At 40.1% G+C, this 144,179-nt stretch overlaps 3 protein-coding genes and 1 non-coding gene across 4 annotated transcripts in view; 1 reads left to right on the plus strand and 3 right to left on the minus strand.

The window, feature by feature from the left end:
* DRGX (dorsal root ganglia homeobox) overlaps nucleotides 1-478 on the minus strand; it is a 15,352-nt gene extending 14,874 nt beyond the window's left edge. The window contains exon 1 of the mRNA XM_065746185.1: nucleotides 445-478. Coding sequence (XP_065602257.1) covers nucleotides 445-478 — 34 coding nt within the window. The remainder of the gene's footprint in view (nucleotides 1-444) is intronic.
* A 13,133-nt stretch (nucleotides 479-13,611) lies between these two features.
* LOC136055058 (bone morphogenetic protein 2-like) lies at nucleotides 13,612-18,482 on the minus strand. The gene is made up of 5 exons (XM_065746665.1): nucleotides 18,176-18,482; nucleotides 17,959-18,098; nucleotides 17,102-17,218; nucleotides 15,702-15,903; nucleotides 13,612-14,030 (listed from the first exon to the last, which is right to left on the minus strand). Exons 1-5 carry the CDS (start codon nucleotides 18,480-18,482, stop codon nucleotides 13,612-13,614), a joined length of 1,185 nt encoding a protein of 394 aa, XP_065602737.1.
* An 8,307-nt stretch (nucleotides 18,483-26,789) lies between these two features.
* ERCC6 (ERCC excision repair 6, chromatin remodeling factor) lies at nucleotides 26,790-71,020 on the minus strand. The gene is made up of 21 exons (XM_065746188.1): nucleotides 70,711-71,020; nucleotides 69,361-69,791; nucleotides 66,583-66,703; nucleotides 64,104-64,212; nucleotides 61,611-62,334; nucleotides 52,795-52,920; nucleotides 47,911-48,069; nucleotides 45,594-45,729; nucleotides 39,238-39,408; nucleotides 38,631-38,807; nucleotides 37,168-37,284; nucleotides 36,354-36,449; nucleotides 35,226-35,444; nucleotides 34,357-34,467; nucleotides 33,824-33,943; nucleotides 32,720-32,814; nucleotides 30,812-30,957; nucleotides 30,011-30,712; nucleotides 29,290-29,491; nucleotides 28,873-28,951; nucleotides 26,790-28,505 (listed from the first exon to the last, which is right to left on the minus strand). The coding sequence occupies exons 2-21, from the start codon at nucleotides 69,786-69,788 to the stop codon at nucleotides 28,077-28,079; spliced, it is 4,467 nt and encodes a 1,488-aa protein (XP_065602260.1). The 5' UTR covers nucleotides 69,789-69,791; nucleotides 70,711-71,020; the 3' UTR covers nucleotides 26,790-28,076.
* On the plus strand, nucleotides 67,082-67,265 carry LOC136055312 (U2 spliceosomal RNA). The gene has a single exon (XR_010622829.1). It is a non-coding gene; the product is annotated as a U2 spliceosomal RNA (small nuclear RNA).
* Nucleotides 71,021-144,179: the final 73,159 nt, after the last annotated feature.

The following is a 144,179-nucleotide window of genomic DNA, read 5'->3' on the forward strand; positions in this document are numbered from 1 at the left end:
CACGTCCTGAAAGTGTCCCGATTACAGCCATGACACCAACATCTGTGCTGGGAGGGGAGAAAAGCATCTCGCTCGTAGCCTGAGGCTCAACTGCGGGATCGCTATCCGCAGAGGGGAGGCAGGTGGCAAAACGAGGGCGGGGGGGCGGAGAGGGGGGTGTAAAAACAAGGCCTTTCCAAAAGGAATCCAATTAAAACAAAACAAAACAAAACAAAAAACAAAACAAAAAAAAAACACGCCGTCCTTCTTTCCATCTTGTGACAAGACGGAGGGGGGCACAGGGTTGTCTTTGCTCTTGGAAAAAGATGAGGCGCTTTCAGACGGGGCTGTTTCTATAGGTCTCATCTCGGCACTCTCCCTGTGCGAGAACAGCCAGAGCGCGGCACCCCTTCCACCCCAGCACACACGAACCCTCAGCCCCCGACCCCGCACGGCCCCACTCACCCTCGAGCTGTGGGGGGCAATGGAAGTAGAACATGGCCCCGCTGCCGGGCCGCCGCCCGCTGCCCCCTGCACCGACACCGCGTCCCCAGCCGGGCACCGCCGAGGGCTCTGCTGCCGACCTGGGGACAGAGTGGGAAAGAGCAGAGCAGGTAACAGCCAGAAGGAAACACCCAGAATCTCCCTGGTAAGCCCAGAGCCAGCTCAGAGAAGGCAGAGAAAGTCCTATCTAACGCTGCGTGCAGTGAGCTGAAAAGCCAAAGGCAGAGCACTCCGTGGTAGGTGCACAGTAATCAGAAACAGCAAAAGTTTGTTCCTCCTTTTTTTTCTTCTTCTTCTTTTTCTTTTCCTTTTCTTTGCTTCCTTTTTCTCTTCAAATAGCTGATTATCTACCTTTCATTCTGCAATCTATGCATCTATCAATGCATCCATCAATCCATCTGATTATCTCTTCCATCTATGTATCCATCTATCCATCTATTTATCCATCTTTCTATCCGTACATTTAATTACTTAAAAGGTTTCCTTCTAGAGTAAATAATAATATAAAGAAAAACACTTGCTTAGAATGAGCTGCTTAACAGACAAATCAAACTCAACTAGTTCAACTATCAAATCAAATCAACCTAAATGAAACAGCAATAAAAGCTTAAGGCTGTCTTCTTTCTAAAGCATCCAACACACTGGGAGCTGTGATCGAGTTGGAAACCCATGTCCTCAGCAAGAAAAAAAAGTTCAAATTTACATGCAGTCACATACAAAAAAAAATCCAAAAGGCAAATAAAAATAGTAATCCATACCTAAACCGAACTGAAGTAAAAATCCCCAGTAAGGTTTGGGGTATTTTGCACTGGAATAAGGCGCTGTGAGTTGTTGGCTGCAGAGACAGAAGGGCTCTGTGGAGTTCTGGAAGTGGCCAGATGTCTTTATATCTGTCTACAGCATGCTCTGCCTCTCAGCACTTGCCTTTATAATCTCACGCATAATTGGCCTTAATCTGATTATTTCCAGCGCTGTCTACAGTGAGTAACTTGGATAGGTCTATTGGGCCCTACAAATGGCCCACGTGGTGTGTAGAGGAGGGAAAAAAAAAAAAAAAAAAAAGAAAGATGAAAAGAAAAAAACCCATCATTTCTCAGCAAACAACAGGAATGTGAGCAGCAACAACAAAATCCCATTATTTTCCAAGCGTTTGCGTTCCGGGGCTCGGCGGCCCCCGGCGGCCGCCCGCGGACCTTGGGGTGCTCCGGGCTGCGGGGCTGGGGAGCCCTCCGAGCCGTGCTGTGCCGAGCCGAGCCGAGCCGAGCCGAGCCGTGCCCGCCGCCTGGACCCGGCTCTGACAAAGCGGCTGCTAATTGCCGCCGGCTGGGTTTTGGGGGGCCGCTCTGCACACGCCTCGCCTTTCCAAGCGATCGTACCGCAGCAAAGTTTGATTTTGTTCACAGCGAGGGGTCTCTGGATTTATGCTCGCTTCCCGTCTGCAAATGATATGCGGCGGGACCCTTTGCAATTACTTTTAAAATGCATCCGAGACATAGGCTCTGCGGAGAGAGATGGCCCTTGCCTCAGCCCGGGTGAAAATTAGACTTTAAAGTACCCAGATGAAATTTTCAAGTCAGGGACACGGGATTGGATCAAATCACATAAACTGCAAAAAAAGCAAGTATAATGGCGCATAATTGGTTCTGTAATAGCATTACACAAGGATAATAGCCTGTTATGGCCCCCTGCACATTAAGTGCTTCCCTGGCGTAAAGCCTTTATGATATTAAAGGGGGAATATAATGATATTTTGGTTATTAAATGCGTGTAATTAATTTATGCACCACTGAAAATAAAGTTGGTATTATGACCCACTCAAGATGCATCAGAAGATGTAAGTCAGACAACTGTTGATAAGTTCTGGTGTCTATGTTTCGTCTAGACTGCTGATTTTATTTTGGAACAATTGCTTCTCCGGCAGACTACACAAATTTAATATTTCATAAACATTGTAATGTTCTGTACAGGAAGGGCGAGCAAATCTACACAGGCTCTCTTAGATCTGATGGGAGTTTAAAGATGTAGCACGTTCATACCAGAGCAAAGAAGATACAGATGATACAGGTGCAGAAACAGAAAGAGATTTTAAAGAGACAATCTCTTCGGAAAGTTATTCTGCATATGTGATCTCATTAAATAAACACTAATAAGCTTCAGAAATATCACCTGCTCTATCTGCCTTTCACACTAGGCGTAGCTGTAGAAATTCCCCTAACATATATTCAAGCTGGAATAATGTTTCAGAATTGTATTATTTTAGTGAAGCAAGGCAAAATCAGAGATCCTAACAAATCTGATCTTATCCATTCACCTAGATTTTAGTATACTACTGTAAGATTAAGAAAGCTACAGACGTGCATGTTTATATATAAATATGTTCATATGTATACACATACAGAGAGGTTTTTAACAAATTTGCTGTTTGACAGCAAACATTATTGACTTACCATCCGAACTGCTACGTATACTATGAATCGAGCTGGCTTTTTACAGCACTATGCAAGAACAATGTTCTGAATGCAGTCCTTAAAATAGCCACACACACTTTAGGTCAATTAACCTTAAAAAGAAAAACATAACCCAGAGGTACTGGCCATCTTCCCTGCCAGCCTCTGCATCCCGAATTTTAAAATCCACACAGGACCAGTACCGTGGGATCCCTTTGCATGGAGACAGATGTGCCTTATCCTTTCTTCTCTCTGACGTTGGGGAGAGAGTGCAAGTGAGTGTTTTATCTTAAGAACCCTTAATAAAATAATAATAACTTCATTATGGCACTCTAAGGCCTCACTCTAGTCAGGGGTCTGCATCGCTCTTTTGGCTCACTTTCTCCAGCAGTTTGAAGCATGCAAGTTCAACATATTGCGGGAGGTGTAGAGGGTAAAATGAAGCATGGGGAAGTGCTCCAAGTCTCTATTTTTTTAATAGAAGCAGTACAACACCAAGCTGGTTGGCTCAACTTTCTCCCGAGGAGTAGCAGCTGCAAAACAAGGAGATAACTAAGCAATATATAATCCCCCACCCCTCGCCAGTTCGGTGCCTGTTTAATTTTAATGCACGAGACCTGAGGTTGACATAATTAAAAGTTAGAGCTGCCGTGTCTTGCTTGCCGTCCTCCAGCGGCCGGAGCCCAGGGGCGCGATTCAGCACCACGGAGAGCTCCGCACTCCGCCCGGCATCGCTCGTCGCTGCCCGGCACGGCGCTGTCCGGCACGTCCCACCGGGAGAAGTGCAGGGTCACTTCTTTCCCCGTAAGCATGACTGCTGTCAGCGCCGTTCCTACGTCTTTCCGTGCCCTCCTTTTATAGACGCTTGCCTACAAAGCTGGGACTCCCAGAAAATGATGAAGAAACTGCAGCGGGTCATGGGATGGTATTTCTCTTCTAGCTCCTCTCGTCTGTCTACCAAACATAGATTTCTACCAAAGATCAGCAAAAATTTCTACCAAAGACCAGCATTAAAAACAATCTGAAGCATGAAATAACTCACAGAGGTGAGCTTTTGCAGAAAAAAAAACAAAAACAAAAACCTTTTTGTGCAAAGTCGTTAAAGTCTGTCACACACATTCACACTCACTATCATCATTGTCATCCTTATGGTCAGTATCAGTTAACAAGCCTGCAAATAAAAGTCCAAATAAATAAAATTCAGAAAAGACATTTTGCTGATTCCGTATCTCTTGAAGCAAGACTGTTTCCATGCTGCACGTACAAACACATCCCTTCTAATTTTTCTACTGTGACAGAAAAACCCTGGACTGAACTGATGAGTAAAGTAACTGAATTGTCATCTACATCTACCTTGAGAGCCCTCAGCTTTGAGGGGGATCATCTGTAAAGCACAAGCAAGTCTGACTGGCTCAGGTTTGATGAAGTGGCTCTCTTGTCTTTTCATGTCCAAACACCTCCTTTCCCATGATTCTCAATACCTGACCACAAAAAAAAAAAAAAAAAAAAAAAAATACTAGCAGCTGAAAGGTTATTTTACCTTAATTCATGTGCAGTAAAATGTATTTTCCAATTAACCAAATTTGGCGATTTGTCCCGCTTGGACACTCCTATAATTTATAATGTAAAAGTGTTCTTTCTTTATCTAAAGACCAAGGTGACTGCTTTTAATTTTCTGTAACCTCTTTACACTTGATGTTCACCAGACTCATAATGTTAATTGGCTTCATATACGGATCATCAGTTTAATGAAGGAATAAATCCTATGTTGCTTTATGTCCCTCTGTTTTAACAATGATTGCTTTAATGAAGAATGTGACGTGTTTGAAATCAAAGCTGCAGGAGACATTAGAGAGGTTTTTGTTGTTGTTGTTGTTTTTTTTTTTTTTAATTATGACTGGAATGCCTATTTAAAGTTAAAACCATGAGATTTACATGTTTCAAATGGTTTCTTTTTATATCATTTTCTGTGAAAAACAGTGACACATTCTTCAGCAATGAACCTTTTCTTTCTAATTATAACTACAGACTGAGTAACACAATTTAGCAATATAAGCATCCCAATTAGGTTATTAAAATATCTCTGAACTGATTTTATACCACCACAGTTTTCATTCAGAGTTTAAGTAAAACTCCTACTGAGTTCAAAAGGAGTTATGTTTGCCTAAATGAGGAGCATTTGTATATAACAAATACTTCCTTTCATCAACCTACTGTGTTTTCATTTTTTCCTATGAAGATGAAGAGAAGTATACGAGAGAAAGAATTGTCAGTTCACACACAAAAGCTCTGGATTGCTGTAATCTATTTCTCCCCATGGGGATTTTAGGTTTTCGGGAGCAAGGGTAAAACGTAATGAAACATGTGCTCATAGGTATGTGACTGCAAATCAGAGCATCAATTGGGCCAAGCTAGAAAGCAGCAATTACACCAAACTGTGTGTGCTGGCTATAGTAGCTACAGCAGGTTTGAAACACAAAGCAAATGCATTTTTTGTAATTGAGCTTTTATGTTCCCTTTCCCAATGAAACTAAGATTTCTTTCTTCTTTTTTTTTTTTTAATGAGAAGTGGATATGATGTATTTATTTTTTCTTATTCAGAAGCTGCTGCCTGCACTGAAATTACATGATCCTTTCACATAAGCATGTGTAATACAGAAGAATAAATAATCCAATCAAAGCATGTGCAGTGGCTAAACAACCAGTGGACTTGGACAGAAATTTCAGGATGTAGCAGAGGGAGTGGATGGGTCATTCAGGAGTGCCAGGCCAGATACCACAGCATCTTTGGTCCCCACTCATTCAACACAGATCACAGCAATCTCAATGCACCTTCTCTCAACTCCACCTTTTCAATTCTGTGACCGTGTCTGCGAGAACTTTGTACTGCCTTTCAAAGAACTGTAACTCATGGCCAACACTGTATGAGCATGCAGAAGACCGCCCATAAACCATACCTTGCCCTCCCATTCTGTGGAGAACAGGAAGATACTCTGTGGCATCCCTAGAAGCACCAGACAGTGCCAGGAGGCTATTTCAAGTTCTCTGTGTAGGCCTGAACATTCACAGTACCCGTGCTTGGTCCCTGTACTTCTTACCAATTGAAATTACTCAGTTCAGGCCAGAACTATGCAATGATTTGTTGATGCAAAACAATACCACTTTCCAGAGGGATTGTCTGTTGCATTTTGGGCTTTGTTGGTTTTATCATTATTTTTTAAGTGAAGATGTCATTGCTCTTTCCCACTAAAATGAGTCTTCTAATAAAGTTTTGTGAGAAGATACTTCCAAGGGAGTAGCTATGAGAGTGAGAAAAAGTAGTAACATTACTCAGAGGTAGGAAAATTAGACACAAAAAAGCTGACAATTTCCTCAAGTTGTCCCTAATGAACAACTACTGCAGAAGAGAGCGGAGGACACAGGGTAGATAAGCCAATATCTTAATCACTTAACTTTGCCTTCAGAGACATTTTTCTTTTCTTTTTCTAGAAGCTGCTTTTTTAGTTTGTCAGAACCTAACATTTTTGAAAATCCAACAGATTTTACGTAAATATGGATGACACAATTATTGATACTACTTACCTTGGCCAAAGGCAGAAAAATGATTTCCTATTGCCCATAAAGCACACAGAAGGAATAGAAGATTAAAAACTGTGCATGCTGTAAAAGTTAAAAACTGAAAGACACATTATATCTAAGATTTGGGTTTTTAGTGTCTTCATGAGGTCCTTTTTTTTACCATGGACTTGACAGTTTATTTGGAGTTTTCCAGAAGCTTGGAAGGAACTGACCCTTGACATATACATCCCTTGTACAATTGTTTAACCAGCTTTGTTTTAAAGGAGCATATTTAGGATCAAGAATATAATATTCTCAAGTACAGCTGTCCAAGTTTAGGTTCCTGATCAACATAGAGCCCATAAAAGAATTACATGCTTTTCAAATACATTAACTATTGTGAAGAAATGATATGCAACTTCAGAAACCCTGACAATGGCTCACTGTTTCCAGAGATGTGAGGTGTCTATCTTCTACTTCACATCTTGTGTGAATAAGGCAAAGTAATTTGATTTCTGGCAGAATAACCTGGCCCTAAATCTCCAGTCGAGTATGGAGATGGTCCAACACCTTGTTAATGGTGCTTAGATAGGTATTTTGATGCTGTCCTGGACTTGTTCTTCATCAAATGGGATAAAGTCAAAACTTTTTTCTTCTTGCCAACAAGATAAAGTCTTTTGCTTATTCAGAAATAGCACAAAGAGAGGTTTAATTTTTTTCCCCTCTTTTCCTTCTTGTGATATTTAACAGACAATAAGTAGAACCCCCACAGTCTTTCTGTCTACACTTCTAACCATTCTTAAGTTCAAGCCAATTTCATTCCTGTTCTATCTTTTAGATTTGATTTGATGGGAAACTGGGACTATGCTTTTCCCTATCCAAATCCCTCTGGAGATATTTCGAAGATCTGGATGCTCTGCACTAGAGTATTTCTAATGAAAGACATTGATGAAACAACACTGATAATAGTGTTCACTGATGTTCAGAAATTTGTTGCTTTAGAGAATGAGATAGAACTATTTAAACAAGCTGAATATTACATGAATGAAGGAAAGGGGGAAATCATAACTCATCCTTTGAGCTAAAGAATAAGGCAATGGAGGACTACGCAAAATGTAGAGGCAGATTTGCAGAGCATTCTAAAAGAAATTCAACTCAAGACACCATCCATGTCACCCTTCAACTCTAGTTTAATTAGTCTTATCTTTCTCTTAAATCACAACTACCAGTTCATCCCTCCAAAACTTCCTGTGCCTTCTGTTCCAATTTCTTACTTTAAAATTCAGATCTTATCACCGTTTCAGGCAGGCAGGAAGGAAAACACACCCTTCGGATATTTTCTTCAAAAAAAAAACAAAAACTTGGAAATATTTTATAAGAGGGACCAGAGGGAAGCTTTGGTGGCCGTGGACCACGCACAAAGCATCGGGGCTGCAGCACCTTCCAGGGGAGGGAGCTGGTGGGCAACTGAATAAAGCAACTGCGTGCAGCATGAAACTCCCGTCCACACACCGATGTGGGGCTCCAGAGGTTTTTTAGACAGTTTGGAAACGTCACTTGATGACTGCAAGGGTGGTATCAGCTGTGAGTTGGACTTACGGTTCAGCTCTAAGACTATCAGATTGCAAAATTAGGGCTGAAAATGCAGCACCTCTCAAAATGTACCCTTGAGAGTTAGAAAGACTTATTGCAACAATAACTGTTAAATGATATTTTGGAAAAAGATGTTATTGTATTCTAGGTGAAAGAACCCTAGGAGTCCTCAAGATATCTCAGAAGCTGTATGTATATGCAAGTTATTTACTGACACATTTTCCATCAGAAAACTAGAAAGCGATATGTTGCATAATTGAACAATACTGTTTGAAAATAAATCAACCACTTTGATTTCACAATCCAGACTATTATCAAGTCCACCTGTGTGAAATTCCCACGGTAAGATGCGAATGGGCTTACTTGGAATGCCACAGGATTAAAATAAATGTGAGGTTTAGATTATTTTTTTAAACAAGATCATATAAAATTAAAAACAAACAAACAAACAAACAGAAAAACTCTGTCAAAACCCAGTGCTAATACTACATATCACATTTAGGAAATGCAAAGTTATTTGAGATGATAGAATACAAGCACCTTGTGGAGTTGAACAAGTGCAAAGTCTTGTCTTGGGAGAGAACAACTGATTCCTTCCAGGACAACTGGGTGGCACAAAACCTATGCTGACCTGCAACCATTGATACTGGCTTTATGCTGCCTGATAATTCTGTCTAACCTGATAGCTCAACGTTAACTATGCAAGATTTTTGGGAGCAGATCTGAACCAATATACTGGGACTTATGCCACAGCACCGATGTGTCACGCGGTCTGGATTTACAGCATCGCCAAATCATGGCTTCAGCTAAAGGTCGATTGTTTCTCAGAAACGGGTCATTTTCCCACTTATAGGTAAAACTCAGTTTTTGTTTTCCACAATGAAAACGGGCTGTAATCTAGCTCTGAATTAGGGCAGTTAGTATCTGCATGAATCTATAGCTGCACTTATCCATGCGACAACAAGAAGTTAGCAGTCCCTCTTATTCTCTGAATGGCTTCTAGCAACGAACCCGGTAGGAAGAAAGAAAACGCGCAATTAGCTGCTGTAAGGCACAATTGTCTCATTCACCACAGGTCAGTTCACACCTACTAACTGTTCTCCTTGAAGGCGAGCTATACTCAGTACCAGAAGGGAAAAAGTGGCCTAGGTGTGACATGTTTGTGTACGAGGCCATTGAAATGCATCCCCTGAACGTTCACAGGTTAGCCTGGAGCACCCCGCCTCAGTTACAGATAAATAGCAACATCCTTTGGGAAACCTTCCAGCCTTCCAGCTGCTCTCAACACTGCTGTGCTCCAGCTTCCTTGGGCTAGGCACATTTCAGTTATTGTAGAGCCACAAGACCACTGAGTTGGAAAAGAGCACTAAGATCAATTAGCCTAATCATTAACTTATCCCCACCATGCCTGCTAACCATGTCCCTCACTGCTACATCTACATGTCACTTGAACACCCTCCAGGGACAGTAACTCCACCGCCACCACCTGCCTGGACAGCCTGTCCCAGTGCATCAGCACTCTTTCTGAGAAGAATTTTTTGTTAATGTCCAACCTGAACCTCCCTTGGTGCAACTTAAGGTCATTACCTCTAATCCTATTGCTGTTACCTGACCCCCACTTTGCTACAACCTCCTTCTCCCTCAAAGGGAGTCATCCCCAACCTGTTCCCCTAGACCAATCCCTTCTGCCTCACCAGCCATCTGACATCCCCAGTGCACTTCCACAGTTTCAGTGCCAAGAAGCAACTTCCTCTATGTCTCATGACAGAAGCACCTCAGGAATCCCTTATAAGACAAACGGTTCTACAAAGAGGCCACAGAACCTGATATCTTAGGGATCTGTGCTCTCCCTGCAGCATACCCAGAGCCCACTAACATCCTGCTGCAGAGGTGACTGGGTCAGGCTTTGTGCTCTCCCACCACACAATAACCAGCGTGACACGGACTGCATGCACCTCACTTACCTGAGCCTCTTTAGTTCCAAATCCAGACCATCCTCTGTGGCATCCTCGGTGCTTATCACAGGGTTTTTTGCTGCCAGTCTTGCTCTTTCTTAACCGTAGTTGCAGTGTAACACAAAATAACAACTCTGTCTTCTGCCATCAGTTCATTTCTAGATTATCCATTCTGAAGACTGTCTGTATTTCCTTCAAAACTATAGCTGTTGCTTTTTGTCATCCTAACTAAATGTGCCATGTTCAGCTGAAACCAAATCTCCAAATTGTAGAATTCCTCATTCTGGAATTCTTATTTATTTAAATTAATTAATAACAATAAAATGCGTCTTCATTATATATATATGTATTAAAAAAAAACAAAAACAAAAAACAGTAGCATACTTATGCTTAATTGTTATTCTAATTACAAGTTCTTGTGCAGTGTAAATTTTTTCCCTTGGCATTATTATGAACCTCATTTCCTTACAAAGTCCAGGATAAACAATTCCAATATATTTTGTTTTAATTATCAGGGTTTAATGGGGCATAATGAGACTATGTTGAGTGGTGCAGAAAAAAAATAATAATTTAATGCGTGCAAAACTACTGAGTGCTCCTAGCTTGACTGTGCACATTTCACCTATTGTGGTGTAGTGCTGTGTTTACTAATATTCAGTTTTACTTCTTAATTTTACGTAGTTTTCAATGGAAATAAACTTTTTTTTTTTCCTGGCATCTAAAACAATAATAGCAAAGAAACAAATGAACAAGGATAATTATCTGAGTTGAGCAGTGAAAGATGCAGCTGATACACAGTGAAGCTTCTAGAACCATTCATCATGTTACGGACAGAAGACTGGAGTATGCTGTATGCAGAAGCTGCCTCCACCAGTCTGTTTCAAAGGCAGTCCTTCTCCCAGCATTAGTCAGCAGTGAAAACCAACGGCTTCAGTTCTTAGCACCCCTACTGAAACAAGCATAGATAAGATCAGCTGAAGTCAACTCACTGGACTCTGACTAACCAAGGTGTAGTTCCTATGGGCTTAAAATGACACGGATATTTGTGTGGGGAAAGGGAAACAATGCAAAAGAGCAAAGTAGGCAATAAACCTAGTAAAGAGATACAATGACCTTTTTCTCCTTCCAAGGTCCATTTGCCAGTGGATCTGAATCCAGTGGCTGTGAGTGGCTCATGCAGCAGCTAGCACCAGCCTGCCACCACATCTTTCTTTTTTTCCACCTTGTACAGAAATCTTACCTAGGAAGATTTTGGACATATGAATAGGAATTCTGAATGCGCAGTGGTATGATCAGCATGGCAATCAGGAGTTGTTGTGTAGAAAGGATAAACACATTTGTCCTCTGACACTGGACACATACTGCAGGTCAGGAACTTGAATCTGGGCTGGAGTCCTTGTATACTTGCACTGAACAGCTCACACATACGCAGTTCAATCCGTGGTCATCTGGATGGAAATACAGGAACCTCAACACAAAACTGTTTCCCCCAACTTGGAGGAATAGAACCTCAGCATCTATTCTGCTTGTCCATTATACTCCGACGTGGAGTCAGAGGCTTCGATTAATTGTCTACTGAAGCCACTGTGAATGTTCCTTCTTTTGGCAAAGTATTTGATTCATGACTTTAGGAAGGTAGCTCAAATATGGAAAGAAAACAGTAATGTTACATTAATATATTTATTTCAAAAGGAATGTTTTGTATTACATATTAAGTTAATACACTTGAAGTGTTTGAAATTTAAATAAAACACATTTAATTACATTGGTATTTACAGAAAAAAACATGTACATGTATATATATAATTTTTACATTTCTCATTGGAATAAAAATTCTTCATGAAGTTTCTACTGAAGGGAGATGTCAAGTTCTGCGATGTGTCAGCTTCCTTCGAGGATTAATGGAGACAAGAAACCTAAATAGGCTTAAGTTACAACTCGATGAGTTGATCAAGGTACTGCAATGGGGTGGCTGCCACATTAAGTTATAGCAAGTCTCAAAGACCTAGGGGTCCCCTCCAAGTCTGTATCCTATGGATCAAGGAAGAATGAAAGGGAACCATCGAGTGCCTTCCATCAGCCCTGCCTTAGCTACAGGACGAGGGCAGCATCCAGCATGTTCTAACAGACCTCCAAAGTTTGGATTTTTTTTTCTGACTAAATTATGGGAGCTGCATCCCAAACATTGTACAATAAATACTCAAGGGCACTCTCTGCTGCCACACAGCCTAAAAGCTACAGCAGGACACCATGGAAGAAAATAGTTTTACAAAAGGCAAGCAGCTGACCCTTCATTGTAGAGGTGCAGCACTGAGCCAGAAGGCAAGTTTGCTGATGCCCAGATGTATATTGCTCCATTTTCCATTACACTGCCTAGTAAGTCCCAGAGGGACTGATCAGGTGGTCTCTGTATTTGGTAAAACTGCAGACAGAACAGGGGAAGAAGTGCATTACCATCCGCAGTTTATGCATTACTCAGAAGAGATCTCTGAGGTCAGCTCTGGGCAAGCACTTCCTCAAAGCTCTGCTTAAGGAATTCACATCCTCATTGAATCAAGTGCATTCAAAGCTGAATGAGGTAGTATGAGTAGAATGGGCTAGTATGAGTAGACACCAGAACCCTCATGTAGGATTGAGGCAGGATCCTAGGGTACAGCAAGCACAGCATTGCTAGCTGGTGGAGCAGTGACTGCCCTGCTCTACACTGCATTGATGTGGCTTCACCTTGAGTACTGTGCGCAGTTTAGAACACTGCAGTACAAAAAGGTCACAGAACTACTGAAGAGTGTCCAAAGGAGGGCTGCAAAGATGGTGAAGGGTCTAGAGGGAAAGATATTTGAAGAACAGATGAAATCCCTTGGTTTGTTCAGCCCAGAGTAGAGAAGAAAGAGAGGAAAACTTATCATGGCTTACACCTTCCTCATAAGGGTGTGCTGAAGGGCACTGCTGAGCTCCCCTCTCAGCGGCAGGAGCCAAAGGAATGGTATAAAGCTGTGACAGGCAATGGTCAGGCTGGATGTCAAAAGGTTCTTCACTGAGAAGGTGGTCAGGCACTGGAACAGGCTCCTCAGGAAAGTCATAGCACTTCGCTGCTGGAGTTCACAAAACATTCAGACAACACTCTCAGACATAGCGTCTGACTTTTGGGTGGTCCTGTGTGGAGCCAGAGGTTGGACTCCATGATCTAAATGGGAGTTTTCCATATCCTATGGGATAGCATGCCTGTTACTCCTTTGGATATCCAGAGCTTTAACATATGAAACAGGACACTTGTTTGAGTGCATAGTTAATGTTTTGGGCTCTTTCACTTAATACATTCCTGTTCCTAGTGGTTTTCTCCTGATAGCAGGCACAGACCATTCTATAGAGGCTAGCAGAGCCATTACAAACCCAAGGCTCTTTGAACACCTGCCTTAAACTCCTTTCCACACAGTCATGGCAAGGGGATTTCAAACACAGGTGAGCTTCTGGTTCTCTTGACCCATAATCTGAAATACCATTTACCTTGATATTTTCAATAGCAAATAGGAAACTCAATCCAAGCATGTGACAAATATGTACCAAAAAAAGTCCTGTTAATGACAACCACACCTTGTTGCCACCATGTCTTTGTAATTTTTAAGAACCACGTTCTCCTTGTCATCAAAATAGAGAAGATTGAGGGACTTCAGTTCATCTGGAACACAGCAAGGTGTGCTGACATCCTGAGACAGTTTAAGCGTATGGACTATAGACTGAACCGTGGCGTGGTTTGTTGCATTTTGACTTTCCCCCAAGGGGAAAACACAGGAGCCTCTGCAGTAAAATGCATTGTATCCACTTGGGTAAATGATCCACCCTGACCAGCCAATAGCATGGAAGTCAACATAGAGTTCTCTTCGATGGCATGCTGTTACCTGACTTCTGGAAGAAGGTACTGCAGCAGCCCAAGGTGTCCTGCTCTTGCTTTCACGAGGAACACGTAATAAAGCATCATTTTTGGCAGGGTTCAGCTCTGTTTCACAGAATAAGCTATTTGTTAATCTTTCTGAAAGTCATTTTTTCTTTAAGTACAATATTCTCCAAGAAAATCTGTTTCAAAAACGTACATTAAAGATTTCAAACAACATTTTAAAATGACACAAACTATGGAAGTACTGGGAGAGGAACGTAGTCAATCATCGTTTCAGTTACTTTTCAAAATCTGCCAGGCCTGTATTTCCCCACATGGACTAAAAGGCCCCATTTCAGCAGAAACATAAAAGCTTTACATTCTGCAAACTCCACAGGCCTTTTTCAGGGCTAACTATGGTCAGAATAACTTCAATGACCTTTGTATGGCTACTCCTACATCACACATGCTATGAAGTGCTAACAGAGGGTGGAGACCACAGCCTTTTCTTCTCTCCAGTATTCTCCCCTCGGCAACTCTACCCATTCGCTTAGAAACAGAGTGCTTTCCTGAAAAGTAGTAATCTTTTATTTCATTTTATTTTTTTTCAAATTTTGGATATGAAAATATTACAACTGGGTTTAAGAAAATCTGCTAGAGGATGAAGCTTACTGACAACCCCTTTACTTTCTCAGTGTATACTCTGAGAACTCATAAATATTAATGAAGACCTCAAAATCCATGAACACAGGCTGAAAGCCACTGGTATACAGGCAGAATTCTGCAGATTGTTGTTCTGACCACAAGCAACAGGTAGATCTCAGAAATAGGAATCAGTTTCTCAATTCTGGCAGGGTATCACATATAAAGGTTGATATTAGTTAAATTGGGATGCAGGATTTCACGACAGTAATTTTCTGTTTATAACAAAAAATGAACAGGACGGTTTCTGTTTTTTAATTATTATTATTATTGTTATTACTGTAGTAGTAGTTGTTTGTTTCTGATTTGTATCAGTTTTATCAACTGGTTCTTAATTATTCCTTTTTAACATAAAAATGTAATGATTTACCAAAATACCCTCCAAGCCCTAACCATTAACTTTCTTCCTCCTTCCAGCTTTGGCTCTCTGAATTTATCTCATGCTCCAAAATCCAGCCTTAGCTGATTTAACTGGAGGACCAGTGGGAGAGGTAAGGCACTAATGTTTTGTAATTTAAGGGATAAGGGCGTTGCCTTTGATGAGAAAAAAAAAAAAAAGCCATTAATAACAATGCTAATTAGTCACTGAAGATAAATAGGTGTTCAAAAAACAAGCCAAGGACAAAGAGGTTCAAATTGCTTATCTAACAACTTCTTCCACTCTTGAAAACTGCACTTAATAACTACTTCCATTTGCTTTACCAGCATTTTCACAGTTTTCCAGGTCATTGAGTTTTTTCAGCCTAAGCTGAAAATTCTAATTTCCGTGTGAACACCACCACAAAGATAAAGTTAATAATAATAATTAAAAAAAGAAAAAAAGAAAAAAAGAAAGAAAACTCCAATTTCTCTATAGAATCATAGACAATCCAAACAAATGAAGCTTCCCTTAGGCTTCATGATTATTTTCTGCAAACACAACTTCCTTGAATAGAGGTGGCTCTACATGCTGGGCAAACTACAACCAAGAGCTATCAAGGAAATTCTGGTCAATGACAAAGCAGAACTGCAACATACACTGCATGGGTGAGGCAGCAGAAGGCAACAGATTTTTTTATATTCTAAAATAGAGTTACTGTTGTGTGAACTTACTTGTAGAAGAAGGTACAAAGCTGGAAGATCTCCGTTTATTACTGTTGGTGAAGAGGACAAGGAGAGCATTTCTACTCTCCTGCAAATTGCCCTGTCCCTTTGCAAATGCAACCAGGTCATGTTCAATTCTATTGCTGAGTAAATGTGTTGCAGTTATCAAAAAGCCATGGTTGGAGTTAATGCTTCCGACCCACTTGGAAACCTGGCAATGAAAATGAAACAAGAAAATATTGTTTCAATAATCTTTCTACTGCCTTGTGATTAAGCATAATTTATATTAGGAAAACGGAATAGGCAGCCAATATAGGAGTATAAATATATATAGTCACAGAACTGTGATAACTGTATAGACTGAATTGAGTTAATTATTTAAACCAATAATTCAACATTTAAAAGCACCACACACCTTCCCCGAAGTTACATTTACACGAAGATAATTAATTTTTGGAGAATTTACTAGTGAATAGATGAGCCTAAGAGTTAACATTGGCAATAAAATAAATCATCCCTGACTTCAGACAGAACCTTATTTTTCCTAGTAATCTTAATAACAGAATAATAAGAACTCTCCAGACTTTCCATACTATTAAAACTCATTTAAATCTAACGCAAACGTGGCATTTGAAGAAATTAGCTTATTTGAAGAAATCAGGCAAATTTACTTTCTCTAATTGTTCTAATTACAGTCTAACTAAATAAGGTCAGGCCATTCTCAAGGAAGGCTATTATGGCTCATGATACAACTCAACCAATCATCCAAGCATATTGTTCAATCTGATCATAAAGCTCAGGCAACTAAAAACACTGCCAGAGCAGATTTAAGCCTCAGAAACTATTTGAAACCTCATTTGTATTTTTGCTAAGGAAAGTCATTCTAATACTAATATAATTTAAGCATATCTACAACACAAATCTTCCAACCAGCAAATACAGAATTCTACGTACAAAGTTAAGAAAAACATTCTAACCATTATAAATTCCAGAAACACAACGTTGAAGTACACTGCACATCTCATCTACCAAAAAATTGACTAGAATTAAAAAAGAAAAAAAAAAAAGAGGAATTAAAACCTACTCGTCTCCCATAATCAACTTCTTTTTTGACGGCCTAAGGACAAATGTGCTTTAATCACACTGCCATATTTGGCCTGACATCCCTCCTACAGTCTAGGCTTGGGTTACTTAGTTCTTATCAGGTCTGTGCTGCCAGCAGCATATAAACACTTCGTTAATTCAGGCAGAACCACGTGTACTTTTGAGTGCAGCGAGAAGTGTTTTCCCCCTGCTCTGTCCTACAGTGTCTCCTCCAGAGAACCCAGAAATAAGGGCAAATTATCAGCTGAGATCTCTGTAACTGAAAATTTAGAGCTAAAATTGAAAGCCAAGAGCTCTCTGCTTACCGTCTGTGTGACATTGAACACTTCCCAACCTTCTGAGTATAAAGACAACAATCTTGACGCAATGAGATTTTTTTTTTGTGGATTACTTCCACCCTCCAGGAGCTCATACACTTCCACCTCGAAGAGAGCAACACAACAGAGCAGTAAGAAATGACATCCATCAAAATGAGAAAGATCAAGATTATATGCATTTTTTTTTTCACATCTTCACTGGAAAACTGCTCCAACTGATGAAAAAAACAAAAAAAAAAAACTGGTTTATAGCTGGTTCAACAGCAAAATGAGTATTGGTAGGTGTGTTTGAGATGCTCATTGCAGGGGAGCTGGACTAGATGACCTTTAAGGGTCCCTTCCAACTTAAACGATTCTATGATTCTGTGAGTTCAGATGCAGGACTATGCTATTATCCTGAGCATCTCTTTCAAACCTTTGATATTGCCAAAGTCCTCCAGTACGCTGTACCTTTACCCTCAGGTTTGCAAAACCTCTGTCCCTGCCTTCGTTACAGGTCACAGTCAGTGCAGGGCACGATTGCCATTTTGCCATCCTTACATTAATAGCGAATCAAGCAGTCAAATTCACAACCGAATTTCAAGACATCTCAAAAAGCAGAGAAGTCCGGCATGGTTTGAGATGGGTCTGAAGGGAAGGGTACCTTCAGGGATGGGCAGTATCTGCCAGCCAGAGCATGGTGGACTCAAACAAAGTGCCGCTCTGCAGCGAAAACGCTAATTAAATAGAAGTAAAGCAGGTTTACGTGATAAATGGTCGCACTCTCCATTCCTCCCTCGTTTTCCTTCAGGATTATTAGCAATTCTACAAGGAAGCACTTAACCGACCGTTTATTTCCCGCTTACTTTGCAGAAGTGCCGCGGATCGGCTCTCCTGGCCACGCGCCTCCTCCTTAGCTTGAACACCCTCAGCTCGGCCTTCAGCACCTGCTCGCCCCTCTCCATGGCGCTGACGTCGAAGAAGAAGCGGTCCTGCTCCACGGGAGCTGCGGGAGAGCGGCTTTTAGCCGCCGCTGCCCCCGCCGCCCCTCCGCAGCGCTGCCCCCCGCCGCCCCCGGCTCACCTCGGTCCTCGAAGCTGCGCACCACGTCGCCCTCCAGCAGCCCGGGAGCGCGGGTGATGCCGTTGGCGTCGGCCACCTTGTTGAAGAGATCCACCATGAACTGCGGCGGCTTTTTGCGGGGCAGCACGTCGGGGGGCAGCTCCTCGATGTCGAACACCTCCCGCAGCCGCTGCAGCGCAGCCGCCTGCACCTCGTCCCGCGGCACGGCGGCCAGGGGCAGGGCAGCGAGCTCCGTCAGCCCCAGCAGCCACGCCAGCCCCAGCAGCCGGGTCAGACGCAGACGCAGCCACGGCCTCCCGCCCGCCATGGCCGGGGCGCCGGGTCTCGGCCTCGCGGCTCCGCTCTCCGCTCAGCTCTGACGGCCGCTGTGCCCCGGGGCTGTGTCGCCGCGCCTCACCCGGGCCATTAAGGCCCCGTCAAGGCTCAATGGGGCTCGCGAACATCTGAGCGCACTGCGGGGAGCGCGGTCTTTTCCACTCCCCGCTCGGCCCCAGGCTCCCACCCGTGCTCAAAGAATGAGGATGAGCCTCTGAAACTTTCTCCACCCTGTAGGGCTCAGCAGAGACGCAGAAACGAGCGTGCGGGCCTGGACCCTTAGCTGGCTGGGGACGTGGCTTCTGCTCTCCCCGGGCAGCGAGAGGAGTTGCACTCAGTGATCTTGCTGTGTCCCTTCAGGATATTCTAGGATTCTCAAAGCAGCCAAGCTTCAGCATAAGGGGTATATGTGTAATGATACGCAAACTAAATTCAACTTTCAGCATTTTTCTCTCCATCCTCCAACATAAACCACCAACCATGAAATCTTGAGGCAACATGCCCACTAGTCATTTTCAAGGCAGTCTGTCGACTTCAAAGGAGCAATTTTATATTGCTGAAGGTCTACGCTGCACTGCCTGTTCTGCTTGTGCCACATGGGCCGCAGCCTCTCCAGGCAGAAAAGGGAAGCAGGTTATGGGGTAGGTAGACATGTCCCACCACTCCTGCTTATGTGCACTACTGGGGACAGTAGTATTTGCATGTGGGCCATAGGAGAAAGACATGGTGGCTGTGTTAATCACTCTAAGTTAGCCTTTTAAAGGAAAAAATAGAACTGGGATCATTCAAGCAGCTCCGCTGCTCTCAAGCAGAAATATAGAATCATTAAGGTGGTAAAAAAGCACTAAGATCATCTAGCCCAACTGTCCACCTACCACCAACATTCCCCATGAAACCATGCCCCTCAGTACCACATCTACATGTTTCTTGGACACCTCCAGGGATGGTCTCCCCGGACAACACATTCCAGTAACCAACCAACCACTGTTTCAGAGAAGTTTTTCCCAATATCCAACCTGAAACACCCCTGACTCTCAAGTTGAGAGCATTACCTCTCATCCTGTTGCTGTTCCTGGGAAAAACGGCTGACTCCCACCTCACTACTGCCTCCTTTCAGGCAGCAGTGGAGAGCAATGAGGTCTCCTCTGAACTGAACAATCCCAGTTCCCTCAGCTGCTCCCATAACACTTGTGATCCAGACCCTTCACAGCTTTGCTGCCTTTCTCTGGACATGTTCCAGGGCCTGGGGATCCTAAGGCTCTTAGCAGTGGCTCTTCAGCTTCAGACTCCCTCCTACTGTCATTTCTTCCAGCCTTCAGCTGTTGCTGTAGCAGCCAAATGTTTGGAGGAAAAAAAAAAAAGACAGTTATTATTGCTGCTTTGCTGATCCATTCCACCACATGAGGTGCAGAGAACTGATGTAGGAAAGGAGAAGCAGTGAGAAGTTAATCAGACCAGTTTAAAGAGCACTGTTGGTGCGCATAAAACTGCAACCAACTTTAATCCTCAAAATTCTCCAGTTGTCTTCAAAGAGTTGTAGGTACCTTGGCTCACAGCTAATAGCAGTGGTTGATGGTTGAAGTAATACTCATTGCAACTACCTGCCTGAGAGCATGGAAGAAGATGAGTAAGAACTGTTTTTCAGTCATCCTAAAAGCTCAGTTTCCACTCTAATGCTTCTTTACGTGCTCATCCTTACAAACCCTACCCTGCCCTTGGGCCTCTTCATTTACTCCTAGTATCCTCCCTAGGCATATACCTCCATTTCTGCTCCCCTGGTGCTGCTTCCAGACATTAATGTCTGGAAATGCATAGCTAGGGTTCCCAAACAACCTTAACTCTGCCCTAGAGGCAAAGATTTATGAAAAAATCCTCTCTGTTTAATATAAGCTGGGACCACAAACAATGAAATGCCTCAATCATAGTAGTGCAACTGCAGAAATTCTAGCCTACTGCTAGCCAAACGTAACCCACTGAGTGCTGTGTTCTTTTATTTTCATATTTCTGATTAGGCAAACAACATAATGAAAGCCTCTCTCCTTATTCTTTCGTAAGAATGTATGACTCACCACTTATGTAAGCCTTATACAGGAGTTGGTCATAGCTCCACTGATGATACTACATTCTAGTTTGCAATTAGTGCAAGGCTTCAACCTCCCTGTTCTGTACCATCAAAATAGCACATTCTCTCCATTTACATGTTACTAGCAGTGTGGCTTTGGGAGCCTAGGAAAAGCAAGGCGTCTATAGGGAACTACGATACACAGTTAGCAACATAAAATTATAGGTGGATTCTCCAAAGGATTCAGCATTGGCATTGCTTTTCCTTCTCCCTCTCAGATGAGTGGATAAACAGCTTGGAGGTAGAGTTCAAAATTGCCTGGCTTTCAGGAATAGCTTATGGGTAAGAACACCGGGATTTATTCTGTGGCCTATCACCACCTCATCTCTGATCACATAGCAGTTATTATGGGGCAGCAACACTGAAACAGCATGGTTATCCCATTGCATCATTAGCTGGCAGAGCAAAGTCTACTTGTGAGCCTTTGTTGCGTATTTCAGAGCCCTAACATATTTGGTCTTAAATGCATAGTCAGCCCTGCCATTCAGGAATGAGGAGCTCAGCTCTCATTATACTTCCCTTCTCCCTTAATTTGTCAGTATTTGTTTCGTTTTAGCACAAACCCCTTGAAACTAGTGAACAGAGCAGGCTGGAAGTTGCATCCTTCTCAGAATAGTGGCCTAACTCTTCTCTGTATCTTTCTGTCCAGGTTCCATAATTTCCAGTTTTGATGATCCACAGAAATTTCTTCTTTCTGGATAAAAGAGTTGTTTCTTGTTTGCTAGGCACAGAATGATGCACTGCAGTCTTCACTGTGGCTTATGCCTGGAGGGACAAAAAAACAAACAAACAAACAAACACCAAAGGTGTTTCACTTACTTCACAGAAGCTGCCTTAGAAACATTTTAAAAAGAAGAGGAACAATTCTTGCATGAAAGGAATCAGATTTCTCTCTGCTTCTAGCATTAAAGGCAGCAAAAACAGAGTCACCAACAAAAGGTAAGAATTACTAAGGAAAGCTTTATCTTCTCATTCTTAGCTAAAGGAACAGGACGGTACCACATCAGCAATACCACATGAAGTAGGAATGTTGACATCACCCCAGAGCCTAGAATAGCAATCCCATGAGGGGTGGGTAGATGGAGAGAGCCACGGAGTTAGTAAGCGTACATTCAGCATTTAGCTTGAATGTTGGAATAGAGAAATTATAAATGGCCTTAAGTAGCAGAGAGGTTTTACCATTTATCTAATATATAAATATCTCTCCCAAGGGAGGGAAAACTCCCAAGTGCAGACTTGCCAGCACTTCCTGACTCCAAGGCATGTGCCCTACTCAAGCCCTTCAAAAACTGGACTGTCAGCATTTTGTTTGATAGTTTTGTGTAAACTGCAATTGCTGAATTCATGATCTAGACAAGAAGATGCCATATTATCTTTGTTTTTTTTTTTTCCAGCTAGGATTCTTAGTACTCTGCAATCATTTTCTGAAGCATTTCCAAAACGTGCAAGATTTTCTTGCCTTTTCCCCCTGAAGACTGCATCAGACAGATGGCAAAAAAGAAGGCAATAAAGTATCTCACGCAAAGTCTCTGAGCAGCTTATAGCAGAATTCAGATCTCCCTGCTCCTACAAAACCAAATAATTATGCCACATTTTAAACCATCTCAGTGACTACATTGCCTAACTTTATTAATTCCTATTTTTTCCTGATGGTTTAATTCATTGATTGGCCAAGTACTGATAAAGTTTCTACAGGGTCTCTTACGATCTAATCTCTTCACTATCTTCATATATAAACTAAGAAAGCACAGCCACAACCAGCACAAGAGGAACTGCATCACGCGAGATCTTTCTTCTCAATGAACCACTGATATACATAGGTTACTCCAAAAGTAACATCTCCTATTCATTTCCATGGAAACTACAACAGATACAAAGAGTACAATAGCACCATTTGATAATGCAGATTCTCAGCTGTGAATCACTTTTTCAACATAGTCACCACTATTAACTATGTGTTTTCACCAGTGCTGAACAAAGAGCCTGCAAGCTGAGCTCTAACAATCTGCACCAGGGGAGGTGAGACCCATTGTTTCACAGCTGCCATGACAATGTTGTTACTAGGAAAATGTAGCCCATGTAATCCATCTTTCATTGTCCTGAACAGATGGAGATCAGAAGGGGACAAATCCAAACTATAGAGCGAGTGTGCTGGTGCGGTCTAGCCAAGACTGGCAATGTGTTGCACGGACTTCAAACTGGTGTGGGAATCTGGTGTTGTTGTGTAGAAGAGATCTCCTCTAGCCAGACTCAGGAAGTTTGAGCCTTTAGCTTAGTCAGCGTCGCAATGTAGTGGTCAGAGTTGATTACCCAGGCTCCAGGAAATCCAGAAAGATCACCCCTTTCCTATCCCAAAAAACAGATGAGGAATCCACATTTTGTTCAATAGATTCTGACAAATTTGCATACGTTGTTCTTTCTGTTCCTGTATGAGCGCTTGTGGGACACACCTGGAACAAACTGCAATATTCCAGTGTTGCCACCACCATTTCCAACCTATTGAAGCCAATATCCAACTCCATACACAGTTTGCTGGTTGTAATCCACTGATTCGTGCAGACAAGCTGATCAAGACACATTTTGTTTCATGGTGTGAAAACTGCACATGGCTGTCCTTAACATGATTTGTCTTTCAAGTCACTGTCACCATCGCCTCACTGTGCTCCCATCCACTGCTTAGTCTCCATAAACATTCAGTAAGCATCAGTGGGTGTCAGTGGATGCATTTTTTTTCTGCATGGAGGAATTCAGTGATAAACCTTTGCTTCATATGCACTTTGACATAGACACCATTTTGTCAGACTGCCCCTCTGCTGCCATGGTGACAAACCATAATAGTTCAACCTCCACTGTCATACATCCACGTCTGCCTGACACAATGGGCCAACATAATAAAATAGGAGGCATTACTTTCAGAGCAGCCTTTGTATATCTGTTCCTCAACACCTTCTCTATCCAAGAGAGAAAACTGCTTAGACCAGTATTGCTAATATTTGTCACTGGAAACACAGCAGTATGCAAAAGAGATGCAAGCCAGGTAATTAGCCCACCAATTTCATTATTCTTCTACCCGGTTCCTTATCTTAAAGATAACATTATTTGATGCTGGAAAAAATTGTCACCGTTTTGAAAACAAAAGCATTAGTTGAGCTGTTTTCTTTAAGATAAGTTTGTCAAGTGAATTTCAAATGAATTACTTGAATGCTGCTTCTCAGTGACAGCTCTCCCTGAAGAACCCACCCTGCAGCAGTAACTATCACACTGCTTTTTCTACTTACGTGATGCCTTCCTAGATGTCTTTTTTCCTGATGAAGCATGACTTTTAACGTGTCTCTTCCCTCCAAACATTTTAATATATTTTAAAATATACTAGAGAATTCTCTCCTGCCACACCGATGCTGTTATGAGGAGTCCCCTCTTATTTTCAGTTACTCAATAACATCCTGGTTTACCAAACCAGGATGAGTCTGCTGACTCTTAGCAACTGCCAGACACTTTCTATCTTAAAAGTTTTCCCTACACACTAGTGATGGGGGGGATTTCATACACTATCAAACTGAGCTAATGGGGACACGAGGAAAGAGACCCAGATTTAATTGCATACTAATATCATTATGACAAAGAACACTTAATATCTAGCTTTACCTATGCTGTAATTATCAAGAATAGGAAATCGAGGCGTGAAGATGTCTTCACTGCCTTCCCCATCTCCTTGATTTTTGATAAATGTGTCCCGAACAGCATTTGGAGTTCAGGCCAAAAACAGATCCCACAAGACCGATCTGTCTACCTGTGTAATAGGCACTTTTCAAGAATGCAACTCACCTGTATTCGTCCTGTCCATTCAGCAAGATCAATAAGCACACTGAAATTGGAGAAAGACTAACATTCAGCGACGATTTCAATCACATACACACAGGATTCCAGATGATAACGCATTTTAGCCCTGATGATGGCCAATGTCAGAAGGTGAGGTCCTTGAGGAATGGCAATCAGCCCATCAATATCAGAGGTGGAAAATTCAGTCTTTGAGACTTTGAGTGGCTCAGAGAAAGGGTTTTATAAACAACAAAAATTCTGCAAAGTCCTTTGGAAAACCAGGGCCCTCCTGCTGCAGCTTTTTGAGGGACAGAGATTGCACTACCAGCAAGACAGTCAAAATCTGTAGCAATTTTGGAATCAAAAGCAGCAATCAAAAGCAGAGCATGTCACTTGTGTACAAATGGGTATGGCTGGATGTCACCTGAAGCCAAGACTTCCAAATTTAACAGCCCAATTCTGTACCGCTTTACTTGCAAGGATGACATTTATTAGCTGTAGTAGACTCAGTTCTTCACATTATACACTCCACTGAAAAGAGGCCGAGACAGAGCACTCATTTATGGATTTAAAAATATCTTCCATGATTGTAATTCACTGTTTCTATCCTATCTGTCCATTCAGTGACCTGCTAACATTTCTTTTGTGCTGGGGTATAATGGTTCAGAAGAGTCAACCACCTGCAGCAGAACCTGTAGGTCAGAATTTAATTCTTTCACTGAAGTTTCATACATCAACGTAATCAAGTGTTCAGCAAAAGGATGAACAGAGAATAAATGCTTGGAAGAATATAAAACAAGAAAAGGATGGGAAAAGGGAATAAAGCACCTTACTAACCAATGCTAAAGCTGCCTTCCAAATATTTACAGTGTGAAACAAGAACCAATTTTTTTTTTTGGTCTATTTAAGGACTCTATTGTTTCATGCTGAAATGACTTTCCTTAATGAGATTTAACTTGATGACTACTAAATTAACATCTGTATTTTGATCTTTTCAACTTCCTGATGAGGTAAGAAAAATTGTAAGATAGTAGCATTGCACACAGAGTGATTTTTGTAATCATACACGAAGTAACCACCACACACTGCAGCACTGGATACTTGCAAAATGGAAGAGTAAAATAAAAGCTTGTGACAATATTACATACCTATTAACTATCCGAAGGCAAATGCATCTGAGTGCATAATCATTAGTCAGGAACCGCTTCATATCTTCTTCAGTGATATGAAGTGATTTCACACAGGTAAAGAAAAACAAAAAGCTCAGATACAGCATCTAATCTGGAATAAGAATAGTATTATTCTTAAATAACTCTGTTACTGACAAATGTCTCAGCCATTCCAGAACAACTTTCACCTATAAGTCAGTCTGTAGACAATCTCACACGTGTTTTTGAGATGAAATACTTCAAAATATCCTTGTATATTCATTCTGTCTTTTAAATATCCACTTGTACTGGAAAAACCTAGCTGCTAGGGCACATCATTTGAAGCTGTATGAAAACCAGACTCGTTCTTAAAGATAATTAGAATCATGTAGCCACACTACACAGGAAAAGATGGCTTCCCCACTCCATCCTCCCCCCAGCTCAGGAAGACTTCTAGAACAGACTTTCGTTTCTAATTTTTTAATAAGTCCACAAAAGCCAAGGATTTATAAAAGCACATGAAGTTCCATTTACATCAATAGATCATCAGTAAGAAGCTCCAAACATTCCTTAGTATAGGAACAATGTCTTCAAGACTGGAAGTAGTACATAAAACAGGATACCAGAACTGGTAGCTAAGGTGACAACAGCAGCTTCGCTGATCATGACTTCCTGGATTGCTCCTGGAGCATGGACAGGGGTGCATGTTGGGATGATACCCAACTGAAATCCTCTATAGCTTTGGAGAGAACAGCAAGATTACATTAATTCTTTCACTGATCCATTTTAAGTCATATCAACAGATCTACAATTTTCTAGGTGTTTTTGCAATTGCAACCTAGATTCTTGGTTTTACTTCTCTCTGGAAAAAGAGTATATAAATATAATGGTATCAGAAAAAGGTGTCAGGAAAAGGTGCAACAGGCCCACCTTCAAATATCATGAGGAAGAAAAGGAGATTCTTCAATGGTCTGTCCTCTCCAGTCCCAATCTGTGAGAAGCTGACTAACTGGTTATTGAAACAGTGAAACACCACTTCTTGTGAATATCTGCAGATCCTTCTGTACAGAATAAAAACAGAAGGAAAAGCCATCCGAAGTATCTTAAAGACTACTTTTCTTTAGCATAAAGTAACCCAGTTTGTATTCTTGCTTCACCATTCACCTTTCAGTGTTTGTACTTGAAATGAAAACAAAATAATAACAACAACAAAACAAAAAACGAAACAGAAGTAACTCAGATCTCCCTTTCCTTGACAGCTTAGCATCAGGGAGGATATTAGGCACATCTAACTGTTCCTACTTTAAGTCATGCAGTAATTTAATGTTGCTGTGAAGATGTGCAAGACTGTCATTTTCCTCTCACTACCTAACCGTTCCCCCCTTCCCCCACCACCCCAATTTCTTTATTTAACACATCAGCAATTTAACATAGTACTTGGGTTTGTTACAATTAATCAGATTCTCCGTTCTTGGAAGAAAACAGGTATTAGAATTTATCTGACTGGCAGGAAGACTGAGATTCTCTTATCTATCTATCTGTGGAACAGGCAGAAGCATATGCAGAAGTTACACATCATATTATGACTGTATGAACACGAGTGATTATAATCAGAAAAAATACAGTAAAGTCACTCCCCCTCTGACAACCTTGATCCTCACAAAAGATTATGTGCTAACAGGGAAATGAAGAATTTTCTAATAGAGATCAATAACAGTGAGACTTACACCATAATGGGATCTCAATTACCAGTCCACAGCCTGTGACAAACACAATGGTTACTGTTATCTCACTGGTAAGAAATACCATGCTGAGCAGTTGACAGTGGTGTATAGGACTACGACTGAATCACTGATTATGGGGTAAATTCCTAACACTTTTCCATGAATATCAACTGTCAGGCTTCTTATTTTTGTGATTCAACCTCTGTGGGAATAGACTATTTTTCATGGTAAGTAGTAATGTAAGTCACACTGCATTTGTTAGATGCTAGCAACAATGAAAGCAGCAACATTAAAAGCAAATTCTTATTACTAATGAAAGCCTCTTAATGATTTCAATACTCTTGTCAGTACAAGTGAACCTCTCATGCTGATCACAATCTTTTCTCTCGATGTTACACTGTGTGCCCAGTGACCACTTAAGTAACATACAGAAAACTGAGAAAAGTTCTTGGAATTTCACAGAAATCAAATAAATGCCCACAGCAACATCCATGGCTCTTACTGAAGTAAAAAGTCAGCACGCATTCTTCATCCCATCATTTCTTCTAAAGAAAAGGTGATATTTTGTATTGCTTCACCTATGAGGTAGGTAGCACTTTCATATAAATAACTTAAACTGGAAATGAAGCCAGCACAAAGCCTGCAATGAGTGCTGCATCACTGCTTGCTCAAGTCATTTAATAAATCATGAACACAAATTTCTCTTTCAAAAGATGAACAGTAAGTCTTTGACAGCAGAGTACTGGCCGAGAGGTGCCTTCTCTTGACAGAGGTCAGCGGAATTCTGGCTTCAGTCTCCACACACCTTCACCATTTGGGTTCCTATGAAAGGTGCAGAGATTGCGAAGAAGTTCTCTAAAGACACATGACTGTGCTGCAGGCAGCCTGGACTCAAATTCCTGCAGGATTTCCTGAGTACTAGCTTCACCGTCCACGCGGGCCTGGAACGCTATGAAGTTCCGCACATTCACCAGCAATTCATCATATTCTGTTGAACCTGGGGCTGAAGTGGGCGCTTGGTGAAGATTCTCACCTCCCTCATTCCCCGTCCGTTGTGGTAAAATAAGGTGGTTTCTTGCCCTCATCTTAGCTAATAAGGATGAAGAATCTAATACAGCAGATGACGTATCTCCAGTTTCCGATTTTCCATCAAAGTGCATCGAACTATTCTTCACATTTTCTTTCTTTAATGCATCTGCATCCTACAAGTAAACACACAGACTATGTATTTCAAGATCCACAGAATCTGTTTAACAAAATCTGCTTGCTGTTTAGACTTAACTAACATCTGAGCACAAGGAGCTGAACATTTGTAATAAACTTTGGAAGTGAAAGAAAAGCATAGCTGATCTTGAGACAGACAAGCAGAGCACACTGTAGTTAGCTGTATCTGATTAGACAAGATGCTATTTCAAAAAATGAAAAACTCTTGGGTGACTGAAAATTCTGGAAGCCTACATAGTCATATGAAGAATAGATATGAGAGTATAGATCAGTATAAGTCAGAACATTTTAATATATATATGTATATAAGCTATTAAAAGATAAACACTAGTTTGCCTCTCTTACCTTGCACTTTTTCCCGGGTGATGCACAAGTGGAATGAGAAGAAAGCAGCATAGGGTTTCTTTTTTGACCAAACCGACTCCTAAACATGCGAAAGAATTAACTCCATAAGAAATCTCTCACAAAATTAGGATATTTTTGCCAAAGCCAATGATTGGGTTTGCATTGTAGGATTCTCAAGAGTGCTCTACTAACCTCTCTCCTGAACTGTGAAACAGCAATGCTTTTTTATACTTTAGAATGGATTACTTTCTAGCCTCAAAAAATGCCATTTTGTCTTATTAAATCATATTAAAATCACATTGAAACAAATGAAAAATGATACATGTTACTACAAATACTGGGTGCAAAAAGAAATAATCCACATTATTCTAAGGGACTCTTCTATTTTTGGATAAGCAGTGTGAGAAATGAACATACTTTACTCCTGAAGGTGCACCTGAAAGTCCACTCATGCCTGTCCAGGTGGGCACACCAGAGGCAGCTCCTAAGCATCGCTGTCGAGAGACTTTTAAGGCTTTTAGTGCATCCTGGGCCACTCTGTTTGCTTCTGCTTCTACCAGCACATAATCTGCACTGGAAGCTTCCATAATGACATCGTGCTTCATTACACTGTGTACCCCTAGTGAACAGAGCACACAGGAAAAGTTGAAGGAGGACACCTGTTAATTGAAATGTTAATCTTAAATGAACACTTCAATCTTTATTTTATTTTTTTTCAGATCGATTACATTCAGCACTTCAGTACAGTCATTTCTAGTAAGAGATCCCCCTTCTATCAGTTGAGCAATCAATTTGACAGTAAACCACTTTTGGTGTGCAGATGAGGTCATTATTCACAAAAGACTTAGCAATTATGTGGTTAAATTGATCATTTCTGTTGTTATGGTCAGGACAAACAGAAGTGGAAGGCTTGCCTAAATGAAGGTTGGTTACATATTTATTTCCAGAAGAAACACTGTATTATGTCCATATCCAAAGGAGTTTCTGGAAGGCAACAAGCACATTCCTACCTCAGCAACGGACATTTTAACACATGACAGTGACGGCCTAGATAAACTGCTCTCTCATGTGCATAAGCTTTGTATAGATCTGTTTAAATAGCCTGTCACCATTGAATAAATTAAATATCAAAAATTACCTGTTTTCTTGAAGAGTTTCTCCAAGACATAATCATCATTTTTCTTTGGGTCTAACTCCTGCTCCTCACTGTTCTCCTTCCTGTAGTGCTTTTGTTTCACTAGGTGAGGAATACGCTCCCCTTCAAACTTGGCATCCTTGTGATGCTTCTTCTTAGACCTCTCCTTGTGGCTGTCATGTGATAGCATATCCACTCTGTGCTTTGTTTTTGAGGTACATTTATAATGATTATTATCCAATTGCCCACCTTCTGTTTTATCAGCCTGCTTTCCCTGAGAGCCAGCTGCACCACACAGAAGGCGAAAATCTCCCTCCGTGTTTTCATTAGCTACTTCATGTTCTTCCTCAGTCACCACGGTGTTCTCTGAAGACTCTGGATCACCTGGCAATGACTGGAACAGAGATCTGTCAGCTCTTTCCAAGCTTTCCTGCTTGCTTTTAGTCACTGAATTTATATGTGCATTATCTTTTGCATAGCTATTTTGATCAAAAGTTTCCAAATTTCCTTTGACTTCCTTGCTTGTCTCTATTGCTTCAGGAGAATTTGCCATGTAGCTGGTTAAGTGGGAACTAGATGACTTGCTGTACTTTGGTGAGCTGCTTTTTTGTGGATGGAGATCACCTTTCAAAGTGTCATCATCAGCTGGCCTTTCGAGTTTCTGTTTCAACTGGTGTTTAGGGACTTGAACATCTGAACCAGTACCTAAGGGATGAATAAAATTAGGACAAATTTATTTTTTGTTTATTAACACTTCAAACATTTTTTTTTACTATTAAAAATATTAGGAAAATCAAAGCGTACCTGCAAATATTGCACTTGTTTCTGTCCCCTGAGACACACCTGGGCTGCTCAGAGTGAATAGCTCATAAAGGTCATTGGATTTGAAAAAGCGCCTTTGCTTAGGGTCTTTCAGCACTCTGTTTGTTAAAAACTGCTTGAAGATTTGTCTAAAACAAACCAACCAAACAAACAACGAATAATTTATGCAGGAAACAATGTCTAGCTATGTTTAAGTACTGACTACAGTACTTAAACAGAAAACTGTATAAACACAAATGTTACTCCGCGGAATGATTAAACAGTGGGAAGATGATGCTAGTTTCCAAAAGACAATCTTGAGTTAGTAACTTTCAAACAACCAACTAAATTGTTAAAACATGGGGATTTACTGTTTTGCAACAGTCTCATAACACAACAGGTAACCACCATCTTGAAATGTCCTGTGAGGCATCTGTTAACTAAGCAATAAATAACTTCACAGCTAGGGTTTTTTTGTCCATTAAAATTGAAAATCTCACATATATAACAATCAGAAAGTTGTTTAAATGAAAAACAAGATCATGTTAAAATGTCATTTTTAACAGCTGAAATAATCAAAGGCAGCATGGTAGCTCACAGTCTAATGGTGAGGACTAGATGACAACAAGTGAAAAGAGAAAACAGAATTGGGTTTGAGAGGAAGAAAGTCTGCTAGTATAAGATCTACTTTTATGCCACATTTATAAACAATTTTTGATTGCCATAAGCATTATTATTAAATATTAAATATATTATTTAAATATATTATTAAAAATACATCCCAAATAGATATGGGAATCAGTTCTCAAGAAGAATTACCATCATCATTTTGGCTCTGCTGGTATTAAGCAAGGACAGTGTTTTTAAATCCAAATGTCAAAACCACATTCAAACAAGAGCATCGGGTACTGCAGAGCACACATCAGTAGACTTTTGAAGTTATAAAAAATTAACTGAGCTTCACACTTTCCTGCACAGGATGATCACATATTTGCACAGAGGAAAACATAATGCAAGAAGAAAAGACAACTTGCTTAAAGCATGAAGTCTATTGCACTGTTCTGGAAATAAAACGAATTTCTGACAGCTGTCCTGACCCTTAGAGCCCACTTCCTTGATGTGGTCACTGTTGTTCAAACAGATGCATGCCAGAGGGATGCAAGCCAACCAACAGCGGATGCTTTGTATCAATGTGGTAAAGCAGAGATTAAAAAACACACTCAGTAGAGTGCTGGTATTTCATTATTTAGAGCTTTCCATTCATTCATCTGCATTTTCAAAGAGGATATTCTTGTTCTGAACAGCAATACCTAGCAAGAGGATTCCCATGCATCTTTTCAGTAGTAACTCATGTGAGTGAAGCTAACTACTGAGTAATCTGAATGGGAAAGCAAACAAAAAGATTTTGTTGTTCAGAAATGCAAGCAATTTAAGACTTCAGCTACATTTTGGAATAAATAGCATGAATATGACTGGCAGCTCTTGGGATTTAATTCGTGCATTTTGGAACAATTTGGGAATAAAATCAAATCAGACTTGAAGCACAGCAAATATAAGTACATACATCATTTATCTTTAAATATTCTAAGGATAAAAAACCCACATGTTGATTTCAAATTGCACCTCAGACTTGTCAAGCGTCAGCTTCTGAATAAGCAGTCCACTTCCTATGCTAAGGCTCAAACTTCCCCTTACAGTGAATTCTTCCTATGCTGGACACAGTTGCTAAAACAAGTAGAAGTATGTTTAGCATGTGGGGTCTTAGAGCTAGAGCTACACGTCTGCCATGGTAAAGGCAGGGGGTTACACTCCACATGAACACATACACAGGTGTGTCACTGGTACAAAGTCTCAGATTTGCTGCAAACATTTTCTTCAGCATAAGTCTGCTTCCAAGGAATCCTGACTGACCTGTGGTATATCTTCTCTTCAATAGTACCTGCAGTGAGAAGTCTGTACACAGTCACTTGTTTCTTTTGACCTATTCTCCAAGCACGTTCACGAGCCTGAAACACAAAAGGTTTGGTTACCATCATACCTAGATGTGTTTGACAGGGAGCTATTAACAGCAGCTTATCAAACCAGTTTGGACATTTAACAAACAGATCAAGTAGCTATAGTATTTCTACAGCATTAGGACAACTAATTCAGAAGAAGAGGAAAACAATTACAAAGTTTAAGTATGTAGAAAGATAAGAATCCAACTGTAACAAGAAACCTATGCAAAATTTAAAGAAATCATTAACTTAAAAATCAGAACACACACCTAAGGTAAATACTTTACATAGGCTTGTTCTAAAATGAAGTTATTTCAGAAGTAATCTTTAATATAAAATTTTCCTTGGAATTTTTCTCCTTTTTCTATACTAAAAGCTTTCCCAAAAAGCTCTTGAAGCAACCACTAAAAACAGACCTCGCTAGGTCTGCATATTTGCAGATCTCAGTGCTATTCAGGGTTTCTTTCCATCACAAATAATTTATTCTGCTCAAACATGTAAGCCCCAAATACTGTTAAGGGATCTGGTAACCCAGAGCCTCATCATTAAAAGCAGCTTCTCCTAAAGACATAGCTACATAGGACTAGTGATAAAGTCAACTTCAGCAAAATTTTTCTCCTTTTTTTACTCTGTATTGCCACCATAAACAGTCATGTCTGTTCAATGGCTGAACAGCTGCATTCTTCCTTGCAAAACATCTAGCATGTTTATTTTTTAGGAAAAAAAAAAACAAACCAGGCCATTTCAACTGTTTGTTTTGCTACACTGATTATATGAGTTCACAGTATTGAAGAGTGGTAAGATGTAACAACATAAAGGGGATGTGGTGGGAACCACTTATAATAGCCTTTCCAAAAGAGCAATCATGATGTGGAACTGTCCCCTAATTGACCACCACTGGCAACAACAACTTAGGGAAGAGCAACATAGTGCTTTACCACTGCTTGAGGAAGATCTCATTTATCTTCGGATCTACTTGAATGTAGCTGTTGAATAGAATGCAGTGAACCAAACTCACCTGTGTGTCTGTACTGGGATTCCAGTCTGGATCATAAATAATAACCCGGTCAGCACCAGTCAAGTTAACTCCAATACCACCCACACGAGTTGTCAGAAGAAAAATAAATATGGATTTGTCCTGCAACACAAAAAAGAACCTAGTAAAAGAAGAATTATCCAAGTAGAAGATCATTTTTGTTATTTCCTGCATTCTTTTATTATTATTTGCAAAGATTGAAAGACAGCCAAGAGGAGGAATAAACTTCCTTGTTTACCTAATATCCCTTTTGACAAATACAAGTAGTTTGATCTATATTTCCTTTATCGTTGCCCAATAAACTTACTTTTCCTTTTTCAAATGTTTCTTTTTTAATTAGCAGAAAATTTGAATAAAAAGAAATTGATGACATCTTCCCTCTCACACTAAGACAGTGGTTTCACTTGACTGAACTTCCCAAATGTGAAGTATTTAAAAACGAATAAAAAACGAGTATCAGTAATTCAGGCTAAGCTCAATAATAGGTGTTAGCACACAGGGATCAAACATCTCACCTCATTATATCTTGTTATAAGGGGTTGTCTGGATGCTATTGTTGTAGTGCCATCCATTCTGAGGTAGGAATAGTTTCTGTCTCTCACAAAGACTTCAAGGATCTGCAGCATCTTTTGTGGAAAAAAAAAATAATGAAATCCAGATATGAAGAGTAATCAAGCAACTGAGCTTGTTTAGTGAGAGTTTCTGGTACTAAATGAATAACACTCAAACAAACAAAAAAGAAAACTTGTGAATCTTAAGTTAGCAGAAAACTCATCAACTTATGTAATTGAAGTAAACTAAAGAGTAGTTATGTCACTGCTGAATGCAAGACTGGAATGTTTGTGGGCGTGGGTTTGTGGACTGGAATGTTGGCGTGGGAAACCATGACCAGTGATCTGAAGTGAATTTAACCTACCTGTAGTTCAGCACCCCAGGAAATCCACAGAAGACAAAATCATGAATATACAGAGAAAATGAAAGAAGGTCACTGGCTGTGCCATTGTCCCAAAGCACACAGTTCTCAGGATTAGATGTTAACTGACTACCAGTTCAATCCTGAAATTATGCAGAAGGGGCAGTAGATACCTCACCCCTACCTCAGCCCGGTACAGTTCAGTTACAACTGATCCAAGCTCCTACTCAGTATATTCAACTTGGGCAACACCTGCCACAACGCTGTCCCTTCCAGAAACACTTGTGAGCTATGAAGCTGATCCGCAATTATTCCAATGATATTAGACTTTTTTTTGTTTGTTTGTTTCCAATAATGTTAATTTTATGAAAAAGACATCAAAAATTACCATTTTAAATTACAAGTCTTGTCAGGACAAACACACTTTAGTTTCACTGATAAGTAAAACTAAAAGAAATGAGCCCACCTTACCTGTCTTGACTGAGTGAAAAACAACACCCTGTGGCCTTGCTTGTGCCATATTTTCAGCAAGGACTCTACCACTATCATTTTTCCAGAACGTTTCCAATATCCAAACTGATCTGCTTCTTCCAAATCAGCATCTGGTACACACTTTAAAATCTTGGGACCACCAGAGAAGAGGTCAGGGTGGTTGCAAATCTTCCTCAAAGCTACTAGTCCAGAGAAAACCTAAACCATACAGGAGAAAATATATTTTTTTTAATTTCTTGACAAATACTTACATTTATGTGCATTGTGAATGAGAAAAAACAGTGGATAAATCTAATCAAAATCAAGATGGGTATTTTTTTTTACTGTGGTTTGCTCTTTAGAAGAGCCAGTAGGTGCCAATACTTGTTCCACGTTATGTTTTGGGAAAATGAGTACAGGAGAAGGTCAATGAAAATATATCACTGTGTGTGAGTCTATTCTGATGACAAGTTTAACTGAATTCTACAGAAATGTCCATGTTAGCAGAAGGAGTCCCTAGCTGTTGCTCATGGTCAAGCTTTTCCTGTTCAAAAGAAAAAAAATCCATCAACTTTGTTCAATCAAATTACTGTGTCCATCCTATCCTCCCCTCTGTCTCCCCATGCTAGCAGGTAGCTTCAAACAGACCTTGAGGACAGCAGGTAAATCCATCGGAATGCATGGCAACAAAGAACAGCACAGGCAACATACTTAAATGAACACACAATGCTGGAAGTGACCACTTTTGATACAATGCTAGAAAAGTTCTGTTCAGTTATTAATTTAATATTAGTGACATTTAATTAATCTGATATAAAGGGTGCTAAAAAAAACCCCAAACAGTTTAAAAGAAGCTAATCCCTCCATCTTCCATAACTGAAAACTGGATGACCAAACACATTTTTATGGTCTAGTTTTTCTTATTTTTATCTAGTCACGTCATTACATTTTACACACTTCATGGCACAGTTCTGAGGGAAAAAAAAAAGAAAGCAGACATATACAAAAGTAGAATTGAGATTGAATGTCCTTTCCTTTCTGCTTAGAACCCAGCTAGAAGAAAGCAAACATCGATCTGCAACTTCACCCATCAAACTCTACTTGTTATCGACCTTAATTAATGCCAACCTGCATGTCTCCATTGAGAATCTGGTAGACTTCTTTAGAGTCAATGAAATTTTGATAGACTCGACGCTGCTCATCGGTCAAACGACAAAAGAGGACCTACCAAAACAAAACAAGTAAACAGCTCAAGTCCAACTTGTAAACTTCAGACTTGGCAGTTTTAAAGTTTTCCAATATGGCATGTGCTACAATGAAGCCTGATAGACATGTCTGACATACTCAACTAAAAGGCGCTGTGCAGAGATCATTGTAAGTGAAGATTTGTTAGAACATAAACACTGAGATGGATTTCATCATTCTTCTGAGCCCTTTCATAGTTACTACCTTTTCCTCACATATTGCTTTAGTTTTGTAAGTGCTGCCATTTTCGAGCTTCACTGAGCTAATCATGCAGCATTAGCATTTTCTCATAAGTACTGCTATAAGAAACGCTTTCCACCATTTGTTATGTTCCTTAAAACTTGTTAAGTGTCAGTACCTCATGGGAAAACAACAGGCTAGAACACACAACTTGTACTGTCACTATATGCTCATACTCTAAAGGTAATGATTTATCGGATGGTCTGATGGGCTAAAATGAAACAAAATCACTTCCTCACAACCTGAAAGGCACTCATCATTATGATGCAAGTCAAACTTACATAGTGCCCTCTGACTGACAATAACAAAAATAAAATTTATTTCGTCTACTTAGGCTACATTATTTGGAGTGAGTGGTCCGGGTCCTTCAGTAAACAGAAATTCAAAATTTGATTTAAAAAGGCCATCTTCTTTCATGACAAAGAGAGCACAAATTCAGAATTAACAAAAAGCAAACCTGTTCATTTTTATCAGGAAGTGAAAGGCTCATTTTAACATCAGCCTTCGTTCTTCGCAGCAGGTAGGGGTTTATGGTGTCCCGTAACACACACGCACATTTGTATGCAGTTTTTACCTGAAAAATGAAGTAAAAAATTATATTTTGGTTCTAGATTTTCTAGCAGCAAACAAATTAAATAACTAGTAATAGGAAAGTACTCATTTATGAGATAGCTTATGATTTATGTTGCCCTACAGTTGTCTATTTAGCACAAATGAATTGCAATAAAATTCACGTTAGCAGCAATAGCACTGCATAAATAACTTTTCCTCAGATACCACTGATTTATCTTGACTAATTTAGTGGAATTTCAGAGACCAGAAATGAGATTTATTTTAAAAACCAATTTGAGTTTAAACTCGCATAGAACCAAAGTCTGCATAAACAACTTCTAACACACATACTGAAGATCAACAACAACAACAAAAAAGGCTTGAAGCAATGGGGGTTACTAGACAATAAGTGAAGATTAGCATCCACTTGAGACTATTAAAAAAAAAATCAGTACAAGAAAATCCCCATGATCACAGAAACTAAAGGTCACTCTGGCCTCAAATGGAACATATGGCTCTATAATGGGTAATGGATGTGTGAGATGGGTATTAACTGTATGTAATGGCTAAAAATACCTTCATTTTTCTTAAAGCAAAACAAAGAGTACAATAAATTATTGATATGTGAAAAAAAAAACAACAAAACTGGTTGTCCAATTAAGTAAATTACTAAGCTTTGGACAAGGGAAGAACTTAAGCTCAAAAAGAAAATAAAACTTTAGAAATGCATATATGCAAAGCAGTTTGAATACCACTTAAAAGCAAATTTTAAGTGCTTATATGACAATTTTAGTCTACAGATTACTGAACCGTTTAACTATTAGTTAACATGAAATGTGTTTAAAATGTCAGAGAACCAGAACTACAGACATTAATGTGTCAGTAATTCAGAAGATAACATTCCAAACAATTTCTGCTTTCAAAATTAAATAAGTTTATACACTCCCAAGATTTTTGATACCTATTTCAGCTTTGTAAAATTAAAATAGCTTTCAGTTTTGATTGAAGCATTCCTCTAAAGGATCTGAAATAATTTGTTGAAGCTTGAGATCAAAGAGGAAAGTTCTACTTGAATACATTAAAATGTGAGATTAGTCTTTTCCCCACACTTGCAGATCTTTATTTTAGAAAATACTTATAATGATCTCAACTTTCTTGACAAGAAACACTTGTGTTTATCCTGTATCCATGTACAGAAGAAATGGTTTCATTTTGTTGAACTGTTTTTGTTTTTTTTCCACATACACAGAAGTGAAACACAGATGCACGACTACTGTTTGTGCCCAGAACGTATAGAGCAAGAGGTACATTTAAAAATCAGTTCTGAAAGAACAGAACATTTTCCAGTGAAATTTTCAATGCATTTACCTGCACAGGAGAGGCATTGGCGTATCCTCCCATGGTTATTGGAACAGAAAATTGTTCCATGAATACAGGCAGTGTTCCCAGTTTCCCTGGGAATACAAAGTCAAAGAGGGACCAGAGCTCCTTCAAGTTATTTTGCATAGGAGAACCAGACAAGATGATGCGATGGGGCGTGCGGAACTATCAATTAATAAAAACAGAAACAAAATTAGGCCATTGTCATGGCTCACAGTGTAACATGATTCCTGCCTCAGAGGATTTTCTATTTTACCACTGATGAACTCATTTAAAATATGTGGTCTCATACTCCTGAAACAACCAACCTTCTGCAAGATGTCATCTGCAAACTGTTAGCAGAAAATAAACACCAACATCTGACTGTTGCTCCTAATGGTAAATTCCTACACAATTTGACATTTATCTTACCTCTATAAATACTTACTGCTGTAAACTCACTTAAAATATTACCTAAATTAAATACTCAAATACATACCACTCATATATATGCTTGTATTCCTTATTAATGGTTGACAGTATAATACAGGCAATTAGACCTTGGAAGGCAACTCCCACCCCTCAAAAAATAATCTTCCATTTGTTATTGATGTACCTGCTTGCATGCAAGTGTGACTGCAGCATTTGGATTTCGGATTTTGTGACCCTCATCCAAAATCACATAATGCCAGTCATAGCTGTGAATGTTATCTTGCATCAGTCGAATGTATGAATAAGATGTAATTAAAATTCCATGGCATGAAGCAATTTCTCGAATTAGTTTCACCTAAAAACAAAAAGGGAGAGGCATCAGTAACACAATGAGACTGAAAATTCACACTTGCTAAAGTACATATGAAAGGTACACACACAAAGTTCTTAAAGAGCAGAAAACCTGCTTCACAAAGATAGTGTAGAAAAGACTTTGATGACATGACTTATCTATAAAAAATGAAGCACTTGAGTGCTCTGAGAGACCAGAACAGAAATGGGCCTAAAGCCTGTTGAGAAGAAACCAGTTTTTTTTCCCCCAAAGGCAATATCTGCAATTCAAACATGAAAATTCATCAGTCTTTTAATTCTCCTATACTCACTTTACAAGCCAAGATATAAGAGAACTAGAAGAAAATAAACAACTGAAAAACTAAAACAACAAAAAATATTTGTTAAAGGCTAAATTCTGTCATAACTTTTCATTACTAGGATTTTCAGGCATTTTATTTTTTTTATTAGCCACCAAATTGTGTGCTTCTCTAGAAGGCTACGTTCTTTCCCTTTTCTTCTTTTTTTTCTTTCCATCCCTGAAGGGGAGTGTCCTAACTACTATCTTTTTTCTCTGCTGTATTGTGTTTATATAGCAAATAGGAAAACAGAACTTGATCTTTAGTTGCTGCTACAAATGCTGAAAAAGGCATCAATCCAGTCCATATGAAAGACACTGGTAACCACCAATTCTTAACTTCTGCTTAAAAATACTCTCAGTAGTCCAGTTGCATGCAGAAGCAATTGCTGCCTTCAGGTGGAGGATGTCCAAATTACCTCAAATTCTGTGGAAACTCAAGCTCATCCTGTATTAAGAGCTTCATGTACTTCATACCTTTTTACATAGGAATTTAGCATTAGGGCACACTAACTAGCTACTCAGTAGTTTTCCAGGAGCTGCATTTATTCATCTCTGAGCCTACAGTGGCAAAATGAAAGGGAATTTCACCATTGATTTAATGTATGCCATATTAGCAGACAGGGATAAAAATGAAACATGATGAACTTTACGGCAATTCTGTATTAAACAAACCGTGAATGTAATTAAAAATATAAATATATTTAAAGTAGAAACACCACAGAATTTGTTAAATGAAAGACAAAAGTGGAAAACAATAAGACTCCTAAAATATCTACACGTTCAAAAACATTAAGACCACTTGCTGAAGTGCCTCAATAAGGAAATAATTGACTCTGGTGCGTCCATGATCTCTCTCTTCTTGTAAAATTTCTTACAATAACTTCTTGCTCAGAGATATAACCCAAGATTAAAAAAAAAACAACAAAATTCTGCAACTAACTGTTCGAGAATTCTACATTTTGCTCATCATCTCCTCAAAGCACTTGTGGCACTGAATAACGCTGACCTCATGACTGTCAAGAAAACGTTCAATCTACGTAACAAATATTACAGATACAGAAAGAATTCTAGGCAGGTGAGAACATCTAAAGCTAAATTCTACCTGGTGCACTGCCCACAGTCTGCAGCAGTGTCCTACAGCCTCAGCAATGGCTTATTGCAGAACATTGCAGACATCCCTACCCAAACACTTAAGACAAATCATCTCGGGCGATTTCAAATTAAAAGCTTGTAAAATATGTAACCTCTCCTAGTTTTTGCAATTAATAGGGTATGTCTGCAATTAGCCTGACTTATGGAATGCTACACTGTTGTCATTAAAAGATGTTTTGTGAAAGTGCTGCTGTTATTATGGAGGCTCGAGAGACCAATCCCTCCTAGAGGGCAAGCAGTGGACTAGCAGAAAGCAGCAGCCATAAATCACGCTGTCAGGTAGCACAGAGAACAGAAGTGAAACACAGGCACATGAAGGCCATTCACTGCAAACACACCACAGCAGAATCCTAGTCAGGATTTCCTGAACCTGTAATTAATTAAAGTTTCCTTCAAGCTAAATTTTTAATAAACAAGGATTTCTGCTGACAATGAAGAAATACAACACCACAATTTTAACAACTAGTACTACAATACCTATTAACTGTTGTTTTACTGAACAGGGGACTTTCTTGGAGGTTGCCTTATCACTAACTTGCAGCTTTTGGAATAATTTAAAACCTTTTAAAACACGATAATGGATTTAATGTTGGACACACTGTTTTGAAGCTGTGGCACTTCAGAATTTATGCTATTTCATCATGTATTCTTTAATTTACAGGCATGATTTAGATGTGTTTGTATTATTTTTATATTTAATTTTCTTGGGAACGCATTTCAATGAAATATTTCAGATCATACACTCAAACTGGAAAATAAAATAAAAAAAATAAGTTCAACTCTTCAACTCTGAGTCAAATACTGCTAATGCCAAAAGATAGATGAGAGAGTTGTTGTCTAGATTTGGAAGTCTGAATTCTGGTACTTAAAAAGATGCTAATGAATACAAGAACATGAAATAGATGGAATAACGCTAGTATTATAGTTTTGTTCAGCACAGTATTTCAGGCTTTTACAATTTAAGGACAGTATTTCTACCTAACATGGTGATGCCATTGACTGTGTTGATCATTGACTCATCTTCTCTGGGATATACATAGAAGATTTTCAGCAAATACCATTGCTTAAGGCTAAAAATGTTTCAGTGATGTAGTCTATGGACAAATCTTCAGAAAGCTTCTTTGCCCTGCTGATTAACTTGCAGTAGCTATGAGCTGGTTTTTGAAACTACAGAATGACAATCGTTTTGAGCGACGCAGATACAGAAATCAGTTCTTAGCTGTCAAAGAAGTCTTTCTGAAAAAATGCTTAAGAGAACCTGAACTCTTCCATAATATTATGTAGTATAACGTTAATATTCTTAAATAGAAATTTGCATGCAACAATCAGACTCAAAGAATTAGACAAGTGATATAGCTATGAAATTCTCTAAAATTCCTGATTCCATTTAGGCACATGTGAACTCACCAAGGCAATACCTAGTCACTTGCACAACTATATCACTTGTCAATCAAAAGTGCACTGTTCAGCAGTCTTTCACTATCTCATAACCAACCATTAAGTCCAGAGATCCATAAATTCAGCCTATAAAACCTCTAATATTTCCCCACCCCCAACAAAACAAGCTAAATGGCACCATGAAGAGGCTTCAAAAGAACACATTACAATGTTTAATAATGTAAATGTTGCAATAAAATGAGCTAGAGCACTTACTACGTATTTAAGAGGAGTGTTATTTGTTGTGGCATGATACGAAGTTTATCTGAGTTTAATTCCCTAGCACAGAAATAGAGTCTTCAGCTAAAATAAAGGCTTTATAATCAGTCACACCAAGAACTTTAATCTTTGTAATCTACTGTGAGGATAGAAGACTTCAACAGTGTGCAAAGTCATCTTCAAGTAGGTGGCTTCACAGGTGCTAGTGTCATGAAGGGATGATTATTTTGAGGGCTACATTTTAGACCAGTGTTTGTCTAGAATAAATGAATACAAAGGTAATGCTTTACAATCAAATTACTAACAGAAAGAATAAATTACATCAGTGATACTTGTTCTAAATATTGATAAACTAAAAATTCAGCCTTGATCTCAAGAATACAGCCTCCTCTCACATTTGAGATGTTAAATCAAGGTAACTGAAATACACAGTTCCCCTCTGATTGTGTACTTTTATTCAAATGCTCACATATTATCAGGTTGTTTTTTTTTTTTTAATGAAAAGTTCTCTCTACAGAAGGCTTTCTTCTCCATGTCACCCATGCTAAGCTATAAATATTTTTGACATGCTATATTGGAGATACTATTTTATTTTCTCTCATTATTTGGGGTGTCAGAGCTCTAGGTATTTTCAAGTCACTTTACGCTACATCAGGTTTGAGTGTAAACTACTGCAGGAGGTTAATAGCGTAAAACAGCAGCAAAGGACACAGCCACCATTGCTGTACCATGCTCAAACTGAAAACTGACTTTATGGAGGAGAACTACCACTTCAATCTGATTCTTCCCAGTACTTCCAATTTATTCACTTTAGTCATCACAGAGGAACAAAACGATCTTCTGTTATCACAAATGGAGGGGGAATAAAATCAAGTGTTGCATTTTGTCCAGATGGCCTCAGACTAGATCTGAAGTCTGGGAAACCTATCCAACTTCTTGTTGCATTTACCTTCCATCATCTAAAGTACTAGTTACCAGTCAGCTTTCCCTCGTGGATAGCTGAAGGCCAAGAACAGCTGTTAGCTCTTTCAGCCACAAAATACTGCCTTGCCTTTTGGTACACCTGTCATTACTAAACTCTCTTCCTCTGTAATTCTCATTCATTAACTTTAAGATCAATCTATCTTTGCTCTTCTGAAAGCATTCGTTCCTCTTCCACAGGCCAGCACAGAATAAGCTGCAATATTGTACTTAATCATGAACAACTCAATGTCCATTACTACAGGCTAAAGCATTGCACAGCATCCACAAAGATATTCTTTGCCTGATATCCAGTTAATTCTGGGAACAACAGTCTTCTTCCACTAGTCTTTTTGTTAGCCCAGAGGCTGTAGTAACCTTTCTCACTCCAAAAAAAGCGAGTAATGTTCAGTTTCATGATCCTTTCTGCTTGCAAGCTAACTGTCAGCTAACTGTCAAGCACAAAGTTCATACACTTGGTAGTAAACCACAGTTCACTAATAGAACAATAGGCCAATCCTGGATCTGCCAATTTAATTCCAAACATGTCTGTGCAATATTGAGTACACACATGCACGCTGCCATTGCATTTGGACAAAAAAATTGACACTAGCTAACACATTTGTGATCTTACACAGCCTAATCACAATTTTCATTTGTTAGTAAGGGCTGAATATTGAGTACTAAAAAGTTGACATATGCAAAGCAGCCTCCTGTAAAGTCACAGGTCATCAGAAAACAGAATTATCATGAGATTAGATTGGCACTAACATATTCATGGAAAGAGCAGTTGTGGAAATAATTCATGGAAATAAGCAGTTGTGAGATGAGAAGTGGAAGTAAAAGTCTGAAAATCTGACTATGCTTGTAGTTGAAAAATATTTGATCCAGCTTGTCAAGTTAATTAATTAACAAATATCCCAAAACAAGCATACACAGTTTAATTTAGGAAGACATGCAAACATGTTATTGAGGTCAACATATTTTTAGGGATTGAAGACATACCAAGTTAATTGAACAACAGGAAGCTATTAGCACATTAGTGTACTATTTCTTTTTTGCCATGTACTGTAAAATGCTATTGATTACCTCACAGTTTAATCAAGTGCAATTAAGCACCATATCATTTTAATGTTATCACAAGAAACTCAATAAATATTTAAAGAGAAATTTAGAAATGCTTTGCTGAACCTTGAAAATTCTTTTTAAGTACCTGAAATAGGCCAGGAAAAAACAAAAATTAAACTTTTCCTTGTTTTGTTCTAGCAAGGTATCAGAGATTGACAAGTCTGGCTTGTCTGAGATTTCATCTGAGGAAATGGAGTAAGAATATGCATATTAAGACATCGGCCAATAAAATCAAAAGGCAGAAAAGACACTTCTTGAGGAAAAACAATAAAGTACCATCGTTGTTAAAGGAAACCAGGTGGTATGAACCGACACAATGGCCAAACAAAGAGAAATTAATATGCCTTGTCCATTCTTACAGAGAAGCACCTCCAATGATTAAACCACAGATATTCCCACATTCAGCAGAAAGACTTCAAATCTTCTCAGTCCAAATCACATAAATTAGTTACTTTTACACGAGCACCACCGTAAAAGTAGGTTAGATATCACACTGTTGGCTACTCTGAATGGTTAAAGAAAATGAACACATTAACATTAAAACCATGATGCGCTTTGATTCCATAATAAGCTGAGTTATGTCTAATATTGCAGGGGCCCCACAGTAAGCCAAAACTACACGCAGTCCAGTTTGAAAGCATTCTAGACAGGGCAGTATTGACTTCAGTACAAGCAAAGCATTCTGAAGGAGAAGCCTGTTATTATGTTTACTTTGTTTTTGCAGTTCTGTTCTGTATTGTAATATAAATGTAACTCCTTGTTATTACCTTTTTGTCCAGTTACCTAACAAATCTATACAGGACAGTGAACTAAGTAACCTTTACAAAGAATCAAAGAGTACAAGCTTGCACAGAAATATTGAGGAACATAGGATACACTTTTTTTTCCCCCCCCCACTAGTCATCTGGATGCCCCCTGGCATCTGGAATTACAAAATGAATATCAATTATTACCTTTTTTTTGGTGTAAGAACCAGTTTCATGGAGAACAGCAACTCTAAATGGAGGCCACCATGTGTGAAATTCTTTTACCCACTGATGCATCACAGTAGCTGGACAAACAATCACTGTTGGACCCAGTCCCTGGTACCTAACCAAAAAACAAAACCAAACCAAAATGTTTAACGTGAAATAAATACTCCATGTTATATGTCTTATTAAAACAACCTCGTACAGTGAAAAATTATGAAAATAATGTACTTGGAAAAAAGGTGACCAACACATGGACTCACAAGCTCTTCATCAAGTTTCAACAACAGACTTCAATCCGAATATAGGCTAGAGATGGGTTACTTGAAGGATATAGACTTTGTGAACCATTGGTGTGAAAGCTCATCTGCTTCTCCTACCTCAACTTATCTAAAAAAAGACCTTCCCCTCTAGAAATCTCAGAATTAGATCAGTTTACAAAATGAAATTTCTAGTACCTTATTTTGAAGAATATTTCTTCAGAAAACGACACACATATAAAATAAAGTTGCATATTTTGAATATTTGAGAATAGACTTGTTGTTTTCATTCTCAAGTACTTCCAAACACAACAATCTTCACACTTTTGCACAGTAAGGAAGGTACAGTTATCTCCATTTTAAAGAATGAGAACTGAGGTTGACAGAGACAGGCTACAGTGCCAGATTCATACAGCAGTACACGAGCTGCCTCTGTACACCAAGGCAATGAGATAAGAGATGAGCTGGAAGTCACTCAGACAGGCTGACAACATAACTATGCCCACTCTTAACAATGCCCATTTCTCAACCAGACTGACCATGAGGTCTTCTGTTTACTAAACAACACTGCTCTCAAGTAGGACCTAGCCAGCTAGAGTTACTGCGTTCCTCACTCTGAATGCTGCTGAGGAAAATACTTGACCATGCAAATATCACTGTCTTGCAACACACAGGCAATAAGTCTTACCAAAAAAATAAAGCTTATTTTTTTCTCAGAGTTACTATTGTGGGGGATTTGTTAATTAAAAACACCAGAAAACAGAACAAAATAAAAAAACCCAAACCAAACCAAACAAACAAAAAAAGCCCAGAACACATGATCTGATGTGCAGAAATGGTTACAACTCAGTGTTTTTATTTTTGAATCTTCAAGGTTTCACTGTAGTCTCACTGAAGTATCTTAGATCTTGAGGCTGAAACTGTGTAACAATGTCAAGAGATGCTCCTGAAAGATCTCTATGAACTCAGTGGCTCTCCACCAAGGGCAGGTAATAAATATACCAGCACCAAGTAATCTGTAGAGTAGCAACGTTAGAAGGGGCGATCATAGCCAAGTAAATCAACTGGCTTCAGTGAAGGGAGTACAACGTAGCAGTTTTTTATACAAATGCTACATTAGGAATGAACCGAAGAATATAAGCCTTCCACGTCTTCCTTTTAATGCATTATTTTACAAGTCATGTACACGCTGAACATATTTTAATGGCTCACAGTAAAGTTAATTTTTTTTTGTTCAGTATACTGCTGCAATATTTGCTTAATTGCATCTCATAATTTACATCAGATAAGTAGGCCACCAGAACTAGAAAACTCAAGTATCACTCATGCGTGCATCTGTAAATCCAAGAACACCAATAAGTACTTTTTCCGGTAATTTCATCCATAAAGACAGAATTTCAAAGTATAGCTCAGTAACAAAGAAGGAACGTGAAAGCTCTTGCAAGAACAGCTAGTTAATCTAATACAGTTTTAGACAGTAACAAAGATGGAAATTTCTCTTGTGTAAGTTACAGTTTTTATTAGTACTACTATTTTTTTGGCATAGGTAATTCCCTGCTGATTAGGAACTTTAACTTCTATCACAAATCAGCTTGTGACTTCCTGTAAAGCATTCACCTGGTGTTTTGCCAGAACAAATATTTTAATGTAAAATTTAATAAATGGAACTAAAGGTATTATATCTAATTTAAAATTCCATATTGTGTAAACTATTGATATTAATGTAATTGAGTTTGTAAACAATCCATTTGTGGAAGCTAACCTTAGACACTGTATTGACCCAAAATATCTAGTGTGGCTCATCTGCAAAATGAAGCATCAATGCCTGGAATTCATTAAAAGTGTTACATGTTTAATTTTTCCTGCCCTACAGCTCCATTGTCTCGTAAAATTTTTCCTTTGATGTCCCCCACTAAAAGAATTAAAGGAATATTGTAATTGAAATGTCATTAATAATTCACAGGACCCTCCTCCACCAGCAATACATCTGATGAAATATTAATTGAGCTCCACAGACTGACAGTCTGCAGAGGAGCACTTGCCTGTAATTTGAACCACGAGTCCTGATCTTGCTGTAGCTCAGACCTGCCAAGAAGGCAATTATCTGGATGGTCTTGCCCAATCCCATCTCATCTCCCAGAATTCCTCCTGCCTGCTGGCAGTGCAATTCCCAGAGCCACCTAACACCTGTCTGCTGGTACCTAAAAACAAGGAAAAAGAAGATGGCAAATGTTTGATAATAAAGATCATAACAGAAAGTACTCATGAATTAATCATTTGGTAGGGTTCTTACACCAGTTACAGTAACATGCTGGATGTGTGTTTTACATGAGTGCTCTATTTACTAGGTCATACATTTTTGATACACTCAAACATTACATGCAACTTTCATTTTTTATGCAATACTAAAACATTTCTAATTAAAATGATAGTCACGGTAATTAGAGGGTATTTTATTTCATGTATATTTTAAGTGTTAAAAATAACTTGGAAAGCTACTCTAACAAAGCCATATATTGTCAGAAGAGAAGACTTGCAGGGGTCTATTCACTTACATTACTGGAACATATACCTTAAACTGAAGGAGAAGTTTGAATGGTGCAGACTTTACGTTCCACTCTGAAAACTGATAACATCTGTCACAATACGCTTTCTTTTCACATAAATTCATTTAGTAAAATGTAACCTCTTTCAGTGAAGAAAAAAGACAACAAGGGAAACTGCGTTGGAAAGCAAAACAATAGAAGCAATTCCAGTGAATGAGATGCAGCAGAACGTTATTACGTTAGACCATCAGGATGGCTTCTAATCCCAGCCACTCACTGGAAATTGCATAAGCAACAACGTAAAACATATCCCAATTAAAAGAAGTTGATTAGAAAACAACATCTACAACAGACAACTAAAAAGGTGGGTATGGGCTGCTGGACTAAGAATCATTTTAAAATATGTTTTTGGTTTTATTTTACAGTGGTTTGAAACAATGACAGTATAGGAATAAAACATTTTGAAAAAGGGAGTTTAAATTGAAAACAAGAAAAAAAAAGCACAACAACATATTTAAATAAGTAAGTAAAAAAATACACGTTTCAGTATTCCTGTGTCTTACAACATATAGAAGATCAAGGTCACTGGTACTGTTCTCTTGGTGGCAAGCGTTGCCTGGCATGCCAAGCACAGCAAAGGACAGAACAAGTTTTTTTTGTAAAATCAGGATTGTTTCATTTTGGGTATTCTCAAATGCATATTTCAAAATTGTGTTTCTCTCTTTCAGAGAAGAACGTTTAGGACTGCTGACAACTAATGACACGTGAGTCTGCTAAGTCCTATCAAAAATCAATCTAAATCCATACAGATCACAACATAAATTAACGCTGAAATGGCCTGAGTAGTTAGAAAAAAGTAATCAAAGAACACATCCAACAGTTCAGACATCACACTATCTGCTGGCATCTCAAATGCATTATACCAAGAACTCCTTAAAAAGGCCTTTTATTAGGAATGAATTGACCTTAAAAATGCAGGAATCTAAATTAAACGACTACAAAATAGTTTCCAGGAGTAGCTTTCAGCAGATGAAGACACTGTTGCAGTGCTTTATGAAGGTCAGAACATTTTCTGATGGAAATATTGAAGAACTGGAGAAAAAAAAGTCAATCAGCTACCCCAGACTAATTTCCAGAACATTTCTTTGGATTATAGACATTGCTGAAAATCTAGCTGCCCTTATCAGCATCTTTCTCCCTCTCCCTCTATCTTCTAAAAAATAATGAGAATCCATTTAATAAGCAGTAAAGGTTTGAAGAAATTCCTCTCCGAGGATATTTAGAACTGGAGAAGATGCAGATATTCTCACTAAACATTTTCAGGTCAACAAAATGTAACGTATTATTAATAACTACTGATCATAACAGGTGTAAGTAGGCAGATTAATAGATTTCATCTATGAGGAAAACCTTTGAATTCCAAAGATAAACAATTACAGAAAGATTTTATTCTCAAATACCATGGGAGGAGAGGAGCAATAATCACGCATCTTTCTGCAGTGAAACGACATTCTCAATAATTCTGGATCACAAAGTGATTCTCCCTTCCTAAGTTAATCCAGAGCTCTACTGCAAACTTCCAGAGATTTACAAACAAGCCTGAACAATAAGTAAGACTTCTTTTTTAAATAAATCTTTCATACTTCAAAGTTCTGAGTGTTGGTTATTTTTAAGGAAATACAGTATGATTCATCTTTGGTGCTTTTCTATTCTCTTTGCAGGAAAAATGTCCTATGTAAGAATTGAAGCGTCTGTTTAAATATGGAACTTCAACTGTATAGATTTTTATTTTCCCTTTTCAGGATATGACACTAAGGCACATTCATGAAGCTAGATAAACAACTTCAACTCTCATATTCTTCTCTATAGAAGAATGCTGTATGTCAGACCAGTGATGAGTATCTTAGAACGTGTCAAAGAAAACCAAGAACATGTTTTTAAGTAATGCCCTCTAAACTTGTTTCTAAAGCCCTGGGTAGACAAAGTCCATCTACATGGCTCTAAAATTTTATGCTGTAAGCTTTTATAAAAGGTGGAGCACTACAGCATTTCAACTTACTTCACTGGAGTAGTTTTTTCACACACACTTCTATAGCCAAATATGATCTTACAGAACTGTGCTGCTTAGCCAAAAGGTCTTGCAAGTTGTGTGGCCTTTTTAAAGACCTACATACTTTCCACTACACAACAAAAGAATGGAAATGATTACACACAAAGCATGTTAGCAACTCATCTTTGCTAGAAGCATTTCTCAAAACACATATTTTCATGGGCAGAACATTAATTACAATGACTTTGAAAGTACATAAGGAGGAACATTAACATTAACTCATGAGGAAAGTTACACCAACTCTTTGTAGAAACATCCAAACTTACAATACTACAATTGCAACTACTGAAAAGCTTAAAAAAATTCTAAGTTTCTCCCAAATAATTGTTTTATGGTTACATGGAGAGAGAATCAATTCTCTTCACTCTTACACCTTCAATGGACCAATTTCTGTGTTCTGTTTTTAACTTAAAAATACTGTAGAAGTGAAACAAAAATGTTGCCCAGTCTTTTAAATAGTTACATCTGCACTGAAATTCACATTAAGTAATTACACTATGATGCATCCCTCAAAAATTGATAACTCTAGCTAGCAAAACATAGCTACTTTGTTACTGAGATGACAATGCACTCAAAGTATGTAAGGAAGAAACCTGGTCTCCTCCTTACACAGAATTTTCTCAGGTAAAGTGCAGATGCTGACCATGGTTTTATTCCAGAGGAGCACCAGCAGTACTAGCTAAATAAATGTTACTCAGTGTTCCTCAAAGTAGACAGAGGAATATATACAAGAAACAAGATTTTCCACTTGAACAGTTTTGCGAGAAATAAACCAAAATCAAAGAAATAAAAAACGAAAAGCAACAAACTGAAAAACAATCAGATCAAGAGTCTAACATTTCTACTTTGAGGTAACTTCTCTTTGGAGTTCAAATCACATATGCAGAAAGATCACTTACAAAATATTGCGATACACCTTCTTTTTGGATCAATATACTTCCATGTTCTCTACTAAACTTGTTCAGAACTCAGAGTTTAATGACTATTGACTGTGGGCCCTCCTACACTGGAGGTTTCAGCATTTAAGTTACAAGTCAGACAAATCATTCAACTCAATTGATCTTTGTAACCACTTAAGAAGTCTTGCCAACTGACTCATGTTTGCAGGGATACCCTTCATTAGTAAGGCTGATACCTCTAAGATTAATTTCTAGTTGTCTGCCTTATTTCGATTCCCTTTGGGTTGCTCAGACCACACATCCGTTCTCAGGATGATTACTCCTGCAGTACCATTGCATAAACAACTGGAGACCACATATTGGCTGTGTATAGTCCTGGCAACTAAGTCATTAATCCATTTCAGAGCTAGTGCTCTCCTTCTGAAGAATTGCAGGACAACAATAATAATTTCCTTGAGGTTAAGACTGAATGGCCCTGTTGGAAGGGTCACTATGCATGCCTGTAAGAAACCATAGCTTTCTGCTAGATTAATTGTAAGACTTTAGAGTAAGACTTTAGAGTTAGTTTTTAAAAGGGGTGATGTTTTTCCCTTTGTGTGAAATGCTGCCAACAAAAACAAATTCAAGCCAATGAAGTTAGAATGCACAGAAGTTAGAGAAAACTTATGGATGAAATTAACTTGTCAGCAGCTAAACTTGTTTAGACTGCCTTTTTTGAGATTAAGATGAGTTACTTGAAAGCGTCAATGGACACCACGAAACTCTCAAAAAATTGAAATGGAAAGCAGTCTTGGCCAAAACTACAATACAACATTAAATAGTAAAGGAAATCAGAATGTACTCTCCATATTTTAATAGTTTTACCAGTAACATTTAGAGGATCTTATACCATGAATTTAAAACTACTCAAAGAAAAAATTGGCTCTATTTTTTGATGGCAGAAAACTTCAATCACACTTAATCCAATCGCAGAAACACTTAAGATTCCTTGTTTTCATTTTTCATATAATTCTGCAAATGAACTAAAAGAAGGCACTTACCAATAAAAAAAAACATTTACAAAAGCAGACGAGGAGATCTTCTCAACTCTTAGTTTAGCTTACAGACATTTATAATATTTACAATCCACTTATACTCTGTATATTCACTATATACACTGTATATACATAAAACAGCATTTTGTGCTTAAAATAATTAACTTTGTTCTTGGTTTGGTCAAGTAAGACTTTTTAAGGTGATTTTTAAAAATATTAGAAATAACTGTACCTGAAGTGCAGGATAAGACATCTAAATTTCCACAACAGTTACTACTACTGTTGTTAACAACAGTATACAGCAGCCTAACGTTAAAGTAAAGCATACAATACATACTTAAAAAGCTTTTTGAAGAGAAATCCTGGAACTTTGAAACCCTCTTCAAATTCAGTGTCACTTTCATCAGAAAGTTCTTCAGCCAAATGATGTTCTTTGTCGTTCAAACGTTCTTTTTGCCATTTCCTGTAAGTGACACAAGGAGTCAACACTCAGTTACTGCATGGAAAAGATACCATGTGCATATTACATTGAGTTATTCATCATAAATAAAGAATAAATAAAAAATCTCAAATGTGATGAATTTAAGTATTAATCCACTGGAGGAGAAAATTATGCACCTAAATGCTCAAAATATTTGACATAACGTGCACTTCTGAATAGTCATAAGCTTTCATAATAGTATAGCTGATTACGATTATCTGTAGACAGCAACGCTAATGGAGTGTAATTAACAGTTAACACTATTAAAAGAAACTGGTAACGTCAAGTTCCTAAATCTCCATTTAAAAAGGATAAAACAAAAATAAAACAAAGAAATAAAGATTAAGTATTACTATTTTTCTTAATTGAAATGTCTTTCACCTAGAGAAACGTTCAGTAGCATATACAGAATACTCAGTTGGAAACATCACTATCATTGAGCTGATGTGCTCTAAAGATGCTAAGCAGTCGATCATAGTTAGGAGACATTTTGAAATTATGGTGATCCATGGCATGCAGCCCAAGTGCTGCATCTGGACTCAGCACAGACTACAACCAGAATTATGTTCTTGTCCTGTGCCCCCTCTTAGAAAAGGTTACCAAAGGATCCTCAACATCCAAAGGAACTACAGACTCATGTTTGCTTTTGTGACCCAAACAAAACCTTTTACCTGTAACAGCAAAGCATATGCTTACTGCCAGCTGGGAGGAAATGACTGCAGAACTTGAACAAATAAATATTGAACTACCAAAAGCACTTCACAGACAACTTGGATTTTGCTGTCATTCACTGCTGAAAGTGCATTCCTTGCATGCACATCAGACACAGCATACAGCCTGATAAAATCCCTACAGAAAGAACTAAATTGTAGAACAGATGAAGAACATCCTCATGCTATCACTCTTCATGCAGCACAAAAGCAGACATTTTATCTAATAAAAGGATTGCTGCATCTGTAAGGATTAAACAACTGCATGCTTCCTCAGTGAAGTGCATTCCTTCATGAAAGAAGTTTCTTCCTACCAAAACCCTCTTCTCTCCCTAGCACACAGCTCTGTCCTCCCACAGCCAGACAAAACACTTTCAAATGAAGCATATACTGTAATTTAAGCCATTGCAGACATCATTATTTGAACACTTTTTCCATGCTCGTAATTAAAGGTGCTGGCCTGAATGAGGCTGAAGAAGGAGACCTGGCAGTCTAAAAGCGTCTGAAACATAAAACATAGAAATTGAAATTGTTCAGGTTTCAAAGAACTATAAATAGCAGTGATAGCATCAAAAGAAGCAAGTGGAAAATTGAGGCCAAAAGCTGAACAGATGCCTCCTAGCACTGAGATTTATAGTATTAAACTACAAGAAGCCTCTTAAGTGATGCTAGAAAACTCACCTATCCAGTACTTGCTTTACTGAGAGAATATACTCTAGAAGATCTGCAATAACTAGATGGAGGAGGCTTAATAGGATGCACCAGTTTTCCAGTACCCAGCAGTTTCTGAATGACAAACATTACAGCTGAGCCAACAGTTGCGCTTCCCTCCTGGTAAGAGTTTACCTTTCCCACTCACTGATTACGCAGCTTTCCGATTGCTTGAGCTCTTACTGTTGGCTGGACAGCTCTAACAGCAGAAATATGGCAGGGTAAATGAACTAACAGAGTTCTAAAGAAACATCTGTCTGGGAAAATGAATTTACAACCTATTTAAAAAAATGTGATGAAATTCACTCTTTTTAAAGCTATTTAACTCAATTTTTCTGTAAAACATATTTTATTTCATAAAATATATGAAGAAAACCGTACATTTAGGGAGAGAAAAGATGTATAATTTTTTCACATTTGAATACTTCAAAGACAAACTGCACTGAGAAACTGACACGCAAAATGCAGTTTATTTCCTGTCTTGCTAAGCACAAAGTGCTTTAAGCTTATGGGATAGTTGAGTGTTTTCAAAGTTATTGGTCCAATTTTATCCATATTAGGAAAAAGAAATCGAGTTGTTCCAAAACTGACAGATATCATTAGATGCACAAAAATGTAAATACTTTAATGATCTTGATTTATATTCTGACCTAACTAGCGAGAAGAATGGAGATAGAAGTCACTGTTAAAATTTCTCAAACAACTGCTCATAGAACTGGTGTTATCTCATGCCATATTGACCTTCAAACCTGTCAAAACAATCCAGAAGACACTAGAGCAATGCATGGATTGTTCTCTAAGTCTTTAAGACTCAACCCACACATCTTGGCTCAGCGACTTGAAGAGCAGACACTGCTGGGCCATTGATACCCTCCCGCCTGACATTTGCAGGTACTTCACTTAAAGACTTCTATGTCTGTCAATTTTTTTTTAAAAAACTTGGAATAGGAACAAGAGAATGGCAATGGAACTCAACACTTTATACACAAATCATATACCCTTTCTTGTGTAATAAAGCTAGCTATGGCAGCCTTCTAGATCAGCTTTTTTTACCAGTTTATCTTGAAAAAATACTCACAGATTGCCTTTATGGAAGCAGTCACAAACATGGAACTGTGGTATTGTTTTATTAAGCAAAAATAAATATCATTATCTCCATATGGACACACATTACAATAAGTGCAAAACCAAAAAAAGTACTGAAAAACTAACAGGAAAGCATGATACCAGACACTTTCATAGGGACAGCTTCAGAGAAATATATTTTGTTCTCAAGTTCTTATGCCCTGAGATGCAAAAAAAAAAAAACAAAAAAAAACCAATGGAAAAAGCAGCATATGAATGGGAAAAAAAAAAAAAAGAGGGAGATTCTTCAGTTTTCTGATGAAAAACTAATGAGTTGCTACTATTTGTTTGTAATCTCTTAGATTGTTCTTACTACTTGAAATCATGTACCCTCTTATGTAGAAAACAAAAAATATGCAAACAAAATATAAGTGTGTTAAAAAAAAGTCTTCCCCACAGATATTTTTACTTAACACAGGTACAGAAAATCTCTGCCTTAGAATAGCAACCTTCTAAAAGGTTGAATTAGGGAAATAACAATAGTGCTCTCAGACTACCTGACACAAAAAGGCAGATGACTCTGGAGGCACAGCATACAAATGCTGTTACTTTCATTCAGTACTACAATGTTGTGCTATCAGCCATTAATTATCAGTTATTGTTCTGAGTTCCAGAGATAGATAAATGATTTGAAATGACAAATGTTGACGCTGCTTCAGACTGTGCCACTACTGGAACTAGCATGTCAGAACTTGGTTACATTCTCTGACTGAGTTAAGACTTGAAACAAGAAAGAAAACACCTACTTGTCACATTAAAATTAAACCAATTTTAACTCGAAATACTCCTCAAGTTATAGGTAGATGACTTTAGAATGATTTTGAATTGCAACTGACAAGCGTTTTGTATAAGAGCCTGCCTGTACTCTAGCATCCCAATATGAATGTCCAGCAGCCAGCACTGGAGCTTTAGTCTCCCCTGGGAAGAAGCAGATTGCCCTCTAGCGTACGTTGGAAAAAGTGATCCTGAAACAACCAAGAGGAAACCTCCCATCAGATTAACAAAAGATCACAGCATTTAAGGAAGTCAACCAACAGTTTCTGCAATTAGTTTGATCAGTGTTAGATATGTCGATTTGTTGTTAGCACTGTAATAACATGTAGAGCTTGAAGAAGTCATTCAGTTTCTGAAAAGTTCTGAACTTGATGCAAGATACTGCACTAAAACTTCATTATTTTTGATAGAAAAGTGAAAATATTCCCAATGGCTAAAGCAAAGGGAGGACAAAAACAGCTATTTCAAACTGGCCAGGTGGTCAGTTGACCCTGTCTCTGTAAGTCAAATTTTCAAGAGAGAAACAGCAGTAACTCACGATTTGACTTAATTACAGGGTGCTATGCTGAACACATAATAATAAAAATCAGTACAAGTCTGAGTTTAATTTCATTACTGTGCCGAAACAATCAGTAAACATGGGTTTTGTTGTATCACCAAAGTCTCTTGAAAATAGAAGTACGACCTTTGAGAAATCTACTTTTCTGTTGTCCATGGTCACTAACGTAAGTAAAATTGTATCCTGCAACTGAAGAATGAAAGCCATATTATCATACAATTAATTCTTTCTTTATACAAGATTGTATTCAGATACTGAGCCCACTTCCCACTTATTGCAATACCCAAGAAAGAAATTCTGCATTCAAAACAGTAATGAGCACAATTTCTTTTTCTTTTTTAAAATACAGTCAGGAACCAAGCTGAGTGTTTAATATAGTTTGCCTTTTTGAAGCACAATATGTTTTCTGCTTTAGACAGCTAAGAATCCCTTACAGATTATTCTAATTTGCTAAACTAAAGCATTTGGCATTACTTTTCTGATCTAACTTTTTATTGTCTGTATGCATGGATTTAATTGGCACATCCTAACAGATGGAATAAATGCAGTTAGCACCACAAGTCTCAGCAAGTAAATTAAGACTGATGTAGATGATTACACACTTGAGCTTAGAATGAAAGGTGTACACAGTGCATGAGCCAAAATATATCTTCATTTGTGTATCAGATTTGTCATTTCAAAGAGCAGTTAGGATGCTGTAAGAAAACGTCTTCCATGAAAGGTAATATTTAATCCTTTTTAAATTTATAACTCTGAAACAACGAGAGACTGACTGACTCAGATGCTGCAAAGACAGCTCATATATGAAAACTGATCCAACTTCAGAAATTTACCACTTATTTTTTAGGTTATTTTTTGTTTGATTATTTGTATCAATCGTTTGTGCACTGACAGCCACAATATCCAGCAATGCACCTGCTTAGCTATAAAAAAAAGCTATACTCCATAAACCATACAAAAAAGCCAAGAAAATACAGACATGGCACCTATCTCCCAAAGCCTGAGATTTAAGTCCTTCCCTGAAGCAGTAGGCATACACATACTGGCAGAGTCACTATTCCCATAGCAGCTAAGGTAGCTGTTAAAAAGTTTTTGTTTCCAAGCTACTACTTCACACGGATATTGTATTAGTGATGTCAAAAAGCGTAACACATTAACAACAGACAATGAAAAAAAATTGTTTACATTTACACCTTCTATTTTAATACATGCAAAGGAAAATTTTTGTTATCATACAAAATGACTGGATGGGCTGCAGCTTCCACAGCTCCAAAACCTTGAAAGAGTAAAACAAGAAAATCATGCAGTTACTTCTTGCTGAGAAGCCAGAAAAGGCTTATTTGATATGCCTTTAATCTGCATATAAGCAAAGCCTACTTCTATTTTCTGTTTCTAGGTATGAAAAGCTAAAAGTAAGTGCAGTTCCATTGAATAGCCTTCAAAGAAAGCAGCTTTGCTGTAACCTGGCTGCTCCACCAGGAGGGTGACTGCTCCAGACTCTTACCAGTGCCAGTGTGGAATGGCTCACGATTAGGGTCATACTCACTGCTGAGTATGACAAAAAATACACTGAAACCACAGCTGTTGAGGGGGATCAAGTCTCTGAGACCTTCAGTACTAACCCAGAGAATGATGACCTAATCCAGGCCTCTGGGTTCATCTGGGAATAGTCACTATAAAGGACAGTTGAGGATGATGGTAACACTACCTTGCACTGAATTCTCAACTTAGCATTTAGTGCCTGACAGTCTGTCACTGATTTAGTTCACCTGCCCACATCCCTTGTGTTCTTTGCTACATTAGCCCAAAGATTTTCCTTCAGTGTCTGCACAGCAACACTGCTCCAGTAGCAGTAACAAGAGAAAGGCAAGAGCCACACAAGAGAAGAGTTACTACTAAGACTGTGTGCTGAATTCCAGCCTTTACACTTTCCACTGACCATGCCTAGCTGTGAGTGACAAAGCTGACTGATGCAAGTTACCCTAAAAAAAAAACTAGAGTGGGTATACTCCTGCCTGCCCCATTTACTACAGATGCACCAGCTCCTCTTTGGAAACAGTCAGTTCTTCTAGCAGTCCTCTAATTAGCTAATTATCATGCTTTAACATCATCATCATATTTCCCCCTTGGCACAGACCAATCTCTTCAAGTCCCATCCCTGAAAAGTTTTAATGTTAAGGAAACTCATTTTCAGTCTTCAAGAACGTAGGACTTTATACAGCACCAAGCACAAGACTAGATGTTCAGAATCCTAAAGTAATCCTAAAGGACTTTCCCTCGTCTATCTCAGGGGTAAAATATACCATAATCTCTCTCATTTATTTGCATTCAAAAGTAAAACTGATGCGAAACAAGACATAAATGTAAGCAAATGACAGTATTACTACAGCATTCTTAATATGTTTCTTAATTCACTACACTTTATTTTCTCATGGCATTTTGCATAATGAAGATTACCTGGGGGTGTCAGCATAAAAATGTCAATGTGGACAGCTGCAGCTTAACAGCCACAATAACTGCAGCTATGAAATTTTTAAGAGATGTAGTGTTTTGGTGGCAATTACAGTTATTGATATTCCTAAAATTCATTTAGGCTTTTATTGTAACTTTAGTAACCAAAAGAAATGTAGTCTATGATATGACTTTGCTAAGGATAAATTGTCACAATCTCAACGTTATTAAAAAACCTGTTTGAATGAATTTAAACTGAGAGTCATATTAAAACTTTCAATCAAAATAAATTACTCTTGATGAAAACACTGAATTAAAAATGATTTAATATTGGTCTAATTTACATGTGAAGAGTACAATTTTATTCAATAAAACAGTAAATATTTTACTGATTAAATACAATTAATTTTTGTTAATGTACCCAATAAAAAAAACACACTTCTTTGACCCTTTGGACATTGTTCAGGTTAGCCTCTCACTGAAATCTTCTATTCAAGAAGCAGTAAACTAATCTTTAACTTTGAAAAGCAGCATCCTGGGATTCTAAGCCTTATGCCTTGTGCCAGCTCCTGATCTGCCTTAGTAATGTGTGATGTGAAAGAGAATTTGACCTCTCCCTACTTAACATTTTGTTAGCAGTTGCAGCATTATTACTGAAACAAAGCACCTCTATCAGAGGATAACCTCTTCCTCCACAGCAGCTCTTATCACAGAGAAAGATGGGTATTCATACCGCTACTTCTTGACTCAATTCTTTGATACAGCATGATTTAACTCTGCAAAATGTTGTATTTCTGTAAAACATAATTTAAATCTCCCAACCATTAACCAGGCACTACACTAGGACACTTCCTTACATCAGTCACTCTACTCTACAGCTTTAGTAACCACTGCTCCTTTCACTCTAGGACAGCTGTTTTCAAGTTGGAATCCATGATTTTCTAAGGGCTATAAACCACTTGAAGGACCTTAGCAAAATGTAAGGAATTAAAAGCACACTATCTAAAAGCTGATATTCATTATATAAAGCTAAGCAGGTACAGTAGAAAAGAGACAACATGCCACAAGCTAGAGAACTATTAAAACAAAACAAACAACCATCACAGCGATCTTGATCTTTTGGCTCCCAGTATGTGTAAAAAATCTCTCTCAATTTTATTGGTGTGTGCACTTAGCATTTTAATGGCTTAACAAATTACATGTTGCTTCATTGGCCTTTAAAAATGTTTTCCAGGCAGCTATAAAAGTGGAATCACTGCACAGTCTTCTTGTTAGAAGCTTAACAACAATGGTACCAGTAGGAGAAAGGGAAAAAACAAAAACAAAAAAAAACCAAAACACACAGTGATTTTATAATTAGCATCAGCACTAGGTGTTTCACATGCCATTTTCAGAAGCAACTTGTATTCTTGACATCTTAGCTGTACTTCTCTACCTAATTATACTAGCTTATTTAATAGAAGACGCTGTTCTCCTTATAAATCTTACACAGTTTACAACCTTAGGTAATCATAGGTGGAGAAAAACTACCATTGCACATCTTCATTAGATAAGGACACTGCCATCAATAAGAACAAAAGGAAAAGAAAACCACTGTCAAACAGGGAAGCTCTTTTTAGACCTGACTAATAGCAACATGATGTCCAGTCTTAATTACTTGTCGAAGTTATGCAAGAAGTATCACTCAATAACCAAAGAGATGATTCCTATCCAGTATGAATTTTACAAGTTTAAATTCAAAACCCACTTTATACTGATGTTCAAATACGTTTGCCTGAGACTTCAATAAATGAATGAATTATACAAAAACAGTGCATAAACATTTGTTCAAGGAATTTCTTCCTGACTAGTCATTAACTAAATCCAAAACCTCATCCCAAGCCAAACCAAAGATATCTTTCGCAGTGAGAATGCATCTTCCCTTCTGAAGACGGAGTCTGTCTGTACTGAAATTTTGCCTATCAAACAGAAGATGTCATATATATTTGAAAGGTAGGTATGAGGAACCACAGACAAAAGTACTGCTTAAGTAAACAGTCATGCTGCCAAGTAATACATAATACATTTTCATATATACTCTAGAGTTGGCACATTCACAGTACTGCAAATAACAAACAAATCCAATACTGAAATAACTTACTTCTGAATAATCCTGTAACAATCAGAAAAATTAAATAGCAAAGTCCTTATAAATAAGAGGTATGCCTGATTCCTTTAGGAAGGCTATGATCATTCCTACCATCTCCTTTCTCTTACTTCAATTCCTAGTTGTGTACTACAGTTTGTCTTTTACACATGCGAGATCATGTCTTAATATTGCTACTAAAATGTCTGTGACTAACCTTAGTCTCTGTTTATAATAGTCTTCATCTCCATCATCTCTCCATCTCTTTACTTTGCGCTTCCCTACTGTATGTTCTTCCTCCTCGGAGCTTGGAAAGTAATCAACATCACTTTCAGCTTCTTTAGAATCCCGCTTCACCAAGTATTTTCCCTTTCCTGACGAATTCCCAAGTTCATAATCAGAATCATTTTCAGCATGTGAAGGTGCCTGTTCTTCCTCTTCTCCAACTGCTTCTGGATCAAGATGTTCCTCATCATGTAGATGCTCAGATTCTCCACTATCATCCTCCTGTCCAGGCTTCAGCTTCTTAGTCTCAAAATAATTTTCTTTTGGAATACCTGGTTTTGAATGAACCTGAAGGGCATGCTTCTGAAGTTTCTTCAAGTGTTTTTTTAAACGTTTATCTGTTTTTGACAGAGCTTCACCTCTTTTTTCCTTTGTAGCAGATGCGGGAGCTATGCACTGAACATTTTTGGCTTGTGCTTTCTTCTTTGCTCTTTTCTGAAGGGATAACTTCTTTCTCTCGGATGACAGCTTAGCTTGGTCTGCTAAATACTTCTCAAAATCAGATGCTTCATTTAGCATTAGTCGCCGCGTCTTCTTTTCTGGCTTCTGAGGTATTTTAGTTCCAAATGGGGTCATCTGGCCTGTACGAATAAGCTCTTCCCACTCTGTTTCCTGAACAGGCATAAGCATACTGCCAAGAGACGACGGACCAGGTTCTGTAACAAAAACCAAAATAACCACGTCCTCCACACTTTCTGATTAACTCAGACACAGGAACAAAATCGTGTATAAAAACCAAATGAATTTAAAGCTCAAACAAACTAACATAACACAATATGAAAAGTTCAAAGAAGGCAGAAAGCAACAAAAAAGGTCAAAACAGACTTGTCCTTTTCTAAATTCAAATTACTTCTAAAATTTCATATAGGAAACAGTATATGTGTTATCAGAATGCTAATTCCTCTGGAGTAACACAGAAGCAGCAGCAAGAACTATCATAAAAGAGTAACGCTCAGCGTCGCATGAACTCTAATGTGCCCCCTATACTTTCAGTTCAACATACTATCATGTTAATTACAACAAAACACAGCGTTCCCATAAACAGTAATACTATTACTAATTGTTCAGATTTTTTTATAAGCTTGACATATGAGGTTTACATTAAGCATACCAGGATAGAGTCAAAAATATTAAGAAAATCATAAGATATTGTCTACCCCCCCACTCAAAAACAAAAAAACCCGTCCTATACTACAATACCATTAGGATTATGGTTATTAAAAGTCAGACTGACTACATAGCATACATATTGCCATCAATGAACATTACAGTTAAACCACACACACAGTTACTATACTTATTAACACAGTTAAGGCAAATGTAAATAGAAAGCAAAGAAGAGGAAATCTCTTGAATTCAAGAAGCTGAAGGGAAACACCAACGTGGAATCTATTAAGAAGGTCCAAAATTTACAGCATGCTACTGTATATGCTACTTAAAGCATATAAGTAATGATTCAGTAAGTAACAATGACCATAGGGACTGTTCAATTTCATTTCTTCTGTCTTGGGCATCATACACTTTCCAGCCACATTTCATCACAATAGGTGCCTGAGTTTTCCTGTATTAACTTATTAGAAGAAAAAAGGCTTAAAATGCTTTTCTGCTAAGAAAAGTTTACTGAAGTTTTCGCTCTCAGTGAAGTCTCCTGTTTCAGGAGAGAAACATGAGCCATGAGATTCATGAATCATACACGAGACTCAGAATCCACATCTGCAATGAACACAGAGCATAAGGACACATCGCAATAAGGGGAAGTGGAGAAAGAATCAATGCACAAGACAATATTGTATAAAATCCAGCACTGCCCTTCTGAATACTGCAGATAGCAATTGAGTGAAACAGTTATGCTAGAGTTACAAAATCCAATCTCAGTTTGTAGAGGGCAGTGAGAAAAAACAGTGAAACATTTGTATAAGAAACACAGAGGACAAATATTGCTGCGGAAGCTGTTTTTTTTTTTTATTACTGTTTTAACATAGTACAGTCTGATAGAAAAAGAAGCATTTCCCTTTTACATTTCTAATGATAATTCTCAACAATAAGAAAAGAACAATTTTGTTAATGTTGATTGATAGCATCCAGCATATAAAATGTAATTCAATCATGACGTTAGTTGTCATTATCAAATTAGCTGTGAAAAAATGTTAAGATTTCCAATTTATTAAGCCCAATACTCTAAAGTGCATCAGTCATCCCTGCTGAGCTGAACAAGGATTAACATTCATTTTTTAAAACTTCCCACATGAATATGCCAAGATCTGCAATTCTGCAGGTGCAGAAAATAAGTGTTCTTAATATTCTCTTTGAAAACAAACCACTGAAATTTATTTCCTTATCAGCAAAGACCTTGCAAATTACCTTCAAACAACAAAAAGCATTACGTCAAAGCACAGCAGAAGTTTCAGCCTTCTCCCACACATACCTTCATCATCCTCGAATTCTATTTCATTTACTTTATCAAGAATCTCAGTTCCACCAAGAACTGCTTGGAGACGTTTCTGTTTTGCTTTTATCTTCTTTAGCTGTTGCTCCTTGAATGACAATTAGGTACATCATTAAAACTTTAAGCTGATTCATAATCCTACTATCCTTTTAAACAATACTAAAGCTATAATACTTGCATTATTTTCTTCCAGAAAGTCATACTCAAATGTTTAAAGCATCACATTTAATAAAAAAAAAGCACAAAAAGCAACACCAAGTGCATGTAGTGTGCTAACTCACAGAATATGCATAACTTGATGTGTACGATCATTTTAAAACACACAGTAAGATACTACTATTTATACACACATTTCAGGTGCTCATTAGGCATTTTCATGCCCATCTCTCAAGGCCATTTCATAACTATTTCAATAGTAGGAAAAGAAGCCCTTAAACTAACAAGATATGCAGAGAATATAAAAAAAGATGTTCATGACTGAATTACTGGCAAATAACCTATTAAAACCACTTATATTTATTAGGATTTATTTATCACCCAGAAGTTTTGGAATGTTTGTTTGAAAAGTACAAAAAAATGCAAATCAGTCAGACATCTTAATATATGTTTATACATTATTAATTCGGGGATGGTTGCAGCTGCTTTAACAGAAAAATCTACAAAGGAAAATGCTTTTGAAAAACAAGTGAAAAAATGTAACACTACAGACATTATAACAAGTGTAGTTCATTACTGCAATGACAATGATTCATACCTATTTCTTCTGCTGCACCTTCTATCTGACTGTAATGTCCTCAGCTGTGTATTTACCAGTAATGTTGCAATACCCTTGGTGTTGCTAACCTCACTTATGAAACAAGAAATTCCAAATAGTAAAACAAACACATAGGCAATGAAATTTTCCTCATGTGTAACTTCACATTTTCAAAATATTTCCTCACTTATAAACATAATTCAGTAAAAAATAAAAATGAAGTTTATGATGCAATCAGCTTTTTTTTTTTGTGAAGGTTCTGTTGCCTGCCCAAGTCCTCATGTAGCTTTTTTCATATCTGAAAGTGTACTTGTTCCCAACCATTTTCCTTGCTATTGAAGAAATTAGAAAACATTCCCTGTATGACAGCTTGAAGGAATCCCCTCTTAACAGTTACTAACTTCTCATCTCAATAATGGAGCAATTCAGTCTTCTTTTTACTTTTTCTTTTTTAAATACTACAAAAGAGTACTAAAAGGCAATTCTCCATGTACAGTTCAAGATGAGCTTCACATAGAGCATCTGCCTCCAAACACACTCTGATTTAATCAGACTCTTGAGTTTATTAAGCCCACTTCTACAAATTACAGTTTTCATACAGAGACTGATTCTTACTCTTCAAAGGCCATTAGAGATGGCTAACAACAGGTTTCCAAAGAGTTATGAACTTCATCTGCTACTAACTTCCATGACTTCAGGTAATGTGGGATCAGGAAAACATAGCATACAATTCCCTGGTGACACTTTAGAGATAAGTATGATAATCACGTATATTCCCACTACTTCCAGCTATTTATTCCTAGTAGTAAGTAGCTAGGCTGAGCCACTATTCAGTACTTCTTGCCCCCACCCATCCTTAATTGAAGAAATTTTGAGTACAGCATTACCCCAGTTGCTAAAACAATCAAAAGAATAACTAAAAAGAAATAACTGAACTGGGTCAATGGCGAATAGCCCGAGATTGGAAATAAATGGGGACAGTAAGCTTTTAAGTTGGACAGTCACTATAGGAACTATTAGGTGCATTTCCCAGAGAAAAACAGTGAGAAAATCTAAAAACTACATTCTTAATCAGAAGTTTTTCTTTTCTTCAATCTCCTTCCCATTCACAGATGTACAGGTCTATTGCTTACATTACACTGACACCTGTTAGACTGCTCTACAACTACTTTAACTGCTATGACAAGAAAAAGCTAGAGTAGCTTCTGCCAGATCAGCAACTTACAACAGCTCACAAAAGTCAGTGATCCATGATAGTACAATAAGGATACAATGAAAAAGGATTAGGAAAAGGAAGATGGGAAATGAAGACCACGAGAGCCGAGATTTAGATCAACTCTCAAATCATGCTCTAACAATGCTTTGCTATTTCTTGAAATACTACTAGGACAGGTTTAGTTAACTTAATGCAAATCAGCCTACCAAGCAAGTTTTACAGCTTTATCTGAAATTTAAGTGTCATAACCCTCCACCCCCAAGCAAGCACGTAAACATGAAAGCCAACATCAGCTCCCTCCTTTTCACATTTTAGTTATTTACTTTTATTCTTTTTGGTAGAAAATTAAACCATTTTAAAAGAGAAACAACAGCAATTTTGGACTGACTCAGATCTATATAATTAGGCAAGAATTATATCACAATCCAGACCTTAAGTCAAAGCACAAGCTAAGTACTGGCAGCAGGAAATTAAAATAATCTAATCACCTTGTTATATTTTTGCCGTTTTACAGAATCTAGTTTCCTGTTTATATCTTTGCTGCTGGCAGCCTGAGGTGAAAGTTGTTCAATAATTTTATTTATTTGGTTCAGAGATGTCGTACATGATCTGAAAAACAAGAAGAATGCAAAGTACTATTCAGCTCCAATAAATTAAATTAGAACATTCTCAAATCAGACAATTTAGAAGTCTCAGAATGTTTAAGGTAAGATTTTAAAAGGAGCATAGGTAGGTTTTTAAATAAGCACCTTACGGTTAAGCACTATTAGAAACATTGAAGATTTTAAAAATGTAAACATTAATAACTACTTGTAAACAAAGTTCTACTAATACTAAAAATTGAAGGGAAATGACACTAACTAAACCACTGCTTTATTTAATACTCAGAAGCAACAAGCCTGACGACCACAACAAGCAAGTGACAGTGGTTGATTCTGCTCTTAAAGATGAGCAGAATGCAATTAAAAAACAAACAGGCTACAGTGACAAGCATCAGGGACGGAAGCAGCACAGAACTAGCTAAGATCAAGCATTGTAACTCTTCTTATCAGTTCAGTACCTGATACGTCTTCAATGAGAAGACTTCCTATTAAACAGATTTTTGGGCCAAAGAGTTGGACCTGGAGCTTGCCTTTTTCACTCTGTGCAGTGTTCTGACACTGAACATGGCACTGAGGGACAGGGTTTTGTGATGAGACTTTATAGGTCAGGTTGATGGCTGAACTTGATCTTACAGATCCCCTCCAATCTACATGATTCTACAATATCATACAAGAACCTAAATAAGAAACTCTTGGTCTTAATTTGTACTGATCACAGTCTGATATCATTAAATAAAGACGCTGATTTAGATTACAAAATTATTTCAGGAAATCAAACCACCTGAAAGAAATAACAGTATACGTAGATCAACATTTCCTTACTTACATAGAAACTGGGAAAACGGTAGTCCATAAAACAGTAAATTTGAACCACATACTATAACCTGATATAGTTTGGTTTTGCTACTGCATTTGTTTGCAAGGAGGCATTGCCCCACTCTCAAAAGCAATTATCAGTTTCTTTATTTAAATAGCAGAACATTTCATGAGGATATACAAATTAGCATCTCAAAGAATTATGAAAACACCCCAGGAAACTCTTCTCACCTACAAAGCAACTATAATTCCCCTTATATGCAAAGAAAAGCACTATACTGCTTATTGAATTGTTAGGAAGGAAGTCATTGGATCGCTTATAACTCTTTGGCTCTAGTCTGGACTCTACCATGGTTCACCCAGAAGATGTGATCTGCCAGCTATCAATGCTATCTTCACACCTTCAGTCCTTCACTCCACTTCAACCTATTTGAACCATCCCAATCCCTCTCTCAGTCTTTTTTCTTGCTTTAAATTACAACATCCTCTTGCAGGTCTCTGATCTATTTGTCCTTGCTTCTTTAGCCCTGGAGTCTCTTATAGACTGCTACTGTCTTCTTCCAGAGTGCTTTATTTAACAGGACTGCAAGAACTAAATTCAATCATTTTCTCTTCACACTTCTCCTACTTAAACTTGTGTGGATATTACCCCATCATGCAGCTTCTGCTATGAATTCCATACAAACTACTCAAACACTTCTCACCTAGGCTTATCTCCATTTACGCTTTCAGTGTTACAGAACCAATCAGCTATTACATTCTACTCACACTGTCACTTTTGCTGGTCACTGCATTCAACAAGTCATGTATATCTCTGCATATTTTCTCAAATTCAACTTTCAGACAGACAGATCCTCTTACATGGATGAGTTTCTGCAGATCTACACAAATCATTTGTATCCCCTCAAGAAAATCTAATTTTAAAACTGTAACTGGGAGGTGAAAATACAGGGGTAAGAAAAAACATCTGCATACTTTTTGCAGAAAATATAAAAAAACTGATAGGGCTGCACATCACCCTTTTAATATCTGGATAAATCTAATTGCAGTGGCTTTGGTCATCCTCTCAATGACCACCTTATCATTACTTCCTTCTGCTAAGCAACATCTGAAATTAAGTTCCAGTTTTACACACATACTTAGTTTTACATCTCCACTCCCAACTTGGAAAATTAATGCATATGCACTCCATAAGAGGTGTACAGTACTCTCAAACACTAGAAGACAATACTGATGCAGCTCAGTGAAAGAGATGCACGGGTAAATAATTTTATCACACAGTAATTCTACAGTGTGATTACAAACAGGAAGCTTTAAGATCAAAACTAAATGACGTGGCCCCTATCCCACAGGGTCTTCTACTATCAACATACCAAATTAAGCATTCAATTATTCAAAAATATTCTCGAGGACATCATACAAACCCTTGTGGTAAGGCTGCTCAGGTTGTAATACCCTGACAATATGGAGTCATCCAAGTTACAGAAAATAACTGTAACAAGCTGCTGAAACAAACTAGAAATGGGTAAACACATGAAGCATACAGGATTGAAGAAGCAATACTTGTTTTGAATTACCATTACTTGTTTTGAATAACAAAATAGCATGTAGTTATCCACAGCCTAGGAAACAGATAAACCTTGTGGTAAGGTAGGCAACAAAGTAGAAAAAGAAGGTGCACTCTATATCTCACATCTACTGCCTTGATGCATGACTGAATGGGTCAAATAAGAGCAATGCTTCATTGTTTTGATAGTGACATTCTTTAATCTTTCAGCTTTTAAAAACATGAGGCACTGAGCTTAATTTGATTTCCAGTACAGAAAACATCAGGGACTCAAAACTTACCTTAAGTCATCCAGCACTGACTGATATTCTTTTTCAGCATCAGCTATTTTTGCTGCTTTGTTAGCTTCATTAATTGCATTATCTACTTGCTGAAGAACTCCTTGCTCCAATACATCCTGGTCGTAGACATCAACTCCTAAACCTTTGAGCTCAGCAGCCTGAGCACTATATGAAACGGACTGAATCTGCTGCCTGTTGATATGCAAAAGGGATTGTCCTCTTCTGGGCACCTCCACAGGAACTGCCACAGAAGTGGATGGCCTGCTGTCAGAGTTGTGAACTTCGAAACGATTACCCGGGTCACTGTTACAAATGCCATTTTCTTGTTCAGTTCCTGATTCTTCAGCATTATGAGAGCAAATACTGCTTAGAGTAACAGGGTTTTGTTCTTGAATGCTGTCTGGCAGGTGGCTGTTTTCTGTTGGCATCCTCTGTTTAAAAGCAACAGAGAATGGTAAGAACCATAACACCATAAAAATATTCACACACAAAGTTCCTCATGGAAACAGTATCCTAACAGAAACAAAACAAGCACTTATTTTTGTGAGAAATTGTTATTTTAAAACACCTGGTAGTTTACCTTTCTGTGAGTTATCCTCCACCCAAAGGCTTCCATCTCCACACTAATTTTTACAATCAAAAGGAAAAGAGTGGCAAAAACATCTTAAAGACTACAGTATGATATACTCCTAGAAAATGCTGGTATCAAGAAAAAAAAAAAGCCTGTAACTACTACTCTGTTCATCAGAGTGAACTGAATCATGCATGAATCGTCATGCTCCAGAGGACAACATAACAAAATCACATATGACATAAAATACTCTAAACCAGAAGTACAAGCATTCAAAACAGGATAAGAGTCAAGCATAAAAAGCAAAACATTAGTATTTACTGAGTATTTTAAAAAGCCTGACTTAACTCTTCCATGGAACAGTATGGAAAAGCAGACAAGCTGAATGCAGACAGAAAGACATTTCTTTTTCTGTATTTGTTGTTGGTAAGAGTACAGCTAGAAAAGCATGCTCATTTGACATACAGTCTTTCACCTTTTCACAAGATAAGAAAATACCAGTGACAAGTCAAAGGGCAACTACTAGAAAAAAATGATAAATCTCCAGTACTACAATACAATGCGTCTCACCAGTCAAGAAAATACAGATCAGGTATTTGAAAATCAGACTAGGAAACTAACCAGCAAAAGCACTGCTGTGAACCACTACAGGCTTCAGTTTGACAGCTCAAGACATAGTTCCCTAACATAATCACGGAACTGTGGGTGTTGGAAGGGACCTCTAGAGACCATACAGTCCAACCCCTAATACAACAGGCTTTAACATGGGAACGACTTACCACGGCAACCTTGGCGCTGGTACTGTTCTTCCATCAGCCCCGAAGCACACAGCAGGCCATACCCTGTGCACGATCACCACACACCGTTACCACCTCGCGCTCCCTCTGCACGCACAGCCCACCCCGACTTCCAGCTGCACGACTTTACCCCCTCCTCCAGAACAGGCCCGGACCGGAAGGCCGCGCCAGGACGGCGGCAGACGGCCGTCCCTCGCAGCCGGCAGCGAACCCTTGACGAGATGCGAACGCGAGAAGCTCCGAGTGCCCGCTTCCCCACGGCTTCTGCACGCGGGTCCCCGCTAACACCGCGCAGCGCACACCTCGCCCGCCTTCATCACAACCGCGGCTACTCTGTGGGTCACTTCCGCTTCCGTCAGCGCATGCGCGGTGTTGCAGTGCCGCCCGTTGTCTGCGTCTCGGCGCTGTCCCTGATGGATTGCTAGTGACGAAAGCAAACTTGATTTTCTCCAAGACTCGTTAGGCCTTCTGTCTCTTCTTCCCGCTCTCGTCTCTTTCCCCATGAGGGTCTGGACCCTGCTCCTCTTTGAGCAGCAGAACAGCCCACAGGCTGTTGTTTCTGACAGCGTTTGGCTGGCGGTGAAGACAAGCACGCAGTATGTTTGGGGCTCCTGTGCTTTCTGGAGCTTCACTGCTAGTGCAGCTAGATTTAAACTTGTGGCTCCTGGGGACGATTTGTGTCTCGGTTATACCACAGAACTGCTTTCTTTAGCTGCCCTTTAGCTGTCCTGCTGCATATATTCATGTTGACACCTTTTTTGTTCTTTTATTTTTTACTTTTTGAGTGAAACAGTGCAGATTTAATACATATATGTATAGTGCATTTTTGAGGAACAAGGGCAAATGTGTGAAAGTGATGGAGTCATGATGCTGTATGCTAACACCTAACTTGAATAAACTGCTACAAACCTAATAGAGAAATGGAGCTTGTCCAGTGATTATTGTACATTTATGGCTGGATCCAAAGGAATCCTTATTCTTACAGGTTAAAATGATAGAATCACTAAGGTTTGAAAAGACCTCTAAGATCATCTAGTCCAATTGTCAACCCATCCATACCATGACCACTAACCATGTCCGTCAGTGCAACATCTCCACATTTATGAACACCTCCAGGGACAGTGACTCCATCACCTCTCTGTGTAGCCTGTGCCAGTGCTTGACCACTCTTTCTGAGAATAAATTTTTCCTACTATCCAACCAGAACAAACTTAAGGCCATTAGCACTCGTCCTAGGCACCCTGCATATGGAAGCTTGTGAAGGTTGGGATTGTAACAATGCAGAAGTGTTATAGCTGTTCTGTAGAAGAGTAGCAAAGTTCCTATTTGTGCATGAAAACATAATGTTGTTTTAATCATGAAAGTGTAAGGATGTAGATTAGGATGTACTGGGAGAGAAGATACCATTTATTAGATTTTGGACTTTGACTTCTTTTAGCTTTTGTCCACGTGGATAAGACCACCTGTGAAGCCTTCTCTTCTCTAGGCTGGACAGTTCCAGCTCCCAACTTTTCCTTGGAAAGATGCTCCAGTTCTTTGGCCGTCTTCATAGCTCTACACTGGATGCAATCTTGTGTCTCCATAGAGTCTGGTACTGGGAAAGTCCTAGCCCCTCTAGACAGTAGTTGTATGACATTACCTCAACCCATGTTTCTACAATTCATTGTTGGAATCCAGGCTGTTGCGGTGAAACACTGCTGATAAATTGTGTACTCAGTGATTCAAGCATTTCAAACATAACAAACATTTTTTACAAATTTGTAGCATATTTAACACACTTGCACAGTCTCCATACACTTGATCCAGGAGTAGGAGTTCTGAGTTTTTGGTTTTTTTTTCGTAGATAACTAGCATTGACAGCTATACAAAATATTATATCCTATTGTGTGCTCCATGTGCCAGTCCTCCGAGAAATCAAACCATTTCCTTTAATAAACCACTGGTGTCAAGCCTGAATGAATAATCAGAATTGCTGGTGGCCTGGCCCTTTGTTCATAATAAATATTACATGTTATTAATTGAAGATATTATTTCCCTATCTTTTCATCCCTTATTCCTTCCTGTTCCCAATCTCTGAAAGTCTCAAGGGAGCACAGAACTGGTCTTCTAGGATCTGTAATGTCAAGATCTGAATGGTCAGCAGCAACAAACTGGTTAGTTGACATATTCTTGTTTACTTCTGTAGCTTCCTTAGCTCCTAGACTACTACTGCAAATATTATTTATTTCCTATTTAAAGACTAGAATGAGGACATTTATTTTTAACCTTTGTTGCTGTGTTCTAAATACAAAGAATGATGCTTTGTAATTGCTGAAGGGATTGAAAATGTGGAGTGTGAAGTCTTCCAGCAGAATGGGAAAAGCAGCAACTGGGGGACATTTAAGGACAGCAATATCAAGCTGTTGTCAAAACTGAACTGCCTTATAAAGGGCTAGGCTCAGTTTTCCAGAAACTGATTAATGAGGAAGAAAGATAAGTTGACTTGCAAGACGAAAAAAAAGCTTTGTGTTATTTGCCAGGAGAGGAGTTTTCAAATGAAAAGCTTCTTTCCCAAGCTTGAGAGGAAAATAAGTGGTCATACTAGGTCCAGAAATAAGGCTATAATAAAATATTTGGTACTATTGGTTTGAGGCACGTACTTGCAGAACAAAACATTTCTGCTGGTGTCCTGACTGTGCCTCCAAACACAGTCCAAACAAATAGAGCTTACTCAAAAAGGTTCCTATTTTCTGCGTGTGAGGGGATGTATGGTATTGAAGATGGTCTTTGTGAGAGTGCTCTGAAACCATAATTTGATAAAAGTGACAGGCTTTTCAGGCAGAGACTGATCAATGTCATCTATCTGAGAAATGCCATGTACACTGGGAGTGACATTTAAATACCAAGTATGTTGTGCAACAGATCACAAAAGATGAACTCCCAGGTGGTGTGGATGTAGGCTGTTTGACTGAAGTCTGGTGGAACCCCACCATTGATGCATTTACAACACTGTGCCTTTCTTTTTTTTTCTTTTACCTTAATGTATAGTTCTGCCTAAACAGGTGAAATCTATGGTTTTTAATCTCTTTTCAACCTGAGCTGTTTCCTGGAACTGTCCACTAAGAAGTCATTTTCTTATTCTTTTCTTTCTCGTTACATGTAGGTGACTGCAAGCTGCAGTGCAGCTACTCTGCCAAATCACTGTCAGTGTGGTTTTTCTGGGCAGGACATGTTCTGCTTGTTTGGTTAGTTTTTAAAAAATGTTAATGTAGTCCTAACCTTCCCTTTCTAGCGTGCATGCATTAATGATGACACTTAATCCCTGCTGGAACTGATTCTGGCAGCTTTTGATGTACAATAATGATGCTCTTTTACTTGAATTAGCAAGGCTGGCAGATTAAAACTGTGTGGACTTCTTCCCTTTCTGTCAGCCTTGCAGGAACGCTGGAAAGGATTCTGGCCAAGTGTACAAAGTAATAGCTCAGAGTTCAGCTGTCAGTTCTGGTGGTCTGTGAGGAAATACAACTAGGCTTCCAAGGAAGCTTGAGTAGAATAACAACTTGGAAAGGAAGCAATTTATTTATGTGATTCTGAACTGAGTAATGAAAACCAGGATCTGTAATATATTGTCAGTGATGAGATGGAAAGGGGCAGTGGTTTCACTTTTAAGTTGCCATTTTTATTCATTTTCTATTGTAAAATCTTATCCTGAGAGTCATGGCATAGGAATTCTATGTGAAACATAGAATCAAAGAATGAAAGAACAATTTTGGTTGGAGAGGATCTTAACAACCACACAGTTTAAACCCCTCTGCAATGGGCAAGGATGCATCCCACTAGATCAGGCTGCCCAGGACCCCAACTAGCCTGGCCTTAAACACTACCAGGAATAGTGTATCCACAGCTTCTTTGGGCAGCCTGTGTTAGTGCCTCACCGTCTTCATTGTGAAGAATGTCTTCTTTGTATCTAACTTAAATCTACCCTTTTTATTTTTAAAACATTACCCCTTGTCCTATCGCTACATGCTTTGATAAAGGGAAAAGCTCTCCTGAGCTTTTCCCTTTCAGTACTGTAAAGCTGCTATGAGATCTCCTTGAAGCCAGGCTGAACAACCCCAACCCTCTCAGCCTCTCATCACAAGAGAGATACTCCAACTCTCTTATCAGCCTTATGGCCTCTTTTGGATCCACTCCAACAGTTCCATGCTTTTCCTGTGCTGGGAGCCCCAGAGCTGAACATGATACTGCAGGTGGGGTCTCATGAGAGTGGAACAGAAGAGGGGAATCACCTTCCTTGACTTGCTTATTTTGCTTCTTTTGTTATAGTCCAGGATACTGTTGGCTTTCTGGGTTGTGAGTGCATGTTTCCAGCTCAGGTTGTGCTTTCCATCCATGAGTACCCCAAGTCCTTCTCCACAGGGCTGCTCTCCATCCTCTCATCACCTATATACATGTCCCAGCAATGTACCCAGTGTACCCAATAATAGCCTGCCATGTGTAAGTCCTTGATTCTTAGCAGGAGACAATTCTCACAGGCCCCTTAGTGACCTGGATGTGCTGTTAAGGGTGTGACCTGCTGACACTTGGCTAAATTCATCATTCTTAACATTTTTAGTTAAGCATTTCCTTCACAGATTTCAGTACATATTTTGCAAAACTGAAGATTAAAGAAGGACTTAGTGACAGCACACATTTATGGATTTTGTTCTGAGGAAATGCTGTACATGGAGTACAACTGATTGCAAAGGAGCCATCACACAGAAAGGTTTGACTGACCAGCCAAGAAAAAGGTAATTTGAACCACTAGATATTCAGAATTATGTGACCATAGCATTTGAACAGCTTTGAGCTGTCATCACACAAATGTGTACATACATTAAGGTGATCTGAGATGTCTGAGCCTCAGGCATGTGACTGCTACTCTTATTTACAACGATCCCAATGGACACAAAGCTTTGCTAAATATTTAAAGACATCCCTTGTCACAAAGTGCTTAGAGCTAGTATTTTCATTTATTCGTAGATTCATAGAGCTTAAGGCCAGGCAGGACCATTTGATCACTTTTTCTGACCTCTCGTGTGACACACAGCAAACATTCTCACTCAGTAATTCCTACATTAAGTCTGTGTCTTGGAGAGGAGGTAGGACAGATGGCTTAGCAAGACATCACATTTTGATTTAAATACAGTGAACAATAGAAAATCCACTACATGACTTGGTAAGGTGTTTTAAAGCCTAATTCCCTTTGCAATGAAAAAAGCATTTCAAGAAGCCTGAAACATACTAGCTTAAAAAAACAACAAAAACACCCACATGTACTTAAATAAGGTCCTGGCCTTTTAAAAATAGAGGAAGGAAAAACTCCAGTGGGATTTTAAAAGAAGGCTAAAATGCATATTTGTAAAATCTTGACTCTGAATTTCAGGGGAACGAATTTTCCCATACCTCCTTAGGCATCTGCAATTTCCAGCTGAAACTTCCCTGAGCAGTTAGATGTGCCATGGGTTTTCCTAGAAATGCTGCCAATGTGACTGAGCTGATCAGCTGGGTATGCTCATCCTGCCTGAGGCTGCTTTTAGAAGATAAAAATCCCAACACAATGCTAGGGGGATTAGTCGTGCAGGTATTGAATATCCTACTACCAAAAGGCAGCTTTATTCTTAAAAAGAGAACAAACACATGGCAGTAGCAGATTCTAGTGTAAATGGGTTTATCTTCTCTAGTTTTTTTTCCTTTCTTGAAGATGTAGGTCTGAGCCAACATCCTATGAGCTTTCTGTACTAGTGGTGAAAAGCTATACAGAGGCACAAGCATGCTTTTAAAACAAAATGCTAACACTGTAGAGTTGTGGTGAAAATAGATAATAAGTGATTTAAGGGCTGCATTACTCCTCAGTAGGGCACAGAATTGCTGGCAGCATTGGCAGAAATGGGAATTCCATCTGCAGTAATAAAGCATCTGCATGTCTTGTACCAGCAAGTTGAGTGGCGAGTATATCTCTCAGAACCATGCCAGTGTAATAAAGTCAATGTATCAGCTTAAGCCCTTTGAAAATAATTGTGCAGTTGGCAAGTATCAGTACTTTTTATATTGCAGAGAAATAAAACATTTTTCTTCTCCCTGCTCTCCCTGATATGGTACATTTAAGAAATTAAATGCAGAAATCTACTCCTAGTGGATTATTAGGTTGGAAAAGTCAAACAGAAACAAATTCCAGAAGTCAGTGTTTCTCCCACTACTTTAAGGTAGATAGCTCATCTTCTACATATGTTTCTTCCTGTGTATGCTACCAACAAACATCACTGGACTAAGGCTCACATATAATGAAAGTTCTCAAGAATACCTGATTTTTAGGAAAACTCCATGTTTTATTCTTATCTGGGTTGCATGTTTGTCCAGAGGAAGATGGCAAGTGGCTTCGTAGCCAAACCAACACGTAAAGGAACATTCCTGAGCTTGCAGTTGGATCACTGGTTCATGTTTTATCTTCGCTATCTATTTTCTATAGCTCTCAGCACTTTTAGAGGCCCTGCTTATAAAGAAAAACAATATATATTTTAAGTACATGCTGAGACCGTGTTTAAGCTGTCGGATGGTGTCAGGAAGAGAAGCATATAGATGTTCAACTGCTCTGAAGCCTTTCAGCTCTTCGAAAAATAGACCCGAAAGAGACCATCTGTCTGCTTTGACACTAGAGGGAGTCATCGCCTAAAAGAAATCAAGATCCTGAAATAGCACAATTTACAACGATTTATGTGTCTTGGAAGGGAACGAAACACTGATTTCTTTTTAAACCTCTGTTTTTATTGGAATACATTAGGGGAGGCCTCATTTGTTGCCCAGAATGCTCTTGGCTGGAGTGAAATTCAACCTTCATGATGAGGAGGGCAGATTCGGCTCGCACTGCTCTGCTTTGTCTTAGCAGGGCTCTCCTGGGAGGACTGCATACAGAGGGCCTGGAGGTAGCTTGGCCTCTATAAATAGCTCCTTGCTAAATTCCTGTGTGAGCACATTTTGAAGGCTGTGCCAAAGGATAGAGAGTTGTGTTGTTTTAGTTCACTTGACACTGACACACTCACACAGGTTTCCCTACCTGGCTTTGGTTTGTACTCAAAGCAGAGGCCATGAAGATGAGCTGTCAGTGCCTCACTCAGTATTCATTTATGCCTAATTGCAAGCATGTAAGCAAAATAACAGTGACTGACCAAATGAAGGTGGGTAGGTGGGAAAGGCTGTGGGCCCTAGGTTTCATTCTAACTTTCCATCCCTTTACCTTCACCAGTTACAGAGTGGATCCTGCACCATACAAAGGATAGGCAATGTGCGGCTCCCTTGCTCATAGTGGGACTGCTTCCTTATCTGCAAACTGCCATTTTGTAAGTTCCATGAAAGGACTGTAAAAAATCTGAATACTTTTCTGAGAACTTCGTAACAGTGGAGTTTAACCTAGGTGGGTATAATGCATAGGGTAGAATGCATATATTTTGCTAAGCAAAGAGTTGGAAGATATATTTCTAAAGTAAGAGACCACCCAGTTAATAATTCTGCAAATTAATTGCAACAAAGTAGGGAGGGATTATGGTTATGATCATGTCCTCTAGCCCCTGTTCCTTATTCTCAGGAGTAAAGGTGGCTCATGAAAAAGGGAAGCAATGTCATAGAAATATTCCAGGAACTAATCTACCCATAGCGCACTGTTCAGTGGAGATGCTTCTTTCTTCTCCTGCACTCACATGCCCTCTGCTTCAGCTGGAGAACACAGTCATGCCTTGCAGAGAAAAGTGGAAGGAAGTGTGTGAAGTTGTCTTTTTCATGCAGGTAGCAAAGGTGAAACCTGCTGAGGAACCAAGAGAGGCAGAGCTAGGGTGTGCAGCTGAGAATGGAGACAGATGCATGAATGAAAAGCAGAGCAGGAGGCAGAGAGGAAAGAACAGATGAGAAGACTGGGAGAAGGGCTGTTGGAAGATCTGGGGCAGAATTTTTGCTGAGTAGGGCAATGCAGAGGTGCAGGGGTGGCTCTTTTCATTTGATTCAATTCTTTGAATTTTAGTGAAGTATAGCATACAGGCTGATGGCCCTAGGTGCTCCCAGATCACTATGATGAAGGTTTTAAGAGATAGGAGGTCTGCTGTCAGAAGGTGCAAGTTACAGACTCTTCAAATGGATGGCAGGAATTTAAAAGAACAATACAACATTTAAGTTACAGCTATCATGGCCCTGTTTAGAGTCACTTGTACTGTTGTCTGAATTTATCCTTTAACAAGTTCCAGGCAGTACTTTTTGTCCTTTTGGCAACACTTAAAATGTCCCAAGTCTCTGCTGAAGTGGGACTTTATCCACTGTTCCTAATACATCATGCTGCGCCTGCTCAGCCTTGTGCTGCTTCTAACAAAGGAACTTACAAAGTGTCTGTCTGCGGTTTCATTCTGTTGTATCCCTTGGACACCTCATCGTTTGTGATTCTCACCTTAGACCTTGAGATATGTTTTGTTAGACAGCTACAAGAAAATTGCGTTGGGAAAGCTGCTGATGTTGTTCCTTTTGCCTTTCAGAACATAATCCTGCAGATCTGTATTTATTATAGCAGATCTCTGTTTAGAGCAAGGAAGATTTCTCAAGGTGCTGTTTAAGACTTCCTGGTTTGTGCTGCAAATTGTTAATAAGTCCATGACAGCATAAATAAAATCAAAGGGTTTAATTAAAACTAATGAATGAGTGAATGGAGAATACACTGCATGTTCCACTTGCAAAGCTCTGGTGCTGTGAATAATTAAAATGTCACAAAGTGGATGTCTTAGTAAAAATATTGGAACTGCAAAAACAGAGGCCCCTGAACTTTGGTAGTTTGGGAGGGTTTTGTTTTTTAAATTGGTTGAAATTAGTTTATGTATGTTGAAGAAAGATGCTGAAATGTATACAATGCTGATTTTCATTAGGAAGAAGGCAAAGTTGGAAGCTCAATGCCAAACAAGTCCTGCTGCATTTTGGATCAGGTTCCATGTCTCTGAAGATCCAACAGCTTTCATACTATTTTAATTCTAAGCCAATATCAGCAAGAGGATTAGTTTCTTCTTTTGACTCATCTGTGACTGTATTTTTGCAAAGTTATTACAAACTATTACGTTGTTATTACTTGTTAATGTTCTATCTAATCAAAGCACAAGCATCCTTTGGACCTAAAACCAAACCTGAACCATAGCCTGAACTTGATCTGTCTTTGGCTCAGGTTTAATATATATGACATGGTCAAATAACAGGCCAAGAAAATAATTTCAGCTGGACTGTTTTAAATTGATCAGAGGTCCTGAAGCTGGGATTAGAAACTTGAAGCCAAAAGGCTCATCAAACTATTGTAAAGCTCAAGACTGCAGTTTAGGCCCAGAATATCAGTTGTAGAAACAATAGGGAAGCATTTTCTATCTTGCTGAATTTCCACCAGTTTATTTCAGTAGGTTGAGAACAGAAGAACAGCACAACCCCCAGATGGCACCATGCAGTCTTCAGTGTCCAGCCTGGGTATATAAAGCCTCACTACTAATGATAGCCAATTCTTGGCTGGCTTTTTAGTGGAAGATCAGATTATGATAACGATCTCTCTGGGCCTTAAACATTTATAAAGAAATCAGCAGAGTTTGCCAGGAACTCAAGTGATTACTTAATGTTACATTAAATAACTTCTAAAAGTATGGCATAACCCTAATATATTTGCTGTTAGCTTAGTGCTTCATTATTAATCTGATGGAAAAAAGGTATCTCAAAATTGCTTTTCCCTCAGAAGAAAGTTTTTATGCCTAAGATTTTCTCTTTCCTTATATATTTTTTTAATTTGTTGTTGTTCATAAATTCTAATATTTTTGAAATAAAATATTGAAAATCTGACTAAGAAAAAGCATAGTTCTCCTTACACCTCATTCTTTGGTGTGTTTGTGTTGGAAGGATTTATGATGAAGAAAATGTGGGCCTTCCAGTGTGCTAAAAATCCCAAATATCTACACACTCTCAAAGCAGACTGGACTTTCTGGCTCACTGTATAGCATTAGGGGCCTTGGTTTCCCAGAAAGAAAGAAAGAAAAAAAACAAAAAAAAAAAACCCAAAAAACTAAAGCAACAATTGGATTTAATTAGGCACGGTCAGTTCCTCACATAAGTTATGCTGATTTATGTGAATTCTTAGACTGTAGTGGCTACATTAATAATTAACTACAAATTAAAAATAATCTCAAGTGCAATTGAGAAAATATCTTCCCATTTGTTACTTTATGATTCCATTTCAATTAAAGGGTTCAGTACTCATTTGCAATCAACCAGGGCTTGTGTTCTGCTCCTGCTGACATCACTGTAAATCTGGGTCGAGACTGTTATGATGTCAGTGTCATTACTCCAGATTTACAAAGACAAAGCCAAAAGCAAAAAAGAGTCCATCGGCTAAAGTATCCCCTTATCTTCAAAGAGCATCAGTTACATCTGTAATGAAATATCTCTAGGCAGCCTAGATTGCCTAGTTATTTGGCTTCACTGAGGCTCTTTGTGTGAATGAATCTTTTTAGATTCAATCCTGAGTGGTTAAAATCCATAAGCAACCTTCTGTAGACTTCACTGGAGCAGATCCAGGCTCTATGGAGCCTCTGCTGAGGGGTTTTTCATGATGACAGTTAAGATTGCAAAAACTTATTGGTCTTTTCTAAACATGGATTAATCAGCAACACCTTTGATTAGGTATATGCAAAAGATATTACTGTTCATTTTTTACTGGGCATACTGAAATGAATTATTAAGCCCTGTATTAAAATATAAGTCTTATTTATCCAGTCCAGTCAGGACTTTGACCCAATTCTTTCCTATTCCTGCATCCTGTTGCAAGAATAAAAGTAAGTAGACCTGGGATTGGTTCACAGAGCCCAATAATTTTGACTGATGGTTTATTTGCATCCTTTCTGTGTGACGGAATAGGAAACACAGTGCTCCCAGAACTGCCAGATTAGAGCAGATGCCAGCACTATGTACACTCTCTAAGGAAGAGCTTGAGAGAACGTGTCCAGAGGAAGGCTGCTGGCACTAGTATGACTTCGCCCACTTTCATCATGCTTCCAAGTTGCTCCCAGGAATGTTCAGAGTAAATTCTCCTGGAAGAGCTCCCAAGATGAGCAGCCTAATCTATCTGATTGCACTTCCTCACAGCTCCTGTAGCTAGAGGAAGCTTGCAAAAATTATTTCAGTGTATCCAAAATCAACCATGTAGGGAGAAGAGAATTTTTCCTTTTCTTGAATAGAAGCCACCTTGGCTCTCTGTTGGGGAACCTTGGTGCTCTCCAAATGTTTTGAGTAAAGATACATTGCTTTACAATCCTTTTCCCTGTAGGGTACCTAGGGACAGCATTCATTTATAACCAGAAATGTTATGACAAAATTAAACAAAACCCACCAAATTTTAGACTAAATATCAAAGAACTTTTTGACAGAGAAATTTATTAGAGTTTAGTCAGCCTAAGGAAACATCAGAAGCCCTGTAGCATGGGTCACAGACAACTATAATATTCCTAAACCCTGGAGAATACTGTGTAAGGAGTAATGTTAGACTTTTGCATCTGGATGATAAAGGAAAAAAAGAACAAATGTTATCTTTAAATCCAATATGTTTGCCAAATCTGTTTCTTCTATCCCATGTTTTGTCCAATCTGAATAAAGCCTGGTACTTTTCTGTTACAGAACAATTTTACTCAGGTGGTGGGGAACACCAGGTCCTGTGTATTGTGTCTGTGGTTCCAGCCTGGCTAGCGCGCTGGTGTTAGTGTTGGATGAGTGGCTGCAGGGCTGTGCTGGTTACCTAAAGACCTCGTCTGCTAAAGGAAAAGAATCAGCCGGGACTCCTAACACAATGGGTGCTCTTGTATTCACTGGTCACTCAGCTCAGCACTGTCTAGCTCTCATGCAGAGGTGTGTTTGATGGGCTGTTGTCTTTCCCTAGAGATGAACTAGTGCTCTTCTCCCAGCTTTGTGCAGCACATATCCTGTGGCTCTTGAGAATAGGAATTGCTGTATATATTGGCATGCAACTTGCAGATGTAGGAAGCAGGATCTTCCCTGATCTGTATTGCAGCACATGTTTATAAAGATTGGACATGTGATGCCTTCTTGACAGATGATGGGAGTGAGTGTGCTCGAGGAGTAGAGATGTTACGCAGAATTTAATGCACTCCAGTCTGCATTCATCTAAGGGACCCTTCTCATAATATGGAATAGCTGAGGCTGGAAGAGACTTCTGAAAGTTATCTACGCCCAAAGCAGATGATTATAACAGGGCCATGTCCAGTAAAGCTTTGAATATCCCCAGGGACAGAGATTCCTGAACCTCTCCAGAGCCCTGCCGCAGTGTTTGACTCTACTGACTACGATTTTTTCTGCTATTATGTAATCAGAATTGCCCTTGTTGCATCTTTTATACTGTTGCTCATAATATTCAAGTGATTTTAGAGTATTTATGACAGTAGGCCATGGAGTCATGCAGTTGTGAATGAAGTTCAATAAATAGGGCAGGATCAATACCTAATTCTACAAAGAAATTCTCTTGAGAAGGACAAGAGACCAAAGCTTATATTAATAGAGCCTTCCAGTGTACACCTGCAATTGTACATCAGAGAGTTGTCAGTATCCCTGATACAATTTACACTGTACCAAAAACACAAACCTCAGCAAGTACAGAAAGTGAAAGCAATTTTGGAATGGTCTCTGCTAGAGCAATTCCCTCCACAATAGGTCTGAGTTAACCCAAACTGATGCATGTTACACAAATGATTATAAATAGAAGCCAAAATTTTGTCAGACCAATACTGCAAACTTAACATATTGTCCCCTTGGTGTCATTTGAAGAAAATTAATGCAGAGGGCCAAAGAGACAGAGTCTGCAATATGTAATGCTCCAGAGACATAGATGAGATTTTGTTCCTAGTGCAGCAGAAATAAATGCTCTTGGCAAGTCATAAGGGAGAAATAAGATGTGAATAAGTAAGATTAATCAGTAAAGCCAGTGTCTATCTCATGAGTCATATCTGACATCAAAAAGGCCAAGGTTGTTGCATATCAAATTTATGCTACTACAGGAAAGGAGAAAAAAGCAAAGAATTTCCCATGCAAATTGTGCTGTAGATTTGAAGAACATGTGAGCACAAGTGAGAATGAGGGCAGGGTACAAAGTAAGGACATTTTCTTTAGTAGAAAAGTGTGGAATGATGGTCTGAGCAAAATCAGTGACGATGATTTTGATGATGGTCTGAGCAATGATGGTCTGAGCAAAATCAGTGACGATGCATGGTGCCTAGTGGGACCAGGTTTGTACACATGGAGTTACAGTGGAAGAGCTTAATTTCTCAGTCTTTAGTCAGGTAAACTCTTGAAGAACTAAACAGAAAGGTAAAGTGAACAAGCAGCCTGAATGCCTGTGCTAAAAATGCTAGATCTGTCACATCAAATTACACAGTGAACAGTGATGGCTTGGTGTACACTGCTTTGTCTCCCTTTGCAGCAGAACACTGCTAGCTGCTTGCCCATTCCACAAGGGCAGAGAGGCATAGAAGAAGAGATGCTGGGTTTTTGTGGCATCAGTTTCAGATCTCTTGACATAGTTGCCTGGAAGCAGGTTGCCCCATGACTAAAATGAGAGGCCTTTCTGTACTGAAGGCACTTATATCTTTCCAGCCTGAGCTAAATTGAGCTCTGCATTTAGGATCTGCAAGGGTCTTAAATACTTGGGCAGATGGCCACAGGGATCAGGAGGGCATAGAACAAAGACTGACAAAACAGTGACTTAGCCCAAGTGTCAAGTGTTGGGAATCCTGGAAATGGGGACAGGAAGGTGGGTGCATAAGAGTCCATTTCCATAGCAAGACTCTTACCAACTCTTAGAATGGAAAGCATTGAGGAAGAAATTCATTGCTGCCATGTCAAAATGGGTGTTTCATCTTTCTCTCTGTGTTACAAATGCTGTCCTGGACCACTCTGGCTCAGCAGTCATCCTCTTCTTTTAAAGCAGCAGGGTTTCATACTAGCTCTTGTGTGCATGGGAGCTTTTAGTGTAGGAATGCATTATCTGTTGTGCTGTTGACTCATTTGCATAAAATAACTGGGACGCAAAATGCAGACAAGATAAGGAGAGAACTGGTTGCCAAATACATCACTAGATAAATGATGTAAAGATAGAGTTGTGAGGTTGTGCATTAGTCACTTAAAAGCTAAAATCATATTATTATGAACTGTACACTTGCAGGAAACTCTGAACACTGATTATATTGGCAAGGCAACCTGTCATGTTAAGTACATGCAGTCAAAGCTTTTCTCCCTTCAGGTAATGAGGATGAAAACTGTTAAGACAATAAATACAGAGATTCTGAAACCACCATCCTCCAACCTGGAGCTGCAAGCTGTGAGAAGGTCCCACTCCTATGACTAATGCATAGATCAGCTCAGTGAATGAATCTATTTGCTCTCTGTGAGGAGGGAATGATGAGCCTAAGTGCTGATAAACGTAACTGCTTCTTGAATCCCAGCACAGCAAAAGCGCCTTGGGACCAAGTACTTGCCCTGCATTAGCAAGTTCAGTGACTTGTGCCTCCCTGCTTTCTGGTCCATCTTTGTGTTGTCTCATAGCAGAGACATCCTCTGCTCTGCAGCTGTCATAACACTTGCAAACCACCCACTCTTCACAGGAGCAATTACATGTAACCCAACCCCTTGCCGTATGTGCAAGCTGATCTCTCCCACTGCCCTAATTCAGGCACCAAGATCTCTTTGTTTTTCAAGAGTGCTGTCACCTCCCAAGCAATCACAGTGGTCCAGCTTCATTATTTTCCAATCTGTGCACTGGACTCTCAGACCTCAGATCTGCCCGCCTTCTCCCAAGAGAATTCCACTTAAGCAGCTCAAGCAGGGTGCTTTCTGCCTGAGATCCCCTCACCTGCCTCTTTGGGATGAATAGACAAGCTGATTTATATTTTCTCTAATTGGATCAAGCAATTTGTCAGCCATACATTTTGTTTCTGACTCATCTCCCACTGCAGAAATGTGTAGCAGAGTTGAGCTTATAGGCTGCAATTTGTTTAAGCATTTGTTTCAGTTTACTACCAACCTTCTTTCCATGTTTGTGCTGCCACATCTCTTACTATGCACTGTTTGAATGAATACTATACATTCTTTGAACATGAAGATGAGCTGCGACAAAAGAGCACATTCCTGGAATCCAATTAGTTTTGTACTGTTTCATTCTGCATTTTTTGACCAGGAAATTTGCTCTGCTGGTCAGATCTTTCCTGAGATAGGGATGCAGCTGTTACCATTGCCACTGTTAATTTGACTTTCTCAGCTGGTGTGTGGTTTGCACTGATATGTTTTGCTTTGGATCCAGATTTTTGTTGCTCTGAAGTTAAATGTTTGTAACCACTCAGAGCTGAGCCATGAATCATCTCTCCAACAACAACAATAAAAAAAATAATAATAAATTAATAATTAAAAAAGAAAAATTAAAAGAAAAAAAAAGAGACAAAAATTAAAAAAGAACGAACAAAGCCCTAATAGATTTATTTCTCAAAAAGATATGTATGAAACACTCACTTTTGACCAGAACAGCATTTCTGCTTCTTAGGAAACTTTCATTCCAGTTCAAACAGAAACAAAGCATGGATTGGCTTTTAAAATCACAGACATGTTTTATTTATCCTACTCTATTCTGCAAAAAGTCTCTGGAAAACTACTGGAGCTGGAAGTGCTCCAAAGAGACATGCATGTGGTATGGAGCATCCCTCTGACTCACTGCCTGGGGAGTTTACAAGCCCTGCTAGAGGTGTTCGGCATCTGAACCCAGGCTGTCACTTTGGAGCACTGATCTCGGTCTGCCTGGGGTGCCTTTGCTCCAGGGCTCTGCTACCCTGTTGTATTTGTACCACAGCCAGGTCCTTCTGATCCTGTTGGAGCTGGAGGCTGAAGGAGTCCTTTTGTCCTATTTGACTTCTATGGAGCTATTGCAGGGAGAGTGCCAGTGCTGCTAAGGCACCAGCTTACATCGCTGGACATGGCCTGAGGCCGCCTCCCTGGTTGCAAGACAGTATTAATTTCCTTATTGTGCCTTCGTGGCACAACTAATAACCTCTATTTGCTATTAGGCAAAATATAGTGGAAGACTAATTCATATTTATTTCCTGATTTAATGGCTAAAATTGTTAGCATGCTCTAATGAAAGGTTCCTAAGTTCCTAAAGGTACTGTTTCACTGTTAAAAGTAGGATTCATAGACCAATGCTTAAAACCTAAAATTAGGCATCTAAATAGAGGTAGTCTAAAGACAAGACCAGTTTGGAGTAGGAATCCTTAGAAACAGAATTCTGGGATCAAAAATAAACTTTCTGGAAAAGCCATCTATCCTATGGGGCGTTCATAGAGTGTCAAAAAATACAGGTGTAACAGTTTGCACTTCCCTGATCTGTATTGAGACATAGGACAATGCTGCTGTGTGCATGTGGGAAGAAGGACACAGAGGGCTGATTCATTGGCTCAGTGTCATGCACAGACAGTGACCAGGTGGCAGTTTGACATTGCTGTACTGGCCTGGGATGCTTGCTGGGATAGACCCTTGGGTGAGTGTTCAGCAGCTGTCTAATGCCAGAAAATGCCAGCAGCTTGGTTGTGCCATGAAGTCAATAAAAGTATTGTCAGTAGAAGTAATAGTAACATAGAAATGAACCTCTAGAATCACATGGCTCAACAGTTCCCCTCTCAGACCCTTGGGGTCAAATACTTGGAAGCCAAAATCTCTTCCCTGAGTGTAAATGAGCTCCTCTGCACAGGCCTATAGCTGTGGTGGACCTTCAGCCTGCTTGCTGCCTGCAGGGCTGCATCACACGGCAACGCAGAGCTGGAGAACTGCCTGAGGGAGACCTTCAGGTGGTCCATGGAGGTACCTTTGGCTCTGAATTACATGAAGGAAAAAGACATAACAGCCACTTTTCAGGCCAATAGATGGTGCTCTCTACCTGATTTTCTGTCTTGAATTGAAAGTTTGGGAACAGTTTGAAATAAGTGCTTTCATGTTGTTGATTCTGGTAATTTTGTTTCCGAACTGGGTTGAACTACCCAATTACAGAACTCCAAACAGCTCTCTTCAGAGCAGACCTGGCCTGATTAATTAGGCAGATCTTTTTCCATTTCCATTTTATTTAAACAGTGGTTAAACAAAAAAACACCGTCCCCCACGTACAGGCTGCTGCTGGCAGCCTGACAACTTTTAATAGTTAAATGACAGCCCAATGGCATTACACTACCAAACAGGAACACAGCACATTCTTAAATATAGTGCCAAATTAGAACAAAGCATGCTCTTAAACTTACTGATGGCTTTAGATTATCAGATTGTGACTAACTCATACAACAGGTGGTAGGTAAATCAAAACAGAAATAGTTCCTTCCTTGCACTTTGGACCTTGTATTTGAGGTAGAGGTTTCCCCTCCTTATGGGAGCAGTAGCTGAGGTAGGTCAGCTAGATGTAGACTTGCTAGATCAGCAAGCTGATCTGGTCTGTCCCGCAGTCACTCAGATACCCAGCCTAACAATGAATACAAGCAGTACTTTGCTACAGTATGTATTATTTATTTTTTTAATTCAGCAGTCTGAGATTACACTGACTGCTATGTAACTGTTCCTCACTTTAACGGATATTATGATGTCCCCTCCAAAAGTATTTTGGTTAACATTTGGTATTGTGTGTCTACTGTTCTTGTGCCCAGTTGTGACATCCCATCTTCTTTTTACTACCAACTCAGCTGTTTGCTGGGTGCATCAGTAACAACATTCAGTTCACCAGCCTAGGTGAAAATTTTCTGAGGAAAGTCCAGAAATGCCCTTAAACCCCTTTAGCAACAGTGAGCCTGGAGTTCAGTTCAGCTGCTCAGGGAACTGCAGCTGGAGCCTCAAGGAACCTTATTGTACTCACCCAGACTTTGACAGCAAAATTCCACCTGAGTGCTACTGGAGCAATCTCTGGGCTCCTCTCATACATGTGGCAACATAACACAGTGCAGGCATAAGTTTTGTTGCCTCCTCAGAGTTAAACATAGCAATACGTGCTTCAAATAGCTACCTGTTGTCTGTGTACATTACTATTAGGAAAGCAGTACCTTAAAGGACTCACAGCTGCTTACAGGAAGGCAGTATATGACAGGAAGAGATGTGCTGCATCAAAGACAGTGCTCTACAAATGCTACAGTGGAGAATAACTTCCCAGCTGCCTCTTGATTTACTTATGATCAAGGGCATGTGAGCTGCAACTTCCTTCCTTTACTTTTCCTTGTCAGAAGAACCTGTTTAATGCAAAGCTAGGAAGCATGACAGGAGGTTTTCTCATTGTCTCTTGGTGGTTTATGTGGACAGCACTGGCTTGAGTCACTCTAGTGGAGGTGAGGAGCACATCCTCCCACATTAGCTCAAGAAAAAGTACCCGTGTTAAAGCTAGCAGAAATTTCATGTTGAATTCCCTTCCCCCAAAAGAATTATCACAACAATCTAATGCGTTTTTATGGGTGTGAAATCTCCCTCTGATTACTGAACTGAATGTAACACAAGAGCAATTTGTTCCAGTTAATAACCAGGAAGTTTAGCTTGAAATCTTTTGGATTGAAAGCAAGTGTAAACCAGATGCAGAGAACAGAATTGCAACCTATTTAGAAAGTGTCTGAAGTTTCATGCATAGATTTTTCTTCAAAACAAGCAGTAACATGTTGAGAGTGTGCATCAAATCCATGATGCTTTGTCCTGCTAGTGTGAAAACTGCTGAGAACAGGGAGAAGCATTGCTTTGATCAGCAAGTCTGGGAGCAAATAAAGATGGCTGGATTGTGCCATTGTTTCTCTGTAATGGGCTTCTCTAGAGAGTGTTCTGAGGTTGCCAGAACAGCACACAGTTGCATTTACTTATTTTCAGCTTAATGGCTAAAAAGAAAAATGCTTATCAAGGCTATCTTGGGCTTTACAAAATTTTGTTTGTGGTTCTTCTAGTCTATGTCAACTGAGAAGTTCAGAAGAGGAACACAGATAAGTACCCTAGTTTCCATTTGCTTGCAGATCACACTGAAATCAAATTGGTCCTCTTGCTTTTTTACCCCAGGACGTTGTTCTTCCTAGTTACCTGTCCAAAAGGTTCACATACCTCCAATTCCCTATTGATACCTTAGAGGTAACTGGAATTATTCAGAGATCAAGAATACCAGATGATTAAGGAGGAGAGAGGAAATTCTCTTCAGTGTTATACCTTGTTTGTGTTGCGATTTCCATGGTAGAAAACATCAGTCTTCTGTCCTGAAAAAATCTGAAGAACAGAGCCCTGGTTATGGCAAACTTTGCTCTTAGCACAGTAGACACATTGTTGTCTGTTAACTGTAACTGCAGTTGGTCTGAGACAGAAAGTTGGTCAGTATCTAGATACACCAGAGTCTGTTCAGAGGCAGATGTTAGCAGCAGCGTGTAAGTCCAGAAGCTAGATGGTGTTAACAGCTGTCTTGGGGTTGCATCTAACAACAGCATTTTTCTAAGTGTTGGATCAGTGCCAGTGAGGGAACCCCCAGCCCTGGTTGTCTTAACAGCACATACAACAAGTGCTTAGCTCTGTGTATTTTTGCTGTTACCTTGCATGCTTGCTGGTGCTGCTGTTCTTTGTCAGAAAGCTTTATGCATCCCAGCACACCGCATCAGTGTCTGGGTACTGGAGGCTGTGTGTCCACTTTGCAAATGTTTGTTTCCCTGAAGCTGAGTGGGTGGTAGCCATAAGAAGCTTCACTAAAATCAGGGTGGTTTTATTTTTTCTCTGTCCTATTCCTTTCTCATGCCTAATTCAAAAAGCATAAAAGTTTCTATCACTGGAAGCTAGTTGTGGGGCATGAAGACATATCCTTTCCATAAAGCTCAGTCTTGACAGAACTTCATGTGACAGTGCAAACAGTCAAGCTGAGGAATCTACGCAACTCTACCTTGATAGCAGCTGTATAAAGGCAAGGGTGTGAAACAAGCTCTTTAAGGCTGGCGTTTTATTTTCTGCCACCTACTCTTTCCTGAGGGTAGGGTTGTAACTACTTGACCTGCCAGCCCAACCACAGATTGCCCTGGTGAATTCTATCCAGTGTAAAGCATCCCTGGTCACCCATGGGCTCTGCTGGCTCAGATCTTGTATCAACACACAATAAGGATTTATTGCTACCTAAAGATTCATACAAGGTTTATTTTTTGTTTTTGTTTTTTTACTTCTCAGGTGGGAATGGGCAGAATTACTTGGCTGCTATACTCCATTTATCTGCCAATTATTTGAGTGAATTAGAGATTTTGGCAGACTTGCAAAAACAATGGTTAAGCAACTGCTTTCTTCCAGATCACTAGGCCATTTAGCATTGCATTATTATATATCTGGCATGATCTGGAAAGTAATCTGTCCATCTCTATTTCTGGAAAACTAAACCTTTACTGAAACACAAAGCAGTGGTTAGAGTTGTACATTGCATCTATTTAACAAGGAGAAACTAAATTTGGACAGAGAAGCTTTGAGAGTGCTATGGGAAAGCATTGAATTAAGGCCACCTTCTACTGTACATTTGGGTACATGAGTAAGGAAACTGATAAAGAAATAGGTACCAAGAAGAAGGAATTCACCACTCCTCAAATATTTAGAAATGCCAGCCATTGCAGGAGGGTCCATGAGCAGAAGTGTGACACCTTACTGTCATGTAATGGTCATTACCTGTCTCCCTCTACAGCAGTGTGGATACAGATAGGGCAGGTGGGAACTAAGAGAGTCACAGCATTTACAGTCTGCTTGGTGGTGAAACACTTTTTCTCCAAGATGTGTATTGTGTTGTAGAATGGTTTCAGTTCAGAAAGCTCAGTGGATCACAGATTCTGCAGCAGCCCTTGAAGGCTGCTTTTCTGAAATTCTATTTACTCTACTTCATCTACCCACTCTACAGTTTCCTAAATTGGAGGAGCTGTCACCTGTGACCCAAAGTTATTGTCACCTGGAAGATTTGAAACTGTTTACTAAAGCCTGCTCTCTGAACTGGAATGGAAAGCAAGGAGCTCCAATTATCACACCTGGTGTAAACTGGATCTGCTTGAACATGAGTAGAATTATGACATTAGAGCTGCAGCTTCTATACCAAGCATGTCAGATTGGAACATAGCTCCACAGCTCCCTGCAGGATCTCTGTGGTTTGACCTCTGCAATAGGGCTGTTCCTCTTCGTATATGCTGTCTCTATGATCACACAGCAATGCAAAGAAGCAAGACAGGCCTTCCCTAAGTATCAGCAGGGTACTGGCAGTGTGGCTGCTTTTCTTTCAATCACTAGAACACATACCCTGCTTGATTTACATTTACAGTGTAATGAGCTATGCGTGGTGTTTGAAAAACAGAACACCCACAGTTTTAAGTTTTTAAGTTAGAGAGCAAGACAGCTTAATCCTAGGTCTGCCAAACCAGGAGTCATCACTGTTACCAGTCACAGTGTCTGCAGCTGCCTAGGCACTGGGCAACCTCTCAAGACTTAATAGTGGCTGCAGAGATCAGAAGCTGTTGGGAAAGCTCTGTGGCTGTCCTGGCAGTGGTGTGAGACCCAGCCATGCACACACTCACGCACACATGCTGGCCAGCATGCTACAGTGTTTCCCAAAGGGCTGCGCAAAAAATAACTCTAAAAAGGAAATGGTGTTGTTGAGGATATTTTTCATTATATTATTATATAATGCAAAATAAACTCTCATCCAAGAAAAGGTATTACTTTGGGAGGAAGCCAGAAACCAAGCACATCCGTGACCTGCAATGACCGCACCTCCTCTCTTCTGATCCTTGCTTGCTTCTAGCCTCTCCAGAGAGAGCAGCACTAAGTAAAGGGAAGGCCAGCAACTTCTGTTCTGACATTCAACTGTCAGGGTGCTGTTCTTGAACAGTATCTTGCCTTAGTGAATAGAAAAGCCAGCAAAAAAAACCTACCCTACGCTTACAAGCCCCCTTGTGAAGAAGAGGGTTAGAAATTCTGGAGAAAAAAATATACTTGCTGAACAAGACCAAAACATGTAAATTCAGTCTGTTCTCTAAGTACAAATTTATTATTTTTTAAATATTATGTATTTGTATATGCTTTTCCCAGATACTTCTTCACATTTTCTGTTTTCTGCTCAACACATGGTAATTATGGAGAATATACAATAGCCTTTTTTTATAACAATATATACCGAATCTTACTACCTTAATTTTTATTTCTTAGATGCAGAAGGGTGCTCTGTATCTCTACTACTATCCACTGTCATTCAGTACCCCTGTCACTCCAGTGATTTCCTTTCAGATTACTGGATTTTTACTCAAATCGAATTGGTGTGGGAAAAAATATTTTCCTTCTACTCTGATGCAGTATTAGATCAGCTGAGAGACCCAGTTCCTCCTGATATTCTCTTGTCCATCTACTCTTCAAAAGCAATGCTTTTCTGAAGTCCCCAGACAGAGGAGCTCAAAGCCCCAACCACTATGAGTCTTACTGCTACAGCTATAGAATCAGAGATTGGAAAGACCACTAAGATAATGCTGTCCAACTACCAACCCACGTCTGGGACTGCTCTAAGCTGTGTCCCTCATGTATCCTTATCTTAAAGGCCTCCAGGGACAGTTACTCCTCTAGCCCTTACAATGCTTTACCATTCTTTCTGAGAAGTTTTTCCTAATATATATTAGCGTATCCAAAATTGTGTATAGCGAATCAGAAATTAAATTCTGTTTGTGAACAACACTTGAATTGCTTGCAGACACTTTAATGCCATACATAGTGTCTTATGACAGCAGAGATCTCTCAAGTATGATGCTGCATATTTAGTCTGGGCTTCTCCTTTGCTACTCTTCCAGGTGGCTTTCATTGAAGAACAGCTAGCTAGAATGAAAATTATTAGTTCCTGGCCTTTACTGGTGCATGCTAGTGAAATGGGATGAAATGCATGTTCAGACGTGTGATGTGAAAGTCTTTTCACCGTGGCTCAACGCCCAGTCTTGCATCTCTTAACTCTCCATTTGCTTTAACAGTATTGCTGTCAGGTTTGTTGAAAAGGTGAACAGAAGAAACTCTACATAGGTAACCGGAGAGAGAATATTGTCAGTCCACTGTGAACACCAAAGATCCATAACCTGTCCTTTCCTTTTTTCTTTCTCCTTCAAACCCTTGATTTTCTGGATTAAATACTAGATAGATTTTCTTAAGACAAGCAGCAGTTCTCAGCTGACCCCTGAGGAACACCTCATTAGGACGGTGTTGCTGAACCTGACACTAAATCTTTGGAGATTTTTTTTTTTTATAAACTCTTGGAGAGATGGATTTTCAGAAAGCTTTGGACTGAGCTTTCTTATCTCAGCTACATTGGCCATAGAAAAACCATACAGGAAGTAGCAGCAGGACTGGGCTGTATCTAGTGGCCAGAGAGGGCCAGATTCTAAGAGTAGTAGAAATAGTTGCAGAGAGCTTTCATAAAATCAATGAGGTTGGAAAAGACTTCTAAGATCATCCAGTCCAATCATCCACCTACCACAAATGTTTCCCACTAAACTGTGTTCCTCAGTACAACATCTAAGCACTCCTTGACCAACTCCAGGGATGGCGACTCCACCATCTCCCTGGGAAGCCCATTCCAATAGCTGTCACTCTAAGAAGCATTTCCTAACCTCTCCCTTGGCACAGTTAGAGACCATGTCCTTTAGTCCTATTGCTAGTTGCATGAGAGGCCAACCCTCACCACACCACGACCTCTTTTCAGGTAGTTGTAGAGAGTGATAAGGTCACCCCTCCTCTCCTCCAGGCTAAACAATTCCAGCTTCTTCAGCCTCTCCTCGTAAAGCTTGTAGTGAAACAGTTGTTTTTGATAGAAGACCTTTAAAATAGTAATTTCAAATTGTGCAGTTTTGCCTCCATAACAGCACAGGTGGGTTGAGCAGAGGGTTTTCTTACCTGTGTTCTAGGGAATTATTGACTTTTCAGAGTCCTGACAAATAGCACACACCCAATTTCCCACTTTTATTGAGACTAATTAGCTGCCAGTGGAGGAGTGTCTTCAAAATGATATATTCATTTCAGTGAGCACAAAGAGCTGCCTTGTTTCACATCTGTGCCTGATTATCTCTCTTGAACTTTGAAGCAGCAGTCTTACGGTTCATTTTCTGTAGGAACTCAGGAAATTACTCAGGAAAGCCACTGACACTACTACCACTTACTGCCAGATCTCTTTCACTCCTCATGTGAAGAAGCCTATTACAGGGAACCGTTGGCATGTAGCGTGGTCTATGGCAAACCCAGCAATTAGCGTGGAATTCATAAAGAGTGATTGCAATAGTCTCTAAGTGCTACCAGTTGATGTGTGCTCTAATGGCCTATGAAGCCATTCCCAAAAATTATAGCCCTTCCCACCCACCAGTAAGCAGTAGGAGATTATACAAATTACATTGAGATGACAACGGAATTGATTAGGTGTTCGGGAGATTATATATAAAAGGGAATGTAAAATGATACTTGCATGCAAGTTGTTACTACAGTGAGGGACTTGATAGTTGTTAATGTTGCCTCAAAACATTGGCATTGTTTCCTGCTGCATGGAGCAGCCTTCAAAGAGCTGAAAAATGACTTGTTTCACTTTTTACTGCATTTTAATCTAAAAGAAGAGATGTGACTTGGAACAACTGAAACTCATTCCTCTTCTGGTTGTTTTCCTGCTAAAAACAAATTGAAGAACAGAAGGTGTTTGCTTTAGTACCTTGCCAGTAACTACACAATAATTACTTCCAAAGGGCATGCAGCCCACCAGTTTTGACTTAAAAAAATGTGAGCTTTTGATATGATGTTGGTTGATTTCTCCCTTTAATTCTCAGCATACTGCTTTGGGCTCTTATCTCTATGACTCACTAGATCTCAGTTCTAGGCAAGAGTTAATCCTGCCAAAACTTGGATTGGAAGCAGCCAGTAGCAGGTGTTTCAGGAAATGGAGTTGGTTTATAGAGTTATTTTATATATTAAATCAATGTCCCAGCAAACCTCTGCAGACACTGTGCTACTGAAGGTGTTTTGGTAGACCTATGAACACCTAACTTCTGTGTTTCTGGTAAAAGAAAACTACATATTGTTTCTTGAAGTTTAGCCTTGTTCTGTAAGGATGTCCAAACAAACAAGGTTTGGTAATCTTTCTCAGAAGTTTTCTTCTTGCTTTCTGCCCTCTGCAGTTAGTATAGTGCTCCATGATTCAGAAGACTGGCGATATATGAAAAAAACAAACCCAAAACCAGGTCAATGCAATTTGCTCACAAGCAGATCAGAAGCTGAAATGTGTTTATATGAAACATTTACCAAATGGATCAGAAGGATAAATTCCTATGAATCAAAGAATGGTGGGCATCCTAAGAGCCATCACTAAATCTATGTTGTCCTGGAGCTGACCACACACAATGTCTGGGACTCCTAGGTAAAGAGCAGTTATGTGCATATGCTGATGTTCAGGCAACATGTCTTCTGAGTACTGCCAAGTTATCTAGAAAGCTGGAAAGCATGTTCCATATATAGAACGCCAGGAAATGACTAAGTTATGTTTTTCCATATTGTCTTTTTGTTGATTCTTATGTAAAAAAAAACAGTCTTGTTGAAAAAAAATCACACCTAGAATTAAGATTCCACAAGCAAGTTCCTGAAAACACCTTAGGTATAGGGAAGAAAGACAAAGGGGAGAGCAGGGAGAATCTTCTCTGCAGAGAAGGATAAGGAGGTGTATTATAGAATATAAATCTGTATATATATATATATATAATAAAATGAACAAACAATTAAACCCTACCATTTTGATAGAAGTTCACACATAATATGCATTTCTGTTCTGGAAATAAATTGAGCTTTTCATTTATATTTCCTTCTTCAGATTCACTGCATTGAAAGTCCCTTCTCCAAAACTATTAGTACGAAAAACAAGAAGTCTTTGACATTGCTTTCCAAATAGGCCAGGAATTTTTGATATCTTTGGAGAATAGTGCACTGATGAGTGTTTCAAAACCTAAAGGAGGAGGATGTGGGGCAGTGCATATAGAAGAAACTTTTCAATCCAGCTTTGAATGACAGGTATTTTTCTGTTAACATGTGGGAAGGTAAAAGTCAGTGTGCATTTTTCTCCATGAAAACAAAACTAGAGCTGTAAGCACTGGTGTCTAGACCTGCACCTGCTAATCTTTCTGCAACTTCTGTGAGTTTGAGAGAATGTGTCTGAGAAGGAAATTTGGTAACTCAAAAGCTTAATGTAGCACAGACTAAAAGATGGTCTTCAGCTCGCAGATCTTATCTGCGAGTAACAGTGGCCCAGCACTATCGGTGCTGAGGTCAGTGCTTTGGAGGAATGAGGGACTCATAGACAGTGTCTACCTCCATGCTGAAATGGGTGTAGACTTGGTGTGAAGAAAGGTGACGTAGGACTCTAACCCTGAAGGGCTACAGAAGGAAGCTAGGGTTTCCACATCTAGCTTCCCAAATTCCTCGTGGCACAATCAAGACAGATAGACAGAAGTCTCCACTTGATGGACACGTCTACAGAGGAGTGAGACGACAAGTGGCAGACAAAAGGCAGGCTACAAAAAAGAGCAAATGAGAAATCCTTTGAGTAATCAGATTATTTGTCTAGTCAGAGGGTGTATAGAAATAGAATGGTAAGCCTTAGTGCTCAAAAAAGAGTGCCAGATCCAAACAACACTGCCAGCTGACCTGTGCATACTGGTTAAAAAACAGTAATTTCTCCTCTGTTAGGAATGAAATTTTGTGTTTACATCTTTCTCTGACTTCCTTAGTGGTGCTGGGGAAAGGACCAGGAATAATTGTTTTCCCTTACGCGTATGGAGCCCTGTTAGGGATATGCATTGGCTGCACATAAGATTATATTTATTCCCCAAGGGAGAGTGGACTCCCACCTTCCAAACTGACTATAATGGGAAGCCCTACTGTGTTACAGATGAAGGGAAAAGCTCCAGCAATAGAGAGGTATGCACAGATCCCATACCAGTTAGCTGGCTTTTAAAGCTTTCTAAGATTTCCTGGAACCGGGAGAGTTGTAATCAACTAAACTTCAATACTGGACAAATGCAAATGTTTGGGTTGTTTCAACAGGTTGTTTTTTTCCTTTAATTTAAAAATTATTTGTTTGAAGGACAGACTGAATTAAATCAAATTGCCAGAAGACCACAGGGGAGCTCTAAGAAGTCTGAGTACATAAACCTCAGCTCCCATTGGTTGGGCAGCTTTGGTGTCTTTAATCTTTGTTGCTGTTTATTTTTTCCTAGCTGTCACACTCCGTAATTCTAATTATGGATCTTATTAGGGGAGTCATGAAGCGCCTGCTGGCTAAGAGTTCAGTCCTTGGGAACCTTGCGATGACTATGTGAGTTGTGACAAGTGCATATCATTCCAGTCTCCCCAAACCCCACTGCAGGATTTGAAACAGCCTTGAAAATTATTTGGCCAGCCAAAAGAGAGACAGCACCAAAGTTAATAAAGTGCGGTCAAGCACAGCAATTTCCTTTGCCTTTCCTTGTTCTACTTCTTTACTTTACTTCACCTTTTGTCCCCTAGAAGTTAATTTTCAAATTAAGGAACACATGCTACATGATACAGCTTTGGGGTTTTAAGTGAGCTGAAAGCTGAAATCAGAGAGGCAGTGGGAACTGAGTGTGACCTCAGCACTTGCCAGGCACGTAACAAGCACATAGACACTGCACAGTCACCAAGGTGAGCAGAAATGGGACACAGGAGCTGGAGCAAGGCTGCTAAGCAGTGGTTTCCACTGACGATGCAATACAGGAACCACCCCTCTCTGCAGGCTCTCTACCCTGTGGAGCACACCAGGGCCATCCATACAGTGCTGCTTTCTCCTAGTTTTTCAAGCTTCTATGCAAAAAATATGCCCCTGATTCCTTTCAGAGCTCCCCCTAAGAAATAACTATGCATGTTTTTTACTTGTCCTCCCAGACTTGTTACTGCTTGTGGAGAGGTGAAAGAAAAGTGCAGAGGAAATCAGAACGAGAATCAGAAACAGCAGAGTTCCAGGGACTCTTCTTGGGCTGACATGTAGCAATTCTCACAAAGTTCAAAACTTGCAGCATAGAGGACCAAGACTGGGGATAGCCATGACTTCACGCGTAAGAGCTCAGCAAAATTCTCATGACTGCACTGGACAGTAGTGACAAACGATAAGGACAGGGGCTGCCAACTCAGCTAGTAACTGAATCATAGCTTAATAGTGACTCCTTGGTTGATTCTAATTATTATTGATATGCTGTTGGACCAAAGAACACAGCTTTTAATTCCAGACGCAGTTGAGATTGGTATGTTAAAGTGCCTTTGTACTGACTTTTGCAAAAGTTAGTCCTGCAGTCCTAATGATCTGTGCTGCTAAATTTAGGACATTCCTACTAACATAGTATGGAGTTGTAACACAATAGAAAGCATAACAAGATAGCAGAGCAGCAAGGTCTTCGACTAGAACAAGCAAGGACCTACTTAGATTATAAGAGAAAGACATTGCTTACCTTCAGGAGGCCTGCAAAATCCTCAGGCAAGCAGAGATCCCCAGATGAGGTGCCCTCACCTACACTGCCAACCCTTAAATGAATTCTGGGAAGGAGTGGAGCCAGGATCTTTTGGTCACTCAGTAGCATTTCACACACCTGAGCTCCCCTGGGTTGGTCTTGCCTTCCTACCAAGTGCTCAATTACAAGTTGAAGCTGTGACCATTTCCACTACATGAGTACTAGTGCACTAATTTAAGAGGTACTTAATCACCACATGGGGTTGCTATGACTGCAAGCAAGCTGAGCCAGAGATGTAATGGTGAATATCTCAGAGCCATTATCTAATCTACACCTGAAGAAGGATGTAATTACTGACTGATATCATATCCTCTATAGAACAGCAGCAAATCATCACTTACTGCTGATACTGGACAGCATACAAAAAATGTCTTTACCAAGGATGTCTGGAGTCCAGCAGCTAATGTCTGCACCCAGCTTGTATACTTGAGCATCTGGTGTTAGATCAAGCTAGACCTTATTTTTTCTTCTGCTCTCATGGCCGTACAAAATAGACTTCTTTCTTACTATTTTTCAACATTACCAAAACATTGTAGAGATTCTCAAAGAATCAAAGTGCAGACCAACAGCATTCTGGATATCTACACAGAACTTTTAGCTGAGATTAGTTGTTCTGCTTACTTGGTATTGAACATGCATCGCCCTAGGCAGTCTGTGGTGAAGAGCAGGCTAGACAAACAACAAAGGCTGCTAATATTGACCCAGAGTTCCATTTAGCTTTGCAACCCCTTTAAAAGGAAGCAATCAGAAGAAAGCATCACAAGTTCCTAAGGGCTGCTTGTTTGTTTTTTCACATGCTGCCCAGCTTGGGAGGTGAAAACACCCATCGGTTTTATTTTCTCTTTCTCAGGCATTGTTTAATTATTGATGGTTTTGTATTTTCAGTGACATTGAAATACATCTTCAAAAGACCATGAAATACATTATTGTTGAAAAAAAGTTTTGGACAATTTTATTTATTTATTTATTATTTTTATTATTTGGTCCACATCATATTGCTGAGTCTTTTCTTAATGTATATTTATTTAATATCTGGATAATTCCCGCATGTAATTGTCACTCTTCACCTCTGGTGATGCACAAGTTGTCTAGCAGGTAATTTCCAGTCTGAAATCTACAAAGTGGATTTTTCAAAGTTTTTGTAGTGTGATGATGCTTCCTAGACAATAGCATATAAATGTCATTTTCAAGTGAGACTGCTGTTATTATTACCAGATGTTCCAATTCCTTAGCTGCCTGAATATAGTGGTTGGTGAGGGGTTTTAGGCTTTCAGGGCAGAAGGTCAGCTTGAAAGGGACTCAGAGTTGTAAAGTAAGCAATTTCTGGATTTTGAGCCTTATCAGCTCTCACTTTGAGTGTAATGGGAAAGCCTTTAAGCTGCTTTTGTCAAGTTTGGGAGATAAAACTAGCATTTCTGAGTTTCACCTTGTAGGAAAAAATGCTGAAGTCTGAGTCAGCTTAGGTCACAAATTCCATTCGAATAAAGTTACTCTGCTGCATTAACATCAGTAGACCAGACATAACCTGCCCTATACAGGTTCTGGCATTTTAACATTAAATGGGAAATGTCAGAAACAGATCCAGATCCACTTCCCCTTCTACTCATTTGAAGAAGCAAATTAAGCTGACACGGAGTCAGCAGCAGTACTTTGAATTTCAGGTTCTAAGAGAAAGCTGCATGAAAGTTTCCACCCAGACTGATGAGCTGCAGCTTGATCTCATGTCACACTTCAATATTTATGTATTAAGGACTATTGGTTTAGTGGAGAATATTGTTCTTTTCACATTTTGACAGTCATGCAATTGTTAGTGTTAGCTAGGCTTTCACCTTTTATATGTCATTACAAACTGTACATACTATAGCTTGATATGCTGAAGCATTATAACAAGGTATGTACCACGAAAACCACTGTAGGAAAGATGGATTGTGATTTGAGTGTGCTGAAAAGGCTTTAACCTTGACCAAGCTCCTTGTTCTGACTCTTACATTAAAAGAGCACTGACATTGTCATTCTTTAGACACTCATTAACTCTGAACCTTTGCTTTAATTTTATATTTTCTTGTTTCACACCCTTCTCAGGATCCTTCATCTTTTCTCATATGTAGAGTGGCATTCTCTAGGTTATTTTAAAATCTTTTCTTGTTTAGCTGTAATTGGGCTCCTCTCCATCTGATCCTTCTTTCTCTTGCTTCTCCCTCTGGAGCAAGTGTGCTTTTCACCTATAAACCAGAGTTAGCCAGAATCATCTGGCAGACCAACTTTCTTTTCAGTCAAAAGGTTATGACAAACACTTTGTTTTCTACAGAAAGCACAGATTTTTCACATACTCAGAAAATTTCACTTTGTTAAGGACCTGACTTCTATCCAGAAAAATAATTTTGACAAATTCTTCATCCAATCTTCATTATTCTTCATCAGGGGTTTTAACTCAGTCCTAATTTTTGTTCATAGGGATTTGATTTTCTCCTCCACTAGTTATATTTCTATAACCCCTTGAGCAAAATAAGATTCCCGTAAACATCTGAGTAAAAGATGGACTTTCCAACCTATGGTATTAAGGTGGATTAAAAATAAATTGAAATAAGTTTGCTGGTGCCCTATTTTTGACAACTCCAGCCTAGATGCCTCTTTTATAGGTCAGTAAAAGCCTTGCTGTATGTTTGTAGAGTCAGCAAAAATTGCTGGCTTTCCTCATAGGCTGAACCAATGTGGTCCTGAAGCTCTCTGATGTCACTGAGATAAAGACCAGGCCCTGAGAGAGCACACAAAAACACACTAAATGTACAGCTCTGGCCCTTGGATACATCAAACTCTTTTGAAGCAAATGGCAGAGGGAATAAATAGAATCCCATGTCTAGATCCAGACCACACCAAATAGCTCAACATTGTTCTCATCTGTAATTGCTGCCTTAGGTGATAAATTCTGGTGTGTCCCCAGCACTACAGAATGAGCAACAGCTACATCCAAAGCCCATCCAGTGAAGCCAGCTGAGACATCTTCCAGGCTCAGGAATGAGGAAAGTCTATTTCTTCACTACAGAGGACAGTGTCAGCCAAAAACTTCCCACACTCTTCTCTGCTGGTTGGATGTTAAGGGCTATGAATATATGCAAATATTTTTAGGTCATCTGCTTCCTTCTACTAATGTGTATTGGCCACAGGTGTGATCATGGCATGAGAGATACCTGTAACACTTGCAGTGGCATGTATGCCTGGCCAGTCCAATCTTGTTTCACCATATTTCTTATTCCACCTTGTTCTTTTCTCACTTTCAGGGCATTGTTGTAGGGAGCAGCTGGGAGGCAATCAAGAAGAATATGACCTGGGAAATGCATGTAGTCTGCTCTAAGCAGGCTTGTTTCTAGGAGAAGAGCTACTGCCTAGTCAGTAAAAGGCAGTTTCTCTATAAGAAGGTTTCTGGTAATTCAATCACTGCATACTAGCATCCAGTGCTGCTAATCAAAATGGTTACGCTTTTCAGCTAACCTGCTGTGAAGTCTGAGCAGGGCATGAGGGTGAATTTAATATATTCTGCCTTATTGTTGGAGTCTGAGTTCAGTGTTGCAGCCTTTAATGGGAGCTCTGTGATTGTGTGTTCCCTGGTAGCACTGGTTTCCATGACAGCTTCTGTGTCAACTATTTTTCACACATGCTTTATGACTTTTTGTGCAGCACGTGTTGTTTAGCTTCACGGTCTGTGCTACGATTTCAGGAAACCTGTGACTCTTTAACATGCAGCCAACACTGCCTGGCAAGGAGCAATCGCCTGCCACATGAAATGAGAGAACAATGAGCAATCCATATAGGAAAGGTGGAGAAATCATACTGGTACGTTAAAAATTTGGATTTGTCACACAAAGTGCAGCTGGAAGGGCTGACAGGCTCAGGAACATGGACTTGGACTTGAAGCAACAGATTGTTAGTGAGTGGTGGTTCTGTTGCTTCATGAACTCACCAGTATTAGATTTCCATTTTCTGTCACATTCTCCGTCCCCATGCCAGATGCTGCCTGAGGGCTCTCTCATGTATTAGCCTGCTTTTTCCCATGCCCCCTCCCTCCCATCCGAAAGCTCCTCACTCATAGAAAGACATTTCTAAAAATACCAAGGGAAAACACTGCTAGGCCTGGCACACCCATGCATGCTCATGCTGGGTCAGTTTTTCTAGCCTGGCTGAGTTCTCACCATGCCCAGCTGGGGAAACCTCAAGGTCTTGTTCCTTTTCCCCAGCACTTGGGCAGCCTGGAGGGAGCAGCAGCTGCAGTTTCATGAGGGGGATTCTCCTGCAAAGAACTTCCCACTGCAAAGCCAGGGCACAGCAGGATTGAAGCATGTGGCCTCATGTCTACCTGATGCTTCCTTGGAGATTGCTGCTGGGCAGCTTGGGTTTGAGCAGTGTGTAGGCTTCCTTGGCACAGCTGAGAGCAAAGGAAGGTTTGATTTCCTCTCTGAGAAGGGATAAAGATGTAAGTCATAGAATCACCAAGGTTAGAAAAGACTGCTAAGATCATCTAGTCCCAAAACCACCATGCTCACTAACCATATCCCTCAGTGCCCTAGCTACCCCTTTTTCGAACACCTCCAGGAATGCTAACTCCTGAACAGAATCCGAGAGAATTACAAGATAAAATCTTGTTGAGTGGGTGAGTGACCCAATTTTGCCTGAATTAGAGCAGTCAAAATTGCCCTGGAGGGCAGAGAACAATCCTTTGGCCACATCCCTTTGAAAGGAGCTTTCCCAAAAGGCATTGTTTGTGCACAATGAGTGAGCGCTGGCGGTGGCTCTATCAGAATAGAATTCCTACCAAATATCTGCTGCCTCCGTTTGGATAATACCCAACAATTAACGTTACTGCAGGAAATTAACAAAGGTTTTGTTGCTGAGTGGATTGTGTGGCTCAGCCAAAAGGAGCTGCGATTCCCACCCAGTCTGATTCTTTCTGCTTTGGCCTAGCCCTGTTACTTGCTTCCCTTTTCAAAAACGGTTAACACCTTAAAAGATTCGGAACTTGCTAGAGACTGTGAGTCTGCTGGAGGCAACGCTTCCCACCTCCCCTGGCTTTTCTCTGTACAGCGTTAGGAGTTGGCAGGGCTCGAGGGTGTCAGGGATGCTGGTCTTTAGGCAGTGAGGGGAACAGAAAGACAGCTGATGGAAAGCAGCAAGCTGGCCTGGGATGGGCTGATTTGTCATCTGCCAGGTACTGTCAGAACTTGCAGTCCCTTAGAGAGCATTTGTTCAGAAGTGGAAAGCTTTCTGGTGTGTGAAGAACAGTGGAGCCTGATGCAGGAAGTAGTATATACCTAACTAACCTCAGATAACCTAGGGAGCAGAGACTACAGCATGAACAACTTAGCACTCAGCAGCCAGGCATCAGCTGTTTCACACCCAAAATTGTTGTCCTCTTCCTTGGTACCGATACAGCCTCCATTCTTTGTTCCCCATTCCCCACCCAGACAGACATCCTGGACATGACACTGGCCCAAATCCAGAGGAGAGATGCAAAGCCTGTGTGTAACAACTCTAAGTGGTTAAATGTGAGGCCCTGGGTCTTCCAGTGAGCCTGTCCCATCCTGGTCCTGACTGCAACGGGCACCCTTGCCAAGCTGATGTCACTTGAACCACAGACCTCCTGGTGAGATGCGCACCCCAGGCTTTGCAAACCTGTGAGTGAAGAAGTCCTGTGGACACTGGGATGTAGGTAACTTCTGCTAAAGCCTCTTACAGTGTGATGACCAGAGATGTGGATGTCCCATCCATGAAGACATTCAAGGTCAGGCTAGATACAGTTCCAAGCAACCTTGTTCATTCTGTGTCCTTGTTCATTGGAGGGGAGTTGGACTAGGTGATGTTTAGAGATCACTTCCAGCTCCAACAATTCTGTGATTCTATGACTGTGCTTCCCGGCAGCTTGTGATGTGGAGGTTGCATCGTGGGGTACTGTGGATAAGGTCTAAAGTTATATAGCCTTGGGGCACCTGGCAAGATTCTGCTCCATGAGGGTTCTAAATGAGATGAAAGGGAGCACCACTGTTGGAAGAATATAGGATTACCTTAAAGACTGTCCTCACAAGATGCCCATATCTGGGGAGAGGAGAGATTAGAGAAGGTTCAGACTGGCTGTCAGGAAAAACAACTTCTCAGAAGAAGTGGCAATGTATTGAAATAGACTGCCCAGGGGATAGTGGAGTAACCATCCCTGAAGGTGTTCAAGAAATGTGTAGCTATGATACTGAGTGACATGGTAAGTGAGCATGATAGGGATGAATTGATGGTTGGACTAGATTTTTTTTTCCTACCTTAATGATTCTATGTCTAAGAAATAGCTGTGTGCAAGTGGGCACTGAGGGCCTGTCTGTGGCCTCAGGGCAAAGTGACACAATGAGGTGGAGACTGCAGGGAGAGGGGGATGAGTGTGACTGCATGCTGCTCTAGGGGTGGGGCAAGAGTGAGCCTGGATCCCAGGCTGTAGCCTGTAAGCAGCAGCAAGCCTCACAGCCCTTTCCTCATGCTACATTTATCCTTGGGACAGCTGACTGCAGCCACAAGCCATACATGGTAGACCCCAGACATCTGGTCTGGGGGAGCACTGGTCACTGTCTCTGCAATCAGTTGGGTTAGCCCAGCACTCACAATCATGTGTGGCTGCAGCTCCACCCAGACAGAACTGTTTATTTTTGTAGCTGTTGGGAGATGCTGTGAGAGAGGTGGGCAAAGTTCAGCTTGGATTATTTTTAATACCCTGTGTCTAGAGGGAAATTCAGAGCTCTGTTTGACTGGAACTGCTTTTTCCGTCTTTAAGGTCTCTGCTTACATTGTGTGAAGCCCCTGCCATTTTCTGTACGTTCCTGTCCATTTCCACTCTCCCCTTTTGTCTGCCCCTCAAAATGCTCTATTTGGGGCCAAGTCATTGTAGCAGGAGATGCACTTTGCCTGGTTATTAGGAGGACCTGACTTCTCTCCCCTCTGCACTCCTGTGAGCTGTCTTTATGGCTCGTTCCCCATCTGCCACATAGGATGAAATTGCCTACCTTCTAGCAGGCAATTCATCATTGCACTTAGTGACAACTGTTGAGGTATCTGATTGTGTCCTCTGGCTGAGATACTACTTCACACAAAGCCTGGGAAATCAAGCTGCATTATTCTGTTTGTAGCGAGCTGCGGCTTTGCTCCGGACTTATTGCCAGGCTCCAGGGAGACTCAGTAAATATGAATTCATTGAGCAGGCTAGACTGGGGCACAGAGGATCTGCATTCATCGCCTCGCTCTGCCTCCCTTCTGCAGGGCAGATGGGCTGCCACATAGATAGTAGTTAGAAGTTCAAGAACAGCCAGATTTCCCCCTCACTCACACCTCCACCTTTTGAAACCACAGCCCCGTATTTGTAAGCACGTTGTCTGTGCTTGTGTATGTGTGTGACACTACAGCGTCCTTCTTAGTGGATTCAAACCAGATGTTGAGATGACAATTTGATCCCCTTCTGCTCTGGCTAAGCTGAGTGGGTGGAATCTGGGCTGCAGCTCGTGGCTGAGTGTCCAGCCAAGAATCTCCAGGCCTTTCTCTGACATTAACAGGACCCCCTGGAAGTTTGGGAAATGTTGCGATATCAATGTACAGCTGGAGAAGACAAAGTACACGAGACAGAATGGACTCACGCTGGGTAGAATGGCAAGCTTGAGTGTGAAGACAGACTGCCCTGGCCAGACCACTAGATGGAGACGTTCCTATCAGATTTGTGAAAAAATTGTGTATTTTAAAAAAATATATTTCTCTGCGGTTTCTCAAAGATCTGCCAGTGAGAGCACTGACATTCTCACCAATGGTTTCAAAAGGAATTAGCACTGAATAGTGATAAGGGAAGAGGTTTCTTGGTTTGGTAACAGGGTATGGGAGTGACATTTGAAAGGACTGCTCATTTGAAACCCCCTCCATTTACCAAGTACCCCTGCTCTCACAAAGGGAAGATCAACAATGGAGTGGTTCAGAGCCCCAAAACCCTGAAATGCACAGAGGAGGGTGCTCCACCAGCTCTGTGATTGCCAGGAGCACAGCAGTACCTACGCTCACAGCCACTGCTTGCATAGCTCCAGTGTAGCACACACCTCTGTGGCACAGTGGTGGGGATACCTGATACCCCCGAGGCTTAGAGTAGTTCATTTTCAGCTGTGTCCACCCAGCATCTGGCAGCTTGCTTCACCCTGCCTCAGCCCAGAGAGTCATAAATATGGATTAGTCTTTGCCCAGAAACAGAGTTCTGCTTACATGAGAATTCCTCAGTTAGGACTGAGGAAAAAAGAAGGCAGATATTGCTCTGTGACTTCAGCTCTGCCTGGTGGCTATTATATCTCACTACATTAATGTATGCTTGAACTTATTGCCCCTCAGCTCTATGGGCTCATTCTTCAAGTAGAAAGTTATTAATGACTTTGACTTCAATCCAGTTCTCCCTTCTCCCTAAACCCCCTGCTTTCCAAGTCCTGACAATGAGGTCAAACACAAACTCTGAATCAGTGTCTGGTCATACCAGCTGGTATGTCCAACTCTAATGTTCTGCAGAACTTAAGCCTGAGTCTGATGAGTCACTGTGAGAGGATTGGCAGCTCTGATCCCTGGTGGAGCAGATGCCATGGGTGCTCTGCTTCTTGAAACCCAGCATCAAACAGTTGCAAATTCATGATGTTTGTCTGTTTCTTATGAAACATGGATCTTACAAGCACTGAATCACAAATGTTAAAAATGCCAGGGGGAGAGATGCACTGGCCCCTCCAAGTTACTGACCTGTGGTATGCTGTCTAATTCTCAGAACTGCTAATCCCAAAAATAAGATTGTAACAAGTGTATGTCTACCAAGATCTGATGAGGCTACACAACCAGTAGCTACATTTTATCTCAGAGAAACAAGGAAAACAAAATCTATTGCTCCAGAAGTTCAGGTCTGAGTATCTTATATGTGCTAGGTGAATTGTTTATTCTTTGCGAGACAGAAGGACCAGGACAGGCAATGGTCCTGTGGTTCCGAATGCATCTAGTTCAGAGTACAGGCACTTGCCTGTTACTGCATACACACAAGTCCAGTACCAGATTCAAGATGGGTCACTTGCTGTTATGAGGTGACAAATTGTGAGGGATGTTCACAATGAAAAGCTCTGTGAAGGTGCTGCTTATTCTGAACAAAAGCTTCCTATTTTCCATTTGGCCTTTTAGTCCAGTTTCATCCTTAGGACAGGTGGAGACTTCTCTACACTCAGCTTCTCACTTTTAGAGATCAGGGGCTGTACAGCCTATTTCCCTACCCAGCAGATCTTCATGGAGACATACCAAACCTCACAGAGTGGTCATGCAATGTTCATAATAGAAGACCAGTCATACAATGGCACACAATCCCCATGTCTATTTAGAGACAAAACATACATTCAAAAACTCCATACTTTTCCTTTCTTGGAAATGGCATGTTATTCACAGCCTTAAAATACTAGCTGGAAAGTTGTTTGCTTTTTTTTTTTTTTTTTTTTTTGTATTCCTTTTCTTTTTTTGTGTGTATTGTCAGTGCCCATTGGAAAAAGTCCATCAAATGACAGATAGGGTAATGAATACATCTGGAATTTCGCTCTAGGACTGAAGTTCCCCTTGTATTTGCTTTTGGGTCCTGAGGGTACATATACTTCTAGAGAAGAGGTAATATTTTATAGAGGTAATATCTCCCCAGCTTCTGAGGGAGATCAAATTGCTTTGAAGCCTGGATAAAAAAGAAACCAATTATGATCAGGAGTTACTTTTGCCATTGTAAACATGCCCCCATGCCTCTGGGACACAGCAGGGCTGCCTATTTACCAGCAAGTTTGTGCAGCAAAAGAGTGCACAAAGGGAACTGAATCACCAGCAGGGATGTGGAAGGGGCTAGACAGCACTTCCCTAATTGTTATGTGGCCAGGATATCAGTGTTGCTGTCATACCATTCACATGAGTCAGAAGATCACTGTTAGCACAAGTATTTCAGACATTTTTGGCCTAAAGAAAGTATTTACAGTGGCACAAGCCTCCTAATGGTGGGCAGAATCCTTTAGGTCTTTTTCTTTGCTATTAACTGACCCAGAAATGATTTTGGAAAACACTCCCTGCTAAGCACTCTCCTTAGATCCTTGCCTGTCACAGAATCAGAGAATTGTAGGGGTTGGAAGGGACCTCTAGAGATCATCCAGTCCAACCCTCCTGCCAAAGCAGGCTCCCTAGACCAGGTTGCATGGGTAGGTGCCCAGACAGGTCTTGAGCATCTCCAGAGAAGGAGATGCCACAACCTCCTGAAGCAGCCTATTCCAGTGCTCTATCATCCTTATTGTGAAGAAGTTCTTACATCTGTGAAGAACTTTCAGTGCTTCTGTTTGTATCCTTGCTGGCATTTCCAGAAATGGGGTCACTTGAGAGATACGAATAGATGTGAACACACAGAGGTCTTGTGGCAGCAGCAACATAGATGTTTTTGTCTTAATTTCTAAACAGGACTTGCCAAAATGCAATCAGTTTCAGAGTTACAGGCAATCTCCTCAAGTCTTCTTGTACTGAGTTCAAAGACCATTGACAACGTATACTAGAACCTCACAATGTGAGGGAGTGCACCCCTACAGGCCAGTCCATTAAGGAGATATTAATCCCTACAGAAAAAGACCGTGCCTAGTGCTTTAAAAATGAGGAAGGAATAATGGCTAGACCAGTAGGAGGGTCTGGAGCCTTGATTTCAATGCTAAGCATTGCTGCTGGCTTCTAAGGCGAACTTGAGTTGATGTCTTCCATTGTGGCTCAGGTGTTCCTCCTACCCTAGACACTACTGACTTCATCACTAAAATGCTTTCAGGTTGAGGTAAGATCCAAGTGTTGATACTCTCTGGTGGCACAGATTTCAGAACAATATCTTAATATAAACACCTACCTCATCAAGTTTAAAACAAACCCTTTCACTGCTTTCCCAGTGGGTAATAAGCCATTATGCCTCTGGGTTTTAAGGTAAAAATTAACAATTTCCTTCCTGTTCTAAAGGAAGGTCTACTTCCGGAAACTGGGAAATTCTTTTCTTAAACATTCCATGCAAATATAATTCTTTTAAAAAATAATATGCATGGCTTAAGTCATCGTAAGCACAATGGTTATTGTATATAAAAGAATTGGGGCAGTATTTTATAACTAGGTAAGTGCTATATTTAAGAAACTGAATAAATATGTTCAAATTTGCTGATGTTAAAAATGTCAGGTGCCCCAAGGGAAGGTGAAGAGGGTGTGCTAGGGGCTACAAGTGCCTGAAGAGCAGTCTCATGGAAATATTGCAATACAATGGGGAATTCATTGTAATAAAAAATATTAAAAACTGAACATTGTTCCATTGTTTTCTGTGCTTGCAGTCCCAAAAATTTATATTGTCCTGATCTGTACTATAGTTCCATAGGACTTAATAGGAAGTAAGCTTTTACTTATAATTTTCTGGTCAATTTGTTCTGCTGCTAGTAGCAATATCATGGGGAATTCTTGGAATGTGGGAAGTACATTCCTAGTAGATTTCCTGGAAACTCTGGCCATTCCAGCTGCTGTTTTGACAGGGAAAAGCTCTTCACTTACAAAACCTTAGGTACCACTCATAAGATAGCAGAATGACAAAACACTAAAGAATGACAGAACTTATTCATCCTGAATAACACAGTATTATTCATCCTGAAAAAAGGAATATGCTGTGGAGATCTGGTTCCCTTTAGAGCAAGACAAGGATGATTTTCTTGCCCAAGAAAGCAAATAAAAGATTAAAAATAAAAATTAGATATCCATTTGAGCAAAGGAACATGTAATGACCCTACAGGAGCCTTCAGCTCCAACCTTTTGTAGATGTGTGTGATTGAAAGAATAGGAAACAGCTGATATCATTGCTTTTAACATTTCAGATCACCCAAGAAAAATAGTGGTCACAAATCAGTAATAAAGAAAGAATAGCTTACCCTTTCTGAAGATCAAAGCTTGCTAGAACTCCAAAAGGAAACAATCTCTAAGTAAAGACCCTTCCCCTTTGGTTGCCAGCCCTTAAATGAGGTTAGGAATGACCCTGGGTCCACCCTTCCCCGTCACACAAGTGAGTTGCTCTCACCTGTGCTCCCAGGGATGGCTGTGCCCCTCACTAGGTGCTCAAACACTTGTTCAGGGTGACCTAACAGTTTCTATACACTGATACATTCGTGTTTCAAACTAACTCTGCCTCAAGTCAGTTTGAAACCTTGTGGCTTTCTTTCTGGAGAGCTTTAGACTCTGTTTTGGCCCTGATGGCTGTACTTATTTCAGCATTATCTGTGAACAAAAGGATCCCAAGAGAACTGGATACTAGCTCCCCAAAGACCCACTGCTTGTGTGACTTTGGTACTTAATTTCTTTAAACTCTCTTGAAATCTCTCCTTAGAGGATTTATTGTAGAATTTTATACTACCTTCAGCTTTTAATACCACTTGGAATTATCCTGTTGTATGACTCCAGTCCCTCTCTACAAAATGCCTTAAACACAGCCAAGTGTTCTTTCCAACCTGTTCCAGCAGCTGCTGATAATTGTGCCTGCCAGATAGCCCTGCCACAGGGTTACTGGTCCATATAACTGGGATGAGAATTGAGGTCTTCACGAGGGAGACCGTTTCTTTCTGGGGGCTTGTGCTTATATCACAGCATCCCAGGCTACCTCATCTGTATCCTCAGTGTATCTCTGTATGTGCTGGATGGCACAGAACTACTAGACTGCTGGAATGCCTGCCAGAGCCTAAGAAGGGAGCTCAGTGGTTCATCAAATTCCAGATGAGAGCCCCATTTTCAACTGAAATTCTTCGGAATGTCTTCTGATGATATGAATGACCCCTCTGTGTGAGCCCCAAACATGTCACAAGCATATTGCCTACAGATGATGCAGTCTTTGCTTTGAACATTGTACCTGTAACCCTAGGACACTGCTGTCCAAAAGTTACACTGGAAACAAGGTGTCCAGTTCTCCTTTCATCTTGAACATACCAGATCAATCATTTCCATTGACTTGAACAACACTAAATAGGATTTGGTGCTGGAACTGACTCTATCCTGTTCTGTTCAGCTTCTGTTTCTTGTGGAGATGTGCACGCATGCCAACCAATTCAACTCAGAAGGTTCATCCTTAAAGAGATACTTTGGCTTCATTTCATTTCTAACCAGTCAGCTGCAAAAACAGTGTTCATTTTAGGATTGGATTATTCATTAGGATAGAATCATAAGATATTAGTGTAATTAAGTTGCTAGGAACACTCTATGTATCTTTAAATAGAAAGCAATGCTCATCAGATGTGCAGCTGGCATCACTTCTTAAAAGATGAACTTTGCTTTTTGAATTTAGCCTAAAATTGTGAGTAGGAATAGGGTGTATGAAATGTTCAGTTTGAACTATGTCCACCTAGACTGTAACCAAATCTGAAATACTTTTTATGCAAGTAACTCTAACTCACCCAAGGAGCTTTGTCCACTTCAGTGGCATTACTAATGTGATTATGGGCTGCAAAATGGATTGCTATATAAGACCTGTAATTTATGGAAGGAGATCCTTGGAAAAATTTCTTCTCATTTAATTTTGTCTGGCAAGATCCTCTGTCTCTCTGTGAGTGGGAATGGACAGGAGAAAAGGGGGATATTCCATGAGAAACTGCATGATGTGGTCATATAACAAGTACTTCTTTCCACCTTCTAAATGTATAATAGGAAAAATGATGACTCTGAATTGTCTCTTGCTGTAGGGTGAATAGACCAAAAGGGTAGCATTCAGAGAAAATAGTGAGGAAGATGGTATATTTTGCTAGGCTTATCTGGATGGTAAACAGACAACCAGTAAATAAAGAGAGGCTCACATTTTTCAGATGGTTGAGGTTTGCTGATAACTCCACAGGAGAAGGACCTCCAACAAGAGAACCTTCCCCAGTGGTGGTCAGCCCTTAAATGGGGTCTGGGAGAGCTGGAGCCAGACTCTACCCCTTCCAGTCACACAGGTGAATTGCCTTCACCTGTGCTCCTGTGGCTGACTCAGTGCTCACCTCAGGTGATCGATCAGTGGTTCAGGCCGTGATTCAACAGTTACCATACACTTGCCTGTTAATACAAAAGTGCCAATCTTTTCTGTTGCAGTTCAGCTTTACAGGTCTGACCTGGGGGTAATCTTGATTCAAACTCTTAGGATATAGATCTCACATGAACATTTCACCATTAAAAAGTATGGTCTTAAAGCAACTAGTGAAAGTGAATTAAAAAGGCATTTTTACACAAACACAACAGAACAGACCCATGGTACATTTCATTCTCATCTTCTGTTTGCTTAGGATAACAAGAATATTATGGAGAACAGATTGTCAATATGTTGTGTCTGCATTTCTGTGGTAAATTTTGATCTTCCCTCTCTAATGTTGTAGTATCATGAGTGCTGATTAAGTTACTCTGGAGTCCAGCCACACTTTTTTGCCCCCAACATATCCTCCTTCTTCCTTCCCCTACACTAGCACAGCTCTTCAGATGTCCCTGCAGAGAAGTAAACTGGGGATCTGATCAGGATTAAACATTAGGTAATCCTTTCCTGGGTTAAAAACCTCCTCTCTGCTTTCTCCAAAGCTTTTTCCTATCCAATTCGCTGTGCAAAAAATTGAATGTTTTCTCTTAAGGGAAAATCTTACATATCAATATTGGTTTTCATTCCAAGTTGAGAGAAAGAGACCACAAAATTAACTTGTTTCCCATAGAAAGTACTGTTAGGGATAATGTGGAGTCAAGAGCCTCCAAATGGATGAGGGGTGCAGTCTGCAAAGCACTGGAATGTGCTGCACCCAACTTCGTGCAACTGGGACCACCAGGAAACCAACTGGGAAAACACCAGGGGGAAAAGCAAACAAATATTAAGCTGACTTGATGCTGAACGCTTCTGTTCAGCTGGCCAAGATAAAATGTTTTGATGTCAGCTGAACAAGCCTGAAATGGAATAGTCAGCTCTCAGCTAACTGCTGGTGGATTATCTGTGTTAAAAAAGAACTTTTCTTTAGTATTGTATCGTATGAACAGCTGGATCTGGAAATGAAATTTGTGGCTTTTACCTGACCACAGAGAAGCTTTGCTGCCATGAAATGCATTGCTGTGCTTAATTGCAAAACAGTTCTGTCTGTTTTCTGATAATCTACATTTGTAATGCCTTTTGCAGCACTGCTAAGTGTCAGGGTATCTGCTTACTCTTCTTTAAAACTCCGCCTATGAGATCAGAGTGACTGAGAGTATTTCAAGTTCCCCTAAAATACAAAAATAAGCAGGAGTAGAATGCAGGGGGAACTCCAGAACAGGAACTTAAACATTTGTATCAGAAGTAAAGTGCATTTTTGTTTTTAAATGTCTCAGTTTTTCAAGGATGGGATCATCTGGGATATCAGTAATAATTCATGATCCTATGGAAAACTGGTTTACCGACTGATTGAGTAAAGGTTCAGATATACACAGTAGTATATACACCCCATTTCAATGGTAGTGACTGTGTCCACGTCTTTAGTCCTAAAGTGGAAAATGTGATATCATTTCAGCCAGCTTCACCCTCAGAGAAAGAGAACATTGAGCTAAAATTAACAAATTCATAGCTCATGGCCAGAAGGGACCATTATGATAATCGATCTGACCTCGTGCATAACAAAGGTCACAGGAGCTCAACCAGAAATTCCTTCAACCAATGCATGAATTTTATTATGATATTTTTAAAGATAGGCACTCTTTAAATAAAGACTTCATGTGATGAAGAATTTATCATGTTTAGCTTTCCTGCTCTGTTATCCCTCTGAGGAAGTCAGGGAGCTCTTAACAGAAGAATTAAATTTATTTATATGCTGCTCTTGATTTAAAAAACAAAATAAATTTCACAAATTACAAATAGAAATATTTAGTGATGATTTGGGATACAAAATATTTGTTTCTAGTGCTAGAAGTATATATGATTGCATCATTCTTGTATCAAATAAACATTTTTGCTGTGGCTGGCACTTGGGTCAGATTTACAGTGGTCTCAGAGTTTGATCTCAAAGTAAAAGTATATGAAGAACATGCTTGGAAAGTCCCTGTTGGGTAATACAGACACAATACCAATTTCTGAGACAGTTCATGGGAATCTTGTAACGAAATTGGCTAGAAGAGGAAGGCAGAACAGAGATGTTACCCTTTCTGGGCAAATCAGCTTCACAGTCTGAGAATAAACCTGCACTACCAATGACTTGTGTATGCTTAAAAAAATTTAAGCAACTTTCACGTAAGTATATTAAGTACAAATTGTAAAAAATTAGGGAAACTGATAGAAATCTGTTGCACTGGTTTTGTGTGTATCTATCAACCTTTTTCATAGGTGATGGGAGGCCAGATGTGAAGTAGCTGGGTCTGAGATGAGTCTCATCGGTGATTTTTAGCTTAACAAAAAACAGTCTTTGGGCTTTGAAGACTTTTTTTGACAAAAAAATCCCTAAACACCCAAATCTAATCCCAAACCAAAACCCCAAAGGTAAGTGTGAAGGCAGATATATGTTGAAATGACTGGACAACTTATTGCAGTGAAGACTCATTGCTGACCACCAATTGCCCCATCCCCAACAAAATAATACAGAGGCTGGAAAATGACCCAATGTTAAATAGCAACACAGTGCTGGAAGCCTTTTCCTGTTCCCAATTTTATGACCTTAATTAACACAGACCAATCCATAAATCAGATCAACACGGGGAGATAACAATGAATCATGCTGAAGGCAGCTTTAATAGGAGCCTAAGCCCCAAAGAAGTGGACAGTACTGGCATTTTAAGTGCACGTGCGAGGTTGAAAGGGAACAGATGTCCAACTGGGGCTGTTGCCTGCAAGGGTAAGTCTGCAGGGCTGTTGGTTTTCCAGAGAGAAACCTGTTTTGACATCTTAATGGCAAGAGTGTCTGGCAGAGGCCGATGGAACGGTGATAAATACAGCCTCCCTCCCCGTGTGATTGCCGGGCAGGAGGGGGGAGCTCCCAGGTTGGGCGCGTCTGGCTGAGTGCCGTCACCACCTCGCGGGGTGCTGAGCGGGTCGGGGCAAAAGGGAAGGAAAGCTGTAGGAGTGACTGTCTGGAGAGCATGAGAAACTGAAGGGGAAATGGAGATGGAAAGGAAGAATTTCAGGCTTTCCCACCACAGCTTCAACTGGTAACTTGCCAGCAGCCAAGTGCTGAGTGCATGCGGAGGAGCAGACAGATACTGACTGCTTTAATACAGGGAGTGACAGCAGGAATGGCAGGTCCTGGGGATTGCGAGCCCTTAATGATGAGCTCCCTCTGTGTGAGGCGGCTGCTTTTCCTGCAGGGCCTTCTATAGCTTTTCCATCTGTGTGAAGCTAGGATATCAAGGCTGCTTCCAGTTTCCTAGTCCTTAGCTGGTGCATCTGCTGGTTGAATGAGGTTCTGCTTACAGAAGTCCCAGCAGTGCCTTGGTTCTGTGCCTCGGTGGCACAGGAAGCCCAAATCACCTGCATTCCCTCTACCAGGAGAAAATACAGTCCTCTCCAGCCTCCTCCCTTCATATCCAGGTGGACTCTGAATGTCAGGCTGGTTGGTGTCTTGCACAAAGAGCACAGACAAGTTATACTCACTTGTGCCAGATTCCAGAGGTAGGTATTCCTCATTCTTCCTGATTGAAACTTAATGGACATGTTCTTATGCCAGTGCATAAGCTAGCTAGCTCACCAGCATGATTACCATTATGTGTTTAGTTCTGTGGGGCTAAGTGAAACTTCATAAAGTGGAAATTTCTTCTGGAGTGAACTGCTACAGCTCTGGTTTCACAAGAGGCAGACCAGATTTTGCAAGGAATCATCACCCCTGTAATGAAGGGTAATTGATGGGGTGGAAAAGAGACCTCAGAGTGCAAACTCGTCCAGTTCAGGGACTCTAAGACCCTTCTGTGTGATCCCTCACACAGATTCCTCTGTCCTTCCTAAGCAGAGGCTATGAGGAGTCATCTCTCTTGTAATCAATGTCTTGGTGCTCTGTTGAGCAGAGTTGGAGGGTGTCCAGCTTCTGCTTTTCCTGAGCCATTGCCAGTGACAGGCTGTAACCAGAGCAATGGAAGGGAACTTTTATTTAGGGCTGTGTGTGTAGGCTCTTTGGATTGTACTGGATAAGAAGTATAAAAAGGCCAATACAAGATTTTTTTATAATGATACTGTTCAGCTTCTTGCTAAAGTGTTTTTCTGTGGGTTCTTGAATGTAATTTGGGCAGGAAGCAATTGAGATGGCTCCTCCTGCAATCCTTCAGAAGTCAATAAAAGGAGTCAGCAGTGAAGCTGGGATTGACCTTCATCAGGGGCCACCCAATGAAAAATGAAACTCATCAAGATCTTTCTAGTATTTCTCACTCACAACACACTATGGTGAAAGAGAAATGAGTATAGCATATCATTAGAGCACTGAACTATGGCATCCTTGGTTCTTCACATGAGTTAGCTGTGATCTCACTACAGAACCAACCTCACTGGTAGCTGAAGGATGATCATCTCTCAGGGCTGGAGCAGGAGGTGGGTTTTATGATGCAGGGTCTGAGCTGAGCCATTATGAGTGTCATAAACAGATACAGTGGGAAATATAAAGGAAACCTAATTTCAATCAACCTTCACGTCTAACCGTGATGTGAAGTTTTTTTTTAAGTCTGTTTTTTTAAATAAAATTTCATTTTGAAAACAAGCTCTTATCTATCTTAAAAGTCAGTGTGAAATATTTCAGTGTTTTCACAATGAGAACCTTCATTTAAAAAAAAAAAAAACTCATGAGAGGCTATTTATTTATTTATTTGTTTAATGGGTGGGAAGGGAGTTGGATTTTGGCCTAAATCTTACCAGTAGTGGTGAGTTCCTTTGAGGACATGATCCAGCCTACAACATAATAGATACAGCTTAACACTGTTGCCTCTGTATCCTAAGTAATGCAGAGAAGAATAAGTTAATGTGTGTAGACTTGCTGTGGATGTATACTTGCCAGCTTTTTGCTTTATGAGGTTTCAGGGAGATGGAAATGCAATAAGGAAGCTAAAATCCCAGTCTTCATAAAAACCTCCATGAAAATTTCAGCCCTCAGGAAGATCTCATTGTATTCTCTGTAGTCATTATTTGACAACATATATCATAGCACAATCTGCTCACCAAAATAACTGGTAGCCAGATCTTCAGAAGAGAGAATGATGCGTTCTCTGGTAGGATGAGAGGTGACCCTCACCATCCTGGAAATCATGGAAACCAGAATCACAAGGCACCAACTGCCTCTTGATTAAACTCAACCCCGTAGGTCTGAATTTCAATCCACAGCAGGGTTTAAACTGCCAAGGCTCTTCCCTTGACTAATATCCATTTGGTCAGTCTCCTAACCATTGCCCTGGGGCACTGGGATTCTCATAGAGGGAGATTGCAAAGGGTGTGGGTGGGCAGAGCTATTATTTTTCTTTTTATACTAATTCCTATAGTTTATCTTCAAGGCTTTTATCCAAGTATGTGCTTCTACACTAAGGGAGCCTTCAAGTACTTACTACTTAGGAAGAGGGTAAAGGACCTATTTTGGTTTATAGCATATAACTTTTGTTCTCCCCTGAGTCCTGTAAACAAATTTCACATTGAGTTACTCCCAGAATAGCTCCTGCTCTCTCAACTGCCCAAAAACCAATTTTGTATTTTTTTTTCTCCTCAGATGGTAGGTTTGCTTTCAGTTTAGCCCCATGGGTAACAGGAAAATTCAGGGAATACTTGCTGTGCCCTGCCAACCCAAATCAGATTTATTATAGATCAAATTAAGAATTGTTTGAATGACTTGAAACTTCAAGGACAGGAACTTTATGAACACTTGGCAAAGCTCACAGGAGGGTCTCCTTGTCTTCTCATAAGATCAGGCAGTGAGTGATAGAGCTTTATAAATAATAATTGTAAGAATTAGTGTGGAGCGGGAAGTCCTACTTTGGGAATGTTTCTGTCTGGGGTTGGTTTGAGGGGATGTATTCATGGTGCTTGAAACTTGGTATTAGATTTCTTTCTAGGCTTCCCTCCCCGCCCAGAGCAGGGCTCTTAAGCTAGCCAGTCCCACACTGCATTGTTTTTTGTTTTTAATTTTTGTCAACTTCAGCCCTACAAAATAACAAGTCTAGAGCAGTCTTTGAGGCATAAGTCAAGGGAGAGACCAGCATCTCTAGAAAGCTTCTGCTGGAGCTGCCCAGCAATCAGTAATCTGAATACATTCTGGAGATAGCTGCATCCTCTTCTGACTGGTAGGAGATCCTTGATACTTGGTCCAGAAAGATCTTTGCTTTTAAGTGGCCTACTTTAGAAGAATTTCTGTCCTACAGGGCTTAAAGCCCCAACAGTGCCAGGTATAACCAAATGGGAGAGTCACTGCTTAGGTAGCTAATTTATCAACTTTCTCTTGTCTTCAATAACCTACTTCTTTTAAGTTCATCCATCCCAGGTAGGGTGGCCCGGCAGCACAGGGAGGTGAGTCCTCAGCTTGGATCTGCTTCCTTTGTGCCAGTCCAGCACTATAAAGGGGTGGAGCAGATAACAAGGACAGAACCAAGCATTTTGTGATGGCTAGAGATGTCCTCAGCAGCCCTTGCTGAAAGGGTGTCAGGAACTTGTGCTGGGACTACAGTGGAATCAGCATATATATGGTCAAAATACGGAACACAGTACACAAGTAGCTGATGGTACCCTGCAAACTTAATCACTGGGGTGGGGAGGGATGGGGTAGGCTGCTGTCCCTTCGGCAGGGAACAGGACCACGGCAGGCTCTTGCCTCTGTGGTCAGAAGAGCTGAATGAGCAAAGAGACCCAGTGCTTATGGCCCATAGAACCTCAAGGAATGTATTTCTCCTAGCACTGAGTAAGGGTCTGTGATTTCAGCTTCGAAACACAGCAGTGTAAAACATAGACCAGGCAGAAACATGCAATCAACATCCTTAATCTGATTTTTGATGGGGGGACTGCTGATTAGAGCTCACCATAAAAACGAGTAGAGCTGGGTAACAGATGTTGCACTCACAGTGCTTGTTTAGATAGCTGTGCTCATGAAACATTTCATAAATACAGCGCTGGATGAGTCTCCACAGTGTGCTACAGGATGGAAAGCATTATCTTGGCTCAGTGAAGCAATGGCAGGGAATGCATGAACCCACAGTGAATCATGGGGATAGAGGAGGTAAGAGCACAGTAAAACAGATGCAGCTAGTACAAGTGGCACTTTTCACACCATGAAATCTACATCATTGGTACAGTTTGGATAGCAAAGACCTTGGTTCCCATACTGACTTCTACAGGCTGAGCACTCTGCAGCTCTCCTCTCCAGTCCCTGTGGCCAGACTGTGCCCAGTCAGGACATGGGAGGTCAAGCTTGACTCTGGGGCCAGCAGGTAACTGTGATCTGCATGTCAATACAGCTACATTGCTGCCTAGGAGTACCCCACAGTACCCAGCTGCTTGGGCTTAGACTGCTTCTGGCGCACTTCAAGGCCAGGACAAGTTTTTACCAGAGCAAGAGCAAATTCTCTGCTCTGGTATTTATGTTAGTATGGGATATTAGCTCCTCTGGCAACAAGCCAGGAGTCAATAGCACATTAATAGTAAAAGGTAACTGCACAGTTGCCATTGCACAACCAAAACACGGTGTATGTTGGAAAAGGTTCACCAGTTTTGCTCAGTTCTAGGGGCCAGGAGCAGGTTTGCATACCCTGTGAAATGCCTCTGGGATTGCTGGAATGCTTCCCCGTGTTTTGCTACCCCCTCACCAGGGCTGCCTTTTCTGCCCAGCCAAATCTCTCACTGGCTTCAGAAGAGGACCCTCCAACCATTTATATTAAATCATTTCCCCTCATCAACAAAAATAATTAATTACTACATTGGGAGGAAAAATATAAACCGCAGATAAATCTGCCACTCTAAAATGTTTCGAAGATAACAGATCAAACATTAATTTAGTCCCTGGGTCATTTTTTTTCTATTAAAAAGGAAAAAAAAAAGGATGTTTTATTTACAAAAGAGGTCTTTGATGTATAGCACACATTTATTACAAGTGTACTTTCTTCCAACGGCAATGGGATTTTCAACAGCAATAGGATATGTTTTAATAATTAAAGAGATTTAACTTCTTTACACAGATGGCCAGCTTCTGTTCTCACTTTCAGACTACAAATCATGCATAGCTCTGGTGATGTTGTTGCTATCAGCTTGGTATAAAACCAAGGTTTGTGAGACTTGCAGCAGACCCTTTTGTGGTTTTGATTTGTGGCCATTTCTGGTTGCTTTCCAGTGTTAACTGTAGCAGAAATCTTGCAGTGCCAGGGGGAAGCCAGGCTTGCTGCGGTTTCTGGTCCACTGTGCAAAGCACAGATGCTGGGATAAACAACTAAGCTGAACCTCTGGTTTTCCCTGAGGGATCTAATCTATGAAAGAAGATCAAGCTCAGAATTAGTCTGGTATTTCTCTCAGGCCACCCCATAACATGGGAAAATCAGGCACAAGTTTTGGGTCATCTTCTTTTGTATGGGTCTTCATTATGCACAGGTTCTGGGGCATTTGCCCTCCAAAACTTATATTGGGATATAGGGGGAAGAGAGTGATTCCTTGTAAGGGTGTAAAGATGCATGTGGAGAGGCTTCTCTCACCCTGTAGGAACTAATATCTTTCTCCTTGTTTCTGTAAAGTGGTTAAGTCTACAATTACTGTTAACTTGGGAAACAGAATCATGGAGGTATTTCTTGTGCTTGAATCAAGGCTAAAGCCAGTTAAACTCAGATTTTGATCATATACAGAGCTGAATTCCTATTAACATCATCTAGGTGTCCACGTGCTTTTTTTTACAGGCTGCTGGATTTCATTCTGAAAATAGGAAATAGAAATTGTCCGTGAGTTCCATCTCCCCCATTTAACAGGTTTGTCCCATCTCCTCTTTCCACTAGTGATCAGTGTGAAATGCTTTATGAAATGCTTTAAAAAGAAGTTGTAAGAAATCATAGAAAAATATTGTTGAATAGTGGAAGAACATTACCAGAGGTAAGCTGAACATATTAATCTTCCATTAGATGATCCTTTCCTAATGCCCCAAAAGTAGAGGTGGGCCTATAACTCTTCTGCTTTTTACAGTGATTCCCAGCTAGTCTGACTGTGGCTGTTCCCATTTTTTTTATTTTTATTTTTTTATGTGTGTGTGTAGTTAGCTTCTGACTCTCACTCTCAGGGATCCTGTGGAAATGAATTCCACAGAATAATGATGTTTTTGGTAATGAGAATCACTCCACAAGGATGAAATGAAATCAGATCACTGGCACTTCCATCCAGGAACTTTCTACTTCCTAACTTCCTCCATAAATTAAATAAGTCTTAGCATAGGCAACAAGCACAGAGTGGCATGGCAGATTCTAGAATACAGGAATTTATGTTCCTGGGAATGCTACCTGGCAGGTTAGCCATGAAAGGAGATGGATGAAATGGGACATTTTAGAAAATATTCTCTGCTTGCTCTTCTGTGTACTGCTCAGGGTGGCTGGGAACAAAGAAAGTTTAAAAAAAAAGAAGCTATTTTGTCTTAGGTGTTTCCTGTGGATTTCTCCCAGCTGAGAGTGATTGTAGCATGGCTCCTTATGCCAAAGGGCAGCTCAAGCAGGACAAAGGCTGATGTGTGAATCTGTACCCAGCTGCAGTGCAGTGTCTCCCCCTCCATCCCTGTCATACAGGAAGGCTCGAGGGCTTGCAAACTTAAGAGCAGAGAGGAGAGGAATGTAATGAATGGTAGCACGACCTTACATAGGAGACAAATTAAGCAAAGTTTAAAGTCCCTGTCTTGGCTGAGGAATGACGTTTTTCGCCACTGATTGAAGACACTCGTCTGTCCATCCAACCAGAGGAAAAGAGAACAGCTATTTTAAAAGAGCTCTACTTAATTTGAGATTCTTAACCTCTGTTTTGAGTCCGGCCTCCAACACAGATGGAAACTGACTCTTAAAAACTAAGCCTGTAGGTATGTCTAGATCGATTCAGGGATCCAAGGCAGAACCTCCAAGTCCTGATGTGACTCCTTGACAGGACGTGCAGAATCACAGAATTGCAAGGGTTGGAAGTGACCTCTGAAGATCATGGAATCCAATCCCCCTTCTGAAGTAGGTTCACTACAGCAGATCACACTAGCAGGCTACAGATGGGTTTTGAATATCTCCAGAGAAGGAGACTACCACCTCTCTGGACAGCCTGTGCCAGGAAGGCCTCTCCCTTCACAGAGGGCTGGACTAGATGATCTCTAGAAGTCCCTTCCAACCCCTACAATTCTGTGGTTCAGACCCAGTGTCATATTGCTAGAGCACTGCCACAGGTTGCACTGAGTAGAATCTGCTCCCAGGTTAGGGCAGATATTCCTCATAAAGTGGCATTTTTGCTGCACTGAGAATTTGACACTTAACCCCAACTCTGACAGCTGTCACACGACCAGTTCCATTTATATCTTCGTATTTTGTGCCTCCAACTTTTTATAACTGCAGAGAAAGTACCCAAAGTCTGTTTCCCACCCAAATCATAACAGAAGAGTGACTTTGGTGGTGATTCCCGGCCCTTTCTCTGTTCAGCAGGAGGGTCCTGTGTGTTTGATCTGTGTCTGGTCTCCTGCTGGAAAGACCAAACACAGTGAGCAAAGCAGCCCACAGGAGCCCTGAGCTTTCCAGCCAGAGCTGCTGCTGGCAACATGTGGGGCTGACACTGAAGCTGCAATGGGTTTAGCAGTCACAATGGCCACTGCTGCACTAACATGCTCTGCCTATAATGCAATTGCCCTCGGTTCTTTTGTGCTGAGCAGAGTATGATCTGAGCCAGCACAAATGGCTCTCAGATGTTTTCAGTGGTGTAAATGAGGCAGTCAAGTGTGAAACAAGGCAGTTACAAGCTGATCAGCTGGAGATCTGAGGCAGAAAGCTTTGGTTAGAGTTAACAGCTTTGGACAAAGTAATGCTTGCTGAACTGACGAGCTCTACAAAGGCCAGTGCTGACTTGTGAAAGAGGACTTCAACACATCTCCTATAGGTACAGCTGGTTATAATACCCATTAGAGAAAAAGAAAAGCTTTTTGTAAAAAGTGAAGATTTTCACTAAAATGAAATAGCATGCAAACGCAGGTTTTGTTTCTCTTGAAAAGCTCCTTTTGAAATCATTTTATTACCATGAGAAAGTGTTATTTCTACTCAGAAAGTAATGCATCTACATAGTTCCACTGCTCTGTTCCAGCTGGCAAGGGGTTAGAATATTAAAAAATAAATTACTGTTTTTTGACTGACAAAGGCTGAAAGACAGAGGATGAGGAACAAATTAAGTCTTTGTTTTTTCAGCCTTCCCCTGTGCAATTTTTCTAATTTTCCTGCAGGAAAGCCATTATTTCTCAATGGAGAAAAACTGAAATGAAGTTCACTTAGAAATTTTTTCTTTCCTAGAGAAAAGAATTTCGCTCATAGGATCTCAGAGAATCAAGTTCAGGTTTCAATCCTATCTTCTCTTACTCTGTTCAAGTTCTATTGCAGACCCAACTGCAATACATTTGCTCATTGAAATCCTCATATGTAGTTGATTCAGCAGCGATTAGTGGGCATTTTGGTCAAACAATTCCTGATGAATCATGTAGAACTATTAAAAAAAAAGCCTCTTTCCCACTAGGAAAACTTCTAATTTCTTCTCAGAAATGCACTCTAAATTCTAAAAATATTAAATATTTTTTTTTCCAGAAAGGTGAACAGGGTTTTTTTTTTTTTAAGTGGAAAATAGCTTCCCATCACCAGACTCTGCCAACTACTGCCCACCTTATTCACGTCTGCCTCTACCAGCCTCTCCACACAATAAATACTGTTGAACATTTTTAACCTGTTAAATTGCAAGCTTTTGAGGATTAGTAAAAGATGAGATATTTTCCACAGTAACAGCTGTCTTATTTACAGATCTTATCTACAATAAATGTTTGAAAGTGAGACTGGGTTAGTGGACTGGGACACAGAACTCTTGAACCAAACATCTTTCTATATCCAATGTTGCAAAAATCATAATTGGTATATCATAAACCTAGATTGGAATTCTAGCTTCTGTCTTCTTCAGTCCCACTAGTAACCTGATGATTAAAGCACTCGAAGGAACCTCATGGGTAAATTCAGTAGAAAATTGTGAGTCTGAGATCTCCTTCTACTAAGAAGTACTTCATCATGGGCTAAAATGGCCCATTATCAATTTTTAAGATACATTCTTGGATGTACTGTTCAATTGGCCCCAGCCTGTGCTCATCTCAACTCTTGCTTCTGTCTTAGCATGATTGCTATGGTTCCTGAAAGGAGCTTCCCCCTCTCAGTAGAAATGTGATACAGTTGTATCAGGAGATGACACAAAGGCAACTTCATATCTTGTAGGTATATAGCAAGGATCTGAAATCAAACTCAAGTCCCCATCCCCATCAGGGCAAAATCTTGAAACGTGTAATAAAATACTGCTGCATGTGCCTGCCTGAATTCACTGTTCTCACTGTGATATGTGAAATGGCTAATCAGAACACAATAACAGAGTCAATATAACACATCCTCCTCTAGCTAGCTCTGTAGAGTATTCGAGCATTTCATAACTCTCCATGCATTTCTTCCTCTGATTTCCTAATGCTTGTAGGCTGTATGGACAGCCATTGCCAAAAGATGAGTCAGCATTTGGCTCCAGCCAAAGTCCCAGAATTATTCATGCTGCATATTACCTTCAGATGGACTTGAATTCCACAGTGACCTTGGCAAACCCTTAATCCATAAGCAAAAAGAGCCACCACCCTAACTTGGAGCTATCCTCTTGTATTCGACATTATAAACAGGAGCAAAAATGCAACTTCATAATAAAGAAAATCTAGCTGGTGGCCTCTGTTGTGTCTGATCATGGCTCAGCTTCCTATCTGAGAGTGCTGTGCAGTTCCAGTAGATGGCTGGTGTTTTGTGCCCATAAACAATTACATTTAGTGACTTTTTTAATTTGTCTGCTTTGGACATTGGATAGAATCTGTAATCCATATTTCTAGGAAAGCATTTCTTTTCCTTAGATTGTACCCCTTGAACTTGCTCTTGCTTGTTTTTCTGGTGTAGAGGAAGACTTCTTACAACATGTCTATGACTCAACTTGAGCAGAAGAGAAGTTTTAAATATTTCATTTTTGTTGCTTTTGTCCAAGTTTCTACTGCATTTACATTTAATACTAAAAAGAGGAAGGAGATTTTTATTATTAAAGCAAGTTTGAGAAGGCTTTCATTTCTCTCCTGTGCTCTGGAAGCTGCTGAACATTTTGGTCAAACTTCCAAGCAGTTCTGGAAAGGAGTCTGAGCCTGGAAGATTTCAATCATTAAAATGAATGTTTCAGAAACAGTAATATCTTCATACTGGATATTTACACCAGGACACTTATACAGTCTTATCACAAGAATTCACTTGCATGCATTTAGTGGATACAAGCAGATTTTTCATCTTCATTTAGAACTACATTCTGGTATGTTATAGTTCACTCTCCATTAACAGGGTTACACTGAATAATATGTCTGAGGCAGCACTCCTGACAGCTCACCAAAACGTCCTGAAGCATGGGCTTAAACTCAGCCAAGTTAATTAATTCTGTGAGGTAATATGCTCTTACTAGCTCATGCTACAGATGGTAGATTGGGGAATATATTTCGGTTACATTAAGACAGGTGGTGCAGCTTTCTGATTTTGATTCCTTTAAGTTCATGTTCTCTTAGATCTATTTATCCCAAGGCAAGGCAGTTGTGTTTTATAGCTTTCAATATTGTCTTGCCACTTCTGCACTGTGGATGGTAAGAGCTATTGGCATGGGTGACACTATACACGTGTAGAGGAAAGGGTGCAAGCAGACCACTTGAGGGAGCTGGATGTGTGCCTGCCTGGTTTAACCACAACCTGGGTTGGCTGTGTAAAGATGAGTTGCATGTTTACACGGTAGCAGCATCCAAAAGTAGAGGAACTGTGTTTGGAATGACAGAAGGAACTGAAAGGATACGCTGAAAACAGATGATACCACATTGTACCCTCCCTCTTTAATTCTGGCCCTCTGGAGTCTGGTGAGCTGCCTAAACTACCAACCCATCAGAGGCAGAAATGAGATATGTGTTCAGGATCTCAACCATCTCTTTCACCTCATTAAGGAGAAAAGCATGGTCTTGAGGACAAAGAAAAATGACCTTATAAGCACTAGAGATTGGAATGTACCCCTGAATTACCCTCGCTACATATCTTTAGAAGTCCAAGGAGGTAAAATGCATTGTAAGACTCTGTTAGCATTCTTTAGGAGCAGTTTCATTTCAGGCTGGGGGAATCTAGTGACATACTGTAGACAGGAGGAAAATGACATTTATTAGCGCTAAAAGCTCTCTGTTATATAGCTGAAAATGTTTTGGCTCCAGTGGAATTTAAAGTTGTCTGACTGCTTGAAAAATGTTCACATTTAATATAACTAATTCAAGCTTGCAGTCAAAGCTCTGTGTAAGCCCTCTTGCGGGATAAAGATCTTGGTTTACAGTGCCTTAAGAATGATTCTAACTACTCTCCAGATCGGAGGACAACGTAAGGGTTCCTGTTTCTGCCAAGATCAGTTTGCTACAAGTATCAGAACTGAAAATCAATGTAAAATTTGATTAATAAGCATTATCCACCAAGAACTTCTGCTAGCAATTAGTAGTCAGCCTTGCAGTAGAGTTATTTCTTTTAAGAGCTGGAGAACATTTCATTCAAAGACAAAATACAGCAGCAAAGGGAATAAGCAAGTAGAAAGAAAACAGAACTAGGCTAAGAATCTTCCAGGAAATGTTTACTTTGGTTTATATAGTTTCATCCCATACCTTTGAGGTTTTAAGGCCAGAAGCAATCACCGTGATCACCTAACCAAACTTCTTGCAGAATGTGGGTCTCACGGCTTACTCTGAGTTTAGCATCAAGACCAGGAATTGGTTGGATTGAACCTATTCAGAGCCAGGAACTTGACTATTGGGTTTTTTTTTTTTTTTTTTATCTCCTGTGGCTGTATTTCACTCCTCTAGTAAGACCTTTTTAAAAGCTTGAGCCCCTACAGCCAGACAATATTTTGTTTCCATCAACATAAATCGGAGCAGCCTCAGTGGAACCAATAGTTATTCCATATTTTCATTTGGGGAAAATCTGATCTCATGCTATCCTCAGTTATGAGTAAAAAGAAAGGGATTAAACACCAAATTGCACTGTTATGTGACCACATCTCCCTCTTATGCCTGATCTCAGTGATTACAATCCCAACAACTATAAAAAAAAGTTTTTCTTCTCAAAAAAAACTTTGCACTGCAGTGCTGATGGCTGCAGTCCTCATTGTACCCATCACAACACACTGCTCTTTCCATGCCCTGTTATACCAATAAACTGCCTTTAATTCTGACCAGGGAGCTTTAACATTGAGATCAAGTGATGTTGCATCTTTATGGAAACTCAACAGCAATAGTGTAGCAGAAAACCAAACAGAAAGCACTTTGCACAGATGAGCATACATCCATAAAGATGTTTTTCTTTACAGAATGTGTAAATCTAGGGCAAAGAGGGGATCAGATCTCATTGACTACTGAAGAAAATATTTTATTTTTTTAGTCAGTACAATCTATTATTTTTAAACTAGCAGCCCTTAGAAGAAGTGCAATGCAGGGCAATGCAAACAGTCCTCCGTGGTCCTCCTGGGGAGGAACAGCTCATTACTGCAGGCAGAACTGGAGTTCAGGCTTGCTTATTTTTGGCTTTAAGTTCCTCAGTTGTGGGAAACAGCTTTTTTTTTCATTCTTGTACTTTTAATAAAATCTGCATTGTTATTTGCTTTCCTCTGATGAGGGTCTGGATCGTGATGTGATCTTTGCCAAATTTGTAGCATTCTTTTTTATATATTTATTCTTCTTTCTATGAGGGCAAAGGATCTTATTTTGAAGCCCCAAAGAAAGACTTTCCCAACATGTGGGGGATGAATAAATACTCAAAATGTCTACAACTGCTGTTGCTGCTACAGCTGCCAGGTTTAGAAATGAACAAAGTATTCATACACACGAGCGCATGCGTGTGAGTGTGAGAGGCAGAGAGAAATACAGTGTGGGCACTCTTGGGGTCAGGAGAGACCTCTAATAAGAAACACATTTTACAGGCAGCAGGAGAATTATTTTTACCATCCACATTTACAAGTCCTCAGGCAGTGAGTAGTATTGTTTGGGTATTTTTAAGGCTAATTATTTATAGCATGCAGGGCTTGAACCTACAGATCTTAATCTCACAGCTCTTCAAGAGGAGCACTGCAGCAGAGGGAGGCACAAGATGGGCGCATGGACATAGAGGGCTGTCAAAGGCCTTGCTGCCTCCAATGAACACTGAGCTGCTGCCTCCAGTATTGGATTTTACACAGGTGTGGAAGGGAGAATAGTTCATAAAGCTGTGGGGCAATTAGCACTGGGATAGGGTAGCTGAACAGAATGGCTCAAAAGAGGATTCCATTGCCATCACCACCAGATAACTTGCCTGATTTTTAACTCAGCTTTTGGCAAGGCACCTTAAAACAATCTTTTATGGAATATATCATACAAATTTTATGGCATTCCCACACAAACTACACTGGGTTTGATTGTTTCAGCTTTTAGATCTCAGTACTGTGATCCTGAATAGTATCCTGTTAAATAGAAAAGGAGAGCAGGACTAATCTGTCAAATTTCCATCCAGCACCACATATCTTTCATTGAGAAATAGAATACAGCCAGCTCCTTTAATCAAGACAGTTTGAGAGCTGCAGCAAAACAGGAGGAGGACCGGGAACCACTAAAGTTTTCTGAGACAGAAGCCAGGATTCTTTGCTGCACTGAGCACACTTAGCATGAGCTGGCTCTCCCCAAGCTGAATGATGCTACGCAGTTGAGAGAATGGGGATGCTGCTTATGTCAACAACTTCACAGGGGTTTTGGTTTGCAAAATGCTACTTGATGATCTGAGAGCAGCTGGGTTATTTCAGCTTTCAATGAGCTTTTAATAGGACAATTCTCATTGGCATAAGCTTATCCACACCACCTGCAAAAGAGTATAACTGTATAACTGGCATATAGAATTTGTGGAGGACTGCAAATAATTGAGGTCATCTCCCTCCCTATCACAGCCAGTCAAGCCAAGTTGTTCCTTTTCAGTTAATAAAATTTAACATATACAAAATAATTCCCATTAAATCAGGCTAGGGAATGAGTTCTGAGTTCCATCAGTTATTTCTTCATTCCCAATAATTAGGTCAGCCTCAGTAATAAAACACCAGGATATGCATATTCGCAGGAAGAAAAAAAAGAGTTTGGTTATTTGAAGGGTGGGTTTGGTGCTACTCACCAAAGTAGGAAGTACTCAACAAGTGGGAAGTGTGCTACTCACAGGAGGAAACTTTTTCTTGAAAACTTAAAAACACCTTACACTGTTTCAGTATTGCAATTTCTGAACATAACTTCTGCCAGAGCATAAGAAATAGAGAAGAAAAAAATGTGAAGATTACTTGGTTTAATGATAGACAGCCTTGATTCTCACATCTGAGTGCAGCAGATGACGATGAGGAGACTCACTTGTGCTGTGGGATAGCTGTACCCCAACTAGAGCTTAAAGAGCTCACTGCTATGGAACTTGTAGGCACCAGGATAGCCAGGAAATCCCACCAATTCTTCCCATAAAATGTTTGGGGTACATGGGAGATGCCAGTTCTCCCTTGGAAGAAGTTGCCAGCAGTTTCATCGCATTTTGGCTTGGGCAGTATGGATTTGGTCACTTTCCACACTCAACATTTAAGTTTGTCAGCTTGCTTTAGATTTAGCTTAAACTCAAACACATTGAATCTGCCAGTTCCTTTGCTTTGTCTATCAGATGTTTGAGGTCTGGAGGTGACCTTTCTTCTACAGGGAAGAGGCTGAACAGGAGGCTGATTCTCAGAACTGAAGGGAACTGGCTGGGCTGGAAACAGAAAAGGCAGCCTGCCAAGAAAGTGGACTCTCAGTGGGCTGTTGGATACCCAGGGCAGCTTGCTTTCTCTGTTCAAGTTGCTGGAGATAACAGGATGTTTCTGTGACTCAGGGTCAGGTTCCCACTGCCTGCATTCATATTGCTATTGATCTAAGAGAACTCTTTAAAGCTGGGGTTTCCTGTGGTGGTGTGGCTCCAACTGGTGACTTCTTCCTCTCACATGAAAACTGTAGTCTTTAAGGAGGAAGATCTTTCTGGGTTGGCTGGAGATATCTTCTGCCTACCCATTGACTTCCAAAGAAGTTCTGGAGACTTGAAGGGACAAGAAGACAGCAGAATTTGTAGAAACAACTTTTGGATCTAAAGCAAGAATTACTGCTAAAAGTGTAATTTTCTGTAGTGACTGAGACTCACCCTGCCTTACATGTTTGAGCTTAGATGTCCCAAGACCTTCAAAGCCATTATGAGAAAGAATAACTGAGACATGTGAGCCATGAATACCCATAGAAGACTCCTGTCCTCTTGTTTTGCTCTGAACCAGGGTAAGCAGAGCAGTGGACATCTTGAGATCTTTCAGAGTAGATGCTCCTGAACACTACCACTTCTCTGCTAGTCTAATTTTGTTATATTCACGGCTGACTGAAACGTGATCTCAGTACCAATTTTTGATTTTTAGCTGATCAATGTGTTGTAATCAGTTAATAATGAAGAGTATAAGGCAAAGTCAAACATTCATCCAAATGGGTGAGAAAACTTCCACAGTGATTGCTTTCTTCTAAATACCAGCATGTCCAGTTAATCTTTTTAATAGTACTGTTGCCTCTGCACACTTCTTTTCAGAAATGTAAGCTGAGAACTTTAAATGAATGGACAGATTCTGGCATTTTCATCTAGCATTCACTTCTCCTTTCAACTGTTATTCTTTCTGCTTTTATAGCACCTACTGATTTTAATCTTGATTGAAATCATTCTCCACCAGCACTGGGTTTTGTATTCAGAATACAACACACTTGACATCTTTTTAGTAACTAAAGAACTTATCATGAAATCACATTAAGCAATTTCACAAGTGGGAAATAAAGGTGCATGCCTTGTGTGCCAGATTGATTAATAAACCATTGAAGAATTACCACCTCCTAACACTGTTGATTCTAAACAGTTTGTGTACTTAATTCAAAGTTGACTGAAAAAAAAATAAAAAATCAGCTTTCTTTCCTTCAGTTCCCAAGGAAAACTATGCAGATTAATGGTGAATGGACTTCTGTTGTAAATGCTTTCTTTGGTTTTGATCCACATATCCAAGGTCTAAGGGTTAAGCATGCTCAAAATCAACTGTTTTGAGGTCAGATGAGAATCTCTCACAGCTATGACCTGTAACTATAAGCTGATGCAATTCTGCTCAACTCCAGTTGTTTGGAAGGTTGTGGAAAGTGTTGCTTGAAAGTGACAGTTTTAAGAAACTTATCTCAAAGCTTGTACCTATAATACAGCTGCAGTGGCGTTTTACAATAAGTGTTTTCCTACTTCTATATCTCTAAGCTAGTCTACTCAGACCAAGAAACAGTACTACAACAGTGTTATACTTGCTTATCCCTCTTCAGAATATAAATTCGTTTTAAAAAAAAAAGACAGGAGCATACAGACAAAGATGGCTTTGTAGTGGTAACTTTTTGGATTGGAACAGTCTAGTAGAGAACCAGCATCCAAAGGACAACGGGTAATATTCCAAATACAACATTCCTTCAAGCTTTGTAGCTTTGAGTTACAAATCTTTTAGAATTCAGACTTGAGTGCCTTCTAACAGAACCTGTTCTATACTTTTCAGTAGTATAGCAAATAGATCTTCTGCTGTACATGCAAATAGATAGTGCATACCCTTTTCACTTGTAAATGATGCTTCTTGAGACAGCAGCCAGCCTAGTGCAAAGACCTCTGCTCCAAGATCCATTCTCCACACTGTGTAGTTCCTAGCTTTGGACTGCGCAATCTTTTTCTGTGTCTAATTTGCAGTTGTCACCTCAGCATGACAGGTGAAGGATAACATTATAGACTTCCATATTCTCCAACAGCAGGGTCATGTAAGCCATTAGAACAGGTCACCTATTAACAGACTGTTTCTGATGTGTCATTTGCGGTCAAGAGATCTAGAGTGGCACCTCGATCATGAAGAAGGCTGTAGTTAGTACACATAAACAGAGCAGTGTGTATTTGGATACTTTATAATGACTTCAATGTGCAGTTTATGAGCCCTTTGCTAGTATCATCCCATTTAAACTGCACTTTATTGTTCCCCCAGCTACTCAAAACCAGCTTGTTGTATTTTCGGCATTTGATTTCACTCACACTTAAAACACTGTGAATCTTGGCTAAGCAGGCTGTGAACTCAACCAAAAAAAAAAGCTTCAAAAAGCAAAATTCCCCCCCCCCCATACTCAAACTCCTCTGCTTCAGGAAGCTTTGGCAGCACATGCTGCCAGAGGAAACTTCTCATAAACCACTATGTGTTGGTTTATACACTGTAAATCCCACAGAATATATTAAAAAAGGTAGGCACTGAGTCTGAGATACCACAGTGCAAATGAACCTCCAGGGAGATGAGTATTTGAGCCTTTTACACAAACATCCCACAGTACCATGCTGAAAGATGGTGATAAGCAACAGCTGAGAGGGTTGGGCATGCTGTAAAACCCACTGCAGTGGCTGTGTGGGTGTGCCCTAAGGCCCAGTCAGCAATCCAGTGGTTGTCAGGAGTAGCTAAACAGAGGAAAACCCAGCACATCACAGCTTCGGGGGGGATTTTCTTCAGCCGTTCTTAATAAAGTTGCTGTCTATGGAAGATTAGGCTCTGGGTCAAATGCTATTTAGCTATAGTAGCATGTAGGTGCTTATGTGCCAGATGTGAAAGGGCTTGGCTAATTGGTTCTGTCTGCACTAATATCCAGCTTCCAGCCATCAGACATAACTTTATCCAAGGAGGTACAATAGTACACCAACCTCAGAGGCTCCTCCAATAGGCACTGAGCTGGGAACCCAGCAAGGTAACAATTTTGCAAACATAGCAAAGCAGAGCAGCAAGAGTTAGCAATACAACCCTAACCATTTGTTATTCTCTAAATAACAAACAGAACAGGATGATCCCAACATAGAAGGTATCCCAAGACAGAAGGTACAAAAACAAAGCTGAAAGAACTAAAGGTTAACAAGTACTTTGGGGCTCTAGTACTGTCATACACTAAACTAAGCATCCCGATTCCACTCCTACACGCATGCATTTTAGAAGATACTCTATTCACATAGATGCAAAACTGCTTCTGACAGGTTCTTAATGATACCAGGCAAAGTATTCACAATCAGACCAATACTCCACAAAAAGAAGATATGAACTCACCTAGTGAAGAAGTTCTCTAGCTATACAGCACACTTCAGCACACACCCTAGGTCCAAAGAGGCTCCTCTCTCTGTGGCTGACCTTTATATGAGCCCAGAGTGGTTCTACCCTGGGTCCACCCCTTCTGGGTTCACCCTTCTGTGGGCAGCACAGGTGCAAACAATTTGCCTGCACTCTCTGGGTCAGCTACATCCCTTCAGCTAGTGCTCAATCACCAGTTCAAGTTGTGACCTAACAGTTTCCCTGCAGAAGAGATGATCAGTTGCCTCCTATTTTCTGAGAGATAAAGATACTGTTAGCACCAAACAGCAGCTCATATTTATGTTGGGAAGGAATGGTGTGGATTAGATTCCACTAAAACTGGGCTGCTGGTTAGTCTGATTCATCTGAGCCAAAAACTACGTCGTAATGTCTTTGTATCAAGAAACCTTTGACTGTAGCAGCCTGGCTTTGTTGGTGTGGGTTCACTGGCTTAAAATATTTCAGTTCATTGGGTTATAGTGCCATTAAGCTTGTGTCAGCCATTTCTGGAACATCTCGCTATCTCCACCATTACCACATTTATACTACTTTCTATTTTCCTCAGGATCTGGATGGTCTTTTTCCCAATGAGCTTCTCATCAGGAAACTCCTGCCTCTGAGCTGACCCTAATACCAGCCTCCTTGTTGAGCTGTCTGTCAGATGGGTGACTTGTGTCTTTGTCTATGCTGCCGCAGTTTCAGAAGGAGCTTCCTATGAACCTCCACAGAAAAGGTCCATTTCTGTCCTGAAAAAACTTACCATGTCTCCTTTATCAGACTGTTGGTAGCTGAGACCTCTGCCTGTCATTCTCACATTTCCTAGAAATGTGCTGTCAGTATCTCCTATCTTATCATCACTGGGATCATCTGAAGTTGGACTGATTTTTCTCAAATGAATCCTGTCTTTCTACAGGCTCCTCAGTACAACACCTCTACACCCACTCAGCCCAATATCAACAGTTAGAACTGAGTTGCCAAAATTAGGATGTTTGTTGCCTTCATCTTCATTTTCATCCATGGAAACAGACAGGCGTAAATAGGATGAGGATTAGTAAATTATTTGGGTTGTACTGCATTCATGTAACTGAAAAATAATTAAGTGAAGATTTCTTTTAACAGCCATAACACTGCTACCACTATGGCAACATCTGCAGCATGTGACAGTGAAGTGGTTTTGAGGATTTCACATTTCATACTCTCTCAACCCACATCCATACCAATCCCCCTATAGCCTGGTGCTCTGCCTGATCCTACCTCAGGATGCAGAGACCCAAATGCTGATGCTCTAGCAAAGCCCTACGAGATGAAGCAAGATCACAGAAGCTCATATCAGCACACCTGATTGAAGGATTCAAGCCCTAGATTACATGTCCTTGGCCATAAAACCAGCTATGACACATACGGTGCCCTAGAAATTATAAAAACTGATTATAAACTAGATTTGAAACTACCATTGATAATGTTGTGGTTGTCACTGGAGACTCTATAACCCAGGTGAAATTTTAGTGCTAGAGGAGGTGTCTACCACATGAATGAAGGTTCCCAGAACGTCCCAGAATGCTGACAGAAATCCCCAAGTGGACTGAAGTGAGACTTTGCAGCCCAGCCAAAGCCCTCCAGCTAGATTTCGGTGGTATAAACAAGATGGTAATAGTCCTGGCAGCAGCTGAGTGCATGCTATCAATCATTCAAGATGTTAATTTTTCTGAGTTGGCACCAGAAGGAAAGCAAGCAAGGTCAGAAGGCAGCCTAGGTGGCTGTTTGGCCTGTGTCACTCTGGTGGGGAACAATTCAGCCACAGCTTCATGCCTCAATCAATGCAGCTGTTAAGCCGAGGAAAAGCAGGACTTTACCGAGAACCAGATGTGTTGCACATGAGCTGAGTTACTCCAGTTAATGATCCAGATAGAAAAGAAAACAAAGCATACATACATACACACCCACATACAAATAGGCATTGGTGGGGCTTGAAGTAGTATTTAAGAAGTTGCTGAGACAGATGCTGAGACACACTGAGAAAGGGAAAAAAATATGCCTGTAAGACTTCTTGTAATGTCAGAATGGTCTTTTGGAGTATTTTGTCCCTTTCATGCACCATGTGTACAAGTAAGCGTGTGCACAAACACACAGAGGTGCTGCAGGGTGCCAGCAGTAGCATGGAGGCTGATTTGCATGAAATGGTGCTGAAAGTTCCCAGAGTCTTGCAGTATTTTTTTTAATCAGCATTTTAGATGATTAACAAAGAGGGAGGGAGTTTCCCAGTATCTGAGAAGGAGATGAACTAAGTATTTAGAAAACAGTTTCTAAAAATAGCAAGATTGACCATGTTTTTATCCATCATCCTAATTAGGGACTGACCTTTCAGGACTGCAAAGAGCTCATATGGTGGTGATTTCAAATGCCTTGTTGTTTGAACTCCCAGGTCATGACTTCTCAGCACTTGGTGAATGTAAGGTATGCTCTAAGTTGCATACTCTATGTTGCCAGTCACTGGTTGTGAGTTTTTTTTTTGTTCCTTTTGTTTGTTTTGTTTTAATGTGGCTGTGGCATCTTCTTTGGGGTCTTTGGAATCACAGACGGCTTTGACAAAGGTGAAAAATACTAAACGTAAATAAAGAATGACCTTGCAGCTATTTCCATCTAATACATCAGAGTCCTCTTTGTTCTGCACAGTGATACTGAAGAGGTGAAAATTAGAAAATACAGGAATTTTTTATCACTCACAGGGTTGCTGTTTCCACTTAGAAATTACCATTTTTTTATTTCAAAAATTGCTATTTAAAAATTGATCTCAATTTAGCAATATCTGATTTTACCATTTGAAGGCATCATGGACAATGATGGGAATTTGACAAATTACAGCTGAATATGTGGTCATTATAAGTGGCCAAAAAATCAGAACCTGTGGCTCTCGGGATAGTTTTCAGGGGCTTAATTCTGTACAATATCAAATTTGTTCTTTAATGTTGTGAACTGGCAACTCAGAAATCAGATCTTTTGGGAAATGGAAATCACTGGCAGTGGCCTAGCAGTACAGAGCAACTTCAGAGTCCATTTCTTAAAACTGAGCTTTGTTTTGACTCCAGTAAAATTTGATCAGTCATGAGGTGCTTCAGATGAAACAATCAAGGAAGCAGTGTTTACTGAGGACATTTTGTTTAGTCGGAAACTTGCAAAGCAGCTTTGTTTATAGTTTTATATCTCTCTCACAGATTTTTTCCCTGCACACATACTCACATTGAGCTTGTGTTAAATAGGCGTTATCAAGAGTTTACTTGAAAAAACAATAAGTTTTAAACTGTTTGACCATGGAGTCTTTCTCTCCCTTGTGATGCTGCCAGAAGGATTTATATAGAAGCTAAAATACATGAGAAAAGGGTCAGCCCTGGAATTTTGTTGCAATTGAATTTTTTTTTTGCTGAAAAACAGCTGCCTATTGGTTTAAGAGAATCGCTTGAGAGCCATTCTACTCTCATCATTAACATGACTGAATCACTGGAACAGTATCTCACTGGGAAATTACGAAGGCTGGTCCAAAATTAATGCCTCCTATTTTATTCTGTTGGTCTATAACGTCAGAGGTGGATGTGGGATATGTGATATGCCATGTGATATGGCAGTAGAGGCTGAACCTTCCCAGCAATACTCTGTTCCATGTTGTTGCTACGTGACAGGTGACAGCAGAGGGGCAGCCTGGCACAATGACATGGAAATGTGTATGAAGCAAAGATGTACAATTGAATTCCTCCATGATGAAAAAATGGCACCCACTGACATTCATCGATTCCTTCTGAATGTTTCCGGAGATCAAACAGTGGATGTGAGCACAGTGAGGGGGTAGATGGTGCACTTCAGTGGCATGCAGGCTCCTGTTCATTGCTGGTGAAAATGCATAGCTAATTGTGGTGGCCATGTTGAAAAATAATATTTTGTAGCTGAGAATGTGCTTCATCAAATAGTGTTACTGTGCTCATTGTATCTATTGTCATTTCCATGGAAATAAACAGAAGGCATTACTTTTGGAATGACCTACATAATTCTTTGTTTAGTGTTTCCTTCTGATCTCTGGCACAGGCTGCTCTTGTAGTTCTGAGAAGAGAAAATTCACCTCTGAACTGATGGGATGAGCTGAGCTGAGCTGAGTAAGAGTAACTCTGTGTCCAACTCTGCCTGTGTCACCATGGTGCCCACCTCTGCAGCAGAATTTTCTGCACTTAACATCTCTGCTTTGGTTCCCAATGCAAGGTCAGAATTGGACATTAGGTTGAAAGAAGTAATCTTTTCATGGTAAATCTCTGAAAGCTTCATATGAGGCTTTAGTGAAGTCTCTGGAAGTGCTGTGGATGTAAAAAAAAAAGTCTTATTTTTTTCTGATCTTTATCATACTGTATTTATTACAACATTTCTAAGTTATCAACAACAGGAAGTGTCTCCATGTAGTCCTCTGGGTCGGTAGGATCTGAAGCCACTGTTTCACTGCTGCTAAAGCAATGCCTGTGAAGAGAACTGCTTACACTGGGCAAGGGTTCAAGTACAGCTATGTTGACAGGCATTGAAAGAAAGCATGGTTCGGTAGAAAAATGAGATCTGGAAGCCCATAACCTTTAATCAGATGATTAATTAGCAACAGAGTTCTTTTTACTATGTGCCTAAAAGAGTACTAAATCTTGGGTGGGTAATGTGAAAGTATGCAGTATTTTATGTTCCTGGTGGTCGCTTCTATGTGTTCCCAGTGAAAATCTCCAAGATGACTAATTGAGGAAACTTGAGTGTTACTCTGTTCACAGAGTAAAGTAATAGGCATTGAAAGGCATTAAGGACTTAACTTCCAAGTGAGACATTGCCCCTCAGGCAGAAAGCTGTGAGAAGACAGATGATGAATAACCAAGTGCTGTATCTCAATGGGAAGATGAGCCAGGCATCTGTGAGAATGGGTCTTCCAAAAAGCTAGACACTGATACAACTCAACAGTTTTTGGGCTGGCCTCGCAGTTTAGAATGGGACCCTTTACTGAGTGCTGGATTTCTTATGGGTGTCCTGGAAGTCTTGATCTGTGGTATTTGCTGCAGAGAAGAGGGTCAACAGGTTAATTGTGTTGTTGGTGTATTAAAAATGATCAGAAGATTTAATGGCTGATAATAGCATGGTAGTTGTGCTGCTGAGATAAGGGTAACCAGATACCTGGCTCCAGAACTTGAGCAGGCAGTCACTTGAAAGATCAAGTAGTCTTTAAAGGATTATAATAAGTCCTGAATGCTGAGTACTTCCATTTGTGACCCTCAAAAGGCTGAGGGCTGGATGGGAGACATGTGGACCCTCTCCTGTGTGTTGCCACTCTTCAAGAGAGAAGAGCTATGGGCCAGTGGTTAAAAGATAGCTTGTATTGGGACTTGACTTCCAGCTCTGTTGCTGCCACTGCTCCCTGAGGAGCAGATTGCCATGTGTCTGGCAGCTCTGGATCCCTACAGGGATCGCTTTGCAGATGGAAGCAAGAAGGCCATGCAGTGATGTGGAGCAGTGCACAGCTTCAGTAGCATCATGTCCCTGTGGTGTCAGGGGAAGGCTTGGCATGGCCATCTTGGCTGCCTGCCCCTGCCTTGTGCAGCAGCACAATGCTGAGTGCAGTAACTCTGGGAGTTTTGTGGGGCTGTGGCAGGGTTTGCCCCTGTAGATAAGCACCAGGTTATTGTAAAAGGCACACGTGTGGGACATAGTACATGCAAGTTCCTGAAATGAGCAGGGTGTGGGGACAAGTGGTGTGGGGACACCTCATGCACAAGCAGCTCTGAGCTGCCAGTGTAAGAGTGCAGGTGCCTTTGAATTGGCATTGCAGGGAAGAGCCTGTATTTGCTGTGGAAGCTAGGCAAAAAAAAAGTCCTATTAGCACGTGGGCCTGCTAGAGGAACCTGGGGGTTTGTCATACTGAAAGGTTGCATAGCAGCCAAAACCAACTGGTTCTGGTATTTCACCTTCCAGCTTAAGAGTCCGTTCACCACTAGCCAGCACGGTGTGATTGAGCTAGGCTTAATTCTCCTTGTGATAAGGATTCAGGAATCCTACGCAGCATTATGTGCTGTGTGGAAAGTCTGCTCTGTGTCAACCCAGAGACCAACACCATTCATGTCTATTCTTTCTCACAGCTTTCTCCATGTAGCCCTCAAAGACCTGCCTGTGTTTCTGAGATTTCTCACACCCCCATATGCAGCAAGCAAATGGCTAGCAAACTGTGTTCATGCACTTCTGCACTCCATGCACACACAAAAAAGGAGGCCAGGCACACTGCATAAAACATGCTTAGCAGAGATGCTGTGGTGCTAAAATACAACAATCCCCCCACGTGCTCATCATCTCTCCCACAGATACGTCATACAAACTTACGACATCCTCTTCACATACTTCCCTTTGCGAATTGTTATGCAGAGCAAATATGCTTAGCACAACACAGCCACTTTGCTCATGCGAACTTATGTGTTCTTAGCCCAGGAGTTGTACCATAAGTCCCATGAACATTCTGCAAACCTCCAGCTTCTGTATTCATGGGAACAATAAAATTCTCAACATGTTTCTTAGATTTTATGGTTACAGGAAAAAAAAGTACACAAAATATGACATAAAAAGCCCCCAAACCAAAAGGCAAATAAAAATAATCTCAGAAACATTACTGCTATGGCTGATAAATCCTGTGATTTTTAAGCCATCTTCTTTAGGGGATCTAACGTCTGGTTTTAGAACTGCAGCATTGGCCACACTTGTGAAGAATACAAATATCTCGATACCCAGGTCTCAAAGCACTCTTTTTCCTTTTGAACCTCACTCTGGCCCTCACAGCATCCACAGGCATTCACTGTCCTGACATCTGCTATAGCACTGAGATGTCTGGAGTGAAAAAACAGTCCTTTTAGATTCAGCCTGCCTAAGGCAGCTCCAGTCTGAGTGAGAAGTGGAGGCACCAGGGAGCTGCAGAGGCCATTTCCAGTGTCTGCTGCTGCTTTGGCTTAATGGGGTGCATGAGATGCCAGAACAAATAGCCTGTTCCCCTTCACACTCAACTGCGACGTTGTGTCCTGCCTTGAAGGATCTGTTCACACAAGATGGTTCCCAGTGCTCCTGCTGGCAGCACCGTGCCTGCCCTCTGGCAAGTAGGATGTTCAGCTCTGGGCTTGTAAGCAAAAATCATGCTTAGCATGGAGATGTGGCAGATTGCCCATTCTGTGGCCCTTCTCTGCACTGATCTGTGCAGCTCACACTGTGTGGATGTGCTCTGTGTGCCTTCAGGACACAGGACCAAGTGGTGTCCTTGGCTCAGACCTGGTTTTCCCCTCTTGTGCTGGTTTCTCTTGTCATGCCTGGGAACATGAAGCAGAACTAAGGGGGCCTGGCCTGTGCATCTCAGGCACTTCCTGCATCACCTCTCTCCCCATATCTGTGCTATACTGTGGTGTTGGGGTGTTGCTTTAAGCCCTGTACCTTCTGGTCTCATAAACACCACACAGAGATGATGTTCTTGAGATGAATTCTGCCCTTCAGAGGTTCCTCCCTTTTGACTGTTTAGGGAGAAGACAAAGTGTACATTATCTGCTTTTATTCTAAATGGCTTCAGTCAGGCCAGATAAATCCCCACCTCTGCCAGCTTGGTAGACAGCTGATTTCAAGGAGCAGTAGCCCCTGAGCTGAGGGGTGTACGTGTGTGTGCACACTCAGAACAGTCTCCACAAGATTTCCATGCTTTTCACCATTACTCCACAGCCTGCTATACCCGCCAGTACAGCAAAAGGACGGGGAAGCACACAGCAGTAATCCAACCTGAGAAGATTCAGTTTTTTGTGACTGCATGACTCTCCTGCTCCCACTTGGGCCTGTGACAGCTGGAGAGACTGGATGTGGTGTCCCACTGCAGCTGCAGAGGCAAGGGTGATGTGAATGAAACATTCCATTTGAAGAAGGATTCCTCTAAATCCAAAAGAGAATCCAGTTTTTTTGGGTTTTTTTCCCCTAAAGTCAAGGATGCTTTGCAAGAGCTCTCAGTGTTACCAGAGACATATTTTGCCATCAGGTTTTCTGGGAGCAAGTTGGCAGTTTTAACTGAGTGAAGGTGACATGAAATGGCACCAAACTAATGGATCTGACCCAGAGCACGAGAGAAGCCTGAGTGAGGCTGACCTTGAGTGAGGTCTGAACTTCAAGACTAGTGTGGAAGACAATGGGAGCTGCCACAAGGACTTAGCATGGACTGAAGCAGGGATGCCCTATGGAGACTCCTCACATTGGCTTCAGTAAAGACTTACAGAGGACAAAGAGAAAACTGAAACAGGCAGAACTGATGTTCACGGGAAGATGCAATCTATTAGAAACCATCTCCCTTCTTGTTTCCTCTGTCCCCAACACAGCTTCAATCTCTGCACTTTCTTGAATGCCAAGATTATTCTTGACACTAAGGCAAACTGAGAAGTACAGAGGGCAATGAACTAGTGACAGACCTGGGCTGGAAATAGTTTTCTCAGTCTGTGAGGATTTACGAGGAACTGGGGAAACCTTTTTGTCTTGACAGAGGCTGGAAAAGTCAAAATGTGAAACATATTGGTGAACTGAAAATCTGGAAGAGAGCAGTAAGGTTGGGGTCAAGTGCAGCATTTTGTTTAGATAATTTTCAAATGCTTTGTTTTAGCTCAGAATATTTTAAAAGGGTTTCTGGCTACTACAACTAGCTTGAATTTGGAAATTAAATGCTTCTTTGAAAAGTTTGAGCAATTTGGGGGAGGAAGAAACTTCAATTGGAAACTTTACAAAAACAAGCGCTTTCCTAAAGACAAAAACAATTTTAATGAAATGACTTTGCATTATGAAACTCCAACAGAAACGTTCTCTCTGCCAACAGCTGTCTCAGGAATAGGATGATGTTCAGCTCTCTACTTCCTTGAGTTCACCTTGAGGCAATGCAGCTTGTCATGGATCTCTGTCTGTCCCCAGGACCTTTTTGCCCCACTCGTGAAAGGGTTTTGTGTAGTCTGATAAATACTGAGCAGAACCATATGTGAGCTGGGTTGCATTGTGCAATAAGGGAGGACGGGTCAGTATCTACTGTTCAACTTAGAAAAACTTTCCTTTTTGGATAGATCTCAAGAGGCAGGATTGAATTACATCGCATTTCATTTGTGATTGACGTTGGATGCTTAAAATTTACAGCCAGCGTAGACACAGATTTCTTTTCTGCTGATGGAATTCTTATATTCCTTGAAATTTCTATATCAACATGAGCCTGCCAGTGCCAATTCTTGCTTTACAAGCAACTACTAGATCCTAAGGCTGACTTAAGAGTATTATTTCCTTGTAAACGTCAAAAGTAATTTCTG

This window comes from Cyrtonyx montezumae, unplaced genomic scaffold, assembly GCF_038088225.1.
Source record: "Cyrtonyx montezumae isolate F1298 unplaced genomic scaffold, pur_monq_1.0 scaffold_4, whole genome shotgun sequence".
NCBI lineage: Eukaryota > Metazoa > Chordata > Aves > Galliformes > Odontophoridae > Cyrtonyx > Cyrtonyx montezumae.

Excerpts from the sequence above, each read along its gene's own strand:
- LOC136055058 (XM_065746665.1), bottom strand. The coding sequence starts at position 18,482 with ATGGCGGGCGGGAGGCCGTGGCTGCGTCTGCGTCTGACCCGGCTGCTG. Across the intron at positions 17,219-17,958 it reads ATCCGCGGCACTTCTGCAAA|GTGGAAGTGTATGAGCTCCT; the intron begins GTAAGCGGGAAA and ends GCTCTCTTCGAG. Across the intron at positions 14,031-15,701 it reads CTTTGTACCTTCTTCTACAA|AGCTGAACCCTGCCAAAAAT; the intron begins GTAAGTTCACAC and ends TCTGTGAAACAG.
- ERCC6 (XM_065746188.1), bottom strand. The coding sequence starts at position 69,788 with ATGCCAACAGAAAACAGCCACCTGCCAGACAGCATTCAAGAACAAAAC. Across the intron at positions 33,944-34,356 it reads TTATAACAAGATATAATGAG|GACAAATCCATATTTATTTT; the intron begins GTGAGATGTTTG and ends TTTGTGTTGCAG. Across the intron at positions 28,506-28,872 it reads CACCCGGGAAAAAGTGCAAG|GATGCAGATGCATTAAAGAA; the intron begins GTAAGAGAGGCA and ends GTTTACTTGTAG.